The sequence below is a fragment of the Eleutherodactylus coqui genome, chromosome 5 (genome assembly GCF_035609145.1).
Source record: "Eleutherodactylus coqui strain aEleCoq1 chromosome 5, aEleCoq1.hap1, whole genome shotgun sequence".
Lineage (NCBI taxonomy): Eukaryota > Metazoa > Chordata > Amphibia > Anura > Eleutherodactylidae > Eleutherodactylus > Eleutherodactylus coqui.
In genome coordinates, this window is record NC_089841.1 from 127,054,478 (window position 1) to 127,198,656 (window position 144,179).

The 144,179-nt window shown below is 43.7% G+C and overlaps 2 protein-coding genes across 3 annotated transcripts in view; one reads left to right on the plus strand and one right to left on the minus strand.

Annotated features, from left to right (window-relative positions):
- Positions 1-3,417: 3,417 nt before the first annotated feature.
- On the minus strand, positions 3,418-79,219 carry CEP120 (centrosomal protein 120). The gene is made up of 20 exons (XM_066603120.1): positions 79,040-79,219; positions 67,356-67,512; positions 60,782-60,896; positions 60,136-60,277; positions 54,917-55,056; positions 52,648-52,845; positions 51,672-51,896; positions 51,336-51,582; positions 47,929-48,106; positions 47,360-47,509; positions 44,308-44,490; positions 40,431-40,524; positions 40,104-40,244; positions 35,406-35,495; positions 34,215-34,307; positions 30,989-31,150; positions 28,859-28,981; positions 21,986-22,084; positions 5,489-5,634; positions 3,418-5,072 (listed from the first exon to the last, which is right to left on the minus strand). The coding sequence occupies exons 1-20, from the start codon at positions 79,086-79,088 to the stop codon at positions 4,847-4,849; spliced, it is 2,958 nt and encodes a 985-aa protein (XP_066459217.1). The 5' UTR covers positions 79,089-79,219; the 3' UTR covers positions 3,418-4,846.
- A 42,655-nt stretch (positions 79,220-121,874) lies between these two features.
- Positions 121,875-144,179, plus strand: part of CSNK1G3 (casein kinase 1 gamma 3) — a 132,915-nt gene continuing 110,610 nt past the window's right edge. Inside the window, exon 1 of one of the 2 annotated variants that reach the window (XM_066603121.1) lies at positions 121,875-122,272. The gene's annotated coding sequence lies outside the window, so the exon portion shown is untranslated. The remainder of the gene's footprint in view (positions 122,273-144,179) is intronic. The other variant, XM_066603122.1, reaches the window with a different exon arrangement.

Consider the following 144,179-nt stretch of genomic DNA (forward strand, 5'->3'; position numbering starts at 1 on the left):
AGTGTTGTGGGCATGCTCTGTGACAAGCAGGTATCGCTATGCCGGGTGGGAACAGTTAACTACACAAACACCTATTGTTTATGGTGTAATCCTGTGCCAACCGCCGACAACTTTACAATACAGGTACTATGATTAACTGAAGTGATATTTACGGTACATGAAAGGTCAGTAATGTGAGGTTCAGTGGGCAGTGAAAACTGTAATATTTCAGGATAATTTTTTAGACTGATCAAAAAAAAAATCGTCAAATGCATAATGTAAAATGTTGAGTGAGACATTAGCAATTCTATGACAATTAATGGCCTCTAAAGTGTTTTTGGTTTTGTTTTACTGTATTAGCATGCCAATTGGGCAAAGACAAAAATATGCTATATAAATTTGAATAAAAGTACAGAAAGAATATAGAATAGAATCAATTTGTTCCAAAAGAATTGTGTGAATTATTTTTTTAAGGATATACTGTAGGCACATGACCTTCCCTCTTAGAAATACATATCATTTAACATATTTATATATTTTAATCTGGTATGTGGGACTACCCTGGAGGAAAAAAAATAATTAGATTACGATAAAGGCTGAAACCTATAACAACTGAATGTTTATTATCTCAACAGACTACATGCTTCTCCCAAGTCATTCTCTTCACATAGACTACTGAATCTGTGTCCGAGACAAATAGCGTGGAGAGAGAATGTGTTTGGGAGTGTTCATTGGATAGTAATCTTCCATACTAGCGTGACATTTTATCACCTCTAGAGACTTCAGAGATAAGCAAAGCATTAAACACCACAGTAAATGGTAACCTAAAGGTAAAATAATGTGAATCTACTGTAATATTGTAAGGAGTCTTTGTTTATATCCTATGGTATTAGCAAATAGATAGCAAAATAAAATAGTATAATCTCAGATAAAGCATATTTAAGTATGAATAGTAGATATAAAAAGAAGTTGGCTGGTTAAAACTAAAAACTTTTAAAATCAAAAACAGTGCAAAATTAAACTAATTGTACTTACCAGTCCTCAGTTTCAGTGATCTAGTGCTACAACCCTGCTAATCCCCCGGACTCTAACAGCAGAAGCCAGGTGACTGCTGCCCGTCATTCAGAGTCTGCAGCATCACAGTCCGGTACTCCTGGCACTGTGGCATCTGGGATACGAGCGCTAATGCCAAAAGAGTGAGCGGTGATGCTGCGGCTTCCAATTGGCAGGCAGTGGTCACTTGAATTATGCTGTCAACAGAGACCAGGCAGAACATGGGGCCGCAGTGCTGGATTGCCAGGGCAGAAGATGGGTAAGGACAGTTTGTTGTATAGTTTTCACTAATTTCGACCAGATTTTAAAAAGTTTGCTTTTAACCTGACAAACCTTTAAACAACTCCAACAAGGAGGTGAGCCTGCCCGCCCTCAACCACCACCACCAGCAATAAAACAAGCATACTTAGACTAACAAAATATGAAAGCAGATCAGTCACTTTAACATGCTGTCCTATCTGTAGCCAGTTGTAGAATAGGAAGATCTGAGTAGACCGATTTTACGGAAAAAAGATTCAGTAGCATATTAATTTATGTGTCTGTATATATAGCCTCCCACATGCTCCACCTAGCCATACCGTGCACATCTCCAGCCCCTTTACCTTCTGTATCACACCCATTATCTGTAGGATGTAAGCTCGTTGGAGCAGGACCCTCACCCCTACTGTCTCCATCAACTGATAACTACATGTAACCGTGGTTTTGTTTGTTCCACCCGTTTTGTAAGCGCTGCGGAATATGTTGGCGCTTTATAAAGATTATTATTAATAATTTAGATTTCTTATCACGTTAGGCTTATGCTGTAAGGCGTGGATGGTCATATTCAGTGACTGACTTTCTTGTATGAGCATGTTCAATCTTATTATAATCAATTGTTGATTTGGCACATGATAAGAAAAAAAAACATGACGGCTTCTTCGAGAAACAGCGCTACATCTGTCCGTGGGTTGTGTATCGTATTCCACTATAACACCATTGAAGTGAATTGGACTCACACAAACCTTTGGATAGGTGTAGCACTGTTTTTAGAAGAATACAGCCATATTTTTTAGTGCTGACAACCCCTTTAAGTCTTAATGATTATTAAACGCTTAATAATGTGAGCCTATTTACTATATATAGAAATGTTGGTATTAGCGAGTTATCTGTCACCACCTTTTTAATATATATCATTCTACGCCATGCAGGCTATTGCTGTGTTTATACCCACTGATTATACATATTTATGTTTTGGAGAAATAAAAAGAGTTTAGGAAATAGTGGGGGGTTTTTACGTACATGTATTGGTGAGACATCTGCCATGCCGGGGGCCGTCCGTCTGCATTTTGGCCAAGATGCATAAGCCAACACCCGAATTTTTCAGTGTGTTGTTTTTTTTTGTACGCAGTTTGCTATAGATCTCGGGGGAGCCCAGGATGTCAGCCATTGTGGCGCACTGTGGTGATACAGGGCAATCCACTGCTTTGCCAGTAGGGGTTGTAATCCTGTATGGTGTGCCAGGCTTATCTATGGCGGACATCCTTGGTATCAGTTCACATGTGCAAACTATGCTTGTTAGCAGTCACCCCTCCCCTACCTGGGCTGGGTTGAGCTGGGTGGCTGAACATTTAGCTTGCTCATGTTGCAATCTGGCCTTCTGCATTCTACCAGGGGTTAATGGTGATTGACCTTGCCCTGCTATTTATCGGATTGTGCATTTTTGGCTTTTTTCTGTGAGTTATTGGTGAAACATTTATGAAATCAAAGGGATTACAGATAGCCCAAAAGTATCGAGAGATTTTAAAAACTCAAGTCTCTTCATTCAACAGTTTTTCAATTATTGGGAGTTCATTCCCTGGAAATTTGCAGTCAAACCTAAAGTGAATATAAACAACCCCCCCCACCATCAAAGTCTTCTTCATTCAACATGTTTTACCATAATGAAAGGAGCAGATGGCAGACGAGAAGACAAGCATATCACACCCTTATTCTAAAATTCCCAGATGATGTCAGGTCAGACCAGATTACAGTATAGTAAAATTTATTAGAAAACGTGAACATACAAACTTTTTTACAAAACATCTCAACCAACTAGAATTTACAATTTTCAAAAATCGGTTATAATTAGAGATGAGCGAACATACTCGGTAAGGGCGATTTCGCAATCGAGCACCGCGATTTTCGAGTACTTCACTACTCGGGTGAAAAGTACTCGGGTGCGCTGTGGGGCGGGGGTTGCAGAGGGGAGTGGGGGGTAGCAGCGGGGAACAGGGGGGAGCTCTCTCTCTCTCCCTCTCCCCCCCACTCCCAGCTGCAACCCCCCGCTCACCCCCGGCGCACCAGAGTACTTTTCACCCGAGTAGTGAAGTACTCGAAAATCGCGGTGCTCGATTGCGAAATCGCCCTTACCGAGTACGTTCGCTCATCTCTAGTTATAATGTACAAAGTTTATCCATTGTTAACACAAGAAAACAAAAAGGAGTATGAAGCCAAACACTTCATTGAAGACATCCATGTATCACAAGACGCAAACACAAGGAAACAAAATTAAAACCATGGATCCAATGAATAAGGCAAAAAAGTGGTGTATGCTTGCTCTGACTGCTGAGTGATGGGTTTCAGGTGTCTCTTCGCTCTTGAATTCCCACGCATGCGCTGTCCTGTCTCCAGTGCCATTCTTCGGTCATATGATCATTTGGAGGGTTATATCTGGATGTGTGGGAGCGTTTTTGTCACCCCCTGAGAAAGGAAAAGAAATGCACGTCGGGGTGCCTCTGGGTACCATTGGTGGGTACTACCCTTGCATATGGCTTTGACACGCTTTGATTTTATGCAGTTATCTTTAATATCATCCATAAACACTTTAATCACATACACATGTTAAAGATAACACTACAAAGAATAGAGTCTCTGGACTTGTACCGAGTTAGGCTGGGCTCACACGAGGGAGTCGGATTATGCATGCAGGAGGCCTGCAGCGAATTTCGGCTGTTAGCCCAGCCGCTGAACCTGCATATTGCACATAATTGTATTGCGTATGACTCCGTACACACACAGTGGTCATGTGCAGAACAGCTTTTTGTTTTTTTGCATTTCCCATGCCGTCACTTAACGATGAAAAGGGTACCCGCAGCCCATACACGATGTAATTGCGTATGGGCTGCGTGTATATCTGCAACCATTGAGCACAATGGGCTCTAACGGTTGCAGATTACATGGTAGAATAGAACATGCTGCCTTTTATTTTCTGCAAGAGGATTACGCAAGTCTGACCCGCTAATGTGAGCGGAAATAGGAAATCCAATGTATTTGATTGAGCTGCGTGTTACCGCGGATCAATCACTCATGGACCAGCCTTACGTATATTAATACCAAGGCATGCTATGCACTTAGCACTTATCCCTTATCCATTGGATCCGTAGTTTTTATTTAGTCTCCTTGTGTTGTGTTATATGTAGGTCTTTAATACAATGATTGTTTTTCTTCATAATCCTTTTTGTTTTTTCGTGTTAATACTTTTAATCAGAGTAGCCTTATACTATAGGGGGCATTGGTTATAATAGTGAACGTGCCCGGCCCTTCACTTGGAAATCCTGCTCGCTTTTGTATGTGCTTACATAGTTTATTTATTGCAATACCCCATTCAGAAAGAAGCAAACAGAACAAACAGCAAGGAACATTAAAAGTTATACATAAAACAGGGTTTAGCGCACTCAAATTAAAATATTAGAAAACTATTAACTGATCTGCATCTACAGCACTAGCCCTTTCTACCTTTATAAAGCACAGGCGATATTGGAGCACAGTGGGTAATCATCCTTCTTTAGAACACACATCATCTTACACTTCTTGCTGCCATTACCTCCCTAATCTGCCGATCCAGCTCACTTATTATCCGATCTTCATGAGTATAGACACCTGTTCTTAATAAAGTGTCCCTCTCCTCAATTAGGCGAGACAGAAAGTCATCCAAACCTTCATCTTGTGGTCTGGACCCGGATGACGTCAATTTCCGTTCCTGGTCTTTAGAGGTGTCAGCCTGTTTACGATCTTCTTGCAGCCTAAAGATGAGTAAAACAGAATATTTCAATATTTCAATGTTTTAGGGAAATAAAAGTTTTTATTACAAATTAGCTACTCTTGCTCCATATTTAAGTGGAAAACGTGAGAGTGAATAGATTCCTAGCACGGCGTCCAGTTTGCACTCACATCAGACTGCCCATAGACGAGCTCATGGCCTACTTCTACCCAACTCTAGGTCCACTTTGATAAGCAGCCAGACAACCTTACTACGTACTTGAGATATAATAGCAAGCACACAGCAAAATATACCCCGCTTATGCTGATGTTGACTTTAGGTCAGGTTTTGATTCATGATTGACCCAGCACTGAACACGACTGCATTTACTGAAAGGGACCAGATGCAATTTATATACAATAGAACACAATTAATACACAATACTGCAATTTCTGGTACCTATTTAGTTCATTTCTGATTTCTTTCAGCTCTAGCCGTTCAGTCTTCACCATATCTTTCTCTTCTGCTGCCAGATAGCGCAGCCTCATTTGTTCAAGTTCTTCTTGCTGCTTTTTAAGTCTTGCCATGGCATTCTCTTGTTCACGCTTTATGAAAATGAGAAAAATAAATAAATTAAGGGAGAAAAAGGTGCATTACAAATTAGTAGGTTCATTAAATAACTGAATGCGCTGTTTTTTCAATGGCATATCAGCACATGTTTTGCTTGCCTTACATATCTGACCTAGAAGATAGGATACGATGGAAGCTACATTACTGAGTGGAGTTAGCTCATCACTGACTTATAACGGGGTCCACCATTGCACAATGGAGGAATGACGCTGAACACAACGTTGTTCTGTCACAAGTGTCAAGACAGTTCTGTTGGTAGTGTGAACAGAGCCCCATTTGTAGATTTTATTGACAGAGAGGACCCATGTCCTTCTAGCAGGTTTCTTTCTTGCAGTTTGCAATTTTTTTCTGTTCTTTCATTATCTGATATCTTTTTTCTTGCTTTGAAAAAAAAACTGGTAAACCGTGCTGTTTAAACATAAAAACCTGTAATCTGAATATCTCCTAGCTTAAAGAGTACCTGCCACATTGACTATGCAGTCTAATTTGTGAGCAACATATTATGGAGCAGGAGTTGAGCAGACTTGCTGATTTCCCCTCCCCCCATAAAAGTAAAGGCATCACTTCTATTAGGTATTACATCTTTGGTCATTCTGGCTTTAGGAGTCCAGTGGGCGGTCTCATCAGTGACGGATCTAGCTCTATATACACAGTCATACAGTAAAGAACGTCAATGACTGATTAATAGCTGCATAATCCTATCTGTCATTGACAGTCTTCATTGTATGCCTGTGTATACAGAGCTAGGTCAGTCACTGTTAGGACCGCCCACTGGACTCCTAAACCCAGAATGACCAGAGATGTAAATCAGTAATTTAGAAGTAAAACTGAATTTTTACACAAAGCTAAATATTAATCTGCTCAGATTCTCCTGTTCTATAAACAGCTACCGGCATTTTAGATTTCATGTGTGACAGGTTCTTATTGAAATGTTTAAGAAATGTTAACTATATGCATAAAAAAATTTAAATCCCTTTAGTGCAAAAGCAAAAATGTCTTTGAACATGGATTAAACATCTAAAATATTCCATGCCTTTGGAGCATCCCCGTTTAAGTAACATAGAACTGGAGAAAATGGATACACAAATACTTGGTAGTTAGGGAAAGTATAATTTACAGTACACAGTTAAATCCCAGAGACCATCCAGTTCTCCAATGCCAAATGCCCCAGCCCCGACTCAGAAGTTCCGTATTGACATTGAAGACATTATGGAAAGTAGCAGGGGTGCTGTGATAGTTTGCATTTGCTGTGTTATGGTATCCTGCCTAGTGACTCCCTGAACTATGTCTGGCTCCACTTTAGAACATCAATCTTTCACTCTTATGAGCTGTGTTTTAAACTTGCTGCATGCGAAAATTAATTATCGCTTTAAATATTCTCAGTGTTTTGGCAACCTGGTCAAGTCATTAATACATGAACTCACTGGTTATACATGTCACTGATTGTTCGTTATGGTATTCTCTTACGGTCTCCAAGACAAATCACAGAGAGGATAAGTGTTAAAGAGAAAAGACGCAGTACTACAAATGAAAAAGAACTAGCCAGAAGGCTCGTAAAAGACTAGCTAAAAAGCCAATAATCAATAGTATAAAAGACCATTACTTATTGTGCATGGGACTAATAGAGGTTTTAACTAGAGATGAGCGAACGTACTCGGTAAAGCACTACTCGTCCGAGTAATGTGCTTTATCCGAGTACCTCCCCGCTCGTCCTGAAAGATTCGGGGCGCTCCGCTGCTGACAGGTGAGTTGCGGCGGGAAGCAGGGGAGAGCGGGCGGGAGAGAAGGAGATAAAGATCTCCCCTCGTTCCTCCCCGCTCTCCCCTGCAGCTCCCCGCTCCGCGGCGCTCCCCGAATCTTTCAGGACGAGCGGGGAGGTACTCGGATAAAGCACATTACTCGGACGAGTAGTGCTTTACCGAGTACGTTCGCTCATCTCTAGTTTTAACCCAACTGGGCCTGAGGTATTTGGAGTCTTCCAGAGCAGACATAATTTAGGCATTTATAGTACATGCCTATTTTTTGCTTGCTTGAATACTAACGTGATATTTGTAGTGTTTATTTTCATAAACAATGTGGATTCCTTTTCTCATTTTTTTACATACTTTAATTAGAAAGCTTTTGGTTTGAAAAACCACCACCACAATAAGTGCTTTTTACATTTCCAGCACATTTTGTTTGCAACTGTAATGCAACCATAAAATAGATTTTATTCTTCTGTTTGCCATCAATTTTGATCCATGACATGTCATATATAACAGATAAAAGAATGTGGGCTGGCACTACCAGCACTTAGGGGGTGTTTTTTATTCCCTATACTTTATTTTTTAAACTTTTGCTTTTCTATTATAGTGAGTCGCAGAGCGTATTAATTTATAATTTTTTACCGTTTACTTTCCTCCTGTTATTGTAGGCTGACACAAGAGCCAAAGTTACAGGGGCTGTTTTACACTGATTTGTCACCATTAGTGCTTTGTGGGGTCAGATAAAGTTTATAATTGTCTAGTTTCACTGTCCATTACAATGGACAGTGAAACTAGACAATTATAAACTATAACTGAACAAAGTTAAATTAAAACCTGAACACAAAAGGGTTCACCTGAATAAGCAAAAACAAAAAGTTAGGGCTCTTTCACACAGGCATATTTTTTCAATCAGGATTTTGTGAACCAAACACCAGGAGTGGGTCCAAAATACGGAAGAAATGTAAATCTTCCCATTATACTTTCTCTTAGTATATTCCACTCCTGGTTTTGGCTTACAAAGTACTGATGAAAAATACGCCCGTGTGAAGGAGCCCTTAAGGTCCTTTTACACTGTCTGATTATTGGGCAGGTACACTTTTTTTTTTAACTTTGTTTTATTTGTCAGAATACAAAGATCACGGTACAAAAGACATTTGTATAGAAAAGAGCATCTTACAAAACAATAAGTATTTATATGCGAGTAGTATAGATGCATATAAATGTAACTAGAACTGGTCTGTACCTATCTAAATTGGACAATAAAGGTATTGCTTGGTTTACATGTTGAACAGTTAAATAACAGTATGAGGGGGGGGGGGGGGGGGGAGAGTGCCGGAGAGCCCGCGCCGGGTAGCCGCTCAACACCTGGTGGAGAAATGAGGAGTACAGCAAAAATGCGAATGGAACATAGAGAGGAGTAAGAGATAAAAGAAAGGGAAGATATAGAGGGGGGAGGAGGAGGGCAGGAGCCCGGATAATGATGAAGTGTAGCGGTTGATGAGCCAGAGGCCCCAGATCTCCTGAAACCTACCCAGACATCCCCTGTTTTTATAAATAATTTTTTCATAGGGAATGACGTTATTTGTTAATTTTATCCATTATGTTAGTAGGGGTGGGTCTGCGGCCATCCAGTGTAGTACTACCACCTTGCGGGCTAGGAACAATATTTTCTTGAGGAGGGTGCGCATATATTTGGGCTATTGATCTTCCGGCAGTAAGCCAAATAGGATTATTTTGGGGTCCATTGATATAGAGAAGGGGGATAATAAAAGTGAGTTTGTGAAGGCGGTAATATCAGACCAGAATTTGTTGATTGGTGGGCAGTCCCAGATTAGATGCCAAAAGTTTGCCCCAGGTTGGTGGCATCTATGGCATGAGTTTGAGGGAATGTTGCCCATTTTGTGTAGTCAGCTAGGGGTGAGATAAGCTTGGTGGATTATATAAAGTTGGATCAGTTTATTGTTTACGGCAGGAGAGACGGACAGATGGGATTCCATGATGTCTGTCCAGTCATCAGTTGTGAGGGATGGGATGGAGAGCGTCCATTTGTTAAAGACTGGAAGCGGGTTATGGTTTATCGGGCAGGTACACTTTATTACCTTCTTCGTTGGTCATGAACAAGCCAACACGATTAGCCAACAAATGAGTATCTTTTATGCAAGCATGAAAATGCTCACTGGTCTGCTGTAACATCTCCCTGTGTAAACAGAGAGGTGTGCTGCCAACCAATGGTTGTATTATGGGGATGAACAATCCCCTAATATAGTCTGACTTAACCTGTATCAAGGCCTCGTGTGTGAGCACAGATCTTGCTGATATGATTCTTTTTACATAGAGCAGTTTGCTCTAGTAAAGAAGTACTTAAGTGAAGACCACAAAAGAAAAATACAAAATAGCAAACTACTGAGAAACACAAGTATATTGTCAATGAGACTTTAAAGAGGTTGTCTGGGGGCGTGTCTTGGCAATGGCAGTGTGAGCAGCCAAATCATGGCACTCCCAACACCAGGCCAATTTACTGTGGCATCTCACACAACCTGTGCCTCCAGTTTGACCCTGGTGGCGAGGAGATCTCATGGAGTGCTGGTGAGTGCACACCATCCTAGCAGGAGCCTGCATCACTTCCTTGCAAAAAGCCCCGGGAGCAGCACGGCTTGGGGACACAAGTAGGCCTTTGTGGGCTTCCAGACTGGTAGGTAGCCAGATAAGAGCGTATTTCTCTTCACCAGGACCTGTTGGCCCAGCACATTGCCCTGTGGTTAGTGTTGGAGGAGCAGGTGCTTCTACAGACCACCGGCAAACTCTGCTGCTCGGACTGTGTGTCCTCAGCTGTCAGCCAAGACCCGATGCTTGGAGCTCTGCTATTAGAAAGGTACAGTAAATGCAAAACGAGGCAGGTCCAGTTAATGCAGAAAGATGAGAAAAAAGGTTGCGATGCTCCATATTTGGTTGGACTGTTAATATTAGCAGCCCTGCTGGGAGCGCAATGTAGGTATCCAAGATAAATAATCCAGCAAACATATCATAACCTCCGCGCAAGGGATTCTGCTTTCTATGATCTCAAGCTCCTTATCCAAAGTCAAAACAGGCACCTTCATGCAGCAGGTAGATTGGCAATTTCCCCAACACTGGCGTTCCTATAGGATGCCTTTCCTCTGTGAATGGGTTGTGGTACTGTGCTACATTATTAGTTTGGAATAATTAATAGCGGACGCCTATGAACGGGTGACAAAATATTTAGCATTGTAGAGTGCCTGGCTGGTATTAAATCGATTCTGCCATATTAATTGATCTGATCCAGGACTCACGGACTAGCTAGGCATATTTACAAACTCTTTTTCTAAGGGTCTTTCTTGCATGCTGCCCGTTACCCTCCTCACCCTTCTTTTTCCTCCCTATTTCTCTCTCACTTTTTTCCCCCACTCTCTCCTGTAGCCCTAACATATTATGCAGATTACTTTAGTATGTGTTTAGAGCCATGTCTTTGTTATTTAATGATGGAAACCTTTTTTTTTTGGATACTATTTGTGGCCTCGAATGGTCCGATGTTCTGACATAATTATAGGCTGTTATGCCGAATATGAGCTGTGATTACTAGTACTCCAGGACTTTGGACTGGGTTGCTTACTAGTATCTTCAGATTAGTTGTGCCTCATGTCATAAGGTTCTAGTAGTAGTACAGTGAAATGTTTCTTTATGCTGCTTGTTATATATTCTCACAACTTTAATCCATACTGAATAAACAAAGAGGTTGTCTGGGACTGGAGAGGCTTTAATAAACCGGGAACTGTACTGGTGAGATACTGAAATACAAAATAATTTACCAATATGGCTATTTCCTCCTAAGGGCTTCTTCACATGAGCGTATGCGCATTTGTCTGCGCCTGAGCGCAACATTTTTGTGCACTGAACAAGGCTTTTTAGTTCACGTATCGGCATATTTTACTTTTCATGCCCGCTGACGCACCACTTCAAATGAAACTCAGACTAAGGCCCAATGTCCCTGGGCGGATCGGATTCCACATGTGGGAGGACACAGTGAAATCAGACCCTACCTGCGGCCGAGGACGCTACGTTACCCGCCCAGGTCTTCTGCGTACTGCTGCTTTTTCACGGAATCAGCAATTCAATTGCGGATTGGCCACGGATTGGACAGCTTCCATTGACTGCAATGTAAGCAGTCTGAGCGGGATCTGCACTGAAATGGAGCATGCTGTGATTTGTTTTCCTGACCAAAAGGTCCGCAAATCAAATCCGCATGCTTTATTTCATTTGCGGATGCCCATATTTCCCTTCATGCACGGATTCAGCAAATCAAACCCACCTGTGGACATTGGGCCTAAATCAGCCATTTGGTGCACAAATGCGCAGAAAAGCAGAGCATTCTGCATTTTTAAATGTGTGTGACTGAAATGTGTACATGCAAAATACAGAATTATGAATGAACCCACTGAAATCAATGGGTTCTATACTCTGTGTAAAATTTACGTGCGCAATACACAAATACGGCCGTGTGAAGGAGCCCTTCATCAGTAACCTTCAGCTTTGTATAATCAGTAGGTCATGCAGACATGCGCTCCATACTGCCATCATGTTCTGCAGTCATGTAGATACATGGATTCTGCATTCGCTATACTCAGATATAGTAGCACGGTCAAAGGCAGATGAGAACTCCGCTTTCACCAAACGGATACAAATTGCTGAGAGGACACTAGAAATAAATTTTAGCGTCCATCCTGTTATCACAGCCCTTAATGTCTTTGACACTTCCCCTTCATGTATTGTAAGCAAAACTAAAAAGGAATAAAAAACACAAGCTATGTGGACCAGAAGGAAGATAAAAGCGGTTATCTACACTTCAGGAAGATGCAGCCATTACCAGTTTATCAGCAGCTCTCTTGCAGTAGGATGCCAAGTACTCTCTGTTTCCATCACATTTTCAACACTTGCTGGGTGCTAGATTTCCTTCCACCCTAGTGATGAAAGTCCCAAAATCTAGCCATAAATATACTCAAGTGTCTTACCGAGACACAAATCTTCCAAGACAGAGAAAATCAGTCGCTCATGAGAAATTCGAACCATAATTAAGCATGTTTTAGAAAACTATACAGGAAGGTAACAATGTGCAAAGAGCTTAAAAATCCCTTTAAAGGGTTGTCCAGTTGTACACGACTGATGGCCTACTCACAGGAATAGTGGGGGGTCTGCCACCAAAGACCCTCACCATTCAGCTGTTTGCTGCTCCAGGGAGCTTGTGAGGCAAGCTGATTTCTGCAGGAAGCAGCCAGCTCTGTTCCCTTTGAAGTGGCCAGACTTGGTATAACAAGCAGTTTCCATTAAAGTGAATTGGAACTTTGCCTGTAATACCAAGATGGGCCACTACAGTAGGAACAGAGCTGTGTGCTTCCTACAAAAATCAGCTCATTGAATGAGCGCATCAGTCCAGCTAACAACTGATCAGCATGGGTTTGCAGATGGCAGACCCATGCTGATCTTCAATTGCTAGCCTATCAAAAGGATAGGCCATCAATAGTTTATGACAAGACAACCCCTATAAGTAAAACCTGAAAGTTCACAAAGTGATGACACTCCTGATGCACCTAACACAGGACACCTCCATGTGTCTGTATTATCAATTGCTTTAACTTCTGATCCTGCAAGGCAGTGTACTTCCTTCAACAGTTTCTACTCTATGTGAAGCGTTCTGCTTAATTTTAAGTGTATTTTTAGGTTCTCAACATTGTTTTGTGGAACAGCACATAGACCCATGGAAGAGGATGATGCTTTAAAAATAACAGTACTAACAAAGCTCATGGCAAAAGATAAAACAGACAAAGAGCTGAGGATTAAAAAGAACCTTTCATCTCCTATAAGCACCATAATATAAATTATGGGGCTTATAGGAAAGGCCCTGCTTAGTCCAGGGGTGCAATTTTTAGACTTACCAGACTCCCTGTTCCCATGCTGTCACCCAAAAATAAAAATCACACTGATAGCATGGGACAAGCAAGCCCGGGAAATTATAAAAAAAATAAATAAAACAAACTTTACACCCCCTGATTGTGGGACGCATCCTATAGGCACCATAACAGTCATTTGCTTTGACTTTTAAAATGCATTCATTAAGCGAGAACAGGGACTGAGTGGGAGAATAGGAGTTGAGATCGGACCTACTGTACAGTTTGGGGAGTATATTTTAGTATAAAAAAGCGGGGGGTTTTAGGGCTTGTTGAGACTTGTGCAATGAAACAATGGGGCTTATTTACTAATACTGTTTAGTCAGAAGGGCTGAGAACGCTTTTATATAGAAGTACAGTCAAATTGCTAGTTAAAGAGGTAAATTAGATATGAGACTTCTGCATCATGGTTGTATACTATGCAGTGTTGGCCACTGAAAACATCTCCTGCTGTAGCCCCAACTGTATTTCTTAGAAGATGGATGTGACAATGTTTTGACTATGACTGCTGGCTTATACAGATCTAGCTGATGACCAGGGACGCAATATTACTTAACCTTAGATTCAAAGTGCTAATGACCACTTGTCAGTTATTCTGTGTGTGAGATGTGTGAATGATATGCAGAGCCTGACAGCACATGTGATGTCAATTACTGGCTCTTAGCTCCACCCCCTGATCACATGACAGTGACATCATAACAGGTCTTTCATCCACCTTGTGCACTCAATGAGGGGTTATGGCTGGACTACATCCCCCACAAACTCGTGCGGCCTCAGTTGCTATGGATACAGCAGTACTCAGTCTGGAAGTTTGTACATGGTTGTGAGACAGCTACATACCTGTGTGGAGACTCCAATAAATGACACCTCACAAAATGTACACCTCCATAGCTGGTGGTGCATACTGACCAACAACATTGAAGCATAGTCCTTCCCCACTATCTTCACATCTCCTGACTGTCCTATCAAGTCATCTCAAGTGCTAATGCCGCCAACACATAGTCCACCTAGTCAACCGTTGTCCAGTGTCGAAACAAACGGTCGCTGTCATGCAAACGTTTCACCACAGATGTTTCAACGCCGCTGTGAAGATAACGCAGCTTTTATGACACAGCGACAAACCGCAATGTCACCTCAGCCACCAGCTGCACTTTGTAAATCTTCTGCAGCTGATATGCGAAAGCTACAAGCAAACATGTCTCCTCAGCGAGCTGCTCAAGTTTGTAAATCACATGCAGCTCATATGTGAAAGCAACATAGCAGAGCTGTGTATGTGTGCAGTGCATGCAGCAGAGCTGTGTGGCGCATTGCGCCACCAGAAACCCCGGTACTATAATTTCCTAATAATTACTAGTATAAGAATAATGATCATTTAATACTGCACTGCAAAATTTTTATTGTTGTTCCTTCTTTCAAGAAAAAGAAAAGAAATGTTTTGTCTTAAAGAAATGTATTATTGCCATAAAAACTGACTTCCAATTTAGTTTTTCTATTATAAACTTAGATCTATTATTTTATGAAATATAATTTAGTTAAATAGTTAATGTCCCTGCCACATTCTAAAAATGGAGATTTGAGGACTGATAGAGAACATATTTCCTGGAGCGGTTCTTTACCATAGAGCACAAACTACCATAAAGGTCCATACACAAAATCATAGACATACACCTAGTGAAAAAATAAAGGAGAGAAAAGCTGCACACTGCTTTAAAAAAAAATCAGGATATATTTTTATTATTCTAAACCATTTCGGCTCGCATACCCCATATCCCACCTCTTCACCAAATATTATAGCACGCATCTAATCCATTCAGAACATACAACAGAATGAGAGTGTGAAGCTACACAGAAAAGACCAATATTTTAGGTAATTCAGGCAGTAGAACAGAATCCATTCTTCTAGCTCTACACAACCCTTTGGATGAAGTTCCCAAAGCTCTGCCTGTACAGTGTTAACATCCTTCCCGGACTGGAGAGGTTAAATGTGCAACAGAGACAGGCTAACCCAGGCGGTGTAAAAGGACAAGAGGCTCCTCCGTCAGGCAATCAGGATCTTTATTTTACTATGGCTGCCTATAAATCCTGAGAAGAGCGGTAAACACACATACAGTAGACTAAACAATCACTAAATAGTGGCCGCAGCTCACGCTCCCACTCATACATACCAAGTATGTCTGTGGGAAAATAATGCCTCTCTCGCTAAGGAACTCAAGTCAAGTTTTCTGAAAATAACCCAGATCTGACAAGCCAGTAGGAGGACCTGGATGGTTTCAAGACACAGTTTTTAACCTACCCTGGATCCCGATTAATATATTTCTAAACAAACCCTTGCTTCCCATGTTTGGCCAAACGACTTAATAATGAATCAAATTAATTATGGCGAGTGGATAAGCATGGGACAAGAGAGGGACAGTCCAGATGTCAGACAGGAAAATTTGTGCTGAGCAAACGCAGAAAAAGAGCTTGTTTGATTAGACAACAAATGACCTGGACATGATTCTTTTATTTGGCCTTACAAAAATAAGGAAGGGAGATAGGCAGCATCCAGACAGCCGTAGATAATTAACATTTATGTGCCCTTCTACTACATCCAAAACCATGCAGTTCTGTCCTGACCATAACCCAGAACATTTTTGAAGGGAAAAAAAAAAAAAAAAAAGAACTTTATGGTATAGATCTGAACAAAAAAAGAGAAGTCTACATGGTTCCAACAAAGTTCTAGTGTAAAGATAAGGAAAGAGTTTTCAGGACAGAACAGAACAAACTGCTGTATCCGCACAGCCGTGCGAAAAGTCACAAATTTACACGGAGTTTCCAGCCTTTTCATCATTGGCCCTCTTGTAGAAATATTTTTGCTCATGTCGTTTAAAAAGGATTTGCTCAGAAGCTCTACGTATGTAAAATAGGCAGGTGGTGCAATACAATTACAAAGATGTAGAAATGTATAGTTTAATCTTGTTTTTATTATGTCAAACAAGAAAAAAAAAATTGGTGAGAAAACAAAATATCAAAGGGGGCTGTACAAGTTATTTTTTTGCCTGTTGACCCCCCTCACCCCCATCATCATCATCACCTACACTAACTTTGCAACTAGCTTGAAGTTTGTAAACTTCATCTGTTCACAAAGTCACAGATTCTTCAGTTCGCAGCGGTGTTCTGCATGTAAGGCCGGCTGCTAGGTGAAGCGCCGGCCTTACATGCCATTGCTAGGTGAAGCGCCGGCCTTACATGCCATTGCTAGGTGAAGCGCCGGCCTTACATGCCGTTGCTAGGTGAAGCTCAATTGCAGATGGGCCACAGGTCGGACGGCTCCATTGACTTTTCGTGCGGAATCTGCATGAAAATAGAACATGCTGCTATTTTTTCTCCACTCTTGCAATTGGTTTACGCGTTAGAATGTTTTGCGAGCTGTGTTTGCTGCGGATCTTCAGTTTGGATTCCACAATGCAAATCCGTTCATGTGCAGCCGCCCTAAGTCATTACACTGGATGTAACTGTTCAGTTCTGGACTACGTAGTTGATCAGCGGCATGGGGTTGGACACAGCAAACAGAAATTGAACCAGTGGCATCGCATCATTGGGCGAATTTCCAGGGAAGAACTGGTTCTTATTGTCTTATACCATTCCCCAGCTCTTTTTTTCAAGCACCGAGTCATGACTGACTCCTAGGGTGATGTCACACTGACGTTTTCTTGGCAGACTGTTTTTTGGGGTGTGTTTGCCATAGCGTTTCCCAGTCACCTTTAATCCCCCCCAAGCTAGGTACTCATTTTACCGACCTTGGAAGGATGGAAGGCCAAGGTAACCATGAGATGGCTACTGGAACCATGCGGGAATTGAGCTTGCAAGCTTCAGGCTGTGAGTGATAGCTTAAGGCTGCATTTCTGCTGCCTTAACACTCTGCGCCACTGGGGGACAACCCCTTAAAAGATAAACTAGTTTTATTTATTTGTATTTTTTTTAAGGGGTTGTCTACAATTAGTCCCGTGCCAGTCCAGCTTCAATGGTCCCTGCCAGTTTTTTTTTGTTTTTTTTTTTTAACTTGTCCTGCAAAGGTGATATTACACATCATCTGTGTGACTGCTGCAACTAATCAATGGCCATAAATCATCACATGCCATAAGTACTAGCACCACTGCTGACGCCAGCGCATGCCTCTGTGGTCATGTGTATGTACAGGAAGTCACAGCAAAACAAGAAAAAAAAAATCTGTGGCAGCAGACAGTGATGCACTTTAAATCAGAACTTCTTTATTCCTCCACCACAGCATACAACATTTCGATCCCATGGTTGATCTTTATCAACCATGTGATCGAAACGTCGTTTTGCTGTACCTTTGTGGGGTCAAAGGATTCAGACCCCCTCCGCGGCTGGCATTAGTACGGTCCCACCCTATGGGTTTGTTGGAGTAGTGCTGTTCTGTACTTCTTACTACTATGTACAGGAAGTCATCACAGCAGGAAAAAGTAAAGACTGGCAGTGACCACTAGAGCACAGCACTCCAGAGGCTTGGGATTGCAGGGATCCGTATAGCTTGGTTATTTCAGGTCAGTCCCTGCAGGTATTTTATTATATGCCTGGACCGCTCCTTAAAAGGTATTCTGCGTGTTCTAAAAAATCATCCATTTTATGTCTACCTTTGTAATAATCACTCAGATCACAGTCCGCCTTAGGCTACCTACACACCGGCGAGCGAGATATGGGGCTAAGAAACTTATGCACATGACTTAATTTAAAATAATGGAGTTGATATTTGCGCGAGTTTTGTGAACCTCACAATGCACCAAACTCGAACGAGATTCTCAGCCGCGTGAAACCGGCCCTAGGAGATCACGAAAGCAAGCGTTACTTCATCAGCATGCGTGAGGTGAAAATGAAAAATGAGGAAATTAAGCCCTGTGTTCTCTGAAACATGCTTATATGACTGTTCATGTTAGAAACATGAAGACTGAAAAAGTTGTGGAAAGTTTTTTCTTTTAAGTACTTTAATTTCTAGATTTGCTATTCATTTAAAAACAAGATTCATTTTTTTGTTAAAGTAAAAAAACAAACAAACAGTGGAACCTCAGGTAGTAAAGCTTTATAGATGCATCCACTTGTCTGTTTGTATGTACACAAATGTGTTTGTGAGGGAGTCTTAGCCCCGCCCCCAGGTGACATCGCCTCGCCCCCTGGCGCCGTTATGGCAGGTCCTAAAACACTGAGAACAGAACTAAGCCATTATTACGTCAGAGACAACTCAGCGGTCCTGACAAAAGACACTGATCTACAGTCACCACAGAAATCCAGCGGCCTGAAGGACCTGTGGTGAAGTCACTGCCATGGGAGGAGCCATTCTGGAGCTTGGTAATACTGTATAAGCTGACAGAAAGTACAGGACCTGTGATGTCACCATCATGTGATCACCTGTGTGGGTGAAGTCAGGGATCACATGACCAGGGCCTCATCACTGTATTCCAGGAGCTGCGTGTGTCATGTGTGCAGTCAGCATAAATGTAATAGAGCAGCGAGTGGCTGTTTGTCTGATGTGCTGTGCGTGTAATGTGTATAGTCAGCATAGATGTATGTCATGTTCCACAGCTGTGTTTGTGACACGCATGTCATGTAGCAGAGCTGAGTTTGTAACATGTGCATGTACTGTGGCACAGCTGTGTCTGTCACGTGCATATAATGTAACAGAGCTGTGTTTGTACCATGCGCATGTCATGTACCAAAGCTGTGTTTGTGACGCGCATGTCGTGTAGCAGAGCAGAGTTTGTAACACGTGTATGTACTGTGGCACAGCTGTGTCTGTCACGCACATACAATGTAGCAGACCTCTGTTTGTACCATGTGCATGTCAGGTCTGTCAAGCAACATGTCATGTTCCAAAGCTGTGTGTGCCTGTCACACAACTATGTACCACAGCTGTGTGTGTGACGTGCATGTAGCGCACTGAGCCACCAGAAACACTATAATATACTATTACTTTTAAGTGGATGCCATTTTATTTTTAACATTAGAAAAATAAGAAAAAAATGCCTTATACAACTAAGCTGGTCAAAATAAATATATATATTTTTTTACCAGCTTAGTTGTATAAGGCATTTTTTTCTTATTTTTCTAATGTTAAAAATAAAATGGCATCCACTTAAAAGGGGCCTCGGCATATTTACACATTATCCCCCATCAACTGGTTAGGGGATAACTCGCTGATCGACAGGGGTCTCACCACTGAGACCCCTGATGATCTTGAGAACAGAACCTTTGTAACCCCCTGCCTGTCACTGTGGGTGTTGCTTCTTCCCCCACAGTGATATCACTGTAAATGAAGCAAAGGCGAAGCATGCACAATCGGCACTCCATTTCAATGGGGCTCACAGAAATACCCAAGGGGATGCTGCTCGGGTATCACTGCAGTTCCAATGAAAGTGAATAGAGTGCTAGTGTACTTGAGTGACCAACGCTCTATTCAGTCTCCTGCTCACTGCTGGGGGGAGCGGTAACTCCCACAGATCAGCAAGTCATCTCCTATCCTGTGGACAGAGGATAACTTGTAATTGTGGTACAACCCCTTTAACCTTTGCCCCCCCCCCCCCCCCTTTCTGCAATGACTAACTTGGTTAGCCAAGCTCTTTCTAAATAATCTACAAAACCTCAGCCCATTATTTGGAGCATTGCGCAGAGGTGGACTTCTATTCTTTATGCTATAAATATATATGTATGTGTATAATACATATCTCCATCTCTCACACACATACATACATACATACAATACAACTAACTGTATGTTCTGGAAAAATTGCTTATTTTCCACTTAGGGTCTTCAGAAGTAAAACTCCAAGTTTCATTAACAGCCTTTTACACATTCTGGTGTGATTAACACTAAATCCATACAAAACACAGGCTCCAGCTCAAAAGAAATAAAATGCTCGTGTGATGGTAATAAGTCAAGATTTATTATTTTTTTAATGAACAACATGCAGAACGGGATCTCTCAAATCACAAAGAAGCCAGCTTTTCCAAATGTTTACTCTTTAGGCTAAGCCTTACAATAATTCACTAAACGGACTTAGCACAGGCACGAGTTAGTAATGGAAATCATTACTCACTCCTTGTTGGCAGCGGGCACACGCACAAGCCAGCCGTCTAAGCCTCTTACCAGTTGGGCTTTGTCATTAGCATTTAGTAACAATAAGATCCAACATCTAATTTGCATTCTGGTTAATATTATGGAAAGGCTTGTACCGCACTTAGGTGTAACAAATGACTGGCACGGGCAGCTCTCCAAGACTGGTAATAATTATTCGCAGGAAACATTGTTTCAAGAAAGCATTTTCTTCCTGGCACAAATCTACGTGTGAAAGCACATGTGCCAGACAGAAGAGTGCTGGGACTTCTAACGAGAAGGATATTAAATCAAACAGTTCCAGCTACTTCTGAGATCTACGTCCACAGGCCAGTACAATGCACTGTGTTGGCTACCCACTTTGGGAATTTTGGCATATTACACAAGGATCCCTATATGCCCATTAACCCATTGTCCAGTCTGATTGAAGTTCAGTGATTGTACGAGTTCAGGTGGGTCACTGGTCTCATCTATAATTTTACATAAGTCAGTCAAGGGGATCCTGTTGGTTGGTTCAGGTATTTAAATGTCATACAAATTTTTGACAAATTGCTCACAATATCATTGGATACGGTGAAGAATACAGTTCTATAGCTCATCCCTTCCAGGCTATGTATTCTGCGCTTTACTTTTGGCCTCCAGGTCATGTGTCCGGCACTCTGACAACGCTACAGATAATGGGACACAATTATGACAACTGTCAAAGAAAAACTGTCTTTCTTGCCCATAGCAACCAAACACAGAGCAGTTTTTATTTTGTATTCCGCTCTGCATAATGTAAGATGCATTGTGATTGGTTGCTATAAGCAAGAAAGACAGTTTTGTTGATGACAGTTGTCATAAATCTGCAGCCATTAACTGCAAGACACAGATTGGCATATTTATGGTAGGATCTAAAAGAAAAACGGTTGTCTATAGAACCCAATCACAGAGCAGATTTCATTTTTAAAGAGCAGAATATGAAATGAAAGCTGTGCTATGATTGGCTGCTATGAGCAAGAGAGATTTTCTTTAAAGACAGCTGTCATAAATCTGTCGCTGAGTGTTGTCAAGAGTGCTGGCCATGTGACCTGGAGGCCAGAAGAAAAGTGCAGAATACAAAGTCTGGAGGGGACACGATACTGGATTCTTCACAGACGAGGTATGACTTCCCCAAAATGAAGAAAACCTGGAGTGCTTTTTTTTTATTTATTTTTTTTATAAACATGCAGCAAAATTTTCTAATTGCATCACCGCATTTTGAATCCATAGCGTTGTTACTTTTTGGTTTGTTTTTGAAGCGGTGTAGAAAACCACAAGCACACAATTCCTTTTTATTGTGTAGTATGATTACATTGTATTATTATTTCTACGGGTCATTATGATTACAGCAATAAAAATAGTTTTTTTCTTTTTGGTAAGTGATGAAAAAACAAAGTTTTTTAATTTGACTTCTAATTAGTTTTTAGAAGAATGTTTTTGAGAATCTCTAAGTAGACATAATTTAAATAAAGCTCATTAACATATGATCACTCACCTGCTTTATTCTTGCCAATTCCTTCAAGGCTCTTCCCCATTGTTGCTTGTAGTGCAACTTAGATTTTGTTGTAGATTCCAACTTTCTTTCAAGTTCAACCTATTGATACAACATCCTAAATTAAAAACAACCTTACAATGAATCTAGTAAAGGATAAACAAATCACAAACAGTTTAATCTACTCTTCGACGGGAATTTTACAAGTAAAACAGCAAAAGTATAGTAATAATTTAGGTTCATTTTTTCTATCACGATGAAGATTTATCAACAGTGCTGTACATCTTCCCCCATAACATCACACCCCTCTGCACATTAAGGAGTAGTGAATAGAGATGAGCGAACCTACTCGTTTCGAGTAATTACTCGATCGAGCACCGTGATTTTCGAGTACTTCAGTACTTGGGTGCAAAGATTCGGGGGGTGCCGGGGGGGGGGGGGGGGAGCAGCGGGGACCAGGGGGGAGCCCTCTCTCTCTCCTTCTCCCCCCCACTCCCCGCTGCAACCCCCCACTCACCCACAGGGCTCCCCGAATCTTTTCGCCCAAGTACGGAAGTACTCGAAAATCGCGGTACTCGGGCGAAAAAGGGGCATGGCCAAGTAGGCTCGCTCATCTCTAGTAGTGAAGATTTTGGGAACAATGATTTTTAAAGAAACTGGATGGTTTACATAAGGCAACAAAGACAAAAAAAACCACAAACTGTGTGAAACCATGTTTCAGCTTTGCAATAACTTTGGAGCACTTAACAAAATTCTGTTAGTACGCCAAGTTACACACCAGCCCCACTGCCCTATTTTAATGAGGTAGTCCAGGATCAGAAAAAAATAAATAAAAATTCACCTTCTTTTAAAAATCTATCTCGATCTTGCGTACAGGATGTGTAGCATTGTTACTCATCCCTATTCAATTCAGAGGAGTCAAGATGCAATACCCAAGACAACCCATAGACAGGTGTGGTGCTGCTTTTGGAAGAAAGTAGTCCTGCTTTCCTGATACTGTACAACTCAACATGGTGGTTTATAAAATGGCTCGGTCTGTAATAAAACTTGCCTCAATACCTCAAAAAAAAGGTCCACTACAATAGAAATTAGCCACAGGCACATGAACTCAAAGTAATTCTGCATTCTTCAGCATTTCTCTTTTTTCGCAGGTTGCATGTGACCCTTTCTGTAATACTGGACATTATGTGCCGACAGCTCTTAGGTCTGCTGAGGCATTTTCAGCCACTCACTTTTTTGTTTGTATGTGGGGTAGAGGGGGGTGAAGATAGAGGGGGGTACAAAGACTGAATCAAAATGCTTATTTTTACTTGCCATAGCTGATCTGTTATAACTGAACTCAAGCCAACCTGGCCTTGTTTAAAGGAATGTACTTTCTCAGTCTCAAACAGAGAAACAAGTTGGCTAAAATACTCGGCAGACAAAGTTTTACTCTTTATTTTAATAAAATGATAGCAAGTTTAAAGAAACACAAATGTCAGCTCTCCTTTACAGAGCACTTTCAAAAAGAAAACCGGGTCCAAGATAAATAAATTATATATTTAACTCTGCTCAAAAATGAACCCTCTGCTGTGTTGACAAGTTAATATCAATTGAAGACGGGAGAATGAATGGCTCTGTTTGTATGTATAAGGACAATAATAACAGTGGACTTACTAGACGAAGAAGTTTTACAATGTATAAGCGCAAAACAATCCAAATCGGTCATTGTTTATACTGTGCAAAAACACGGCTAACCGTAAAATAATGAAATCTGGGACTGCTTAGAGTCCCTTCACGCTGGAAGTGAACTATTACTGCAGTCCTCCTCAGTACGATCAATATGAAAATACTAAACTTCTTCTGCACAGACAAAATTATTCATAAAGCATGTAAAAAGTTACCCGGGATCACACACTGACTCTAAGATGGACATGTGCGCTGCCGAATATTTCACAGTGAGGGCAGTTATTCTAGAACCATTGAAAAAAATAGAGCAAAGAGCTACTACAATAGTCTCCTCCTCTGGAGGACCCCAGCATATCCGTGCATTACAAGGGCTGTACACTGATTTCAATGAGAATGGCATAATACTTAAGGCTACAATAATGTGATCATTACAAAAAAAAACTACTGATAATTTAATGTCCATTTCCATGCAAAGATGAACGCTAATGCCTATTAGCAGCTTACTACCTTCACTTGCATGTAAATTAGTTTCTGGAGCTGTGTGCAGAGAACAGCAGTTGGTTTGTTCTCTGCATACAGTTCCCTTATTCTTCAGCGGTGCTGCAAGCTGAATTCAATGTAATCAGCGCTCCCAGTGGAGAACAAGGCATATGGTCCCTGCTATCAGCTCTCTGGCTGAACAATGGATTTTATGCTCACCTAAAAATCATTGTTGAGCCAAAGAGTGAAAGATGCGAGCCAAAGAGTGAAAGATGCGAGCCAAAGAGTGAAAGATGCGAGCCAAAGAGTGAAAGATGCGAGCCAAAGAGTGAAAGATGCGAGCCAAAGAGTGAAAGATGCGAGCCAAAGAGTGAAAGATGGGAGCCAAAGAGTGAAAGATGGGAGCCAAAGAGTGAAAGATGGGAGCCAAAGAGTGAAAGATGGGAGCCAAAGAGTGAAAGATGGGAGCCAAAGAGTGAAAGATGGGAGCCAAAGAGTGAAAGATGGGAGCCAAAGAGTGAAAGATGGGAGCCAAAGAGTGAAAGATGGGAGCCAAAGAGTGAAAGATGGGAGCCAAAGAGTGAAAGATGGGAGCCAAAGAGTGAAAGATGGGAGCCAAAGAGTGAAAGATGGGAGCCAAAGAGTGAAAGATGGGAGCCAAAGAGTGAAAGATGGGAGCCAAAGAGTGAAAGATGGGAGCCAAAGAGTGAAAGATGGGAGCCAAAGAGTGAAAGATGGGAGCCAAAGAGTGAAAGATGGGAGCCAAAGAGTGAAAGATGGGAGCATTTACACGCAGCGATTATCACTCAAACTATGGCTTTTGAGCAAATTGTGAGCGATAATCGTTGTGTGTAAATGGGACTTTACTTAAAACTTTTTTTTTTTTTTGCACAACAGCATTAATTTTGTCTCCCTTAACGCCTAGCCTGCTGTACACTGTCTGCTGTCATGTGATTGACAGAGGACACTAAGACATAAATTTTAATACACTTCAGTATTGTATTTGATGGAAAGTATAAAACTTTGTTCATGGGTGACTGTCTAGGTAAAAAGAATCTACATATTGTGCGCATTGGTGATTGGTGTGAAAACTAATAATTTTCAACTTAGATAGTCATTATGACTAACAGATTTAAGGGGTTTTCCAGGCAGTGCAGTCAGTCAGTGCCGTGCTACATCGGGGTGGGGGCGGAAGTCGCCGCTCCAATCCCTGTGTATTTAGTCAGTTCTTGTAATTGCAGGTGCATCGCTCATTGCAATCAATTAGATTTAACTTGGTTATTTACACAAACCTCTTTGAGAGGACCATCCACTTGTAGGGAGTGCTCCAGATATTATCTACTGGACGATATACACAAGCCGGTGGCTGGTAAAGTGCTGGAAGGGGTGTACTTCTAACCTCACTGGTTAAGATGGCAGGTTGTGGAATTCAGGAAAGCAGGGTTTCTCAGGAATAGTATTTGACTGAGCTTTCACTAAATATGCACTGCACTATTAACAAACTGCATAAATCAATACTACAGGCAAATGCATGAACCTCTAATATGGGATTTACTTCACAATTTACAAAATACCCCATGTTTCAAAGAGCAATCAATTATCAGGAAAAAAACCTCCCTGGGAGGTTTTCCACCACAAATGGAAACTTAAAAGTTGATCTACCACATGCTGAGAATATACAAGGCTGTCATGCAGATTTGAGGAAGTCGAAAATGTGACAAGATTCCTAGATTTCAAGAACCAAAAGCATCAATTTACTTTGGACAATTTTTTTCCAATTCTACATTTTAAGAACAGTTTCCAAACCTATCAGCAATCCTGTATCATATCAGAAAATGGAGAAAAAAGAAAAAGAAAAAAAAAATTGTTTCGCCTTCTTCGGCCTCATGTCCACGGGGAAAATCAGGCCTGCTACGGATTCTCCATGGAGAATCCGTAGCGGGTCCCTCCTACCCCGCGGACACGAGGGCTGAAAATAGAATATACTCACCTGCAGCGGTCCGTGCATGTCTTCCCTTCTTCCCGGCCGGATCTTCTTTCTTCGGCCCGGCGGATGTGCTCGGCACGCTGGCTGCGTGCCGCGCGCATGCATCGGGCACATCCGCCGGGCCAAAGCAAGAAGATCCAGCCGGGAAGAAGGGAAGACACACACGGCCTGCAGCAGGTGAATATATTCTGATTTTAGGTCTCCCGCGGATCCGGACGGCTTCCATAGGCTTCAATAGAAGCCTGCGGGAGCCGTCCGCGTGGGAGACCCGCACCAAATGGAGCATGGTCGGATTTTTCCCTGCACGCCGATCCGCGTCTGCAGGGGAAAATGACATCCGCAGGTATTTAACTACCTGCGGGTGTCTAATGCATCCCTATGGGGCGTGGATCCGCGTGCAGGAAAAACGCTGCGGATTTTAAATTTAATTTTCAAGTGGACATGAGGCCTAATGGTCTGCAGATATGGCTCTGGGCAGCTATATGAGGATGGTGTGGAGAGGCTTATCCAAAGACCAATGGGGCAGACTAACGAGTGGAATTCCACCTGGTATAAAATTGGACAAAAGTTCAAAAGAGAAGATAGATAAGATTGATGGATCACTTACACATAGATAAGTACTTTTATTTCTTGCCCAGGAGAAGTACATGTCCCAATTAGAGATGAGCGAGCATACTCGCTAAGGACAATTACTCGATCGAGCATTGTCCTTAGCGAGAATCTCCCCGCTCGGGAGCAAAGGTTCGGCTGCCGGGGCGGGTGAGAGGTGAGTTGCGGCCATGAGCAGGGGGGAGAGAGGGAGAAAGATCTCCCCTCCGTTCCTCCCCGCTCTACATCGCCGCCCCCCGCCGGCAGCCGAATCTTCGCTAAGGGCAATGCTCGATCGAGTAATTGGCCTTAGCGAGTATGCTAGCTCATCTCTAGTCCCAATTTAAATGCACTGCTATTGTATTCGGATTCTAGTGATAAAGGTGCTGTATATCACATGGTTGTGTGTATTGACAGACTAAAGTAAAACAACAACAACTGGCCTGATTTATCAAGAGGGCCTAGAAAAAAAAACAAACTGTCTTTTATGCTCATGGTAACCAATTACAACTCGACTTTTTTTCTAAATCCGTTTCAGAAATAAGAGCTGAGCTGTTATACGCTGCTATGGGCAACAAAGACTGTTTTTCTATTAGAGACTTTTGCTAAATAAGAACCATCATATTTAAGCATTTCTCTTACGAAGTACATATTTATATCATACGTCCAGCCGTCCATCGACGAAAAGCCCTCACGGACTCACTCACTGACTCGCCAAAAGTTCTCCAACTTCCCGATGTCGTAGAAACATGAATTTTGGCACAGGCATAGATTATCTCCAAAATAGATAAAGTAATTGGGTCCCAACTCGATTATTCAATTCTAGCGCAAAAGAATTAGCGCCGAAATTTAACGTGCATAATCTAAATCTCTCACTTCCCAATGTCATAGAAACTTAAAATTTGGCACGCGCATTGAATGCGTCATAAATAAGAAAAGTTAATAGGTCCCAACTTGATTATTCAATTCTATGCGCAAAAGAATTAGCGTCCAAATTTTACGTACGGAATCTAATTCTCTCACTTCCCGGTGTCACAGAAACGTGAAATTTGGCACGAGCATTAATTATGTCATAAATAGAATTGAATAATCGAGTTGGGACCCATTAGCTTTTCCTATGCGCAAAAGAATTAGCATCCACATTTTACGTACATAATCTAAATCTCTCACTTCCCAATGTCATAGAAACATGAAATTTGCCATAAGCATTAAATATGTCATAAATAGGAAAAGCTAATGGGTCCAGACTCGATTATTCAATTCTAGCGCAAAAGAACTAGCGTCCAAATTTTTCATACGGAATCTAATTCTCTCACTTCTTGGTGTCATAGAAACATGAAATTTGGAACGGGCATTGATTATGTCATAAATACGAAAAGTTAATGGGTCCCGACTCGATTATTAAATTCTAAGCGCAAAAGAATTAGCGTCCACATTTTACGTACGAAATTTAATTCTCTCACTTCCTGATGTCATTTTATATAAAGAAAACATTGCATGGTTACCTCCCCGTGGCGTTTCCTGGGTAACGCAGAGAACTATGCAAAATGGTGAACACATGTTTTTCCGGTATCTCTAAAGTAACCACGACTTTCCGTGTGAACACCAGATAAACACCAGTACCAAATTAACTCGGGCGAAGCCAGGTATATCAGCTAGTTATTTAAATCATATGTATATTAATATATAATAAAATCAGTACTTAGAAAGAGAAATGTATATAGTCTTTCAAATTTGCCAAAGGCACAGTAGTAGGCTCCAGGCTGCCCTGCTAGGCCATCTGCACCTCCCAATTACATTGCATGGGGGAAGCTAATGGGGCATGGAAAGGTCCTTCCTCCCGTTGACTGCTTAGATGTGCAGTTTGCTTTGACCACAGCATCCAAACAGTGAACCGCCACGATCAGAGCTAACTCTGATCGAACAGTTGCCACCAGGTGTCAGCTATCAAAAGCAGCTGATAGCTACTGGGTATGGAGCAGACCATCATGACTGTGTGATGTATATTTATGTTATGCAATCGGGAAGGGGGTTAAGTACCTATTTACTCATGGTAAGAGTCAAAAAATTGTAGTATTTTTATTCCATAAAAAGAAATAATTCTAAAAACATCAAAAAGGCACAGACCATAAGTAAATGAATAGGATTGTTACCTTTTCTAGTGTGAGAAGATTGATCTCTGACTGTAATCGGATTTCCGGCTTACTGCTTTGTTGCTCCTTATACCCCTGAAACTCCTTGTCAAGTAATTTAAACTTATGCTCCGCTTCTTGAAGCTAGGAAAAACAAAACAAAACACAAAAAACAGACAATGATATAAAACCCATTAAGACTGGCTACTTAAAGAAGCAAGCTGAGGACATAGAACATGTCAGTGCTCAGCCCATGAACCCTATGTTTACAGACATTAAACAGATATCAAAATAGCGCTACCACCATAAATTACAGCTGCTCTCCAGAAAGCAGAATAGACAGAGAATGAGTGATGTTAAAACACGCTCTTAGGAAACAAAAGTGAAAAGTTATTTATTTCCTTGTGACACCAGAAAAACACAGACAAGAGATAAAATACACAAACTTCCCTTCACTAAATTTTAATATTGGCTATGCACTTCTTTAGAATCAACTTACACATCCAGCACCAAGTGGCTCTGTTACATGCTGCCCTATGCAAGTTCAGCAGAGTTTGGCTCCATCAGCCAAAAAAGGGAAAAAAAAATAGTGCCATTTGGCTAATGAGATGGGAAATCTTATCACAGCTGGCCAGATTAGAATTGGAAAGCTAGCAGGTTGATGATAAATGCCTAAATCAAGGCGGTTCCTGATGGAAAGTACTTGCTATTTCCAGAAGAGGTTCAAAATCTGGTAGTGAGTGTTACAATCAGGAACAGAGGATCTTATGTACTTGAGCCCCAGCAATTGTCAGCCACGTCATAATTGCGCGGTAATTGCTCAGAGACTTTCATGTGAATTCCGCATATCAAAATCACATCAAAATCCACCGCTTTCTGCCATGGATCTGCACACGGATGCAGCCCCATCAATGGGCAAAAACTGAGACAGAAACGGAACAGAAAGCCGCTGACTGACATAGATTTTAGGGGTGGAATTCGTTATGTAAACATACCCTAACAATCTACTGTGATAGCTTTTGCAGGGTAGATATCCAACTATTCTTTTTATCATGTACTGTAGATAGATAGACAATATATATCCTTCATATACATGTAGTTTGTGCACACTTGTTTACAAACAGTAATCGGATATGGTCACATCATGGATTTTTGCGACACGTCACTTCTTGATATGGATTCTGCATCAGCCAGATAATAAATCCTGTCGTCATGAAGGGTGCATGAAGCGGACTCAGGGGCAGAGTCAGCTCCATACCTTGCAGCTATCAGCAGTTTTTGACAGCTGACAGCCGCCGACAAGTGATGCAATCAGAGCTAGCTGAGATGGCAGTAGTTAGTTGTTCAACGCTGATCATGCCGAGGGGAATGCTCTGGCACCCTATTGTTCCCTACGTCGTAAAGAACGCATTTTTTTTAACAGTAATTAGAAAAACTATGTAAATTTGATATTGCTGTAATCATACTGGCTCACAGAACAAAAAGTTCATATGTCATTTTTACTGCACAGCAAGGCTGGTTTCACATGGGCGATTGTGAAATCGCAACTTTGTTCACGCGATTTTTGAGCGTCAGCGCTGCTGATTTTCGCAAAAACATTGTCGCCACTTGCGATTTTCTCTTTGTCCTATTGTCTTTTTTTGTGAGAAAGACAACAGGACTTTCTAATGTTAAAAACGCATTGAACGAAAATCGCAAGGTTGCGCTCTGCGATGCGATAAAAAGGAGGCTCCATCGGAAGACATGGGTGATACAAAATTGCAAATACCAGAAAGACAGAGCATGCTGCGATTTTTTTTTTTTTTTTTTTTTACTGACATCGCAAATGAGAAGGAAACCACTGAAAAGCATAGGTTTCATAATTCTGTGTTTTCATGCGCTCTCATGTGATTTTCTCGCCTGTGTGAAACCAGCCTGACTGCCATATTACATTTATTTCCCTTTCACTCCACTTAAAATACTTTTTCAGTATATATATCGTACAGTAAATGGTACTGTTCAAAAATATACAACTCGTCAAGCAAAAAGCAAGCCCTCATACAGCTATATTAATGGGGGAAAAAATGGCTTGAGAAAACGGGATTAAAAAAAATAAAAGAAAAACTCCCTGCCCTTGAAAGGGTTTTAAGATCCTGCGGTTCCATGAATTACCTGCTGCTGAAGCCGGATCTTGTCCTCCTCTAGTTGCCTAACCTTTAACCTCTCCAGCTCTATTTGATGCGCACAGTCTTCTCTCACTCTCCGTATCGTGTCCTGGCGCTCTTGAACGCTGCGTTCACACTGTAACTCAAGTTCTGTCTTGGCTTTTTTTAACTGCAAAGTAAACGGTAACAGCAGCGTTTATGGAAATCTGACTACAGGCATTACTTTCTCAGGTTAGTAACGGGCCCATAATGAACTGCAACATGAAACAATAAGCTCTCGCCAACTCAACTATGTGTCTACACAAAACACCTTCTACAGCACTTCGTAAATAGCGACTCGCTGACAATGTGGATTCCTCTGAACAGTTTAATGACATTCAGTTCAGCTATTTAGCATTCTAATTACGGCTAAACCAAAAGGAGGAACTTTTAAAATAATAAATTAATACATTTAATAATAGAATTGCAGAAATAAGACTGATTCCGCACCAGGAGTTTGCTTGCTTTGTCATTTTTATTGTATTCAAAACTCAATCTCGGCAGCTTCTATAGATATACTATATGGGTAACTTCAAATGAATGGATAGGAGCAGCAAATTGGTGCAAAGAGTAACTTCACATCCTCACATATCCACGGATGTCTTTATATTGTAAATCCAATTCCACATGACAACCGCGACATTTTGGCTGAACACTCGGCCTTTCTCAAAACTTCGCCATTTGCAAGAACAAATATAAAAACTAATTATTCAATTTTGCATGAAGTTCCTAGAGGAGCATGCATGGCCTTTTAAGGCTCCTCACATCTACCCTCTCCCAAAGAAGAAACTTTACCCCTTTCTTTGTTCTTCAGAGGCTCCTACATGCCTTGATGGATCTCAATCTCACTTGGTACACAAACTTTTCATAATCCAACTTAAAATACTGGGGTCTTTCAACTGTTTGCTGCTCATAGAAACCAATCACAGCACAGCTTTCATTTTACTACAGCAGATTAAGAAATTATGATTGGTTGCTATGGGCAAACATTGTTTTCTACACAGTTTCAATAAATGAGACCCGTTTGTATAATCAATGGTAAAATAAGATGTTTTGTGATGTTCAGTGTGGTGAATAATTTACACATATGGTGGTTCTAGAATACCTCAAAAAGAAAGAAAAAAAAAAAACAGTAACCCATCAGACAAGCCCAGCAAAGGAAGTAAAATTTCTGCAAGTGAGACAAGTGAACATGACCAACAATTTAAGCACGAGTGGGAAAGAGCCAGGACATCAAGGGCTGCAGAGATCCTAGAATAGCATAAGGACATAATTTGAAAAAGAGGGGGACAGAGCCAGGATATCAAGGAGTACCCAAGCAATGCCAGGTATGCAAACTAGTGATTTATAAAAGGATTATGGTATTAAAAAGGAGTTGTGAGAAGTGCAAAAATAAAAAATGAAAACATTTGCAAATGTTATTAAACATAAGAAAAACTTTACAAACTTTTTTCCCCCAGCAATCCAGCACTGACTCTCTAGCTGTCGTCCTGGTCTTTCTTGACAAGTAGGCAGCATTAGACCACTACAGCCAATCAGGGGCCTCAGAGGTCACATGCTGTACTACTCACATAATCCGCAGCCACAGACTCCTATATAAAGTCTACTGTATACGAAGAGAGTGACAGCATATCGGGCGTGCAAATTCAGATATAAGTTAATTCCTCCATAAACGTGGAGGAATAAACTTGTGGAGGTATAACCCCTTTATTGGTGAGGCAACACCCTTCAAATCTATGAAAAATACAAAGCAAGAAACTTTCTGTACTTGGTTAATTTAATTATATTGCTGAAAAGCCAAGGATCCATTTCAGCAGCCATCAGTACTAGAGAAATATCTACCCTTATTGGGGAAAAAAAAACGTGATTTCCTGAAATAAGAAGAAAAAAAGAAAAAAATACAACAAAAATACTATTGTATCAGTCTAGCAGTCAGTTGGGGTATAGCACGATACAAGAACGGAAGTTACAGAACCAGTGACATACAAGAGGGAAAAGAAAAACACAAATCTGAAGGTAAAGGCCTATGGGACACTTAATACTAAGTGAATTATACATATGTACAACTTACACTCTAACAGAAGGCAATCTTAATAAAACTTTCCTAGTACAGATCTGGTATGTCAACATGTCCAGAATAAATTAATGTGTCCTAGATAAGGAAATGTTTAAGGCACCAAAGTTACTTTCTGCTTTATGTCTGTATCATAGCAAATGTCGGATTTTACCAATAGGATTGTGCCAAGAACACAAAGCAGGATATTCTCCGTGACCTTGAAGATTTATGACTCCCCTACTCCATCCTCGCCTAGACGGAAAGCCTTACAACTCATAGGTGAAACTATAGAAGCTTGGTCATATTTTACAATATATGAGAAGTAAGACTAAACGTGAACAACTTACCACTGTCAGCATCGAGACACAATTTACACATTTATTTTGCCGTACTTGGGAGTGAAGCAAATTGCTTTATCGGTCTCTACAACTATATACTATGAGGACTTGTTTTCTCCCTACTTGTCTTGTACTCTAAATTGTATGCTAAACTACTTATCCAAACAATAGGTGATAAGGGAGTCTGATCACACATTGCATGGCCTCTTCTTTCATCTCTAAGGGACTGCAAGAGAAAGTACAGCACATGGATATCTTTGGTAGTCCTACAGAGATGGAGTGGATGTGCGCACAACATGCTCACTGATCTGTTCCTAAGGGAGAAAAAGCTTGTCATCGGTGAGGGTTTCAGACATGGGACCCCCAGTAATCAGACACATATATCCTGAGGATAAGTGACAAGGTATGATGGGACAACCCCTTGAATGATCACTTAGGCCCCCTGTCCACGGGCGTGATTTCGCCGTCGGTAAATCGCCGTCGAGTCACGCTGTCTGAAGTTTTCCATAGCGTTGCTATGAAAAGCGCCAGCCCCCTGTCCACGAGCGGAGAATCATTGTGATTCTCCGCTCGCAGCCAGCAATTCGCAGCATGCTGCGAATTGCCGCGATTCTCTGGGGTCAGCCTATCTGTCAGCTTAGGCTGACAGCGGAGATCCGTCTGCGGCTCCTGCAACGCCCGTGGACAGGCAGCCTTAGTGATTTTTAATGAGCAGGACATAGACACTCCTTTGTTTACAGCCAGATAGATTTCATCCATAAACAATTTTGATCTCAGTAAATAGATGGTGACGATCATACCTCCATTTCATCATTTAGGATTAGATGCTCTCTCTTTTCTAAATCAGCCAAGGCTTTGTGCAATTTTTCTTCCATAACCGAGTAATCAGCAAGCTATAAGAGTAGCACCAAAGCAATAAATTACAATGTTGAAACCAAAAACAAGAACTATATGTGTAAAAACTATATTTAATCAACATACTCTGTTGTGTTTCATGGATTCAAGAATAAGTGAAACTCACAAGACCAGAAGCAGAAGAAATGCCTTTCATGCAGTAAGTTTTGTGATTTCATTTTATGGGCTTATTTTCCCCCAATGATTTTCATAGACATTTATTGGACAGGTCTAGCTGATACCCATCAGGTCCAATTGAAGCTGGATTGCAGCATTTTTGCAGTAAATATTAAGATTTTCATTTTTACCAATGGAAATATGCTGACAGTGCTAGTTACGGGCAGGGAAGTGGGGTGTCCTTTTACCTTTGTGCATGCCTTAACGGTCCCCAGCAGTCAGCAAATGAACTTTGATGCCGTCAACGCAAGTGCTCCCCTCTTATCCAATTACAGCTGTGGAGTGGATCAGTGAAGAAAGAGGAGAGCACACCCTCGAGAAGTCTCAACTCCAGAGCGTCTGCAGTGATGGCATCAAAGTTCATTTGCTGACTGCTGTAGACTCGAAAAGCATACACAAAAGGCATCACATCCCCTTCTCATGCCCTTAAACTAGCAGTCAGCAGTTATGCATTAGCAAAAAAAAAAAAACTAAAAACTTGGAGCTTAGAGAGATTTTTTTTTTCTGTCAGGTGCAACTGGTTCAGTTTGCAATATTAACATAAAAGATACACCCTCCTTCCCCACTGCTTTTGTGCCGCATGTGTTCAGTCTCCACTCCTTCACTTCTTGGTGCAAAGTGAAGACTTCCCAACACCAGGTCATGTGACTACTACAGATAACCACTAGCTGAAGGGAACCAATGACGGCTGCAGTGGTCAACATAGCCTTGTTGTCATTTATGTCACTGCCAACTCCCTGCACGCAGAAGCAAAGACAATCTGGCACCAGATGCATGCAGAATGAAAGTGGGGAAGGAGAGTATATACTGTTGCACACTGAGCTATTTTTGTTTGGGGGGGGGGGGGGGGAGAGAGTCTGCTAGATGACGCCTTTAAAACAAAAAGCACATTAAATAGTTTTTGCATCCATGAGGCATACCTTTTTCTTTACTAATGCATCTCTTACTAGTTCTCTTCTTTTCCACTCCTCGACCAGGACTTGCTGGTGGGCCAATTCTTTCTTCTTCAACTGTCCATTAAAAATACAACAAAACTATTTAAAAAGGGATATTCCCATCTTCTATTTATGCCATCTTCATAGGAGATGCCATTAATGGCTAACAGGTGAGGCTCCTAAAGGTGAGACCCATCTATCTTCAGAACAGGGTGTCATGGGCCAGTTTTACTGCTACAAAAGATAGTGGAAATAGCTGAACTGGCTGTTCTAAACGGTTTCTGTAACTCCCACAGAAGTGAATGGGTGTAACGAAAAACATTTTTGATGCAGTTATTTTTCCTAGCCAAAGCAAGTGCCAGATCCACTGGTTCAAAAGAAAAAACAAAAAAGGACATCAAAATGTGCACCAAAAATGGACTCCAGCCTGAGGGTACATTCACATGTAGTAGAAATGCTGCATTTCTGCATCAAAAACTCTATGCGCATTTTAACTCTGATTCAGCTGCGAATCCTCGGCTAATTCCAGCCTGCACATCAGCGAGTAAGTAACAAAGAGATTCTGAAAATAGTGTGGAGTGAAAACACAAAAGGAGCAGATTGCTGAAAACTCTCTAAGACAGGAGTATAGCTCTGAGATATTGCGCTCTACTGGAAGTGAATGCGGTTGAGTTGCAGAATGCATGTTGCCATAAAATGACACTTGCAAATAACTCAGCAAGTTTAGGATTTCCTGCGATCAGCAGGTCCAAGTAACTTGCGAGCTGCAACATAATGGTATTTACTTCACTGCAATGTTGCAAGATTACACTACAATCTTGGCCATGCAACCTGTGTCGTAGCCAGGTACCGTAGAGCCATAACCTAAAAGAAAGCTGTTGCCAATAGCAGCCAATCACGGCATAGCTTTCATTTTTTCAAGAGCCATATAAGCAATAAAAACTGCTGTGTGATACAGTGACGGATCTCAGTGCTGAAGAGCTGGCTGCTTACTTCAAAAAGAAAATTGATGACATCTGTCAGGAAATAACTTCCCAATCTCAGACTAGCCCTGACTCTAGTCTCATCAATACGGCATCTAGTTTTTGCTTACTGTCTGTACTCAGACCAACAACAGAGGAAGAAGTTTCCAAATTGCTTTCTTCTGCTCGCCCCACTACCTGCGCTAGTGACCCTCTCCCCTCACACCTCCTTCGGGCGCTCTCCCCAACCTCTGGCATCTTTCCCTCTTCTTTCAAACTGGCCATCATATCCCCACTGCTACAGAAGCAGACTCTTGACACGACTGATGCTGCCAACTACCGACCCATCTCTAATCTTCCCTTAATCTCCAAACTATCGGAACGCCTGGTTTACTCCCGCCTTGTAAGATAGCTAACAGAGAACTCTCTTCTTGACCCCCTACAGTCCGGCTTCCGACCCCTACACTCGACAGAAGCTGCCCTTACAAGGGTGTCAAACGACCTCCTGACAGGCAAATTGAGGGGCGATTACTCCCTACTGATCCTCCTCCAACCTCTCTGTAGCATTCGACACTGTTGACCACAAAATCCTCCTCAGTAGGCTTCACTCCTCTCTCCTGGTTCTCCTCCTACCTATCTGATCGCTAATTCAGCGTCTCGTTTGCTGGCTCTACCTCCCCTCCTCTTCCCCTTGCTGTTGGGGTCCTCCAGGACTTAGTCCTCTTCCCGTGACATCTCTGCACATTTCCTCCAAAACATCACCGACTGTCTGTCCGCTGTCTCTAGCACTATGCCCTCTCTCTACCTAAAACTAGACCCCTCTAAAACTGACTTACTGGTGTTTCCACCCTTTAACTGACCTTATTCTGACATATCCATCTCAGTGTGTGGCGTCACCATAACTCCCAGACAGTATGCCAGCTGCCTTGGGGTCATATTCAACACCAATCTCTCCTTTACCCCCTACATCCAATCTCTAGCCTTAACATGTCAGCTGCACCTCAAGAACAGCGCAAGAATCTGCCCTTTTCTCACCATGGACACGCTAAAAACGCTCACTGCTCCCCTCATTTACTCCCGCCTCGATTATTGCAGCTCGCTGCTGATCGGTCTCACCCCACACCACTCTACCCTCTCCAATCCATCCTGAATGTGGCAGCCAGGTTCATCTTCCTGTCCAGCTGCTACTTGGACGCCTCTGCCCTGTGCCAGTAACAGCACTGGCTGCCCGTTGAATACAGAATTCAATTTAAACTCCCTGCTTTCATCCATAAAGCCCTCCACAGCGCAGCGCCACCCTACATTGCCTCCCTCATCTCAATCCACCAACAAGCCCGGGCTCTCCCCCCTGCTAACGAAACAGGACTGAGAGCCCCTTTAATTTGAACCGCTCATTCCCGCCTCAAAAACTTCTTCAGAGCAGCACCAGTCCTCTGGAACGCACTACCAAAGGCTATTCGAGCAATCCAGGACTAACAAAACTTTAGACATGCTGTAAAAACATACCACTTCAGGGAGGCATACCACATCCCCTAAACCAAACCCCTCTGTACTCCGCCTGATAATATGCTCCCTTACCTATTGACTGCAATCCCTGCCAGCCCCCATCAACTGTCGCTGCAGTCATACCGATTCTGCCTCCACATGGCTGAACGTCTGACCATTGTCTATGTTTATAGCATCCCTCACTCTCCACCTCGTCATACTGTGCACATCTCCAGCCCCTTTACCTTCTGTATGCCCCCATTACTTGTAGCATGTAAGCTCGTTGGAGCAGGACCCTCACCCCTACTGTTTCCATCAACTGACTACTATGTAACCGTGGTTATGTCATCGTTTTTTGTCTTTTTATATTCCCCCTGTCTATGTTAGCGCTGCGGAATATGTTGGCGCTATACAAATAAAGATTATTACTATACTTTTGACAGCTATTATAAGACAACTATTCCTGGCATGTATTATAAGGATTCTCCGTTGTTTTACTGATCATTGATTGGGATGTTCTAATGTGGGTGGTACCGAAGCATCCATGTATATTATCTGAAGACACTCTATTCCTCCCTCCCCCCCTTTTTTGTTTACTTCTTTTCTTCCTTTCTCCTTCTTCTATACTGAACTCTTTTTCGGTCTTGAGTTGGCAGATGCCATTATTGTGTGGCAGATTTGCTTCCGTATTAAGAGCTAATCAGTGGCTTTGCGATTTCTCTCACTAGCAGGTTGTTGTCTTTTTGTTGTTTGTCCATGCAGAATCCTATGGAACTCATCGTGTGTGTATATATGTATGTGTATGTGTATGAATAGGGCAAGTTATACAATTTTTGGCTCGGTTATTTTGCATCTTCTGCTGGATTGTTATGTACTTGTTTTAATTCCTAATACAATTTAGATAAAAAGCTGTGCTGTGATTGGTTACTATACTTTTAGACAGTGTGATAAACGTCACCATAAAGTTGCTACTAAACTTTGCGCTGCATAATTAAGAATAATTTAAATAATGTCACAAACCCAAAATAAACCCCCCCAAAAAAAAGACCTGAAAAAAAAAAATGAGACTTTTCCTCCGTTCTCAGCATATAACCTACCAAACATGGTCTGTAAGCAAGCACACAGAAATATTTAATAACTGCAGCCATGCCAGAACAAAAGTCCAGAATGTTCTAACATTTAATAAAAATACAAGTTTACATGAACAGTACAAGTTCCCTGCCCACAATATCTATATTATTACTAGAAATCATGATAAAAGTATGTTGGCATATAATCATTATCTACAGACCCAGTTTATGAGAACATTGGATATATTGCTGAAAAAGGGACGTGACTGCAGATAATTTATACATAATGGAGGTCATGTCTGGTGCACAAGCAATACAACCAGTCCCATCCTTCACTTACAAAGCAATGCTGCTTGGGAACCGTTAAATCCACCGTATGCAAAAGGACTTCAGTTCTACACTACTTTGACTGCATATAACACTTGAAAGCGTCTGACAGGAGACATCGCAGGATATGAGGATTTTCAAGGGTTTTCTGGTATGTCGCTCCTGGGCTTTGGTCATGATGACCCACCTGCAACCTGTATAGGAATCAAATAACTATGCTGGCAGGTGTAGATTTTATAGAGAGTCATTTCCTATACAGGTTCCTGGGTGGATTATGACATACCAAGAAAAGACCAAGAAAATGGGTTTCCCTTCCAACCAAGCCTTTAGGGTTTGGCTCCCCCACTCAGGCAGCAGAATAAGGCTAAGTATGTGTTTGTATCAAAGTACTAACGACCACTTGTCCGTGAGCGAGTGCGTTACACGCTCCGCCCCAGATCACATGACGGTGACGTCATCACAGGTCCTTCATCTCAGCCACGATTTCACCTCAGCAAGCAGCTGGATCACTAGAGCTCTGAGCTCCGCCCCTGATCACATGATGGTGACGTCATCACAGGTCCTTCAATATTTTGACCAACCTCAACCATCATTACAGGTCCTTCAGTGAGTTACATGTGATGATATACTTCACTATATTATAAGCAGTGCATTGTGCCACCAGAAACACTGGTACTATTAAATACTACTAATAACTAGTAATTGTATGTAGACGGCATATATAGGGGTATTCATATCAGATCCCTGGAGAACAGGCTTATAATAAAAGTAATGGACAATCCAAATCTGATCAAGATGATTAATATCCACCGGCAACGACAGACCGATAGGCAGAGTACCTGACTTGCAAAAATTTCCTCCTGCATTTCTTTCCACATTTCCAGCTCAAGGGCAGCTTTGTACTCGAGGGTTTCACGTGGTTCTGACATAGGTTTGTTAGAAGGTGGTGCCTGAGGAGAAGGATTCTGGAGTGCTGAACTCTAGAGATATATATAAATTAAAGCATTATTAAAATGTGGAAAAGGCCACAGTCTGGGCATGACAATTCCGTATAACTGACATGAGCAGCATAGCTGTAACATATATAGGACTACAGAAAAGCAGGGGAGCAGCAAAGCCGCTTATAGTAATGAACATGTACATACAATACATTAAAGATCTAATACCTGCGAGGACTCGGACACAACAACCGCTCGTTCTTTCACCAGTCCATAATTCTCTAATGTGATTGTGTATGACAGATCAGCCACTTTTTTAGATCTGAAATCCATAATTTTCAAAAAAAATTTAGCATTAAGAACAAGAAAGAAAAAAACCCAAAAATGTATTTTAAAAATATGACATTGAAAAAAAAAAAAAACAAGACAAATCCCCCACCCCCCAACTGGATTATATAGGAGATTTTGCTCTTTGAAAAAGACACATGGAACGTATATTTGTATTTATAAGGGATGTTCCTGTTTTATAAAAAATTTTCATTGCGTTACTTTATACATATTTATAATATACGCTGTGCTTCACTTACTGCTTTTTTGTCAGTGAATGGAAACATTCTCGTTCATTTCCAAAGCCTTAAAATGTGTCCTGACCATGTAATGCTCACAGAGGGGCATGACCCTTAACCCATTTTAGGACCACGCACAGTAGATTTACGGCGCCGATAAACCCAGCCGATAGTAAAAATACAGCGGGGATTTAAAGCCTCTTCTTCTGCAATAAATCAGAAGCATGTCTCGTTGTCGGCTGTTAGTGACAGCTGAGAACCCGAGGGAGAAGGCAGAAATGGATTTTAACTAGAGATGAGTGAGCGTACTCGGAAAAGCACTACCCGCTCGAGTAATTTGCTTTATCCGAGTATCGCTGTGCTCGGGTCTGAAGAGTCGGGTGCCGGCACAGAGCCGGGAGCTGCAGGGGAGAGCGGGGAGATCTTTCTCTCCCTCTCTCCCGCCCGCTCTCCCCTGCGACTCACCTGTCAGCCGCAGCGGCACCCGAATCTTCAGACCTGAGCACAGCGATACTCGGATAAAGCACATTACTCGAGCGAGTAGTGCTTTTCCGAGTACGCTCGCTCATCTCTAATTTTAACCCTTTCTGCCTTCTCCTTTCTCTAGCACACAGCGCTCAATGAGCGCTACATACTGAAGAGTGAAAGTGAAAATAGTTTTCCACTACACAAGCCGGCTGCCATGATGCCCTGCCACAGCAGAGCTACAGGGTCCTAGCAGACCCTGATCAGCTCTGCCAGTGACTAATGTTACTACAGGGGATGTTTTCCCCTGTGAGGCTTCTATGGATGCCCCAGTTACAGTGGAAAAGTGTCAAAAAACAAACAAGCATACATACATACATACATACATACATGTGAATGTCCCCCAGAGGTCTTATATGACATTATGGGGGACACAGATAAAAAAAATAACATAAGTGAAGCAAAATTACAGAACAAAAAAAATATATGCATTATAAAAAAAAAAACCAAAGCCAACCAAAAGTGTCGCCATATGCGCCCTATAATCTCAACCCATATATATATCAAAACATCTGAAACAAAAATGAGGAACCCATTCCCATACTTTTAGTGTAAATCTACTACTTTAAAAAAAAAAAAAGTTTTACCCCCAATAAAACTTAAAAAACGAAAAAAAAGGCAGTGAAAAAGATATTATAAAATAACCCTATATAGCATGGGGGGAAAAATTAAGATGCAGCAAAAATAATTTTGGTAGCTGGATGAAAAAAAGAATAAGGCATTAAAACTACCACATGGGTAAAATCCCTAAAAAGTGTCTGATCCTTAAGGTACAAAACAGCCTGGTCCTTACAGGGTTAAAGGGCATTTTCCCACCTGGACACTCCAGATCTTTATGCCTATGGTCATCACAGAGGTGGGGTGGAAGTAGCCATAAACAGATTACAAATAGTAATTGCAAATAGACATACAGATAGGGTACCAGCAACTTAAAAATTGCTGATCTGCATAATAAAATAGAAGCATGTGGGCCTGACAGATGATAGTGTACCTGTTATTGGGGTACGTAGGGATTTGTGTTGGGCTTTTTTGGGAGCAGGAAAACTGAATCCCCACCACAGATGTGAAGGCAGCCTAAGTTAGCTAGCATTACTGTGTTTAGCTACACCTGTCTATCTGAAACTCCTAGAAATCCTTCTCAGGTGATCATGTGATCACATAAATCCAAGTAAATCTCGGGTGGTCAGAATGAGCTCTCAAATTAGTCGATTTTGTAGGCCGTATAACTGTGGGGAGGACCTTACCACACAAGCTCTTTAGAGGGGGCACTTCTAATCACAGTTACTGATGATGATCACACAGATCCGTCACACAGTTACAATGGAGGGGTTCACAGTTCGCCTTCTCACCGTTTTTTTATGGCCAATGGTAAAGCTCAGATCAATTGCTGAGGTCTACCATTGACTGCAGCGCCTGTGATGTCCCGCAAACTGGGCGGCACTGCAGCCTGTAAACAAACATGGGCCCGAATGATCGAGCACGGGTGTGGAACACAGCCGGAGTGAGGAGGGGTGAGTATATCGCTATTTGTTATTATACTGCAGGGGAACGGATTGTACAGAGGACCTACAACTCGGACAACCCCTGAAACCAAATATAAAGCATAGTAAAATCTGTCTGATTTGGCATCAGGGAACAAACGCACTTTTTGCAAAGACATGATCAATAAAATTGGTGGGATTTACTGACAAGTCTGATAACCCATAACCTCCGTGCAGCATCTCTGTGATACACCATGTGGAAGTACCAGCTGCAGATTGGCATCACTGTCACATGGAATACAAGTGAATAGTAGCCTGCATTCAGCTGCACATGGAGAAAACAATTCACCGACTTGCCAGCAGTGTTATATATGGTAGGAAATCCGCATGAGAGCTTAATGACAGCTTAAACGAATTACTGAACTTTACTGCAACAAGAACGGGACGATCTCACAGGAAAAAAAATAAATAATCAATCACTGGATCACTTTAATTTGAAGGATAATCGTTCAGTGTAAAAAAAAAAGGCGAACGAAGAACAATAATTTGTTTGCTTATCATTGTGAAAATCATGGTTGGCTCATTCACTAATCGTTCTGTTTAAACAGCGATCATTCAGTCTTTCCCCATTCACTGGTACAGAGAACAGAACGTCCCAGTTTAAAAAAAAATAAAAAATTCCAAAAAGATTCACGTTTGTGTTTAAACTGACGGCCCGAGTAAACGGTGTCACTATTTACTTTTACACAGAGCGATAAAGCGTTAGCTTGAGCAGCCTTCAGTATTGGAGACCCTGGTGAGAAGTACATGATCACAGTGTTATCTAGTCAGTGTTGACATTTCAGAAGTGATTTTCTTCTATCACTGTTCAAAATCTAAACTAAAAATGATTACAATTTCAGTGATTTGCAAAGATTCCCTTTCAGACAGCGCCATCTAGGGGTTGGACTGTTCATTATAATGCACTACTCATCTTTTCAGTCAATGGGGGGGGGGGGGGGTGAGGATGTGCTTTTTGCAGGGTAAGCTGTAGTTTATGTGGGTACCATTATGGGATACAAGTCGGAGCAGTGGATGGACCAAAAATACTACATTTTGACTTTTTTTTTTTTAATCTGCAGTGTTCACCGTGTGGGATAAATGAAATGATATTTTAAGAGTTTGGACTGTTACGAATATGGCAAGACCAAGTATGTTTACTTTAAGTACTTTCATGAAAAATAAAAAAAATCAGAAAAAGTTTTGTTTTCTTTACTTTTATTTTATTCTTTTTCTAATATTTTAATAAAAATTTACTTATGAGTTTTTTTTGTCTCACTAGGGGAACCAATTGATCACTTGTGCTATACACTGCAATACCTCTGTGCATGCCATTAAATTTGGCGCATTCCTCAGTCCCACCTCTTTTTAAGACACTTAACATTGTGCTTCACTGAGCTAGACACACGCGCTACCAACAGATACATAAAAAGGGGATAAACAATATTTACATGTGGATGCAGTCAGTGGTCTTTGTTCAGGATCATGCCTTACCCCTCTCTGGACAGGACAGCAGCCTTCTCACTAAAGGTCTGTCTCCAGCAAGGCTTCCCATTTGGTCCCATGAACTGGGTCTTTTCTGTACTCAGAACATTTGATAGGTGAAGTACTGCTAATCCAACGAGCAGATCCTTTGCAGATTTATCCTTGTGCCACACTTCAATAAGCAGCGGCTGCCTAGAAGAGATCATGCGGGCATGTTATAAAGAATAGATATTTATGGGATAACTGGTCCACGCTACACATCCAGGGTCAGGAAGAGACAGCACTTCATCGCACTCTAGTGGCCAGATGGAGGAAATAAAGAAGATGTGGGACATTCCAGAAGCAGAATGAATAGTAATAGTAGTAAATGAATAGTTGGATTCAGGCAAAGGGTTCCAGCAGTAATAGAAATAGTCATAGACCGGCTGAGTAAGAGGCGTTTAGGCTCCAGACATCCAATTCTGGCATTGTGGAACTAGGCTCTGTTCACGCTGGCACCATAGGCTCCAATTTACAAAATCCATGAGGGACAGGATTGATAAATTGTGGAACAAAACCAAATTTCTTTGACTTCTAATGTGTCAAGTTTCCATTTTATTATCAAGCAGAAAAGGGGAAGAAGCAGCAAACTACACTGTTCTGTGTGCAAAAACTGAAGGAAAAAAACATTTTCTTATAGTCACAGGAAAAAGGGCAAGCTGACTGATGCAAGGGCTATTTTATTCCGATGAACGTAATTTCATTGATCCATTCACACTTGCGAATAGTCATTGCGTGCAAATAGAGGGGCAAATTACCCCAGTAGCAGAAATCTTTAAAATAGAGGTAAATAAAAGGATTTTAGACTCGGTGCCAGTAGGCCTCATGTTCCAGCCCAAGGATGTGCTTGTTAATGAGAGAGTCTATGAAACACTCAAGTGCAGAATGAGAGTAATTGTGGCGGGCAGGACGAGGGTGGGGAACGGCACCAGACCCCACGCCTTGTCAGATTTTCCTGGACATCTGCGCTCTTTATGAACTATTATATGAAATAACAGAATTGACGAACTTCCGCCACATTGACACTGAGAGATTCCTAGGATCCATCCAACATAATGCTTTTACTTTTCCATCCAAGAAAAGTGCCTCTCTGAAGAATATTCTAAGATGGTGCTGCCAAGTCTCCTCATCAAGTATCCTGAATAGGCATATTTCAGGGCATGTAGGGACAGGGTTTCCCAGAACCTTCGAGAGCAGGCCCGTGGCCTCTCCCCAGAAACCCCAAACAGGACATTCTCGTATCATGTGCCAAAAAGCAGCATTCGTATGGACATCTAATACACTTAGATGATGGTATTCTTCCCATTCTCTTTAGCCTCACTGGAGTAAGGTAGCACTAATGTACAATATACAGAGTATCGTATTGTATAACCTTTATTACATGTTTTTGAGGGAGATGGAAAAACCCATCAAATTCCTCAATTTTTTTTCCAGGTTTTGTTCACCAATCAGTAAAAAAATAACAATTTCCCTATCCGGATCAGCACAATAAAAAACAATTGAACTTGCATTGCTGCATTCTAAGAACTATAGCATTGCCATTTTTCCAGGGACGGAGCTCTGGGAGGTCTTGTGTTTTGAGCAAAGAGTTGTATTTATTTATTTGTTACCATTACCTTACAAGTGACTTTTGGATAGCTATTTAATTCTGGCGTCATTTTTTTTTTTTTTACAGTGGTTACCAGTTTTGATAAATAAAATATTTTAATTGTCTGGGTCGTTATGAATGCAGTAATAACTATTATGTGCTGCTTTTTTTTTTTAAAGGTCGTTTTATTTTTTTATCCATTGAAAAAGGGGTCTTGTAAGGAAAAATGCATAATTTTCTTTAAACTGGATTTTTTAAAATCAAAAGGGCTCAGTCAGCCATCAATAGGATCGCAAGGTACCAATAGGTTTCCATGACAGCGAGAAGCCTGACAAAGGCCTCCATGTCTGCCATGCAAGCCAGCCTATTAGGCCCCACCTCCTGCACAGTCTAATAAGCTATTTTCATAGGCCTACTAGAATGCACTACGCAAGTACTGCAGTGTACTATACTAGCAATTTAACAATCACATCTTTAAGTCCCCTTCAGGAACTAAAAATAAATAAATAAATAAAACTGCATAAAAGAAATTAGTACAATTTATATAAAAACCTGGTCTTGCAGTAATTGTGCTGATCTAGGTAAAAAGTTATTTTTACTAAAAAAAAAACAAAAACAAAATTATATACACACAGTAAAAACAAAACCTCAAAACTCTGGTGGAATTTCTGGATCTTTCCCATCTGTGCATTAGGTGCCTACAGAAGTGTTCACATAAGAGAATGTTAGGCGCACTGAATCAGCACACCTAACAAAAAAAAAAATAGGACATGCAAGTGCAAACAGCATGTCGGCTACGATGTGCGTGCAAAGACAAGACATGTGCCGTCTTTGATGCGTGCGTTCCATAGGCTCCTATGGGAGTCTTAAAAAGCATGCAGCTTGCACCTCAGATTGCATGAACGGGCTACTTCAAGTAGTGGGAACGCCTGGACATTTTCTGCTGATTGTAGGGTGAGCCACTCTCTCTTTGGGTTGCGTGTGACATGAGTGACTTCTAGGTCATCCACAGTCCTGCCCAAAACTGCCCCCACCATAGACCAGTGCATGTGCAGAAGAGAAGGTCGATTCTGCCCACAATAGTGCTAAATGATTTGTGCATTTGACAGGCAATGGCGGAGATCTGGAGAGGACTGCGTAGGACGTAGGATACATCACTCACGTCACACAGAGAATGGCTGAAGACTGGAGCGCACTGCAGGCAGCAAACACAGTGCGGGCCCCCTGGACTGTTTGGGCTTCATTTACATACAGCACAGGAATGGTTAAAAACTTCAAGGTATGAGCCCATTAGCCGCACCAACAACAGAATCTTTTGCATGTTGTGTAATTTATCGCCCTCCATTTGGGATTGGTTCCATCAGCTCCAAGCTGCTGACAGGTTCCCTTTAACAGTTACCCATATGGTTGTTAATAAGCTGAAAAGCTCAGTACCTTAAGAATTGTTCCTGAAGCTTATGGTGCATAGTGGCAAAATCAAAGGTACAATAAGACTGTGGGAAAAATACTTCCATATTACTCCGCACTTCCACTGGTGGGTTTGTCATAACAGGGGCCGCACTGCCAAAGAATGGGTAAGTGTACCTGAAGCAGAGAAAGAAAAGACGCACATCAGCCACTGATCACTCAGTCCATTTAGTGAACTTACATGCTACACAAATTGGGAACCAATGATGGACACGCTGGCTGCAAAGACTGACAAAGATAGATGGCCATTTAACAAAAGTTCTCCCAAGAGTTTATCGGTTTCTGTCTGACCGCCATGAAGCTGGATTTGCTCAGCAGTCAGGTGCGGTTGGAGACCCTGCAAGCTGCTAAGTGAATACAAAGTTTGTTCTCAACTATTTACAAATAGAAAGAAGTAGAAGCAATTTACCTGCATAAAGGAAATCCAATACACAGCGGACAGACAAGATTACACTAAATTAAAAGGCTTATAACATTACCGAAATACAATAATATTAAAATACTTGTGAATCAAAAATAAGAAAAAAATGTCTAACCTGAGCATGCAATTTACCGGAAACCCAACATCTATATTACTAATGCTTTTCAAATAGATGGAGAAGTTGAAGTGGTGTTCAGCAGGGGGCACTGCGATCTTCGGTCCTGAGGCAGACTCAGAAAGGCTCTTTACAGCATCCACTGCACTTTTTGGAACAAGCAGTGTGGAGTGGGCAGCTGTGGTAGATAAGAAATACAAAATAAAAGGTAATCAAAGATGAGGTTACAGAAGTCAAACAAGAAAGAGGATGGTTTATACTAATTAACCCCTTAAAGGGGTGGTCTCGCGAAACCAAGTGGGGTTATACACTTCCGTATGGCCATATTAATGCACTTTGTAATGTACATTGTGCATTAAATATGAGCCATACAGAAGTTATTCCACTTACCTGCTCCGTTGCTAGCGTCCTCGTCTCCATGGTTCCGTCTAAATTCGCTGGCAGCTTGCTTTTTTAGACGCGCTTGCGCAGTCCGGTCTTCTCCATTCAGCACGAGCCGCTTCAGTGTGCTCCCCGCTACAGCTCTTCTGCGCATGCGCAGACGAGCTGTCACTGCTCGGGAGCGCGCTGAAGCGGCCATTCTGCACCATCCTCTGTTAGAGGAAGGTGCAGAAACTGGAGCTGCCCAGCGGAGAAGCCCAGCCCAGCCCAGCAGCCCCGAGAAGCCTCCCAGGTAAGTGATGGGTCGGGGGGGGGGGCTGTCGCTGCGCCGGGGGGGGCTGCCGCTGCGCCGGGGGGGCTGTCGCTAGGCCGGGGGGGGGCTGCCGCTGTGATGGGGGGGCTGTCGCTAGGCCGGGGGGGGGCTGCCGCTGCGCCGGGGGGGCTGTCGCTGTGATGGGGGGGCTGTCGCTAGGCCGGGGGGGGCTGCCGCTGCGCCGGGGGGGCTGCCGCTAGGCCGGGGGAACTAGCGCTGGGCTCCGGAACCTAGCGCTGGGCTCCGGGGCCTTCACCTGGGCTGAGGGTCTAGCGCTGGGGAGCCGGGGGCTAGCGCCGGTTACCTGCTGTCTGGTCGGCGGCTGCGGGGCGTCTGGTCGGCGGCTGCGATGCGTCCGGTTGCCATGGAGACACAGCTGGCGGCGTCTCGGGAGCGCGCACGTCGGGCTGCAGCGAGCGACGGGGAAAGAGCCGGCGGCCATCTTGAGGAAACTTTTATAAGTTGCTGAAACGCTGGAACGGTAAGTACGAACCAGCTAGAAATGTCATTTACAGGGGGGCTTTGTAATGTATGTTTAATGGGGGGGACTGGGCAAAAAAAAAAATTAACTGCTTCCTCGAGACATCTCCTTTAACTGACACAGACCTTATTTAAGCATCAACAGGGGTTGTTTTTTGTGCAAAGAGTTTTTTTTTTCAATGATATTATTTAATGCACCATATAAGCTTTAAAAAAATTCCTAAGTGGAGTGAAATAGAAAAAAAAACAAACAAAACAAATAGGAGGGGGACCTTTTATTTACAGCATACACACTGCGGCAAAAATAGGATCTTTGTTCTTACCGTAAAATCTTTTTCTTGTCATGTTCATTGGGGGACACAGGAAGACCTGCTACTAGGAGGTGAGCACTAAGCAAGAGAAACTTAGTACCCCCCCTTCCCTATAGGCACTGAATTAATTCAGTTTCTACAAAAGCAGTAGAAGAAAACGAATGAACACATGAAGACGATCAATAGAGATCCCAATGTGAAGACAGACATGAAGAACCAGGCCAGAGTAAAAATCCCAATTTTTGTGCATCCTATGCGAGCAAGGAAAACACAGCTGGGTGGGTATTGTGCCCCTAATGAACGTGACAAAAAAGGAATTTTGTGCCAAAATTCGTGTGACCGCAGCCATTCGGGCTCCCTCTGCCACCATCGGACCCACCACAATGTGATCAGGGGTCCTGAAGGATATCTGTGGCACCCAGAGGCTTGAATATAGCCTCCGGGTCTGTCAGCTAAATTAGGCTATGACTCTCAGACTCTGAGCGTCATAGCTTGTCTAATACCCTGCTATGCCTCAGCATAGCAGAGTATTAGAAGAATAAAAAAAAGTATTATGCAAGTCCCCTAAAAGGGACAAAAAGTAAAAAAATAAAAATTACACATGTGGTATCCCTGTGTTCGTAATGACCAAGAGAAGGAAGTTAGTACATTATTTAATCTGCAGAGTGCATGGAAAAAAATACATTTTTAAGCGTGGCAAAAATAGCTAGTTTAGCCTATCTCACCATACAAAAAAACGGAATAGAAAGTAATCAAAATGCTGCACGGATCAACAAATGGTACTAATAAAAAGTACAATTCATCCCGCAAAATAAAAACCCTTACACAGCTCTGTTGATAAAATATAACAATAAAATGCTAGGGGTCTTTGAATGCAGCGATTTAAAAAAAATAAATAAAAAAAAAAAATCTTGTATGAAAAAGTAGCGAAAAAGAAAAAAACAATACATTTTTTTTTATTGGCATAATCGTACCGGCCTGTAGAATTACTTTAATATATTATTTATACTGCTCAGAGAATGCAGTGGAAAATACATAACATGCCAGAATTACAGATTTTGTTAATCTTGCCCCTAGAAAAAAAATGGAATAAAAAGCGATCAAAATTTTACATGTTCCTAAAAATTAGATAAATGAAGACTAGAGTTCATCCCGCAAAAAATAAGGCCTTCTAGAGCTCTGGCAATGGAAAAATAAAACGAATACAGCTCTTGGAATGTGGCGACACAAAAGCAGACCTTTAAGGGAAAAAAAAAGTGCTAAATGTACAAAAATAGCAACATATATATTAAATGTACAAAAATAGCAAAATATATATATTAAAAAAAAAAAAAAAAACCTGCATAAACTTGGTATTTATTCTGCACGCCAAACACCGTAAAAATGAAATCCAAAAAACAAATGGCAGAATTTATTTTTTTCCCCTCAATCTCACCACAAATTTTTTTTTACAAAAGTTAGGCAGTACATTATATATACCCAAAAATGATGCCATCAAAAAGTACAACTTGTCCCGCAAAAAACAAGCCCTCAAATGGCTGTGTAAATGGAAAAATGAAAAAGTTATGGCTCTTGGAACGCGACTGCAAAATTAGTTGAAAATAAAGGATTAGACCATTTAAAAACCTGCCCTGGTGGGCACGACAGGGTGGTAAAAAAAACCGCCACTGAAGGGGTTAAATGTTGAGCTGGTCCTGACTTCCTCAGGCAAAAAAAAATCAGTTGTGTGCCATGAGCTGTACCCATGGAGATCCTTGAAAAGGGTCGTCTTTAATGGTAACTTGATAAAAATGTGGGGACTTGTGCAAGACCACTCAGCACATCCAAACTACTGTCATTCCGAAATAAGAAAGCCGCTTTATTAATCAGCACAGTGGTGATTCTTAAGATGGAAGTATGGCTATACCAGAACCACCCAATACCTTCTATGGGATGTTCGAGGGCCCCTGTAGCTACATGCTCGGTCTGTGACTGAGAGCTTGCTGGTTCTGCCTGCACAGATGTTATACTCTCCACCTCACTTTCAGTGGCGTCATCTTTGGTGGGTGGGGAATCGCTGTACACGGTTGGTTTAGGTAGTAAACTATTTGCATTAGGATTTCTAGGTGGTGTAGACGGCGCTTTTCTTGTTTCAACATGTTCATGGTGTTCCGTTGGGTAAAGTGAAGGCTGTGGAAACAAAATAAGTATATTAAATACATTAAAAAAAAAAAAAAGTCAATGATCTGTTACTAGGCAAGACAGAAGTGCCATCTTACCTGTACATTAGCTTCTTTATACAAGGAAACGGACACTCCGATTGTAGGGGAGCCATCTGCCGGCAGTGATGGGACAGTCTGTTTGGCTCTATTCGGAGGAGTAAGGATAAATGCACCCTCAACAACTACTGGATGATGCTCCATTTCTGCACTTGTCTTTTTCAGCAATCCTGTTAAAGGAATATCTGTGCTGCCGAGCGACTGTTCGCCACAACACAGATGGATCTATGAAAACACAACGTAAAAAGGGTAATGCTGTAGAAAAGGTGGTATAGTAAAAAGAAGCTGAAGTTATCTACACAGCTGGAAGAGGCAACAATTCATACAACCGTTTGATAAGATGACATTCATTTTGGGCAAGGCAAATTCGCTGATAGTGTCTAGCTTTTTGAGTGGTTTTCACTGAGGTCTATGAAAGCTCTTGTTTGGCATAAAGTAGCGGATTAACAGGCTTCTAATATAATAATTTATCTACGTGTTTGGAAGAACAGACAGTAGCATATTTATCACACCACTGTATCGTGACAAAAACAAGGTGTGCGTTTCTCTTCTCATCCTGTTGTAGTATCCCTTTAAGTACAAATTAATCATATCAATGTCTGTGCCTTGTCTCATTATATATACATACATACATACATACATACATACATACATACATACATATATATATATATATATATATCCATCCAGAGAGGTTCGAAAGCTCGCTATAACATCATACATTTTTGTTAGCCATTAAAAAGTTATATCTACCAGATTACTTGGTTTCTCTTGCTGGGAACAATCACCGTATGTCTTGAGTTATACCAAACAAATTAAGTGGCATGGACTATTTTTATAAAATTTGACTCAAATTGCACCAAATTAATTTTTTTTAAAAAAGGGACACTGATCCTATAGTAGCAGACAAGTGTAAGGAATTTACAGTGGCATTAGCTCTACCAAATAGCACTATAACCAGTATAAATAGTCTTACCTGCAATTTAGGCTGTACAGAAAGATACATGCAGAGCACCTCAACAGTGCTGCATATCCTGACAGATGCTCTCTCTGGTTCAAAGTCTGGATTAATTAGATCAGTAAACGGCTCATTTGTGACATCATTTCCCAATAAAGAGTAGTAAAAGAAAAATTCTGGCTTTGGTTCTGGAAGCCTTAAAGTTCTAGGGATTAGCTGAAAGAAAATAAATGAGAGAAACAAATATCAAGACAAAATTACTAACGAACATGTGACATTGGGAGAAACAGTTGACAAAAAGGGAACCAATTAAAAAAAATAAATAAAAAATTATATACCCATAAAAACATAACCCTTTTATAAAAATCAATTTTAAGCCCCTCCCACACAGTTTGTCACAAACAGAGCTCATTCTACTATTCTAGGAAAACGGCATTACAGTTTTGGTCAAGCTGAACTTGTTCTACTTCAACTTGCCATAGCTCTGGTTCTAATAGTGCTAACGAATGTTACTAATGAAATCAGATGAAGGGGGGGGGGGGGTCAGGAATACTGAATTTACAGCAGAGCGGGGGGGACGGGGCAGGAATACTGAATTTACAGCAGGGGGGGGGGGGGGAGAAGATCTGTGCCAGTTTCTCCCGTCTGGAAGTTTTTTCCATGTAATTAACCCCCTTATCAAACAGATAACATATTTGCTCTCCGATTGTCACATAATGTTTTGGGTTTTTTTTACCCAGGAAAGGAGTGAAAAGATGAGCATTTGTTAATCAACTCCAGTGTTTCCCAACTCCAGTCCTCGGGGACCCCCTACAGGTCATGTTTTCTGGATTTCCTCAGTATTGCACAGGTGATGTAATTATTGTCGGTGCCTCAGACATTGCCACAGGTGTTCTTACTGTAGGAGATCCTGAAAACATGACCTGTGGGGGTCAATGAGGACTGGAGTTGAGAAACACTCATCAGTGTTTAACCCCTTGAATGCCACAGTTGCATTTCGCAACACACAAATCTCGCAAGATTTTCTTGACTCTGTGAAGCCGGCCTAAAGCAACAAAATACAGGCTCTTGGCCATTTTATTATCAGATGGGGCTTTGAGTAAGATCTTCCCTTTAAAACCTCAAATGATATACAAACACTCCTGTCACCGTTACATTGATCACACAGCTCCTGTGACACTTACAATAGAGGAAATCCCAGCTCATCCTCCTGACTATATACTTCTAGACTGTAGCTGAATATAGAAGGTAATAATTGAATTGTCCTGCACAGGCAGAAATGGTACATCCTCTAGCTAATGCATCATGGGGTAAATGAGAAACAAAGTTAAAAAAAGTTCACCCTCAAAATGGTACCTGATAAGCATTAGACAGGCGACTGTTATACACTGGAAAAAAACACTGCAGTACACAGAGGAGACCTCTAATGCGTGACAGGCAATCAGATAAGGGGGGACAGGGTTGGAAAAATGTTGTTTTGCCGGAGTTGCCCTTTAAAAGTTGGCACAACCTCTTTAAAAGGAACTAATTACATGTACCTATTCACTTCTATTAAACCATTTTCAATTATTACAGTGATGTGTGGAACAATTCACTTACCGTATGTACTAGAGTATTAGCCGAGTCAATAAGTTTTACAAAAGAACTAGTAAAACTTATCGACTCAAGTATAAGCCAAGCTATAATCTAGTATATACTAGGTTAAAAAAAAACAAAAAAAAAAAAAAACAGCAACAACGCAATACTCACCTCTCAGCCGGCGTCTGTGTCCCCGACGCGATGCTCTCCCCGGCGGTGCTGCAAGCTACTTCAGTCTTCTCCCCGCTGTCATCTCCAAGGTTTGGTTTTAAAATCCACCGTCAGGGTTGTGTGAGGAAGCCTTTCACTGAATGGCTGTGATTGGCCAGTGCTCAATCCCATTATAGCGCTTCCTCACACAACACTGACGGCGGGGGATTTCACAACCAAGCCAGGGAGTTGACAGCGAGGAGAAGACAAACAGCTTGCCGCACCACCGGGGCGAGCATCGCGCCGGGGACACAAACACTGGCTGGGAGGTGGGTATTGTGGGGGCTTTTTTTACCTCTCTCGAGTATAAAGCCAAGGTGGGCTTTTTCAGCACATTTTTTTGTACTGAAAAACTCAGCTTACACGCGAGTATATACGGTAATCAGGAAATAATTCCAATACCTCTCAAATGGGTTTTCTGGAAACCATGGTGGAATTTGGATTAAAAGTCATTACAATAAATATGTTTTTATTCATAGATTCCAGACAATATAATTACCTGCTCTAACTGAGTAGCAAAAGCAATGGTCACAGAGAGAACAAAGTAGTCTTTACAGTACTCCACAGGCCCAATTTGATGGTAGCCATCTGCTTCACTGAGAATAGGCACAAGACTTTTTGGGTCAAGTTCTCCCAGGGCTAAAGAAAATGAAAGACAAAATTAAGAAGATGACCAATCAATAGACCACTTTACTCGCTTAATTGTAAACTGGTACAGTTTACCAGATATTGGGACATATCTACAAATGCATGCACAGCCCAAAGTCCCACGAAGATCTAGTTGTGTATTAACCCTTTCCAATCCACTGTGTGCAGTCTGAAGACATTATGATTTAAGGCTGTACAGCTCCGATGATAGACGTCCGTCGGGGTTCTCTTACTGTATATTGCCAGCCTCTCTGCTGTCAGAGCCTATCCAATGTGTCACCTCATGCAGTACTGGCTTTAGCCAGCATATAGCGCCGTTGTATAATTGCAGAAAAAGAGTAAGCCCCCTAGGTAAATCAGGGTACAAATTGGATTGGAAAGGGTTAAAGAGTATTCTCACCAAAATGTGTTTTTTTCCCATGTTGGACTAAGCATTTAAAAATGATATAGTGAAATACATCCGTATATATTATGTATTTCACTATGCCAGGCACTCCACCTCTGTTCGGCCATCTAAGAATACATAAGTTTTAGCAGCTAATTGGCCTAACATGTGACCTCACATATAGTAGGGTGGACAAAAATATAGAAACCCCTGAGCAATGGAACCATGTTGCTCAGGCAGATGATCACTTTAGAGGAGAAAGAGGTACAGCAAGAAATGACTCTACCACCAAAGAACTGTGTAGTAAGTCTTCTTAAAGGGAGAAAAAGAAGTGCTGTTGTGAAGAAGAACAGGAGAGTGGTGGTTGTATGGGATTCCCTACTGAGAGGAACAGAAGGCGCTGTCTGAAGACCTGACACCTCACGAGAGGTGTGCTGTCTTCTAGGTGCAAAAAGATGTGTCTGATAGGCTTATCAAGACTCTTCAGTCCTACAGAACAACACCCATTCCTACTGATGCATGTAGGGGACAAATGACACTATGAAAAAAGGACGACCTTGCAACTATCTGCAGAGACTTTGAAGACCTCAGAAAGAAGGTGAAGGAACTAGGAGCACAGGTAATGATCTCATCCGTCCTCCCAGTGGATGGCCATGAAATAAAAGGATGGAACAGGATTCTAGAGGTGAGCAACTCGCTACGTCGATGGCAAACAGCAAAGATTTGGATTTCTAGACCATGGAGTGAATTACCTATATGATGGACAGGTTGCAACTTACAAGAACAGGTAAGCATTTATTTGGTGGGCGCCTTGCTTCACTCATTAGGAGAGCTTTAAAACTAGAATATGGGAAGGGAAGTGAAAGGCCAGGTAAAAATATACAGCTAATTAATACATTTGAGAACCTTGCTATTAGAAGTAGAAAGAAAGAACAAAGACAAAAAATTAAGGGAAGTAGAGGAGCAAGAGACACCGATCACAAACTAAAATATTTTTACACAAATGCACAGAGTATGGGAAACTAACAAGAAGAATTGGAGCTCTTAACACAGGAAGAGAAATATAATGTCATAGGCATCATGGAAACTTGGTAGAATGATACACATGATTGGAACACAAGGCTTTAAGGATACAACTTATTTATAAGAAACAGACCTATATAAAAATTTAAAAAAAAAGGGGGGGGGGGGGGACGGTATTGCGTTGTATGTTAGGAAAACATTAATTTCCACAGAGACTCAAGCTTCAGAGCATGGTAGTTCTGTAGAAACGGTTTGGGTTAGAATACAAGGAGAAAACAACAGAAAGAACACGGTTGTGGGCATTTACTATAGGCCACCCGGACAAGCAGAAGATATAGATGAACTCTTTCAACATCAGATGGGTAAGCTCTCAAAAAAAGCATGACCGTGATTATGGGAGATTTTAACTATCCAGACAACTATCTAGACTATCTATGTTGGGAATCTCTCTCAGGTAGAAGTAATGGAACCAACAAATTCTTATCTGCTCTTGCTGACAACTTTATCTTCCAAAAGGTCAAAGGGAAAACAAGGTAATCTGATATCTTGGACCCAAGTCTTACCAATAGGGAGGAAATAGTTGAGTAAGTAAGGGTGGCTGGCACCTTAGGAGGTAGTGATCATGCTATCCTTGAATTTTGGATAAAAAGAGAAGGAAGACCTGAGAAAACTCAGACCTCAAGGATGGATTTCAGAAAGGCAGATTTAATGAACTCAGAAAAAGGGTTGGAAGAATCCAATGGCTGGATGTTCTTAAGAGCAGAAATGTCCAAGAAAGTTGGGAAATATTGCGAAATGACATTCTCAAAACAATCGTTAACAATCCCTAGAAGAAAAAAAAGAATGGGAAGCATGTAAAGAGACCAGGATGGATGAACACAGAACGTGCACACGTTTAAAAGGAAGACAAATACGTTTATCAAATGGAAAGACGGGGAAATATCTAAAGAAGAATATAATGCGGTCAGCAAAAAACCGTAGCAAAAAATCTAAAGCTAATAATAAATTGAGGCTTGCAACAGAGGCAAAAAGCAATAAAAGATTGGGGGGGGGGGGGGGGGATGTCAAAAGCAAAAGAAAAGTCAAAGATGCTATCGGATGCGTACAAGATGAAAATGGTGAATTGGTTAAGAATGATGTTGAGTAGGCTGAACTTTTAAATTCCTATTTTGTATCCATTTTCTCTCAGTAAGTAGATGTAACATCAACCGATCTTACCTGTGCTGTTAATAAAAGAATGCAGGGGAATAAAAGAATGCAGGCTATCTATAAGCAGAGAGATAGTGAAGGAATACATTGAGACTTGAATTCATTTAAGTCTCAAGGTCCAGATGAATTACATCCTAAAATACTAAAGAAGGCAGCAGAGGTAATTGCTGAACCACTCGCCATAATCTTTGGAAATTCCTGGAGAGCAGAATTCCCAGAAGATAGGAAAAAAGGCAAATGTTGACCCCACCTTCAAAAAAAGGGGGAAAAGGTGGATTCAGGAAACTACAGGCCCGTGAGCCTGACTTCCATACCAGGAAAGATCTTTGAACAAATTATTAAACAGCATGTATGCAAATACTTGGATAAAAATGGAGTAATTAACCAGAGCCAGCATGGGTTTGTAACAAACAAGACACACCACACTAATCTAATTTCTTTCTATGACAGAATCACCGACTGGGTTGAGCAGGGAAATGCGGTGGATATAGTATATCTTGACTTTAGTAAAGCATTTGACAAAGTATCTCATACTATACTTATTGAAAAAAAATGACCAAATATGGGATCGACAAGGCAACTGTTAGGTGGATTCACAACTGGCTGAGTGATCGTACTCAGAGTGGTCATAAATGGCTGCACATCCAAGTGGAAGAATGTATCAAGTGGGGTACCACAAGGCTCTGTCCTAGGCCCAGTGTTGTTCAACATTTTTATACATGATCTAGAGGAGGGAGTTGATGGGGAACTGATCAAATTTGCATACGACACAAAGCTAGGAGGGATAGCTAACACTAGAGAAGAGAGTGAGAGTATACAAAAGGATATAGAAAGGCTTGAACAGTGAGCGGCAACTAACAGAAGGGTATTTAACAAGGAGAAATGCAAAGTCCTACATCTGGGCAGGAAAAAAAAGCAAATACAGAATGGGAGGAATCGAGTCAACGATGAGATGCAGCAGCCAATTCTTGGATGTATTAGGAGAAGCAAAGAGTCTAGATCACGTGAGGTAATTATCCCCTCTACTCTTCCTTAGTCAGACCTCATCTGGAATACTGTGTCCAGTTCTGGTCCCCCTACTTTAAAAAAGACAGGCAAACTGGAGCAAGTTCAGAGAAGAGTTACTAAGATTAGTGAGTAGTCTGCAAATCATGTCCTATGAGGAACGGTTAAAGGATCTGGGAATGTTTAGCTTGCAAAAAAGAAGGCTGAGAGGAGACATAATAGCTGTCTACAAATATCTGAAGGGCTGTCATAGTGCAGAGGGATCAGCCCTATTCTCATCTGTACAAGGAAAGACTAGAAGCAATGGGATGAAACTGAAAGGGAGGAGACACAGATTAGATATTAGAAAAAAAATACAAGAACAAAAAACTTTCTGACAGTGAGGGTGATCAATGAGTGGAACAGGTTACCAAGGGAGGTGGGGAGTTCTCCTTCAATGGAAGTATTCAAACAAAGGAGGACAAATATCTGTCTGGGATGACTTAGCGATTCCTGCACTGAGCAGGGAGCTGGACCGGATGACACAGGTGGTCCCTTCCAATACTACCCATTCTATGATTAGGCAGCATCTGTATCATATTACCTCCACTTAAAACTGGTCTCTACGTGTCTAAATTCATATAGTTAAAATTTACTGGTAGTATGGTGAAATAGGATTTACAGTCCCATGGAACTTAAGGCCACTTTCACACATGCGCTTGTAAAAACGCTGTGTTGACATGCGCTTGACATTGTTTGACTGTAGTTATATCAATAGAGAAGAGAGAATATTAAACTTTCACTGGTTTCCTAGGACGTTTTGGATTCCTTACTGAAACCCCAATGTTTCTAAAGTCAAATCTTTATAGTCTGATAGTCTCACACAACTGAATGGGGCTTATAATAATGCAAAAACCAAGCTTCTGTTCTGACATTCATAACTTTGGTACATTTGTTGAAAAGTTAATCTAATGTTTTTATGTTAGATTTTCAAATCGCCCGCCTTTGCTGACATTTGCCCAGCTCTCTATAGACTCGGTTCAACAGTGTCCACAGCTTAGAGTAAACCCTGGTAGAGACCTGTCAATCTAGACCATCCAGGCAGGAAAATGCCCCAATTACTCTTCATCCCACTGCTATCTAAAGTAGGTTTTCTCAGAAATGCCACAGCATTTCACATTAAAACACAGATGTCTACATTGTGTGTGCCTGGTGGAAATGTATGCTGCCCAAACTAAAAGGGACCGCCAAAAGATAGTCGAGTGCTGGAACTGCGCTATCGCCAGCAGTCCGAATGCAATGAATGGAGCGGCAGTATGTGTGTGTGACTGCTACTTCATTTATTCCTAGATGCACCAGACCCCTATAAGGTGAATAAGATATAACTTGCTTTCAAAAGACAACGCCATTAGGTGAAACTTTCAATGTGTAGACCTTAGTACACTTATGCAACTTTATACTCTCTTCACCTTTACTGGACCGTGGAGGGGCTTCCTTGGCTCTGAAAGCATCTACAGCAGGTTTGGTGTCCGTCTCCAGAGCAATATTAAGCTGCACTTCTGGTTTAAATTTTGTGTACTTACTGCTCAATAAAGAATACCATTTGGGAGCCTATTATCAAAATATAAATAAACCATATAAATATATAAAATTTAAAACAAACAATTGTGCAAAAGTAAAGAAAAGAGTCATTTTAGGGACAAATTCTTTTAAGTCGCCTTGAATAACATTAAAACACACAAGACGTAGAATGGTTTTTTGAATCCACATTATGAACAGTAATGGTAGCTTCATAAGGTGGGTTCCGCTGCTGAACGTTCTGCACGGAATCAGAATCCATCTACTATGGGATAGACCATTGGCTCAGGAGAAAGTCTCCCTAGTGATGGGCAGGGGTGTGCACACGTGACAACCGCTCAATTCAGTGTCTATGTGAATAGCCATCCCATAGGATCCAACAGTCTGATGCTTAGCAATCATACATATATCACATATCTTGTGAAACCTAAAGGGCTATCCCACCAAAAGCAATAAATAATGAGACAATCCCATGTAGGGGGCGCGCTGGCAGAATCCCATCTGATAGATTTCTTTAAACAGTGGAGATCTAATTACTTGTTTCTTGTCCTGAGCAGCTCTCAGATCTAACACAACATATCCAACGGACTCCTTGGCTGAGGTTAACGTGTCCACGGCAAAACACTGGAGTTTGATTGGTGTCCGCTGCAGCCTACAACAAGAACAGAGATGTATTGTTACCGGAACATTTTTACATAGCCAAGCCACATTTCAAACCCACACTGCACTCGGCTCAGCTAGCAGTTCACAAGCCGTATCCAATATCTGCTAAGAGGAACCAAATTACAGCGTAAAACCTAATGAAGATCGCAAAAGGCAAGTCTTAAATAACAGCAACCAAGCCTAAACATACTTCAAACATTAACTTGTGTCCACATCTTCCTGCCTTACCAGATGCATCAAACTATAGAAATAATAGATTATATATAAGGTTTACACATTATACATCATAGAGTATATACAGAAAACTCAGTCATGACCCAGATCTACTAGCAGTGCACTAGCAGTGCACGGTACCAATAGCTCGGCCGATAAAACACCCAGGAAGCTCTAAGAGTCCTTTCAGATGAGCTGATTTTGAATGAGTGAACGAGTTGTTAGAAGGCGGAGATGGGGGGAACGGGGGGGGGGGAGAGACAATCTCCATTCTTGAAGGAGCTAACTGCTTATATTGACTAATAGCCCATAGGGACACAAGTCCTCCAGAAGTTACCAGCCAACCTCTAGTAGAGAGCAAAGCAACCCGTTAAATGGGTACCAAGAAGGACATTAGCCAGATCACTGTCACATATGTAGTCATAGTCCATACATGATCCCAGGTACTCCCCGTATAGCATCCTACAAAATATACCCAAAATCCCGCAGACACAGTATGAAGGAGATAAGAAATGGCCAATAACTAAGACCTCGTTGGTTTAGCAGCCGTATAAGTAGAACCACTGTATACAAGCCCAACTCAACATATTCCGCGATGAAGGTACATTAGAAAAATCCTTCACATCTACCCTTGAAACATTACAATGCAAACTACAAATTCCCCTGTAATGGGCATATTGAGATGGGATGACTGGAATCGGAAAAGGAGAGCAGAGAACATGACTGATGTACATTGTGTCCGCTTTAATAATTAATGTGAAGAGGAAGTAACAGCATATGCTCGCTAGAAGAGGATGACGAATTCTACCTACATGCAGAAAACTACGGCCAGGGCCGCTCAGCTGTGGGCTCAGGAATGAGAGAAGCCTGCAGCGAGCAGCAGACCTAATGCTTCCTCGGAAACGCTAGTTTTGGAGTTATGAAGAGTCACTTCTGTACACAATGCAGAACCCCAAAATGTAGCAGATATTTTTTATTCTTACAAACACTCGATAAACACTTATGACTTCGTCCAGAGGCCCTCAATCCCCGCTATGTTGTTGTAAAAACAGAGTTACAAAAACTCTAGTCCCGCTGGTGCAGGACTCCTCCAGTCCTACATGAGATGTTCTCCAATGCTCGTGGAGATATGAATAGGCAGGGGGCGATCTAAAGCTGCATTTACAAGGCCAAGTGCGATATTGGTCTGAGAGACAGGCGACTTTTCTATGAGCACGATGCGTTTTGCTCATAGACAAAAAAAAAAAAACCATCACGGTACATGCAAGTTTTAACTGCGCATGACAGGGTATCTCGCGCATGCTGTTATGCACAGTCATCCTATTTATTTTTCCAATCTGAATTTACCACGCTGTTGCTTTGCAATGGCGCATATATACACCACCCATGCGCAATGTATGATTACATGCCCATTGAGAACAATGAGTCTCTTGTGCGTAATGTGCAGCAAAATAGAACATGCTGCGTTCTTTTTTGCACTCGCATATTATGCAATACATGCACGCAAATGAGTGGGACAGCATAAGGGCAATGTGCTTAATTGCCTGCGAATTACTGCAAATCACAGGAGCATATATAGTGCATGTAATACGCGGTAAAGTTGTGCGCGTGTGGACCTGGCCTAAGTCATACGATAACGTTGTCCCAGTATAGCAAATCAGGTAAGCAGGTGCCGTTAGAAGGCAATCCACAGTGCACTTGGGAACAGGATGATAAACTGGTGAAACTAATTACATTCTGGATTTTTTAATCACTCCTGGAATTTTCAAATATGAATTAAAAACATGTTGGGAGAGCACCAATCTTAAAAAGCATGACCCATATGTTTCAGTTCAGAAGAGCCGAGTATAGCGGTATAGAAAGCAGTGACAAATATGGAAATGACGTGTAGATCATTGGAAGACTCTCCTCAATATGGACAATGGGACAAATAACGAAAACAGCAATGCAACCAACAAACATAAGGGCAGTATGCCGATGAAGACCTAAAAGGGAACCATGTATGCAGCTGCATTATCCAGTAAGCCTCCCCAGAACAATTTTGCAAACCAGTCTCCACCTTGTATGGGGTGTGGAACTTGTTCAGAAGCAGTGACTTTGAAATGAAAAATATTAGAATGGGGAGTATCTAAAAACAGACATAATCAAGATATACCAGATAAAGCACATCTACAATAAGACAGGGTCTTGTATTAATTTTTGCTCCAAAATATTTTACTTCTACATGTACAGCTGCCTGGACGTCATTTAAATTGACTTTAAAAAAAAAAAAAAAACTGGAACGAATGCTTGTTTTTGCAGTAGAGTTTATATTTCAAGGATCCTCAAAAATCATGTAGAATCATGCTACATCCTCAAAAATCATGCTAGGGCTTATTTTCAGGGTAGCAGCTACCCTTATCAGTATATAATATATGGGTTGGGTACAAGTTCCTGAACTGCTTTTTTCCCCCTCAATGAAAGAGATTAGAGGTAAAAGGTATTTTCTTGAGAACGCAATACGAAGAATGGTTTTTCAGCCCGTTACTGAAGAGAGTCCATGAGGGACAGACGCTGGATTGTAGAAAAAGCAAGATTTTTGCATTTACTGTAAAAGCTTTCTGGTCTTGATAACTGGGGAACACAACTGAAGACCGTGAGCTACAACTACTGCTACTAGGAGGCAGACACTAAGCAGAAAGAGTGTTAGCGACTTCCACCAGAGATACTAAATTAGCATTAGTATATGGAAAAAAGAAAAACCTTCAATACACCAAAAAAAAAAACAAACAAAAAAAAACGATTCACTATTAAAACTGTAACTCGGAGTAGCACCATATGCAAACTTTATAGAGAACTCTCCAGAAAGCGGAATATATGTGAACGCACTAAAAGCAGACTGGGTGGGTGCTGTCCCCCAATGAATGAGACTAGAATATGCCAAGTACGAAAAATTTGATCTGTGTCATTTGAGGACACAGCTGAAGACTGTGGGACATTCTAGAGCAGCCCCTCGGAGCGGGTCAAGTATAGGAGGATGCATACGGCATACGGTCAGTGTATAGCCATCTGTAAGACTGCAAGGATGTCCATGGAGAAGCCTTAAACACTTGAATAGCAGAAGAACCGTTCTGTACCGCACAGTAGGCCTCTTACACTGCTGATCAAAATCTCGCAAGATATGACCACCTTACAAGCTGCAAGGCCACGTCTTGACCCATCAGGAATCACAAACCAAGAATTTTCTAAGAAAGGTAGATTCACAAGGCTCACAGTAGACCCAGTTTGTTACGAACACATTCTCTGGGATGTACCGCAGAGGACAAAATGAAGGCAGAACGATTTCCTCAGAGGTGGAGTGACGACAACACCTTTGGCAAAATGTCCACGGGTAAATTTGAATTACGGAAACCGTGCGGGTGCAAGGGAGACGTGAGATTTTTTCTTTTTAAATCTCTACTGCGCACGTGTGGCAGTGTGCCGAACGGCACTTCTGCACACATCTGCAGTTAAGACCCAGACAGGTAAGCACTGTCTTCAGCCGTTGGCAGGGTCGGATTCTGCTGTGGGGTCCCACATGCGGAATCAAAGCCGCCTGTGGACATGAGACCTTAGGCGGGTAGGAGGGGACAGGCCGCAGGATCACCTTGTTCTGATTCAAGGAGTGAACAGAGGCTTGGGCGACAAGGCTACAAGCTCTGAAACCCAGCGAATGGAGGTGACTGCTACCAAAAGGCCACTTTTCAGGCCAGAAGGTGAGCTGGAACTTCAGTCAATGGCTTGAAGGGATAAGACTGTAGCACACCAAGTAAAAGATTAAAGGTCCCAAGATGGTCCCGGAGAATGGTATGGAGGCAACAGTGGGAGCGACCCTCTAGAAAAAGTATGGACGGACGATTTTGTGGTCAGAGTGTTGGAGTATGGATAGTGCAGATACTTGACCTTTTAAAAGGAACTAAGGCGCAAATACGTATGCAAGCCTTTTTGTAGGAAAGATAGAAGGTGGGACAACTAAAAACGCATAGGATAGAAGTTGTGATTACACCCAAGAAAGAGATTTTTCCAAATGCGATAAAGTCGAGGAGAAGGAGGGTTTTCTAGCCTTCATTATGGTTTGAAGAACCGGTTCCACAAAACCATAGGCTCTCAAGGCCATGGTTTCAACCAACGCGACGTTAAGACTGGGTGTGAACAAACTCGGGTGGAAGGTCCGTGTCAGAGAACATCTCTCACGTACAGCAGGGCCAATCAGGGGTGATGGGAATCACCAGGAGGCATTCCATTTTGATTTTCTTGAGAAGTTAAGACATATGAGAACTTTAAGTCTATCCATGGAATTACTAGTGCATCGACTGCTTGAGCTTATGGGGGCCTGAGACTGAGACACAAAGATCGGGAGCATGCGATTTATTCCGGATGCTACGAGATCAAGGTCCGGTTGACCTCAGCTTGGACAAAGTGCTCAAAAGACTTCGGGATATAGCTCTCATTCTCCCAGATTGACTACCTCCCTGCTGATAAAGTCTACTATCCAGTTGTCCATCCTTGGCATGTGGACCTCCGAGAGAGCTGGAAGAGGCCATAAGACATTTGCTGTCCAATTCTGACAGTGGCATTTAATTTTCCCGTCCATTTTCCGTGGGTCCATATTTGGCATTGCTGTGTCCTTAAAAGTCCAATCTATCAAAGTAACGCATTACTTACCCCGCACGATGAACAGAGTCAGAAAAAAAAAAAATAAAGAATGTCAGTAATGAGCTTTTTTGGTCACCCAGGCGCCAAGAAAAAAATGCAATAAAAAGCAATCAAAAAGTCATACATATTCCAAAATGGTACCAACGCAAACTACAGAACACGCCACAAAAAAGGAGCCCTCGCACAACTGTGTCGACAGAAAAATAAAAGCGTTATGGCTGTCAGAAGATGGCGGCAAAAAATGAAAATAAATAAATAATTATCTTTATAAATAAAAATAAAAAAATTTGTAGAAACTAGAACAAAAAAAAAAAATTATACAAGTTTGGTATCGTAGTAATTGTACTGACCCATAGAATAAAGTCATGTCATTTTTGTTGTGGTTGGTGCACCATACAAACAAGAAGCACCCAAAGATGGCGGAATTTCGTTTTTCATTTTACTCCACTTAGAATTTTTTTCTCTAGTTTTTCAGTACATGATATGGTACATTCAATGGTACCATTAAAAAAATTCAACTAGTCTTGAAAAAGCCCTCAGTCATCTAAGGAAGGAAGGGGGGGGGGGGGACGAAGATGGGGAAAAAAGGTCCATGTCCTTAATGGGTTAAAATAATTCAGACTTTTTAATCAGTGCTGGAATTTGCAGCTTCACCAGTTCATCATACTAGAATATGCTGCCCCTTTCCAGACAGATTTGGGGCCCTGACAGGTTACCTTCAACCAGGCAACATGCCAGATAATACAGAGACCCCAGAGAATCCGAATTCTGCCTTCCAAAGTTGAACGGCCAAATATGTCTCAGGAAAATGAGTTGCATGGAGGAACTTTTTAACCATAATAGTAAACGGATCGACCAGTTCTTTAGGACCTAGTGCCCATGACTTGCATCCAGAATAGACCGACAGGAGTTGAAGCCTTGTAGTTGCAGCACGGATGTGCAGACGGCTCTACCAGCATCATTTCTGTTTTTCAGGTTCTGTCGTTACCTTTGCCGGCTTATCTACCCTGTATAAGTTTTTGATCCCGTGTATTAATAAACGAATACTCCATGTATTTCTTTTTACTGTACCATAGTGGTGAAACACTGCTGTAAAGATTTACAGGTACATGATCCACTAACGTGCGCAGGTACATTCTGCCCTTAGGCCTCTCACACAGGTGTTTTTTCTGCGTTTAACTCTGTTTTCAGTGCAGCGGTAAACACTGTCAGTCACTAGTATTGATTTCAATGGAGTTTCTCAGCCGAGCGTTAAGACACAGCGTTTTTCAACTGCTGTCTGTGCTATTCTCATGCATTTCAAAAACCAGATGCATTGCCCATTGAAATCGCTTTCAGTACTGCTGATAACCCCAGAACTGAGAAAACGCAGTTTTCAGCTTGCTTGGCTGCGCTTATAGCGGTGCTGAAAACGCAGTCAAACACACATGCCAATGCAGCTGAAAATGCAGTCAACATTGCGTTAAAAAATGCTGCGTTTTTTCAAGCGCCTGTGTGAGAGTGGCCTATTCATATATTAATAGGAGGGTCCCTTTAAGATAACAGATGAATAAAGAATTACCTGTGTTGGTGAAGAGCTTTCCTGTCGAGCTCCCAAGCAAGCTCTGTAGCAAACTGTGGCTGCTCCAAGTGTGGCACTGGATCTGTAGACAGCTGCTCACCATCAAACTTAGCTTCTACCACAAGCATATGCCGGGAGCGTTTGGGAAAATGACGCCCTAGAGAGAAAGAAGAAAAGGGAGGTCACTTTAACATATATGTAAGAAAAAATGAAAACAAGTAAACAAATGGTAAGATATTAGTCATTAAATAGTTTTGGAGTTCTGAAAACTTCTGGGGGGAAAAAACAAAACAAAAGTCCTTGTAGTGTAGTATTAGTGTATGAGGAGTAGGTCATACAGTACATGAATCAAAATGAACTAGTCAGATTTTGCTTTACTTCTGGCTGTGTTACCTTTTAGACAAAGTTTTGAAAGTAACTAAAGATGCCCCCCCCCCCTCACACCTGCAACACAGCACTCACCCACGCTGGCACCCGAATCTTTGCGGGTGAGCAGGCAAGTACTCGGTAAGGATGATACTCGCTCGAGTATCTGTCCTTACCAAGTACGCTCGCTCATCTCCAGTTAAGGCTCATTTAGATGGGATGAATGTCAGGCAAACGATGCCCGACACTTGTCCCCGGACATACTAGCTCCCGTGCTCTCCCCCGCCTCTCTCCATTGACATAACATAGCAGCCGTTCAGTACTGAATGGCAACTATTTACACTTTACAATAAGCGATCTGCTTATCGCCCATCATTTATTACGCAACATGGACGATGAGCTGATCGCTCAGTGTAAATAGCAGCCGTTTCTTACTGAACGGACGCTGTGTTAAGTCAATGGAGAGGGGTGGGAGAGCAAGAGGAGAGAAATATCCAGGAGCCTCCCCACCCACTGCTGGCCGCTCAGAGCAACCCAGCGCTACTAGCTCGCATGCGACAGCACAGGAGCGAGGACACACAGGGTTAAGGGTCAGGCATCGTTTGCCTGAAGCTCATACTGTCTAAATGGACCTTTAGTTCTTTTATGCAGGAGCTCCAATGAGTCTGGGCATTGTTCAGAAGGGAAGGGGAATTTTCTACCTACACTAAACTGGTCAAAGGTTTTAGAACACCTCAATTTTTCCAGTGTTTATTGATATTTACATTTAATGTCTCAAATGTACTTTGAAATGAAAGCATACAACAAATCAACAAATTAGGATGAATGAAAGTGAATTATTAACTTTGCTATACCACATTAAGGCCGGCTGAAGCCCATCACAGCGCCCCCCAGAGACCCCATACCAGCGGATCCGGCGTCCTGGGTCCCGCATGACGCTTCGGCGTGACGTGCCGCAGCGTCATGTGACAAGCCGGCCACGTCACAAGACACGCCCACAGCGTCACATGATGCGGCGGCAGTGGGCGGAGAGGCGATTTCACGCTATCATCCGCTGTGCTACAGCGGAAGTTGGCGTGAGCGGACGGCTTCCATTGACTGCAATGGAAGCCGGCCGCGCGTACACCCGCGGCAAATAGAGCATGCCGCGGGTGAGGACGGGAGATTTCACGGTGCAGAATTCCGCAATGGAATTCCGCACCGTGAGCACTGAGCTATTAGGTTCAATAGAACCTAATAGCTGCGGGCAACGCGGCGGATTTTCGCCTACGCGGCGGAAATCCGTCCGTGGGAAGGAGGCCTAAATCTAGATTTCTGGCTCTTCAAAGAAGCTACCTCTAGCTGATTTAACAGCTTTACATAATCAAGGTATTCTTTCTACAATTGCATTCAGAAATTGCTGAGAAATTTCTTCACAACATTGTTGTAGAAGTTCCCACAAATTTGCTGCACTTTTATGTTGCTTTGCTTTCACCCTTCTGTCTGTTAAACCCCATTGAGTGGATGTGGGATGAAGTCTGGAGATTATGCAGGCCATTCTATTCTTTAAAGCCTACCGGCTTCTTGTCTTTAGTTCTTCTGACATAATCTAGAAGTACGTTTTGGAACATTGTCTTGCTGTAATATGAACCCCTGACCAACTAGGCGAATACCAGTCACCCTGTGCAAGTTGACAACTTTGCAACCAGAAAAAAAAAAAAAAGCCCCAGACCATCACACTTCCTCCCCCATATTTCATAGTCGAGGGTCACGCACTTGAGCCACCCTTCAACTTAATCGACTGCGTAGGAAACGCCTTCATAATGTGCCAAAGATGTCAAATTTTGATTCATCAGTCTCATAAGACCTTCTCCCAATTTTCAGTAGTCCTGTGTAGCTGATGCTTGCCCCAGGCAAGTATGTATGCATTTAAAAAAAAAAAAAAAAAAATTATATATATATATATATATATATATATATATATATATATATATATATATATATATATATATATATATATATATATATATATATATATATATATATATATCTATATCTATATCACACACACACCAATCTTAGCAGTGGCTTTCTTAAGGCCCATTTAGACACAAGGATTATCTTTTGAGCGATAATCGTGTCTAAATGTGCAGCCATCGTGCACTGTTTGGGCACTATTCGTTCATCGCTGATTTCTAGGAATCTAAAAATTAGCTATGACTCTTATCAGTGCTGCATGCTGATTTTCATAGCGGGTGGTGCTGAGAGCATTCTTTCAGCTGGTATCCCGCTGGGACTTCTCAGCAGGATACCAGCTGAAAGCTCCAAGAACAAAGCAGCTGTCAGTGCTCCTGCTGTTCTCAGAGCCATCAGCTCAGTGGGATACCAGCTAAAAGTTCCAAGAACAAAGCAGCTGTTTGCATATACAAAGCAGCTGCTTTTCTCAGAGCAATCAGCGGTGTCCCGCGCGGCCTGCCAATTAGCTACTTAAGGGGTTCTGTCAGGAAAAAACAAAACAAAAACACACTCACCTGTGCCGTCGGGGCTGGTCACTAGGAGGCTGCTGCTCCTCTTCTCTCTCCGGCAGCTGTCCAATTGCTGGGCAGAAGCTGGCAAAGTGCCAGCTTACGCCCCTGCTCCGACCATGCAGGGCGGCAAGTACTGCTGCCCGGGTCAGTTATTGGCGCGTCACAAGTGACGTGTCGCCCACTGATTAGCCTGACCGCATCTAACTTATGCCGTCCTCGAAGAGCCAACGGCGAGTGTGCATGCGCCCCCCTTCAGGGCGCGCATGCGCACTCGCCGTCAACTCTCCGTGTACCGCAGAGGTTAGACGTGGCCAGGACGGCGAGAGCGTGCAGGAGCCGCTGGAGTTGACCCTGCACGCAGCAGGTAAAAAGCAGAAAGAAAACAACAACGGGATTAGGTGGGTTTTCACTCTTTTTTTTACAGGTTTAACTCTTAAAGGGATAAAGGGCAGTATGCAGGTGAGTATGCATTTTTTTTTAATTTTACTGACAGAACCCCTTTAAGAGTTATGCAAAGATGATCGCTCAAAACTGTCACTCAAACTGTCGTTTGAGCGATCTTTCAGTGTAAACGGGCCCTTACTGATACTATACCTGTTCAACCTGCAGATAGAAACTTTTTTTTTTCTGCATTAAGCTGTGCTCGAAAATTGTGTTGTGAGGCGCCGATCACCAAAAAATTTGACTCTCAAAACTTGTCATCTGACTTTGATCTATCAGACCCCTTCCTGTCCATTTTGATGGCATAGGAAACTGACTGCCGCTTTGGCTTTCTTTGCAATTTCTCTGTAGGACAGACATACACTTCTAAGGGTTATTACTGTCAGTTTTCTTTGGTTGCCTTGGTTTGCCATGATAGCAATGGGCTCTGCCCTGAAGAGCAAAATGGTCCAAATCCTGCCCTAGAGAGTGTTATAATGCAGTCTGTTCCAACACTGGTTAAATCGAATATCAGAGGGCTTGAAACTAAACTACGAACGTTAAGACACCTGCAGGAATAGTTTGCATCCGATTTCAAACCATAAGATGCTTTTTGTGCTACAGAGCAGTTGTGCTTGAGGAGTTTCCTGAAAACTAGCCCTTTGGTTAAAATCATAAATCCAGACTATATATATATTAAAGTTTTTAACTTACTTTTATCATTTGAACCATTTTACATTATTTGTTTAACTTGAACTAAGTTAATGTCCTGCCAAACAGCCCTCTTAGAAGACGTTTATTCTCGCATACGCAAAAATGTCTTCGTTCACGTTCCAGAGGCAGAGAAAGAGGGAGGGTTTTACTTCACGCTCCGTTTAGTAAAGAAGCCGAACGGTACCTTCTGCACAATAATAATCTAGAACACCTGAACAGATACTTAGTATATCAAAAATTCGAAATGAAATCTGACGGCTGTTCATTATCTGTTCAAAAACTGTGTAATAGCATCAACAGACATCAAGGATGCCTATTATCATGATCCAATACATCCCACATCACAGAAATACCTCTGAGTAGCAGTGATAACCGAAGAAGCAAATATTGTATCTTCAATTCCAGGCCTGAGACTTTTTACGAAGTTGGTAGCAGAGATGATGCTCATGTAAGAGAGCAGGAAATAGTCATCAACACATACCTGGACGATTTTCTCCTGGTAGGTCCTCTGGTGGAGGTTTTGAATGTTCAGACGAAGAGATATATCAATAATGTCCAATCTGGGTTGGGACATAAATTGAAAAAAAAAAAAACAAACATACAAAATCTTCCCTGGTACCAAATTCAAGATTCATGCTTCCGGGAATTCTCCTTGATTCCAAGTTGCAGTTATGCCCTCTACCTCAGGAGAAAGCTCAGTTAATAGAACTAAATTACGTGGGTCTAGTGGATTCCAGGAAAGTTGCCTTCAGACAGGCCATGTCTGTCATGAGTCGACCATACTAACGGCGATGAGTTGCACACAACTCCATACCAGACATTTTCAGCTTTACATTTTGGATCTTTGGAATGGGTCTGCTTCCTCTATAGACCAAAAGTTCATAATTGCCAAGTCAGTAAAAACTTATCTATACTGGTGGACAGTGCCTGCGAATCTAGAAAGAGCCTTGCATTTGCTCTTACTACTACAAGTCCGTGGGGTTGGGGGCCCATCTGGAAGGTTATCTACTTCAGAATCAGTGGAACCCATCAAGGCAGAAGAAACATCCCAGGATGTGAGGGAATTGAGAACCATCCTGATGGCAACGTCCAAATCAATACAGATAGTTGCAGGGGGACAAGTAAAGATTTTTTTTGGACAACGCAACTGCAGTTGCATATGTAAACAAATGGGACAGCCGGGTTCTGAAGATTAATGTGCATAGCTCAGTAGAAGTCAACACTTTACCCGACAGCAGATCATTTGAAGGGGTCGGAAGTTGCCGTTAAATCAGGTAGGGAAATTGGATACTGAATCAGGAGTTTTTCATCCAGGTCCCCAATCTCTGGAGAAGGCCCACCCTAAATTTATTTGCAATGACAAAAAAAAAAAAAGGGAACATGCTGCATTCTTTTCCCTAGGCCCGTATGATTGCCCCTGGGGGCTGATTGATCTATCCCAGACATGGAAGGGAGATAGCCTTTATTATGCCTTCCCTGCTCTGAAACTGCTTCAGAGAGTGATCGGGAAGATCAGGAAGAAGGGGGCAGGATAATACTCCTAGCCCCGTAGTGCAGAAGGGTTTGCTTTCTTGCCTAAGGCTGCCTGTCCACAGACGATAGCAACGCGGATAACACCATGAACTATGGAAAGCGAAGCCCCGCTGTCCACAAGCAAGGAATTCGCTCACGGGGTTTCAAATTGCGGTGAGCCTATCTGCCAGATAGGCTCAGAGCAGAGACCTAACAGCTCGACCCCCTCCTCCCCCACAGCGGAATATCGCTAGCAATATTCCGTCACGGCCATGGACAGGGGGGGCCTAAGAATGATGCCACTGACAAACCCTTGGGTTCTTCTGGACCTTCTCCATCAGGGCCCCTTATTTCCCCTGAAATTTGAGAGGCAGGACGTAAACCATAAGGGTCTATCAGATAAAGTAATTGCTACTCTACTCTAGTAGAATGGAGGTGACCTTCGAATTTGGAAAGCCTACATTAATTTTAATAAGGTGGATATTGATAAAGGTCCCATCTACTCTAAGATCATTGAATTTCTTCAGACAGTATTGTAAGGGACCTAATCGTGTTATAGCGCAAGTGTCTATCTCTTTGAATAAAATATCTGAACATCCTTGGATCAGTAGATTCATGAAGGCTGTTAGCAGGTCACATCCTACTATTAGCTCTAGCGCTCTTCCATGGGACTTTTGAACCTTTGGAGGAAATTCCAATTATTTTATAAGATGGCCTTTTTAATAGCAATGACTTGTGCTAGGAGGATAGGAGTAATCCCAGCAGTATGTGCAGTTCCTCTATATACTAATGTTCCCAGTGATAATTACACCGCACTCGGCTTTTCTACCCAATGTGGTTTCTGACTTTCAGATTGTCCTGCCATCTGCAAGGAGCCAAAAGCCTCATGTCCACGGGCGGATTTTTGCTGCGAAATCTATAGCGGGCGTTCCACTCCAGATTTTGCAATAGTAACCCTCCATAGCATGCCGATAGCCGTTTCTGCTCAGATTTTTTAAAAAAATAAAAATTATATATAAAAATATAATATATCAGCATGCTCCATTTTAGGCTGGGTTCACACAGGGCGGATTGCCCGCGGCCGCTAATCTCGGGATTAGCCAGCCATGTGGATGAGATTTCTCCGAAATCTCGTCCACACGGGACAGCCAATCCGCTGCGGTAAGTCCGGCTGAAACCGCGGCTGCGGCGGCCGCAGCTTCAAAAGATGCAGCGTGTCTGTTTACTTTTTTGTTTATTTTCGTCGCTGCCGCACTCTCCTCTATGGGAGCGCCGGCCGCAACGGAAAAGTGAGCGGCCGGGCTGCTTCAAAGCCGCCGCGGCTTTTCCAGCGGAGGTTCTCCCGGCAGATTTCCGACGGGAATCCGCCCTGTGTGAACCCAGCCTTACTGCGGTTCCCACACAGACAGCCTTCATTGAAGTCAATCGAAGCGGTCTGATCCGCAGGCTGTCTGCAATTGACACTGCAGATGGGCCGTGGATTCTGAGGGAAAGCAGGAGTTTGACAAACCGACTGAACTGTACATGTGCGCAGGCTGGTACGCAGAGTCCTCAGCCGCGGGCAGAGTCGCATTCCGTTGCAGGCTCCTGCACGCGGAATCCAAGCCCCCTGTGGACATGAGGTCTACGGATGAGAAGGAGTTGGGTGTCTGACAGCTGACATCTGCCTGCAACAGCCGTGATTATTCCAAGTGCTGATTGTGGCCATTAACCCTTCAAATACCGCCATCAACTCTGACAATAACATTTAGATGCCCAATTGATGTACAGATACTCAACAGCCCCCCACGTGATGAGATTGCGAGATGCTGTTTGGTTGTCATGGCAACCTAGAGCCTTCTGCTTGTCAGAATAGAGTATAATGCAATACCACGGTATTGCATGAGATATCAAAAGATCACCCTGAGGGAACAAAAGCAAAAAAAAAAAGTTTATTTAAAAAATAGGAGATAAAGATTTTAAACTCCCCCCTTTTCTGATATGTAGAATGAAAAAAAAAAAAACACGCTAGACAAAAAACATATTTGGTATCTGCATCTATAAAAGTCTGATAAAAATAATGCATTATTTATCTCGGTGTCAGAAAAATAAATTTTACGGAATCACGCTTTTTTGGGTCACCTTGTCTCATGATCTAAAAGTTGTATGCACTCCAAAATTGTACCAATAGAAACCACAAGTCGTCCTGCAAGAAACAAGCCTCACAAAACCGCCCTGATGGAGAACCAACACAGATATGACCGCCAGAACATGGGGACAGAATATAAACACACACGTTTAAAAAAAAAAAAAAAAAAAAGGTATATATAATTTTTTTTTTTTTTTTAAATAGTACAGCAGAAAAATAAAAAGATCCATTTGGCATCATAATGCTGCTATTGACCCACAGAACAGAGTGATGCAGTTAATGCCGCACCATGTACGCAGTAACAATAATGATGCAAAATTGCATTTTATTTTCCATTTCACTCCACTTAAAATTCAAAATGTGGTCAAAAACTTTCAGAATTTCTAAATTTGCAACGCCTGCATTCCTTCCCAGCATCGCGTTAGATATGCCCCTACATGCATATTGCATAGATGTTTTATCGCAACTCTGTTTTTGCCCCTTGCAATAATGACGCCGCAGCGCTTCCTGCTCTGGCCAGCAAGGTCATGTCCCATGAGTAGTAGCGCTGGCTTCCATACCAGCTTTACTTCCGCCCTTACCCCCAATTACAATGTAGATTGCAGGTGCGGGCACCCTGGTGTACAGAGCATGCGCGGCTACCGATCATATGCACGAAATCAGACAGCCAAGGTAGTGAATCTGCCCCACTGGTGACATGGCCTTGACTGCCCCAGCCCCAAGTAATAGACGGGACTGCAGCAGATCCAGATAAATTGCGCAGACGTGGGTCATGTGATCCATGGTGAAATCGCCGGAGCGAAATTGTGAACTCACGTACCCAATGAAGTTGCTGGCAGTAGGTAATAAGGTACAGCTGGCAGTACTTTGTTCTAATGGCAAAACCACTTTAAATAGTACCACTGGAATACAGAATTAGTACCGCAAAACCAGCCCTCAGAGCGCTGCGTGAGTGGGAACATATAAGAGAAACCAAAAATAAAAAAAAAAAGCAGAGACCTGCAGTATAACTTGTCTGACACTTATAAGGCACCAATGATCCTTTTTGGCATGACAGATTGTGTTTGACCATTAATTTACAGATGTAAAGGCGGCAGAGGCTACATAGATACCAAACCCGCACAGCGCTTTACCTCCGTCTAACAGACGCTCACATGTAGCACAAGGCTTCTCAGATGACCAAGTTATTACCCAGACGGAGTATTCTAGTAGCAATGAGCCCCCCATCTGCAGAGTGTTATCACGGAGCCCGGATGAGGTTATAGTACACTGCAATCCTGGAGATTTCTGATTTGATGAGATATTAGCATACTGCATATATGAAGAACGAGCAGAGTTGTACTGATGATATCCGGACACACTGTTATCCCAACCTCTAGGGCCCTCCTAGGAACAGGGTCCCCCGTACCAGTAGGTGCGGTCACTGGCTATAACCGCGGTCACATGTATCTGCTAATCCACAGCCGCTGCTCTGCCAGGCATGATAAATGAGCACCGTGTTTTCATGGATGCAGGGAGTCTTAAGGCCCTTTTATACGCAACAATTATTGCTCAAAATAAATGAGCGATAAATAATGGTTACATGTAGACGCGGCATTGCGCAGTTTTCGTTTGGAAGATGGACTTTAGTTCACTTAAAATCCATCATTCAGCCGCTGAAAGACTACAGATTAGAGATGAGCGAACGTACTCGGTAAGGGCGGTTTCGCAATCGAGCACCGCGATTTTTCGAGTACTTCACTGCTCGGGTGAAAAGTACTCGGGTGTGCTGTGGGTGAGCAGGGGATGCAGCGGGGAGTGGGGGGGGGGGGGGGGGGGAGAGAGAGAGGGCTCCCCCTGTTCCCCGCTGCTACCCCCCACTCCCCTCTGCAACCCCCCGCCCCACAGCGCACCCGAGTACTTTTCACCCGAGTAGTGAAGTACTCGAAAATCGCGGTGCTCGATTGCGAAATCGCCCTCACCGAGTACGTTCGCTCATCTCTACTACAGGTACATTCCATTTGAATCTATTTCGCTCATCTTTCAATCGACTGCAGGATGTTCTCCCCGAGGCATGTTTACACTAGACGCGAGGAGAACAATGAAGCGTGTTGGCCGCGAGGAGAACAATGAAGCGTGTTGGCCGCGAGGAGAACAATGAAGCGTGTTGGCCGCGAGGAGAACAATGAAGCGTGTTGGCCGCGAGGAGAACAATGAAGCGTGTTGGCCGCGAGGAGAACATTGCAATGTGAGTGCAGCTGTTTGCACAGCTGTGTGTGTGTTTAAACACATGCTGGGCTCTGCAAATAACTCCTGGAGGTTCTTTTACATGCAAATCAAGATGATAAAGTGCTAATGGACCTTAATAGTTTATGCAAACAGATTGCTTAATCTTTCAGTCATTTGAATCTTTGCATGTAAAAGGGCCTGCAGTCAGCACTCCTGACACTTGTGTTAATAAATGCCTATATTCCCCATGAAGGGATTCCAGAGCATGGTTTTCTTTGAAAACTGTATTGTTCCTCTATTATTCCTCCTGGAAATATAAGAATAAATTGACAACTGGGTGTTAACAGCTGGGGTGCCCCTACATATTGACAGTCGCCAACCAGTGCTAATAGTCTAATACTATGTAGGGACACACCCCATGGACAAGTGGGAAGGCTAACACCCAGTTGTCAATTTATTCAGAATTTCTAGGAAGAACAGTACAAGACATAACAGGCAAATTTTGAAGAAGCTGCACACAATACTACACGACAGATTATCCACTGCGGCGATCCTGATACGTGTGAACACACCCCAGGGCCGCTTCACACGGCAGAGAAAATCATGCGAGATTTGGGAACGAAGCCCATTCTTTTGAAGGGAGTCATATAGATTACAGATTTTTCCAGTATCGTGATGTGGAGGGGAAAAAATAAAAAAATTGCGACATATCCTATATTTAGGCGTTCCCTCAGAGCGCGTCGCCCGTTGTTTTCAATGTGGCTGGCAAAAACATGACACGGCGTGCGAATGCGATGCTAGGTCTCCCAGTGAAAACACTGGCTGATCCTTAAGTGATGAAGGAGTTTTTGACAGAAAACGCTTCTCATCCGCAGGGAAAAATAAATAAATAAAGCCAAGACTCCAGACTAGAGGGGCAGGAGAGAGGGACCCCAACAGCTACAGATGGCTACAGTTATCTCATATGGGCAATCAATGGCAAAGCTGCCATGGAACTCGGCCCGATTTTCAGTCGCCCGTGTGACGTTGGCCTCAGAGTGTCCCACATGACAGAAATCAACATCAAAATTCGTAGCATTAGGCCCCCTGCACACAGGCGAAAATTCTGCAGCACGATTTCCCGCAGAATTTCCGCCCGTGCCGCTGCCATAGGATTGTATAGTATAACGCAATCCTATGCACACAGCCGCGATTTGTCCGTGTGAAAACACGAGCGGAAAACAAATCGCAGCATGTTCTATTTCTGTGCGGGGCTCACAGAGTAGTGACGGGCCGGCTCCGCCCTGCGCATATGTCGGCTGGCGGCAGTCAGCGCATGGCAGAGATGGAAGACTCCGGGAGCGGGTGAGCCACAGGCCTCTGCAGGGGCACGGGTCTGCATCCCGCTGTGACAATTCTCGGAGCGGGATCCGACCCGGCTGTCAGCAGGCGGCCTTAGTGAAGGAGCAACAATAACATAAAACGCATGGTATTGGCACGTAAATACAGATTTCAGACGGCGGCCATCTTCACGCACATTCTTTGGGCAGCGATGCGGTTTTCTCGCAAAACGTATCATGTTCACAGGAATAACTGCATGCCAGCCAGTGCGATACTGGTCCAATCCTGAGCTGCGCCCCCTATGGGCAGAAGCCAAGACCCCACACTAGAGGAGCAGGAGAGAGGGACCCCAACAGCTACAGATGGCCACAGTTGTCTCATATGGGCAATCAATGGCAAAGCTGCCAGTGTCTGATCCTCCTGGCCAGCACGCTGGGACTTGTAGTTCCACCACCACTCAGCAACCACTGACATCTGTCTATGGCTCCTGCACAGACACGACTACGTACCTTCCAGGATGGAGACGACGATGAGCAGCTGGTCGGTCCTGTAACCCATGTCTGTGCGCGATCGTGCACAGCAGCACAGGCCGCCGTCTGCTCGTCACTGCCCGGCAAACGATGAAGTGTCACCCGCCGCTAGTGGGCTCTTTGCCGCTTCTCACATCATACAAACACAACGAGCCCCTCCTCCTGACGACCAACTACTTCCGCCTGGTAACCGGGAGCGGACCAATCACAGAGGCCGGCGGGTGAACGAGAGGGAAGGAGAGCGCTAGAGGCCAACGGAGTAGACTGAGGAGCGCGCCTGCGCATCAGGAATATTTCAGGTCACATGACTGTAACAGCGGAGCCATGTTTGGTGTGGGCATTTGGACTTATAACGCTCTGGACTCAGTTGTCTTTATATGCCCTCATTCCTCTATGGATCATATATGTGCAGTTTTTACTACTGAAGACTATTTGCGTGATTAGGGACATTAGAGCTTTATGTGCACATAGGCACACAGCTGTGGGGAATATGGAAAGAGTAAAGTGACATTGTAGCATTCTTAACCCCTTAAAGGGGTTGTCCCGCGCCGAAACGGGGTTGTTTTTTTTTTTAAACCCCCCCCCCTCGTTCGGCGCGAGACAACCCCGATGCAGGGGTTAAAAAAACAAACCGCTCAGCGCTTACCTGAATCCCGGCGGTCCGGCGTCTTCATACTTACCTGCTGAAGATGGCCGCCGGGGTCTGCTCCCTCCGTGGACCGCAGCTCTTCTGTGCGGTCCATTGCCGATTCCAGCCTCCTGATTGGCTGGAATCGGCACGTGACGGGGCGGAGCTACACGGAGCCGGCATTCTGCACGAGCGGCTCCATTGAAGAGAGCAGAAGACCCGGACTGCGCAAGCGCGGCTAATTTGGCCATCGGAGGGCGAAAATTAGTCGGCTCCATGGGAACGAGGACGCTAGCAACGGAGCAGGTAAGTAAAAAACTTTTTATAACTTCTGTATGGCTCATAATTAATGCACAATGTACATTACAAAGTGCATTAATATGGCCATACAGAAGTGTATAGACCCACTTGCTGCCGCGGGACAACCCCTTTAAGAACCAAGGTGTTTTGATCCTAAAGGACCAGACACATTTTTAGGGATTTTACCCATGTGGTGGTTTTACTGCACTATTTTTGTCTTTCTTCAACGACCAAATTGATTTTGGTTGTGTTTTTTTTCCCTGTGATATATAGGGCTATTTTTTTATATCTTTTAGGCTGGATTCACACGAACGTATATCGGCTCGGTTTTCACGCCGAGCCGATATACGTTGTCCTCATGTGCAGGGGGGGGGGGGAGGATGGAAGAGCCAGGAGCAGGAACTGAGCTCCCGCCCCCTCTCTGCCTCCTCTCCGCCCCTCTGCACTATTTGCAATGAAAGGAGGCCGGAGGGGGGGGGCTAAGTTTCACAAATTTCTGATCCTGGCTCTTCCATCCTCCCCCCCCCTGCAGATAAGGACGAGGTATATCGGCTCGGCGTGAAAACCGAGCCGATATACGTTCATGTGAATCCAGCCTTATCCACTAACCTTTTTTTCCCCTTCTTTTAGTTTTATTGAGGGTAAAAAGCTAAAACTTTTTTTATTATTATTTATAGTTGTTGATATTTAAAATTAGTATAGTTATGCTTAAATAAAGTAAAGGAGCGGGTTCCTCATTTGGTTTCGGAGGTTTTGATATATAATATGTATAGTTTCGGATTACAGGGAGCATGTGGCAACGGTTTTGGTTTGCGGCTGCGATCGGTCATTTTCTTATATATAGATAGATAAATATAGTTTTATTTTATTCTGTTATTTTTTTACTTATTCCTGTAACTATTTTTTTACCATCTATGACCCCCATGATGTCATATAAGACCTCTGGGGGGCATTCACATGGTCTTTTTTTTTCTTTTTAATTTCACACTTTTCCACTGTAGCTGGGACATTCATAGCAGCCCCAGTTACAGTGGGTTGTAAAGAATGGTCGTGCCAAATTTCATGTTTGTGCAAAATTGGGAAGTTACATTACATAGGGGGGGGGGGGGGCAATACTTTTGCACTTAGCATTGAATAATCAAGTTGTGACCCCTTTACGTTTCCTATTTAGGACCTAAAGAATGATCATGCCAAATTCCATCTTTGTACAACATCAGGAAGTTAGAGAATTAGATTAGGTAGTTCAACAGGGCAAGAGTCAGGTATGCTGCATAAATTATCCCAACACCCTGCACTTCCTGACCATCACTACTACTGTTTTCTATCAAACCTATGTCCAACGCTCACCTCTGGTGCATTCTATCCATATCTGCTCCTCTCTCCTTTTTTCACCCATGTACAGTTAACAAGCACTCTTCACTTTCCTAAAACGTATCAGTCCCCCTGAAGCCACATTGAAACATAACTATCACCTTCATTAATCACCTGTTCACCCTCGCTATACTGCTGCTAGCAGCAGGGGACAACTCTCCCAATCCTGGCCACCCTCTAGTGCCCCTACATATTAATCCCCACCTGCCCCACTAAGACAGCCTTATAGCCTAACCACTAGTCCATGCATATACTCCCCAGTTTCCTCTCAATGTGCACTCTGAAATTGCCAGTCATCATGCAACCAACTCCCCACCATCTATGACTTTTTCCCTGCTAAATTCCTAAACCTGCTAGCTCTTAACAGAAATGTGGTTACAGCAGTCTGACATGGCCTCCCTTGCTGCACTGTCTTACAATGGCCTGCAGTTCTCCCATACCCCAAGATCGGAAGACAGGCGAGGGGGAGGAGTGGGTGCTCTTCTCTCCCCGCAATGCACCTTCCAGATCATCCCCCCGCTACCCTCACTCACTTTCCCATCATTCGAGGTACATGCCCTTCGGCTTTTCTGTCCGCTGTCCATGTGAGTAGCAGTCATCTACCGCCCCCAAGGTGCTCCTCGCACCACTTCCTTCTGGACCACTTTGCTGCCTGGCTCCCCCACTTCCTCTCCTGCAAAATCCCAACCCTCATCCAAGGAGACTTCAACATCCCCACTAATGACCCCATCTGCCTCTCAGCTTCTATTGCTCACCTCCTCCCTTGGTCTCTCACAACTCACAGCCTCTCCCACTCACAGGGATGGCAATACTCTTGATCTGGTCTTCTTCCATCTCTGTTCTGCTTCCAACTTCACTAACTCCCCTCTCCCACTCTCAAACCATAACCTCCTTCCTTTTTCTGTCAAGCTTCCTAGTATCTCCCCAACCCCTTCTACCTCCCGTGTGTACAGGAACCTTCAGGCCGTTCACACCCAAAATTTTGCAGAGTCTCTACAGTCTTCTCTGTCCCCTATCTTTTTCCTCTCTCGTGCCTGAGCCTGGCTGCCGCATATTACAACACCATTCTCAAACATGCACTGGATGAAGCGACGCCCCCTGTAACCCAAGCCATCCGATATAGACCGCAACAACCCTGGCTCACGCCTCAAAAGCGCTTCATCCGGAGGTGCGCTAGGTGTGCTGAACGGTTGTGGAGGAAGTCTCAAAAGTCCGCAGACTTTCTCCACTTTAAATTCATGGTCAAAGCCTACAGCCTAGCCCTCCTCCATGCCAAACAAGTCTACTTCACCTCTCTCATCTCCTCACTATCCCATAACCCTGAACGACTCTTTGACACTTTTTACTCCCTTCTCAACCCAAAACTGCAGCCCCCGGTAACAGATCTCAGAGCTGGCTGCTTACTTCAAAAAGAAAATTGAAGACATCTGGCAGGAAATAACCTCCCAATCCCAGACTAGCCACGAGTCTAGTCTCGTCAGTACTGCATCTAGCTCCTGCTCACTGTCTGTACTCAGACCAATGACAGAGGAAGAAATCTCCAGATTGCTTTCCTCCGCTCGCCCCACCACCTGCGCTAACGGCCCTCACACCTCCTCCAGTCCCTCTCCCCGGTGGTCATCTCCCACCTCACCACTATATTCAATCTTACTCTGACCTCTGGCATCTTCCACTCCTCATTCAAACACTCTATCATATCCCCACTGCTAAAGAAACTGACTCTTGACTCGACCAATGCTGCCAACTATTGACCCATCTCCAACCCCCCCTTCATCTCCAAACTACTAGAATGTCTGGGTTACTCCTACCTTATAAGCTATCTCTCAGAAAACTATCTTCTTGACCCCCTACAGTCTGGCTTCCGCCCACTACAGTCGACAGAAACTGCCCTGACCAAAGTGTCAAACGACCTCCCAATTGCCAAATCGAGGGGCGACTACTCTCTACTGATCCTCCTCGATCTCTGAGCAGCATTTGATACTGTTGACCACAAACGCCTCCTCAGTATGCTTTGCTCCATTGGACTAAAGGACACTGCCCTTTCCTGGTTCTCCTACCTATCTGATCGCTCCCTCAGTGTCTGCTTTGCTGGCTCTACCTCCCCTCCTCTTCCTCTTGCTGTTGGGGTCCAGCAGAGATCAGTCCTTGCCCCCTCCTCTTCTCCATATACACAGCCCCCATTGGACAGACCATCAGGAGATTTGTCTTTCAGTACCATCTCTATGCTGACAATACCCAGTTATACACCTCTTCTCGTGACATCACAGCAACATTCCTCCAGAACGCCACCGACTGTCTGCTGTCTCTAACGTTATGTCCTCTCTCTACCTAAACTCTACCTACCTGAACCTCTTAAAAACTGACCTTCTGTTTCCGCCCTCAATTAACCGACCTCATCCTGACATCTCCATCTCAGTGTGTGGCACCACCATAACTCCCAGACAGCACGCACCGCTCGACTCTGTTCTCTCCTTAACCCCCTACATCCAATCTCTTGCCTGAACATGTCAGCTGCACCTCAAAAACATCGCAAGAATACACCTTTTTCTCACTGTGGACACGCTAAAAACGCTCACTGTTGATCTCATCCATTCTTGGCTCAATTATTGCAACTCGCTGCTGATAGGCCTCCCCCGCAACAGACTCTCCCCTCTCCAATCCATCCTGAATGCGGGAGCCAGGCTCATCTTCCTGTCCAGCCGCTACTCGGATGCCTCTTCCCTGTGCTAGTCACTGCACTGGCTGCCCGTGAAATACAGAATACAATTTAAACTCACTACCCTCATCCACAAAACGCACTACATCACTGCCACATCCTGCATTGCCTCCCACATCTCAATTCACCACCCAGCCCGCGCCCTTGGCTCTGCTAACGAAATCAGACTAAGTGCCCCTTTAATTCGAACCTCTCATTCCCGCCTCTAAGACTTCTCCAGAGCAGCACCAGTCCTCTGGAACATGCTACCAAAAAATATCTGGGCAATCACTGACACAATAAACTTCAGGCGTGCTCTAAAAACACACCTCATCAGGGAGGCATATCATATCCCATAAACCAAACCCCTCTTTACTCTGACTGATAACATGCTCCCTGTCCTACCGACTGCAGTTCCTGCTAGCCGTAATTAACCGGCACTTGCAGTCATACCGATTCCGCCATTATACGGCCTGACCATTGTCTGTGTGTATAGCATCCCTCACTCTCCACCTCGCTATACTGTGCACATCTCCAGCCCCTTTACCTTCTGTATCACCCAACTATTTGTAGTATATAGGGTCCTTGGAGCAGGACCCTCACCCCTACTGTTTCCATCAATTGAATACTTCCTATAACCATGGTTTTGGTTTTATTTTATTTCCCCTGTCTTGTAAGTGCTGCGGAATATGTTGGCGCTATATAAATATAGATTATTATTATGATTATTAGGTACAATACATTGGGGGTGCCAATACTTTTGCACTTAGCATGGAATAATCAAGTTGTGACCCCTTTACTTTTCCTATTTAGGACCTAAAGAATGGTCGTGCCAAATTTCATGTTTTTGTACCACATTGGGAAGTTAGAGAATTAGATTTGGTACATTACACTGGGGTGCCAATACTTTTGCACTTAGCATGGAATAATCAAGTTGTGACCTCTTTACTTTTCCTATTTAGGACCTAAAGAATGGTCATGCCAAATTTCATGTTTTTGTAGGACACCGGGAAGTTAGAGAATTAGATTTGGTACATTACACTGGGGTGCCAATACTTTTGTACTTAGCATTGAATAATTGAGTTGTGACCCTTCAACTTTTCCTATTTAGGACCTAAAAAATGGTTGTGCCAAATTTCATGTTTGTGCGACACCGGTAAGTTAGAGAATTAGTGGCGAGTCAGTCAGCTAGTGAGTAAGTCAATCAGTCAATAGTATTTCCCTGGAAAACTCCTTTAATATCTAACTGTAGATGTCACAATCTGCAGTCAAACCATCATTTCAGTTAAAGAAATTAGCATCAGTTCTGACTAGACTGCAGTGATATTGTGCTTATAGGGACTAACTGTGTAATTACTGCATTATTTATTTATTAGGCCCCAGTGACATTTTATCAGTAATAACATAATGTCCCACAAAGTGACTGTGGCCTGTTCACTACAAGGGCTTGATACAATGATAGGTTTATTGCAAGCTATGTGTTTGTATTTTTTCTATTATTTTTACCTATAGGGTCTCACTGTTTGATTTAACCCTTTCCAATCCCCTGTCTGACCTGTGAAGACATTATGATTTAAGGCTGTACAGCTCCGATGTTGGAAGACGTCTGTCGGGGTTCTCTTACTGTATATTGCCAGCCTCTCTGCTGTCGGAGCCTATCCAACATGTCACCTCATGCAGTACTGGCTTTAGCCAGCATATAGCACCCTTGTATAATGGCAGAAAAAGAGTAAGCCCCCTTGAAAAACCGGGATATAAATTGCATTGGAAAGGGTTAAAGGGAGTGTATTACCTACATTTGTTTTACTAATTAAAACCTGACAGTAAAACATATTCCATTTTACTAATCTGTTTTTATTTTCTGATGGTAGATTTTTTTATTAGATTGTTTGTACATGATTATATGGGCTGCCATCTTGCCTGAGCTGCAGTTAACAACATTTAGAGAAATGCTCTACAACAGCCTCCCACAATGGACAGAAGCTGATCTATTGATTTCTATGAGAGTGTTCTAGGCGTGATTTGTGACCTATGCAGAGGTCATTGTGCAGGGAGATGGAGGCGTCACATTTCATTGTAATCCTGTCTTTGATGATAACGAGATGACTGCTGAAAAGCTTTCTCCACAGAACAGGATGTATCAGACTATTATTAGGCTTAATGGGCAGATGAAAACTGCTAAATGTTATGTCTGCTACCGTCGGTTCCTTCACCTTTTTTCCCACCAGTTGAGGCCGATGGTGTTTTCGGCCCCTTCTGTTGTGCATATGTCGCACTGTTCTTCCTGCAGCCAGTATCAATCATAGGGTGCACATGAAGGCTAACCTGTGTCTTAAGCACATGCACCCAACCAGTCCGGGTGGTTTCACGGTTATTTATGGCGCCTGAGCAGTAGGTTCTGTTAAGGTATTCCTGATTCCTGGTTTTGATCCCTGACTACGTACCCAGCTTTCCTGCATTCTGCCTATCTTTACCTTACCCTTTTCTTTGACTATGATTTAACTTATTGACACCTGCCCTGACCCTCTGCTTTTGTCTCCGTTTTGCATGAACTCCCCCTGTCATTACCTTGGCTTCTTGTATTTACTACATCTGTCTATTCCTCTAATACCTTGCTACAGTGCCTCTGGTACAGACCACCAGTAGAGAGCATTGTCTATCCAACAAGTACAATCAGCTCCATTTGTTTTATTTTCGGCCATCCAAAGACAGGTGGCACTATTGTTTCAGGCCCCTGTGTCTGTCGGAACCATTTCCAGGAGCTTGGCTGAAAGACATTTGGTCTCATGGCCCCTAATACATGTACTGCTTTTGACACCCACCCACTGTCACCTCCGTTTGCAGCTGTATCATGAACAACGAAACTAGACTTTACGGAGTAGAAATGAGTTGTCTTCAGTGATGACTCCAGGTTTAGTTTGGGCACTGACAATGGCCATATTCGTGTCCAGAGACCTAAGGGTGAGCACCTCAATCCTACCTTATCTGTGAAGCAGCACATTGCCCCCACTGCTGCTGTGATGGTTTGAGGGGCTATAACATATAACAGTCAGTCACCACTAGTAGTGGTACGAGGGACAACGGACAGTTCAGTGATATGTTCAGGACATCCTGCAGCCACATGTGTTCCTCTCATGGTGGCTCCCAAGAGGCATTTTCCAGCAGGACAATGCTCGGCTGCACACAGCAAGGGTGTCACAGGAATGCCTCAACAACATTGCCATACTTCCATGGACTGCCTGGTTGCCAGATTTATCGCCAATAGAACATGTATGGGATCATCTGGGACACCAACTTTGACTGCATACAAGGTTGCACCATCTATACACTCAATTACAGCAAATGTGGAGTGGTATGCTGCAAGATACGATATGGAAACTGTATGTCTCTATGCCTTCTCGTATCATGTTATATCCAAGCTAGAGGCGGCCCAACAGGGTACTATAGCCCCCATGCCTGCCTGTATCACATCTTGTATCCAAGCTAGAGGGGGTACAACAGGGTACTAGAGCCTCCATGCCCACCTGTATCACCTCTTGTATCCAAGCTAGAGGCGGCCCAACAGGGTACTACAGCCTCCATGCAGCCCGTATCACATCTTATATCCAAGCTAGAGGTGGTACAACAGGATACTAGAGCCTCCATGCCTGCACGTATCACATCTTGTATCCAAGCTAGAGGCGGCCCAACAGGGTACTAGAGCCTCCCCTCAAGAGCTCAGTTATCCAGCAATAAATTATCATTTTGCTTTGATATTATAATAACTTACTTATATTAGCATTACAATCCCACATAGAAAGTTTCATTCCTTACTGGTTTGTTGGTACCTAAAATACGTAATCGTGACTCCAAGGATACCATTTGTCTCCGCATATGGCCCAAATTCTAAATCTATAACTAAGATCTTGAAAAAACATTGGCATATTTTGTCCTCTGGTCATCCAGAGATTGATGAATTCGATAGACCACCTTTGATGTCCTCTAGGAGGGCACCAAACTTGAGAGATCATTTGGTTCAGGCCTATAGAGCTCCATCAAGTACATCAATACAAGCATTACCTGCCCCTATGCGGAATGGTAATTTCCCTTGTGGTAATTGTATTTGTTGTAATAATCTTCTACGTGGGGACACATTTTATCATCCACGCACTGGAAAAAAGTATAACATTAAGGGCCATTTTACGTGTAGATCTACCTTTGTCGTGTATGCCATTTCCTGTCCCTATGGCCTTCTCTATATAGGGGAGACCACAGGTGAGCTGAGAGCGCGTATGACCACTCACAAAAGCACAATACGCACAAAGAAAGTAGATCTTCCAGTCCCGAAACATCTCCTCACCACGGGACATTCTATCAGTCAATTGAAATATCGTGTAATTGACCATGTACCTAAAACAATCAGGGGGTGACCATGAGAAAGCATTATAAAAGAAAGAACTTGAATGGATCTTCAACTTGGGCACCCTTAGTCCCAATGGACTCAATTTGGAGTATGAATTTTCTCCGCATATCTGATTTCCTTGTGGCATTCTCAATTTGCTTTTAATGGTTTTATTGTTGTATGTTTTTTTAATAACTTTCTACTTACCCACGAATGTGAGGCCTTTTTTTCCCCGTTTTTTGTTAAAAATAAAATTTTTATTTTTCTTCTTCTTTCCTTGTAGGTTTTGGTGTACCTCGTACTGGAGGGCTGACCTAGCGCCCATGTTGAGAATCTGACTGTACCCTTTGGAGCGCAGTGCTTTTTCGTCATTCCAGATTATCTCTACACATAACCACTGCCACTTGTTATTATAATCTTCCTTTTGACTATTTGTCCATTATGGCCTTTTGACAGGATGACTGTCCGCTTCTAAGTTATGTGCAGGTTTTTTTCTGGTGGTGGATAGGAATAATGTATTTGCGTTGACTGGATTATGGAATGCTTTTGTTATATGATTAAAATAAAGGAATTTATGCATGACAATGTTCTTCCCTTTAATGTCATTTCTGCATGGGGAATACTCTTTTAGACTGAAAAGTCTTTGCCATAAAATTTATAAACTGGTTTTTGGATGGCACTATGTCATCTAGGCTTTGGGCACTAGAATAAGACTTTTTCGATAATTTCAATCTTACTATAATTGTTTGCCGTGTATTAGGACATATTTAATTTTGATCTAGGTTATTGTGGCTGTTCTCATCCCCTCTTCTGTAATTAAAATTGTCCATATACTATTCATGTTGTTGGAATTATGATTAGCCTTTACTGGAGTACTGTGCGACTTGTGTGCCTCCTGTAGCGGTTGAAATGCCGTTTAATCCAGCGTAAGGATTCCCTACACATCATATGACCTGCCACGTCATTGCAACTATGCATATCACGTAACTATGACGCCGTGCGTCATGTGATCTAGCGCGCTGACGTCATTAGAGATTATATGGGTGTCTATATCCATGCTGGAGGCGGGCCCACTTAGTCTGTCTGCCGTTCATGAGACTGAGAGTGGGTGGATACCTGGATGCTATCATATGATCGGTACAAACAACGCATGACGATAATGCGAGGAGTCATGTGATCTGACGTAGTGACGTCATGACGCCTCCCCCACGCTCTATTTACTGACTGTGGTAAGATACTGGCTCCTAGAGGCACATACTGAGGATGTCAGAGACTCTCCTGGGCGCTGGGTAAGTGACCGGAGTGCGATTATGCACTTCAGGTGTTTATTTATTCCTCTACGGGATGATTGGCTAATCACATGGGTGTGTTTTAAACGGTGTGCTATTTATTGTATGTTAGTGAATCCATTAGTTAGCTTGAGAAAGATCCTACTGAATGGATCGAAACGTTGCTGTCTCTGTTAACCATGTCTGGTGATCATTAAATACATCAGTGGATTAAGAGAAAAAGTTTTTTCCTTTCTTTTGGATTGCTGATGAATATCCAGTCTTTCCACCTCTTGCATCCAAGCTAGAGGCGGCCCAACAGGGTACTAGAGCCTCCATGCCGCCCGTATCACATCTTATATCCAAGCTAAAGGTGGTACAACAGGGTTCTAGAGCCTCCATGCCTGCCCGTATCACATCTTGTATCCAAGCTAGAGGCAGTACAACAGGGTACTAGAGCCTCCATGCCGCCCGTATCACATCTTATATCCAAGCTAGAGGTGGCCCAACAGGGTACTAGAGCCTCCCCTCAAGAGCTCAGTTATCCCGCAATAAATTATCATTTTGCTCTGATATTGTAATAACTTACTTATATCAGCGTTACAATCCCACATAGAAAGTTTCATTCCGTTCCAATAACTTCTAGGTGCTGGATTTTCTTTACAATGAGTGCATATTAACACTGAATAGCAGATTAGCTTTACTTTTATTTTTATTCTGTGAGGCTTTCAAATTGTTTGCTCTTATTTGTATTTAGCATAATTTGCAGGTACACCCTTTGTCTACAAATGGAAGCAGTAGAAAAACAATTTTATGTACTATATTTCTGGCCTTGATTCATGTACTTATCACTGGAAGACATAAAAGAGCTCACTATTAGCAAACGAAGCAGATAGCCTGTGAAAAAGAGAAAACACTCCACACCACATTCATTAGAAACGGCAGTATAGCAACATCATAAAGAATGACACTCTGAGTTAATCATTGGATTTAACTTCCAGTTTTTTGCTGGAGTGTGAGGTGGACTATTCTGTGCTGTCTCCTTTGAAATTCTGCTGAGCTCTAGGATTCGAGCAGCATCTACACTTACACGTAGTGACCTCATTTACACAAATGAATAAAATATAAGTTTACTTTCTCACAGATGAAAATAGTCTTGTGCTAGCTACATAGTGTATGATTCAATGCTGCAGCTCACAGAGAAGACACTAAGATCAGGGTTATACACAGACTTTCATTAAAAGTTAAAGGGGTTTCCTGACCCTTTTCAAAATGTATCAGACAGCAGATAAGTAAGTGCATAAAGGAATAAAAAAAACATGACTCAGCCAAGGACCTGCAACTCCAACGCTCCAGCTCTGGCTCAATCCGGTCTGATCCTGGAAGCGATCACATGCCTTTCATTGTTCACGTGACTTCTGCGGCCAATCAATGGCTTCAGCAGTCACGTGCCGTTCATGTGCACATGGGTTATGCGGCCAGAATGTCAGAATCTAGAGGAGGGAAAACCCACATGTCTACGTGGAGCATATGTGTGACTCCCCCAAAGTGTTTGTGTTTAGTGCTATAACCGGAAGGAAAGTGTACAGCCCCTTCTTTTTTCTTGAGGAAACAATCACGGGGATTTCGTACCTGGACATGTTACAGATATGCCTTTTGCCACAGCTAGAACAGGACATCCCAGGATTTATCTTCCAACGGGATGGGATAGCCCCCCATGTTCACAATGAAGTCAGAAGTGAGCTCAATAGGTGATTAGTATTACCAAATAGATAGATTGGCCGTACAAGTTATGACAATAGTGAACTTTTTTCTTGGCCTCCATGTTCCCCGGACCTTATGCCTTGTGATGTTTTTCTCTCTTATGTAGTGCCAACATATTCTACAGTTTCGTACAGAGATGATCACTGTTCACATGAGTCAGCCCTTGTCCCCAGTGGGGCTCACAACCTAAGGGTGCCGTTACACCTTCAACGTTACGAACGACTGGCATCAGCGTTCATATCCTGCATGCCATTATGCCAGAATTCATTGTGGCTTGTGATTGGCTGCGGCAGTGACATGACTTCTGGTGGCTAATCATGGAGCAGCAGGAGCAAGTTAGCTGTTCCTAGAGGAGGGGAGGGGGCAAAGACAAGTGAGTATGTGTTTTTTGTTTTTTTTTCAAATCATTCCCAGCCCTTAAACATTTTTATATTAAAATAATTTGCCACTTTTTATAGTAATTAGGTGTAACTTAGAGTGTTGGTCAACTGGACACTGTATTTTTATATTTAACACTTACATCCCCGGACTCAACAGGTCATCCACTTTCAGCCCTTAAGCTTAGCTAAAAGAAGGTGACAAAACCTCTTTAAATTCCCGATTCCAAACATACGTGCATGTATTCACCCCAGGGCCAAATTCATAGGAAATTATTTAACCTATCAGTATTAACTGGGAACCACATTGTTTCAAGGCAGCAGGGCTAACCATGGAGGTGCAATTCTTGGCAGTATAGAATTGAATTTCCTTATACCACCAAAAATCCAGGTACTGCTTCTACAGATTTTCTTTTATTTAACTGCCACACATCATATCTAGAGATCAGTGCAGCATCCGAAGAGCAGGCCCACAGCAGAGGAGATGGTAGGGGAGATAAGGGTCTTATCATATTGGCAATACCATCTCCTTCCCTGGGCGTAGCTCGGGACCCATCCAAGTTACTGCTGGGGGAGTTCACAGGGAAAATGTAACTGGAGGTTGCCTTAAATCTTCTTGACACTCGTGACGCCACAGTTCCATCCTATGCGATGAAACTGGTTTGCAGGAAAGAACTTAGTCCAGACTCAGGGATAACTTTCTGGACAAATCGTGAACGGTTGGTTTTGTCAGTTTACTGTAACTTGATAACGGTTCAACAGCAGAATCGGCACAGATACAACAGAAGGAGGTGGCGTGACAGGGAGGATACACAGGGAAATCTGGGCAATCCACAGTCTAGTTACCTGTGAGATGCCGCTCCTGGTGACTCTCTTTCTCTCTCTCCAACTCTCTATCGGTCCACACTCACGCTTCCCGTGCCTTCATCCACCAGCAACAATCCCTTCCTCACGCAGTGCTTAGTGGTAGCACCGGTACATCCCAGGCGGAATAATCCCAGGCCACACAACAGGGAATTGTTCAGCTTCTTCCATGCCTCCACATACGGACCGACTCAAGGCTCAGACTCTGACTTCCTCCTTACCAGAAGTCAGAGCACAGACAGACAGCCTCACTGATTTACCTTGCAAACACATATATCTCACAAGGTCACATGACATACAACATGATTAGAGATGAGCGAGCATACTTGGTAAGGCGAATTACATCGCCTTTTTCAAGTAACTGCTGGCTCATCTCTGAAGATTCGGGGGGGGGAGCGGGGGGTTGCGGAGGGGATCGGGAGGGAGAGAGAGATCTCTCTCACTCTCCCCCCCCCCCCGCTCCACCAGTCGGCCCCCCCGAATCTTCAAGGACAAGCCAGCAGTTACTCGAAAAAGGCGATGCTCTCTCGAGTAAATCGCCTTACCGAGTATGCTCGCTCATCTCTAAACATGATACATTACAAACATCCAACATTATGGAGGGGCCCCGTTAACTATGGGCCACTACAGCAGCTTAGCAAAAGAGGTAGAACACCTCTAGTTTAATTATGATGACCCTGTACATAAAGGTCTCTTATGAAAAAACTATTGGGTAGATCACCAGAATAAAAGGTGTGTATACTAATTGAGGTATGAGGTTTAAATTTCTCGAAGGCAAAAAACAGTACCAAACATTGCCCCTAGGGGAATATTTGACGCTGTATGCGAATGGTATGACATAAATAATGCTGCTTGTGAAAGGATTCGGTCACTTTATTATGCAGATCGGTACAGTACGACTGCAGTGCTATAACCCTCAGATTGCCTGAACGTGTTTTACTAGTTAAACTTTAATCAGAGAGGTGTAAAAAATTCATGGAATATGTGCAAGGAGCCCGCATTGAAGCATATCTATAGGTTTTTCCAACATGATAAATCACTGAGCCACCATACAATACTCATGAACCTTTTCCAAACCACAATGGAAAGTTCTTAGCAATTAATTGTGATGTACTCCTATATTTTACAATTCAGCAGCACCAAATATTCCCCTGGTGTCAACATTTGGTAGTATTTTTTTAATCTAAACCCCCACCGAGTATACACACCAACTTGTATTGGGTTCTGCTCCATAGTTTTGTTGCTAGAGATCTCTGAACACCTCTAGTTTAATTAGGGCTAATGCCCACGGACGGATTTCTGCTGCATTTCCAGCAGTGGAAATCCGCAGCTATTAGGTTCTATTGAGCCTAATAACTTTCCTGCTGCCAATACTCACATGCGGAATTCCGCTGTGGGAAAAAAATCACGGCATATTCTATTTCACTGCGGGCGGTCTCCATTAATATAGTAGTAATGGAGACCGCGGAAATCCGCGATCACTCGTGTTTTTAAACGCAATACTCCCGCAGCGGAAATCAGCGGCGGAATTCCGCGACGCTCATGGGCATGAGCCCTAAGGCCCCATGTCAACGGGTGTTGCAGTATGCTGCGGCGGATCTCCGCTGCGGGAGCCGCCGCCCGGGAGCAGGAGCCGGCAGACGGATCTCCGCCGGTCAGCCTATCTGACAGATAGGCTGACCATGGAGAATCGCGGTCATTCGCAGCATGCTGTGAATTGCCGGCTGCGAGCAGAGAATCGCAGTGATTCTCCGCTTGTGGACACGGGCCTGGCGCTTTGCATAGCAACACTATGGAAAGCTTCGGATGGCGTGATTCGCTGACGATTTACCGCCGGCGAAATCACGTCCATGGACAGGGGGCCTAACTGTATGATCACCCTGTTTATTTATCTTGTTGGTTTTCACAAACTAACCTGTGTAATCCTGACAGCTAAGGCAATGTTCACAAGTGGCATGTTTGCTGCAGACGTTTAGAGCTAATTCTGCACTGGAAATCTGCAATAAAGTACAGTACAATGCATGTGAATTGAGTTTTGCTGTTGTTTTCAGAACTTTTTCACCAGGTACATTTCCACTATGTGTGAACTTGGCCTAAAAGAAGTGCTTGCACATTAAAAAATTGTGGAACGTGCTGGTCTAGTCAGAAATTTATGGTAGCTGTCAGTCGTGAAGAAAATCACATGCACTAGAAAATATAAAAGGAGACAGATGGATTATAATTACATTTTTTAACTGCTGCCTTGTTAAAAATAGATTGATGGCAACAACCAAAATTATTTTAATTTATACATTTATGGGCTACGTCAGAAGAATGCCTGCTAAAATTATTCAAACGCATCCTGACATACCCATAGGGTGTCTTTTTCGGTATAGAATAATATAAGCTCCTCTACTCTGCAATTTAGGGAAAAAAATGTACACACTGTTTTCAGTCACTGGATCAGAAATAGAAACACATTGAAAACATATGCTAGAGAAACAATATATACAGCAAGAAAAGAATGTATACAGCCTATTCCACAGATACCACAAATAGCATTATGTACAGCTCTTATATGTTAAAAATATGTTGCAGTACTACTTTCAATTTAGAATTGGCAATAAGGGTAACGAGTTCTGAATTCTCTCATGTGTCCAAATTACTTAACAATGATCATCGGAGAAAGAACAAGAGACATCAACTGTGTGAAGTCACTGCTGTGCTCTTCCTGATGAGCCTAGCCCATTGTTAGCTTTATTTATAGTGCAAACCAGGATAAATGAAAGTACAGTGTCTAGTGGACCAACACCCTAAGTTACACCTGATTACTGTAAAAAGTGGCAAATCATTGCAAAGCTCAACACTGATGATATAGTGCTTACTTTATGTAATATTGCATTCTTTATCTTATTAAAACAATACAGATGCAATGACTAAATATGGTCTTCAGGAAATGCTGCTTTTATAACCTTCAAACTTAGATATATATCAACCCTTAAATAACAAGTGTAACACAGAATACTTAATACTTTCATAGACATAAATTGGAGGGGCATTAACTTATGCTCATCTACTAGCTTGTGTTAGTTTCATCATTTCTGCAATAGACTCACATTAAAAATGTTGTTGCTTTACCACTGTAAATAACGTTTGAAGCTGCTGCCACTAGGGGTCTCCCTTCAGGCTTCTCTGAAATCCACTGTCTGTCGTTATGTATGGAGCCTCTGTAGTAACAAGTTCACAAGGATGTTTCCTTGGCATTGAGGGAGGATTTATCTTCACAGGGGTGCTCCCATATACTCAGATGCTGCAGGCGAACAGATCACTCTGATAACGATCTCCACAATCTCTTCCTCTCCTGGAGTGTGTGCCTCTGTGTGTGTACACACACATTATATTATATGCAGAATTCTGCCACAGCTGCCAATAAATGTACACGGCAAGAACTTTTGGTGGCACATTTGTTTAATGGAAGCCATTCATGCAGTGTGAGAAGTCTCATTTGCTCAGTGTCTTCTGTTACTGATACTGCAGACAAGCTTTTTACTGACTGAGCAGATACATAAACCTGAATTTTTACCTAAAAAGATATATCACAAAGTAAAAAAACATTTAGGTGGAACACACTTTTAATCTAAAAGGTTCTTTATTATTTTGGCATTGTGTTTTCAAAGAGCAAAATGAATGGATTAAAAGTGCTTGGTTTGCACCATTATATCCAAATGCTTTATAAAACATCCAGCTCAATGTATATAGCCTAAAAATGTTGTTAATCTTTTAAATAAAGCTTAATTATTGGGAAATTGTAAGCCTCCATTAGAATTAATGCAGCGATGAGTTTGCTACACTTAGAATTAGCAAATGTCTTTTCAGTTTTAGAAAGTCGTATAATATTTATGTTCTTCTTGCAAGCAGAGAACTTTGAAACTGAGCCACAATTGACATTTGGAATAAACTACTTTATAACAGACGTTCTCCTTAATACAAAGACTACTGGATTTACAATCTATTTTCAGAGAGGAATGTACTGAATCCAACTTCTTAATGGGGCATGAGAAGGATAACACTAATAAGTAGTTAACGACAAACCCATTAGGACTTAAGCTGTGTTCTGTCTAAACTAACAATTGCCTAAATTAAATGTTTATACTGTATCATTTGCCAACAAACATATCTAATTTCCCAAATGGATTATAGGATTATCAGAACTTTCTCAGAACTGCTGGAATAAAATAAAATGGAAACTGCCAAGCTCTTAAAAATGTATCTGTCATGAAAATATGGTGCTTATTTAAGTGCAGCGTATTATCATGGCAGGTACAACTAGTTATACCAAAATACTATGCCATTTGTAAAACAGCAGAGAAGAAAGTATACGGCAGATTAGTTCTAAATTAACTATAATAATGAGCTTGGTGCTCACTCTACCTCTTCCTGTTCCTCACCAATAACTGATGGTTGTTGATATATTTGCCTATACACATCAAGGCTGTCAATCACTGGTAGCAAGCCTTCAAAAGTGCAGATAGAAATAAAATGCTAACATAAAAATGTACTATAAATTCTTAGCCCTTTCCCGCAAGTGAATGTACCATTACGTCCTAATTGCGGTGTTCTTTGAAGCTGTGCCTGTGTCATCAGCAGCAGGTTGTGGCCGCAATTACAGCTGACATCCTGTCACAACAGAGTCACCTCCAATCCCAGCTGTTTAAACTTCAGATGCTGTGGACAATAGTGACTTCAGCATCTAAGTAGTGTGACTCTAGGGTTTGTTGGTCTTGCATGCCTGTATTTGTGCTATGTGTTTGAACTGTGGCTTGTCCAGTGTTTGTGCAGGTGGCCAGACATTAGGTGTGGATAGCCCTGTTCTGTGTTTATGGTGCGAACAGCGTCATGTTCTGTATGTTTGTGCTGGTGGTTAGACATGAGGAGTGAATTGTCCTGTTCTATGTTTTTTGTTCTGTCTTGCATGCTAGCCCTAATGTATTAATGCGTTATTTGTGTCCTGTGTGCCAGTCTGTCTGGTTCCGTGTATTGACCCTTCAGGGATAGTCAGGATCGAGGTTCCAGCGCGGGGCCACCTTTATCGAGGCGATCGCCTTGCTTATTAGATAGGGTCCTGACATTCTCCCTGCAGCTTGAGGTCAGTTGTCTTGCTAGTGTAGGGACCGCAAGACATGAGGACTCTTGATCGCTGGGCTCACGGTTTAAGTGACTTGGCCAATTCACAAACTAATCTCTCGTATTTATTACAAAAATTCCATCTGTTATGTGTGCTGGTATGCAAGGTGAGTGTTGGTTTCCTGTTTACCTTAAAGAAGGAATTGTACCTAGCAGGTTAAGACTTAGATTACTTCCTACTTTCCAAGATGATGAGTGTTTCACTGAGAAATAGGACAGTATTCTACAGAACACTAGACAAGCACTATTGGCTCTTTTGTACGACAATCGAGTTGCACTGTTATATGTTTAATAACCAAATTATCAAAGCAAGTGAATACATTAATAAGTTTAAATCACACATAGAATATGGGCCCCGTAAGGCACCTGGGCCTGGGTGCAATCACATCTTCTGCATCCCCTATAGTTACGCCCCTGCTCTAGACTCTGCCTAACATCACAAAATAATCCTATCATCCACCTCCCCACTCCCTTTCTCTGATGTTCAAGCTACAACAGAACCTCTGTTAGAGCGGGCAAAACATCTTACTTCCCTTTCTCGTCCACCAACCAAATTCCATACCATTGCCTCTAAAGTCATGACCATCAAACCTGGACAACTTGTAACTAATACTACTTTATGTGCTCAGTTGGAAAATTCAGCTTTATTGCTTTGCTTACTTTATCCTCTACCCTTGATGATTCTCTCATAACAGTCTACAATACCCAAAGATTAAATCACACTTTTTGTGACAGTGATAATCCTTTTCTGCTTCCTAATATATCCTCACCCCCCCCCCCCCCCCCATCAAATCAATCAGAATCTTTTTAGAGCTAGCCACATTACGCTCATACCTATATATCACAAACGACAAGCCCCAAACGTAGCAAAAACTATGAATTTTTTTTAAACCTCTCTGACAGGAAGTAAAGTCTGGCCTAAAAAGAAACCCAGAAGAAGAGGGCAGAATAAAGAAAAAAGACGTACTCAACTGAAAAAAGCCTCAAGCGAAAAAAAACCCCAAGACAATTCCATAAAAATCTTCAACTTTCTAGCCATACCCTTAACTATAGCTGAATCAGCACTACTCAAAAAAGGCCCCTATTTCTGCCCTTCTGATAAGATAAATGAAACTATTGATTTAACTAATAGTTTCATTACAAAACTCACACCAGGCATCTTGCCATCCTTGACAAAAATTGCTGGAAAAAAACTGTGATTTCCCTCACCTTTCATATAACCTAAAAAAGATGCTGCTCCATTATCTTTTGCGCCATTTTAAACCACCGTAAAACCTAAATCAGTATTCTACCCTACACATCACAAGGGTTTTTTTCACCCTAGTCTCCTCTGAACTTCGTGAAGTTAATAAAAAATGTAAAGTAGCAAATAATTTAAACAAAGCTGAAAAAAAAGACCCATTCACTCTTTGGCCAAAAACAAGAATCTGAATATTCGAAACCCGAATAAAGGCGGCTGAATGGTTTTACAGGATCGCAAAACTTATAGAAATGAGTCCATGCGAATTCTATCTGACATGGAGTATTACAGTCCTCTTTCCAGTGACCCCACCAGGGAAAAACTTAGGTCATTTACTCAGCTAATTGAGCTATAACAAAATCATTACAAATAGGGAAAAAAAATCAGATCAGAACACGCCTTATGCAATTATATAATCATCATGAATGTGGAAGGTGAAGGGTGAAAACAAACTCACCTGGTGCTCGAAGAGTTAACCCTGTTATGGGAAAACCCTCTGGCACCTGTTGTTCATGTTGGCTTATAGAAGTTTCTTTAAGTCCGGTATGGTAGGGGAGAGGTGTCTAGGGTTAGCAAGCTAGGCTGGTTTACCAGAAGCTCGTTCCAAAGCTCTCTTGAAAAAGGCCCAGTGAGGTGCTGAAACGCGTAGCTATAATAAACTATTTTAGATAACGGAAGTTTTAGTCCTCTGTGGCGCAGGTTAATTTTGCTCTTTGTCACGGATTACAAATAAGGAAATACATATACTAATCATGAAAAATCTGTGTCATCCGATCTTCTACCACCTACCAAAAATGGATAAGGATCAACTCAACCTGGCTGGTAGGCCAATAATATCAGGTATCAAGTCACTAATGAGCAATCTTTCACATTATGTAGATGTCATACTTCAACGCTATGTTCAATCGCATACCTAAAAGACAGCTTTTTCCTTATGACTATTCTCATAAATATCAAGTGGAAGCTCTCCTATAGATGAGCCACATTCAATATTACATCTTTATATTCAAACATTCCTCGGCGATGGTGGTACAAACACTATTGCATCTATAGGCCGCCTACAGATGGCCGGGTCGGATCCCGCTGCGAGAATTCTCACAGCGGGACCTGACCCGCGCCCCTGCAGGGACCAGTGCGGCGCTCACCTCTCCCACGGCTCCCGCTCTTTAGCTTTTTACCCCCAATAAAACTAAAAAAAAAAGTCAGTGATAAAAGATAGCCCTATATGTCACGGAAAAAAAAACGCGGCAAAAATAATTTTGATAGCTAAAGGAAAAAAAAATAGGCCAGTTAAATCACCACATGGGTAAAATCCCTTAAAGGGGTTGTCCCGCGGCAGCAAGTGGGTCTATACACTTCTGTATGGCCATATTAATGCACTTTGTAATATACATTGTGCATTAATTATGAGCCATACAGAAGTTATAAAAAGTTTTTTACTTACCTGCTCCGTTGCTGGCGTCCTCGTCTCCATGGTGCCGACTAATTTTCGCCCTCCGATGGCCAAATTAGCCGCGCTTGCGCAGTCCGGGTCTTCTGCTTTCTTCTATGGAGCCTTTCGTGCAGGATGCCGGCTCCGTGTAGCTCCGCCCCGTCACGTGCCGATTCCAGCCAATCAGGAGGCTGGAATCGGCAATGGACCGCACAGAAGAGCTGCGGTCCACGGAGACAGAGGATCCCGGCGGCCATCTTCAGCGGTAAGTATTGAAGTCACCGGAGCGCGGGGATTAAGGTAAGCGCTCCGGTAAGCTTTCTTTACCTCCCTGCATCGGGGTTGTCTCGCGCCGACCGGGGGGGGGGTTGAAAAAAAAAAAAACCAGTTTCGGCGCGGGACAACCCCTTTAAGGTCCAAAACAACCTGGTCCTTAAGGGGTTAATCAATTATTCCACTGTTATATAATTGTTGGGATGTTCATGTGGCCTACAATACACTGGAAGAACAATACAAGTATAAATAAACATCAACACCAGTAATGGCTTTTTAAAACACTCAGTCAATTAGTGAACAACTGCGGTTTGAATGCTTTTTCTATCACAGCGGTGCAGCAGGTACCATCAAATATGATAAATAGACTTCAGAACCACATCTCTAGATTGATCCACTTGGAGCAAGTAGGCTTTGTCCCACGCAGAGAGGCAAGAGACAATACCATCAAAACGAGGGCCCTAATAGCTAGGGCCAAATTACCTAAAACCCCACTATGTCTCCTTTCAATTGACGCGGAAAAGGCGTTTGATAGGGTAAGTTGGGCCTTCCTCTCTGCCACCTTGGGTAAAATTGGACTGGGCCCACGAATGCTCCAGTGGATCATGGCCCTATACCGGGACCCTACGGCTAGAATCAAAGTGAACGGAACCCTGTCTGACCCGTTTAGAGTAAGCTATGGGATGAGGCAGGGGTTACCTCTCTCCCCTTTTCTATACATCCTAACCATGGAGATCCTAGCCAACGCCATTCGAAGTAACGACTCGATTAAAGGCGTTAGAGTCAGCTCCTCGGAACACACAATGGCACTATTTGCCGATGATCTATTGTTGTACCTATCTAACCCTCGAGTTGGTATGCCTGTACTCTTAAAGGAATTTTAAAAGTTTGGAAGAATCAATAACTACAAAATCAATGCGAAAAAATCAGAGGCCCTAAACATCTCTCTCCCGCAGGCCGAGGTCGCCCACCTGGAATCGGTACTCCCCTTTCGCTGGGTGGACTCCCACTTAAAGTATCTGGGAGTTAATATCCCAGAAGAGCCACAACTAACCTTTAAATTAAACTTCACTCCCTTTGCTGAGAAACTCGAGAGACCCAAGCAAATGCAGCCCCCTATACCTCTCATGGAATGGCCGAGTTAATGCAATTAAAATGGATGTACTGTCCCGTTTCCTGTATCTCTGTCAAACAATCCCGATCGGGCTCCCAAGAACATACCTGAAAAAAATCCAATGTCTAATCTCCAACTTTGTTTGGAAATATAAGAAGTTGTCTCACCTTCTTAGCTGCTTGCGGTGCTTGTAGTCTGTGCATGCAGAGAAAATCATACTCACATCCGTACTGCCATTCGGTCCTATGGCTTGTTCAAATGATAGTGGATACATGGGAATACGGACACATCAGATGATTTTTCTTTGCTTTATTCTTTCCTTATGCTCGTACAATCAGGTACATGCTCTGGTGAACAAGGCATTGCGCCAAAACGCATTCTTGTTTGTATCATGTACCTGATTGTACGAGCATAAGGAAAGAATAAAGCAAAGAAAAATCATCTGATGTGTCCGTATTCCCATTTGTTTGGAAAGGACGCAAACCGTGCCTGAGATACTCATTGCTAAAGAGGGGAAAAGAGAAGGGGGGCCTGGGCCTCCCAGACTTCTCCCTCTACCACAAAGCTAACATAGCAAATTGCGTTCTTGACATCCTCAAAAGCAGAAATTCAAAGCTATGGGTGGCTATAGAACACGCAGGTGAAACAGATGGCCTATACGGAGCCCCCTGGATTCCGCCCAAATGGATCAAGTCTATACCCAACATTTCCCCCTTTGGCCTCCAACTATTTAAGGCATGGGCAAGTTTCGTCCCTCAATATAGACTGGTTACAGTTCCAGGCCCCCTAACTCCGCTCTTAGCAAATCCCCTCTTTGAAGCTACTATAAGCCAGAAGGGTCTGCTGGCTATCCCTGCGGACCCAACCCCTAGATTGAGGGACGTAGTGACGCAGACGGGACAGAAACCCATGATGGAGATCTTAAACCAGTCTCCACCGCAGCCAGGATCCTGGTTGCAATACCTCCAGCTGAGAGGGTTTGTGAGAACGCTGATCCTGAAAGAAAACCTGACGGCGCCCCTGACTGAGTTTGAGCAACTCTGTCTGTCAAGTCTAAACCAGAGGCATATGATCTCCACGTTATATAAGATGTTGCTGGATCGGGAGACGGAGGATGAGACTCCGAATTATAGGGAGGCCTGGGAATGGGAATTAGGAGAAAACATTACAGAAGAGGACTGGTGTAAAATCTGGGCACTAACCCACAAGCTATCCACAGCTGGCAAAATACAAGACCTCAACTATAAGATAGTCTCAAGGTGGTATAGGACCCCGGACCACCTACAGAGGATCTTCCACCAGTCCTTCCCCGCGTGCTGGAGATGCAGTGGGAGCCGAGGTGCAATGACCCACATTTGGTGGGACTGCCGACCAGTAGCGGACCTATGGGAAGGGGTGACAACCCTATATAACCACATCAACCACTTAAGAGTGATTATGACACCAAAATTAGCCCTGCTCTCGCTGTTCCCGGGTAACATGAGAGCCGCCAAATCAAGCCTTCTAAAACATTTCATACTAGCGGTAAGAAGACTTATCCCAAGGTTCTGGCGCTCTTCAACCGTTCCAACTAGGGGCATGTGGGTGGAGGAACTTCACACCCTCATGAGATTTGATGAACTGGGAGCCGACGACCCTAAATCTTGGGAAGCATACTACAAGACATGGCAACCATGGGTAGCGTTCAGAGGGTCAGATGATCTGAAGCGATGGCTGGATTATGGTTCATTTGACCAAACCACCTGCCGGGCAGGCGTTCAGAGGACTCCCCACCCAGAATCAGGCCTCTGCGAGTATCTCTCCAATACCCCCCCCTACTCCCTCCTCAGCTGTGCTGTGATTGGTTGCTATTCCTTATACTGCTGAGGTAAAATGAAAGCTGCACTGTGATTGGTTGCTATTTCTTATACTGCTGAGGGAACATTAAAGCTGCGCTGTGATTGGTTGTTATCTATATATTAAAAAAGGAATGTATATCTTTCTGTCTTCGCAGCATTGCGCGATGGGTAAGCTAGATTTATAATAAAAAAGAGATAAATAATATTTCCACAGAGTTCATTAAATGGTTTCAAAATATAATTTTTTTAATTTTTTAATTTTATTTATTTTAAAAACACCAAACTAATTTTTATTGTTACATTTCCATAAAAAGCATTTTTATCCCGTATTTCTATTAACAAATTTTACCAGCACTGTTTTTAAACATTCACATTAATGCCTGCGTTTCCGTTCCCCCCCAAATTCAAATCCCCACAGCGTTCTCATAGTAACACGAATGTGCTACTTAGAAAAAAAACTCAGCCAGTACTGTGGGCTATAAAGCCCTTTACCACTGCTACTTCCAGGCAGCGGCATAACAAAGTCAGGTGGTACCCTATGCGGTACCTGAGGGGTGTGGCCAGTTGGGTCAGGGCATGGTTACGACTCCAGGAGGTGTCGCTACAGGCTGAGGATGGCACTGTCCCCTGCTTGTGCCGCCTCTGCTTTGCTCCTGAAGTAGTTTCATGTGCAGCTTGGTGCCCCACAGTCATAGTGCCGTAGTGCTGCAGTCAAGCAGAGTACTGGCCTGTACCTACCTCCCTGCTGACTGCGTTGCCGCTGCACTCACTAGCATGGCACCCCAGAGTCTGTCCGAGCAGCCTGCAGTGGACCCCTTCCTGTCCCCAGGCTCCTTTCCTCCCCGCACACTCCACCAACAACGAGGATAACTTCTCCCAGCACATGAGGATGGCAGTGTGGCTCTCCAACCTGCACTGTCCAGCTCCAGCACCGCAGTCCGCGGACACCAACACATCCTAACAGGACCTTCATGACGTCATGAGCATGTGATCAATCACGGGCCGGGGAAGACCGGCGCTGTGTGTAGTGCCAGCAGCCTTCGGGAGTCCCTTGTCCATGGACTGCGGTGCTCGAGCCGTACATGTAAGGACGGGGAGGATGCAGAAGTCACTCCCCTCAGTGATGGCACCAGGGGCAGCCCACACCTAACGCACCCGCCCCTTCCTATGCTTTTATCTCCAGGAACCTGATGATTCTTCTTTTGTCTGGAGCACAGAAGGAGCTCATGTGGCAACAATACTAGTAAAGGCTCATGTGCACGGGCGTTTTTTCATATTATCTGTTCGAATCACGGCTGTGTGATACGTCGTGGAAGGAGTCAATGGACTTTCATTGATTCATGCACATGAGCGTGTAGATATGCAAGAAATATTTCACAGCATGATCTATTTTTTGGTATATCACACAGCGTTAGCACTATACTTTTGTTTGGGCAGCGTATGCAATGCTGTCCTTGCGCAATACATTTCCTATGGGCGAGGATTCATACGCAACCCCACAATGATAAGGTACGGGGCATTAAAAAAAAGACAGTCACACTGTGCATGACCGCAGGCGTGAGGTACGCGGGCATGTGCAGTACACTCATGGCTCTCTACCAGTGGAGCTGCCATCACAATCTCTGGTAAAATACTGCCTTTTTACCGGTATGCCTGTGGACATGAGGCCTAAGTCCCGCTCTGTCCGACATTTAAATCCCTTGCACTGTCCAGCGATCCACATTAGCACTGCTTAGAATAATAATACACACTCCAGTGTTCCATCTGTGTACTTAAATAAGTGTTAATAACATTAGATTGAAATTTAATATAATTTGTTATTCGGTAGATTTAATTATGAGAAATTCCATGGCTAATAAAGACTAATGGGCAATTACCCCTGCCGGGCATTCAAATCTAATACACCGCCTGGCGCCCTACATTAAGTACTAATAATACCCACTAGAGTTGATACTAGTACTATTATTTTATTTTATTATTTTTTTTAAACTAGCAGAATGTCAGTTATATTCACACTAATGTTCAAATGAATGCAATTAATACCCATTTGAGTCAATATTATTTTTGTTTTTACCCATTAGAAGAATTCCAAAAAATTCAATTTATACATAAAAAAATTAGTTGATGGGTACTCTGCTCCATTGCTGTCTGTTTCACTACTGCATTTTGTGCTATTCTTATCCTCAGTTTGTATTTGAGAAATTTTATTTACTCTCATAAAGACGGGCATTATTTTATTAACCCCTTAGTGACCAGGCCACATTTTGGAAATCTGACATGTGTCACTTTAACATAGAATAACTCTGTAAAGGTTTTGCATATCCAAGTGATTCTGACATTGTTTTTTCGCCACATATTGTACTTCAGTTTAGGTAGTAAAAATAGACCCATAGAACTTGTGTATATTTATTAAAAGCGCCAAAATTGGGAACATTTTGAATTTTTTTTATTTTTTTTCACATTTTCAACTGCAAACATAATGTACTAATTTTGATAAAGATATATATTTATTCTGAAATACTTTATTCTGAAAGCACAATAGAAAAACTTTAGTTCTTTTTTAACCATTTAGGAGATGTACAAATTTAACATTACTTATTAAAATTTGGAGGAACATTTTGTTTTCCTACACCAAAGGCTCATAGGTGTCAGAATGATAGATACCCCCCACAAATGACCCCATTAAAAAAATACACCCCTTAATATATTCACTGAGGGGGGTCAGGAGTATATTGACCGCACAGCTTTTTTTTCAGGAGTTAATGCAATTTATGGTTCAAAATGTATTTATTGATTTTATAATAAGAAACATGTTACATCATCAACAAAATGGCAAAGAGTTGCGATACAGTGCAGAAAATTGGGCAGCCTGTTGGACAGGGTGTGGTGGCCGGGAGGCAGGGTGAGCCAACCTTTGTGCCAGCCCCACCGGACGCTGTCGCCAACGGTCCGGAAGCTTTATAACTAAGGCTACTGCCTGGTAAAATTGGTGTTGCAACATTGTGAAAACACTGGTAGTAACAGAAATATAAGATGGGGGGGGGTGAGGAAAGGCAAGGGGTAGGGGTCTAGGGGATGTAACGAAGAGGGGGGGAGGGGGACGGCTGTCAGCGACCTGTGCCCCGTATCGGATTCCAGAAGTTGCGTGACAATGGAGCATCTATTTTAGATTAAGAGGGTAGTGTACCTGTAAGAAGCCATGTCTTTAGGTCAGGGGAATTTCTGAACACAATCCAGGCCGTCCAGGCGGCATAGTATTTTGGGGAGTTTCCTTTGTCTGCGGCACCCAGGTCTTCCATGTGGCAAATGTTATCCATGATTTCCAGCCAAGAAGTCCTTGTGGGAGACAAAGTTGTCTTCCAGAGTCTTGGTATATTCTGTCTCATGGCTATCAGGAAAAATCTGAAGACGCTTTTTTTTTATTTAGAAATAGGTCCCCGGACTATGGACAACAGGGCCGCCTCGGGCGTCAGGGCCACATTGTCTTTGTAGATTGCATTGTAAAGATTTGTGATTTCTTGCCACAGGGGCATAACCAGAGGGCAGGACCACCAAATTTGGGTGAGATCTCCCCTCCCGCCCTGACATCTCCAGCAGGCGTCCGGAGTCCGCGGGTATATTCTGGCTAGCTGTGCCGGGGTTCTGTACCATCTAGATAGTATCTTATAATTGGTTTCTTGAAATTTGGAGGCAGTTGCCATTGAATGGGTTAATGTAAAGGCGTTTTTCCAGACGTCGTCCTGGAAGTTTTTCCCAAGCTCCCTCTCCCAACTCACCACAAAGCCCGGTGGGTCCTCCCGTGTCTCTTCTTCCAGGAGGAGGCTGTATAGAGCTGAGACCCTGGCTGGGTTAGGGGGCGGGGAGGTGCATAATTGTTCGAAGCGTGAGAGAGGGGCCTGTAGGGAGGTCAGAGGACCCAAGGACAGGACAAAGTGTCTAATCTGTAGATATTGAAACCACACTCCAGTCCTGGGGCCACCCCCCTCCAGTAGCTCACCCATTGGTCGGACCCCTGAAGTTGACACCACGTCCCTGACCCTCAGCTGCGGTGGGAACCCCACTGAGAAGGGCGTAGTGCCCCTCAGAAGAACCGGTAGTTCTGAGTTGCCTGTAATCGGTGTGAGAGGGCCTGGGCGGGACACTAGGCCCAAATGTGGGGCGAACCCGTTCCAAGCCTCCAAGATCTGCTTCAACAAGGGCGGGATCAGATCCGACTCTCTCGCCCTTGATGGGTGCAGCCAAAAGGAGCCCATTGTCAGTGCAGGGAACTCTTCCCGTTCTAAGTCTACCCAAAGCTTGGTTGGATTATTATGTATGATGTCAAGGACGCATCTACACACAGCCGCCTTATAATATGTGGAAAAGCAGGGTACGCCTAACCCTCCGTCTCCCTTCCTTCTGATAAGAGTCTTGTATTTAACCCTCGGTTTAGATCCTCCCCAGACAAACTCTAGTGAGTTCTTGCGGAGCTTGGCCATGTATAGATTTGGGATTTTTATCGGTAGTGTTTGAAAGAGATACAGGAGCCTAGGTAGGACATCCATTTTTAGAGCGCTTATTCTCCCTAGCCACGAAAGGGTAAGGGATTTCCACTTGGTGAAGTCCTTTCGGAGGTTATCGAGCATGTGCTTGTAATTAGCTTCAAAGAGGTCTTTGGGATCCCTGGTAATATTTACACCGAGGTATTTGATGTGGTCATTCCTCCACTTCATGGTAGAGAATTTGCTAACGGCCGAGGCCACCTCTGGGGGAATTGAAATATTAAGGATTTCAGATTTGCTCACATTGATTTTGAAATTACTGACTTTCCCATATTTCTCGAATTCTTCCAGGGCAACTGGGAGGGCCACCCTAGGGTTTGTGATGAATATTAGGAGATCATCTGCGAACAGGGAAAGTTTATGTTCGGCGGAGGCCAGCCGTACCCCTTGGATGTTTGAGTTGTTTCTTAGGGCGTTGGCCAAAGACTCCATGACCAGGACATACAGAAAGGGGGAGAGGGGGCAGCCCTGTCTTGTCCCGTTTTTTATTTTAAATGGTGGGGATAGGGCCCCATTTACTCTGACTCTGGCTGACGGTTCACGGTAGAGGGCCATGATCCAGTCAATAAATCTGGAGCCCAGCCCAATCTTCCTCAGGGTCGCCTCCAGGAACCCCCAATGAACCCTATCGAACGCTTTTTCTGCGTCAACTGACATTAAGCACAGGGGGATTCCCGAAAGGCGAGCCCGTGAAATCAGGGATATTGTTCTTATAGTGTTGTTCCTTGCCTCACGGCCCGGGACAAAACCAGATTGCTCACGGTTGATCAGGGGTGAGATGAGGGGCCTCAGGCGCGAAGCTAAGATTTTGGAGAACATTTTGGTATCGATGTTTAATAAGGATATGGGGCGATAATTGGAGCAGAGCGTGTGGTCCTTCCCCTGTTTAGGGATGATGGTGATAGTTGCTTGGAGAGCCTGAGGCGGGAAGGGGCACGATCCAGAGATAGCGTTGAAGGTCTCAGCTAATGATGGGGATATGAGGTCCGCAAACACTTTATAGAAGCGGGGGGTGAACCCATCCGGGCCAGGGCTCTTCCCCAGTTTGAGGTTTTGGATTGCCTCTTTTATTTCTTCCTCGGAGAAATTATCCTCTAGACTGGTCGCTGTCTCCTCTGGGATAAGACCCGGGGCGAACCTGTCCAGGTAGTCGTCCATCGCCTGAGACTGCGTGCCAGCCCCCCCTCCCTGTAAATTATACAGTTTTTGGTAATATTGCATGAAACATTCTAAAATGTCCTTATTAGCATGAATTATTCCCTTAGAGGGGGAGTTGAGGGAGGGTATGTAAGGGGTGGTTGTCCTGGGGTGGAGGGTCCCGGCCAACATTCGCCCGCATTTGTTTCCCTGTTCGTAGAAGCTACCCCTCCATCTATCCCTGGTGCATAACGATTGTTGTTCTAGGATAGAGAGCACTTTGTTCCTCGTGTCTGATAGGTCTGCTCTAAGTGCCTCGGAGGGTGCGTTCTTGTTAGCTGTTTCTAATCTACCTAGTCTGGATAACAGGTTTTTCAACCCCTGCGACCGTTCTCGCTTCAGCCGCGCGCCGTGGGAGATGAAAACCCCTCTTATGACGCATTTTAGGGCCTCCCATTGGTTAGGTCGGGATGTGGGGTCGTGTATGTGATCCGTCACGAAGTGCTGGATCGTTTGTTTAACCTCTTCTAAGCAAAGAGGGTCTTTAAGGAGATTATCGTTGAGGCGCCATGATTGGCCACCTCTCCTATCTGTGAGGCCCTGTAGTGACCCCAGGACCGGAGCGTGGTCGGACCAGAGGAAGATCCCGATTGAGCTAGTTGGGGATAGGTCTAAGAGGTCGTGGGAGATGAATAGATAATCTAAGCGATTATAGCTGTTATGGGCTAATGAATGGAAGCTAAAGTCTTTGGTTTTAGGGTGTAGGGTCCTCCAAAGGTCTACTAGTTTTAGGGAGATTAGTGCTCTCTTGAGTTTTCTGAGCTCTGAAAAGGAGACTCCGGACTTACCCGCTGCCGAGTCCAGGGCGGGGTCGAGGCAAAGGTTGAAGTCCCCTCCCAGGATTATCCGGGAACCCGCGGCGAAGGTCGTAAGGGCCTCCAAAGTCCGGAGACCAAAAGGAACCTGAGCTTGGTTGGGGAAGTAGACATTTGCAATGGTTAGGATTCTGGTGCCGACAGAGATTTTAAGAAACACAAATCGCCCATCCGGGTCTATCTCAGAGGCGATGACCTGGTGGGGGAGATCTTTGTGTATTCCTATCGAAGTGCCGCCTACTTTCTTTTCTGGGTGGGGGCTATGAAACCATGTAGAATAAAGTTTGGACTTACAGTTAGGGGTGCTGTTCCGAGTGAAGTGGGTTTCTTGTAGGAGCGCAATCGTGACCTTGTTCTTATGGAGGTGTCTAAGTATCTGTCCTCTTTTAGAGGGTTTGTTCAGGCCTCTTACATTGTAGGTGCAAATCGTTAGGCTATCCATTGTCGATCTTCGGAAGGAGAGCGTTGGTCACTGACAGCCTAGGGGAGGGTAAAGTAGGAAAGAAGGAGGGGGTACAAATACAAAAACAGACTGTACATCCGGGGGGGCCCGGAACAAGGTAGGTCATTCCCGGTCTTCGTCGGGTGTTGGACCACACAAGGTGTCGTCCGACCTAGTGGAGGCAGTAGTTGACAATAGCGGGGCAGGGGGCCCCCAGTCGTCGCTTGTATAGGTCAGGTGTCCCCCTGCCAGGATAGGGAGGGGGACCTAGATAAGAACCAGGTTAACTAATGAAAGAGAAAAAGAAAATTAGTTTTGAGAGGCATGGTGTGTCGTGGTTAGTTATAGTGTTGTAGTAAGACAGGTGGTTCAGATTTGGGTTTGGAGAGGAGACGCGATGCCCGCGGGTGTTAGTTGGCTATGGGTATAGACCCAGGAGGCGGGAGCAGAGGGAAAGATAGATTCAAGACTCCCAGGTTGGTGGTGGTGGGGGAGGAGTTCCCAAGCCCCCAGGCCGCTTGCGGTGGGTTGACTCTGCTGGATGTCCATCAAAAGGTGTCTTGTGTTCCTCTTCCCGGTCCACTCGGGGCTCAGGGGACCTTTATTTGGTAATAGATGTGGGGTCTTCATCTTGGTGGCGATCTGGGTTTGCGGTCATTCCGTTTGCGTGTGGAGCCGACGGTGTGCCAAGCCTCTGTTGTTGGTTGGGCTGGCAGGAACGGCGGGGCCGGCCATTCTGGAATGGAAATCATTGGAAGCTCGAAAGTTCCCAGGAAGTTGGGGAGGTCCCCTAGAGAGCGGAAAGTAGCTGATTTGCTGTTCTTCCAGGCTGTCAGTTGAAATGGGTATCCCCATCTAGGAGTTAATGCAATTTAGAGGAGAAAAAATAAAATTTCAGTTTTTTTCAAATATGTAATTTAAAAAAGAGGATTTTTCTCTGTAGTGCATATGAAAATGAGGATTTGCACCCAAAATGGATGCCCCTGTTTGCCCTGTGTTCAGAAACATACCCATTTTGGCCCTACTGTTATATTTGTATGCAGAACAGGGCCCAAACCGAAAGGAGCAGCTGATGGCTTTCATTACAAAAATTTTGCTTGAACGTGATTTAGGCCCCATAGATTCCTTGTAGAGCCGTCGAGCAGCCAAAACGATAAAGAATAGGGATGAGCGAGTATACTCGCTAAGGCACTACTCGCTCGAGTAATGTGCCTTAGCCGAGTATCTCCCCGCTCGTCCCGAAAGATTCGGGTGCCGCCGCGGGGCGGGGAGCTGCGGGGCAGAGCAGGGAGGAACGGAGGGGAGATCTCTCTCTCCCTCTCTCCCGCCCGCTCTGCCCCGCTCCCCGCCGCAACTCACCTGTCAGCTGCGGCGGCCCCCGAATCTTTAGGGACGAGCGGGGAGATACTCGGCTAAGGCACATTATTCGAGCGAGTAGTGCCTTAGCGAGTATACTCGCTCATCCCTAATAAAGAACCCTCACAAATGACCCCATTTTAAAAACTAGACCTCTTAATGAATTCATCTAAGGGTGTACGACGTATTTTGACCCAACAGTTTTTGAATCAAGCTAAGCAAAGCAGAAAGAAAAAATTATGATTTTCATTTTTTTGCCAATTGTGTCATTTTAAAAACAGTTTTTTGTACAGCACACGTATGAATGAAGACTTGCACCCTAAAATGGATACCCCTGTTTGTCCCGTGTTCAGAAACATACTCATTGTGGCCCTAATCTACTTATAGGACACATGGCTAGGCCTGCAATGGAGGGAAAACTCTTTGGCTTTCAGGGCACAACTGAATAAATTCCAAGCCCATTGCAGACTTGTAGAGCCATTAAGCTGCCAAAATGATAGAACGCCCTCCACAAGTGACCCGGTTTTGAAAACTCGACCCCTTAACAAATTCATCTAGGAGTGTACTGAGCATTCCGACCCCACAATATTTTGCAAAAGTTATTATAAAGCAGGTGAATAATAAATAAAATTTAAATTTTTCTCATAAATGTCACTGTCATGACAGTTTCTTTTGTTTCAAAGAAAACTGGAGAGATGCAGCCGAAATCTTATAGCACTAATACTTCTGTATTCAGCAGTACCCCAATCTACTTATAGAGCACATGGCTAGGCCTGTAATGGAGGGAACACCCATTGGATTTCAGGGCACAACCTAATAAATTCCAGGCCCCATTACACACTTGTGCAGAAAAAAAAATTGACTCCCTAAAAAGAAGCCCCCCCAGGGTTAATTACAGAGGCCTGGTTGGGATGGGCACATGGGGCAAAAAAAACGGGTAACCCTTGCTGCAAACTGAACACTTTTTGGGGGGCTTATTTCTTGACCTCGGTGGCAGGGATGGGGTATAGAAAGTGGAGCTATGTGAATCTTCATAAGCTTGCTGAGGTGCGGTGGTCTCAAACAGAAAGCGCTTCAACAAGCTGCAGCTGGAACTGCAGGAAGACGAGCGTGCCCTGAGACTTCTTGTAAATTATGTAGGCATTACAGGTAACGATCTGAATATTTTTGACACCCTTTGTCTTGTTCCCCTACCTATCAATTACATTTGCAACAAAAAGTAAGTCCATTAAATTACTGGGATTTCAGCACAGATTACTAATAAAATGTGTTCTGATTGTTATCCATGTCATAATTATAAACCCACCTCACACACAATTTAACACAACTAGTAAAACACACACTGTTGTATTATTCGTGTCTTTTATTGAGCACACTGAGTAACTATCGACAATGAAAGAGAAAAATTAAAGCATGGATTGAAAAAGACATTCTCAAAGATACTTAGGAGCCTTAATTTAAGCCCTTCCATTCCACTGTCTGACCTCTGAAGACATTATGATTTAAGGCTGTACAGCTCCGATGTTGGAAGACGTCCGTCGGGGTTCTCTTACTATATGTTGCCAGCCTCTCTGCTGTCGGAGCCTATCCAACGTGTCACCTCATGCAGTACTGGCTTTAGCCAGCAGATAGCGCTGTTGTATAACGGCAGAAAAAGAGTAAGCCCCCAGGATACAAATTGGATTGGAAAGGGTTAATGCCCCTTTTACATGAGCCGAGTGTCGTTTGAACAAGTTTAGGAGTGAGTGAAGTCACCACTAATTTGTACACCATTGTTCGCGCTTATGCAGAATATTTAGACAAGCAGATCATCATTGAGAATGGTTCACTTATCATTCAGTGTTCACATTCCTATGTGAAACACTGAGCGGGGAGTGTTTAAACGTAACGAGAAGTGAGCGAGCCATCGATGATTTTTATGCTGGCTGAAACTGAACAACAAACAAAAAGTGAACAAAAAGTGCACGATGGCTCATGTTTAGATGTAACGATTATAATGAATATTGCAATCACCTTGAAATCCCCTCTTACAGACCATTCATGAAGCTTGTACTGCACAGTTTCCAACAAAATGTAAAGTTTTTGTATGTCTTTTTCTTAGTCACAGAATATGCTACTGGAATGGATGGATGGTAGTACTGTGTAATAAAACGCCTTTTAAACTAGATTTGCTGGCATCTATGAACAACCTCCACTTGTTATGAAAATTGTAGATGAATGTATCAGTTAATTGTTTTTGCTATTAGATTGTAGACTAGAAAGATATAGCATCCCACAAGTAGTAAAGGTGTTAAATGTAACCATTTCTATACACCAGTGAATGTATAGCACAGAGATAAGGAAATCCTCCAGACCCCCTCCCTTGCATTCTTTCCCAATGAAATAATAACAATTTCTTTGTGTGTTATAGTTACACCTTAAAAGGTGTAACTTGTGTTAATCATTTTCGTTATAGCTTACCATGTATTCTTATTAGTTTTGGAGGTATATACTTTTCTTGTGATGTCATTTATGATATATAAACCACATGCAACTTTGAATATATTAGAAATCATTTGATACCGCATCAGGCTACTATGATTTGTAGTTCTCCTAAGGGCCCATGCTTTCTAAACAAGATCAAAGATTGTCTTCTCCTTGGTAAACAAATCAAATTCTCCTTAAACCACTCTCCCGAATTGTAATTAATGTTGAAGTATTTAATGACTGCCGGAATGTCTCAACAATATACCAAACCGCCTTCCTCGGCAAAAAAACAGAAGCAATTCTACTTCTCAGTGTATATACGAGGAGAATCTTGTATAAGGACACAGTAAATTTTTTTCATGAAGTCGTGATCCTAACAACTCTGATGCGTCTTTAGGTAAATTCAGGGATTCGTTATGTTGCGGTAAATGTTTAGGTAAATTCAGATCACGAATAGAGATGAGCGAGCATACTCATCCGAGTTTGATGCTCGTTCGAGTGTTAGGGTGCTCGAGATGCTCGTTACTCGAGACGAGCACCACGCTGTACTCGTCTCGATTAAACGAGCACTGACCATTGAATTCAATGGAGCCGGCAATACAGCCAGCTCCATTGAAAGCAATGGGCTGCCGGCGATCTCAGGATGAATTTTTGGGAAGGGCTTAAAAATATAAGCCCTTACCTGAAAATCATCCTAAAATGTGTAAAAATGAAAAAATAAAAATATGTCAGCATTAAGATCGTTCTTCTCTGCCATAGCTGTAACAGCTGTGGCAGAGAAGAACGATGTTAGCCCATTGAATTCAATGGAGCCGGCAATATAGAAAGCAATGGGCTTCCGGCGAGTGCGGGAGTGAGACCCCCCCCCCCGCACTGTCAGCATAAAGATCGTTCTCCTCTGCCACAGTTACAGCTGTGGCAGAGAAGAACGATGTTAGCCCATTGAATTCAATGGAGCCAGCAATACAGCCAGCTCCATTGAAAGCCATGGGCTGCCGGCGAGCGCGGGATGAATTTTCGGGAAGGGCTTAAAAATATAAGCCCTTACCTGAAAATCATCCTAAAATGTGTAAAAATAAAAAAAAATGTATACTAACCTTTCCGCTGCAGCCGGAGTTCAGCCGCGTCTGGCCGGCAGTTCTCCTGAACTGCTCTGAGTAGTATTCAGCAGCCGGGGATTTAAAATCCCCGCTCAGCGCAGGGACCAATCAGGGGCAGCTCTCAGCTGTCAATCAGAGGCAGCACTCACTCACCCATTCATGAATGGGTGTGAGTGAGAGCTGCCTCTGATTGGTGAGGCTGTGACCAATCAGAGGCAGCTCATTCAGCAGGCGGGGATTTTAAATCCCCGGCTGCTGAATACTACACAGAGCAGTTCAGGAGAACTGCCGGCCAGACGCGGCTGAACTCCGGCTTCAGCAGAAAGGTGAGTATACTTTTTTTTTTTTTTTTTTTTTTACACATTTTAGGATGATTTTCAGGTAACGGCTTATATTTTTAAGCCCTTCCCGAAAATTCATCCCGCGCTCGCCGGCAACCCATTGCTTTCAATGGAGCTGGCTGTATTGCCGGCTCCATTGAATTCAATGGGCTAACATCGTTCTTCTCTGCCACAGCTGTTACAGCTATGGCAGAGGAGAACGATCTTTATGCTGACATAAATTTTTTTTAAATTTTTACACATTTTAGGATGATTTTCTGGTAAGGGCTTATATTTTTAAGCCCTTCCCGAAAATTCATCCTGAGATCGCCGGCAGCCCATTGCAATACAGCCGGCTCCATTGAATTCAGTGGGCTAACATCGTTCTTCTCTGCCACAGCTGTAACAGCTGTGGCAGAGGAGAACGATCTTTATGCTCACAGTGCGGGGGGGGGGGGGGGCACTCTTGCTGCTATTGTGGCTTAATAGTGGGACCTGGGAACTTGAGATGCAGCCCACCATGTAGCCCCTCGCCTGCCCTATCCGTTTCTGTGTCGTTCCCATCACTTTCGTGCATTTCCCAGATTTTCACAAATGGAAACCTTAGCGAGCATCGGCGATATACAAAAATGCTCGAGTCGCCCATTGACTTCAATGGGGTTCGTTACTCGAAACGAACCCTCGAGCATCGCGGGAAGTTCGACTCGAGTAACGAGCACTCGAGCATTTTGGTGCTCGCTCATCTCTAATCACGAACTAAAACATGCAGTTAATGCTGGGTAAATGGCACTGGGGTTTCATCCTCCATACTGTCTGGTTGGTACATCTCATCGCTTGTATTGCTGTCTGAATTGGTGTTTGTTGGAGGCTTGACATTGGACGGGGATGAATTCACTATGGGGTACCGGTCTCATGGCAAATGGCATATCGGGATACACAATGTTACACTTACTGGTATGACCCACGATCTTCACTGTGCAGAAGTAGCAGTTTTCACTGTGATTTCTTGGCTCACACCACACCATGGGTGCACCGAACGGCACTGATTCCCTTTTTCCACTTTTCCAGTTCCTCAACCCCTCCACACATGCACGGCACACTTTGTGAGGAGCCCACGCTTTGTTCTGATCTGCTAGTTTAATCCCGCAGTATTGAAAATAAGCATTTTTCACGAAAAGCGTAATATTTTGCCTTCGTTTTTCTGTCATATACCAGCCACATTTGTAGCAAAATATGTCTGGATAATTGACTCAACCACACGAAGCCATTGTATGCGCCACGAAGAAACAACCAAACGGTCACTATATAGAAAGAAGGGAGCGGTGGCATGAGGTATGAGACATACTGGCACGCCAAGATTACTTTCTCTCATGTTTAGGCTTTGTGAGTGCGGCAAACCTTGACGCGATACAGATAAATCAATTTCATTTTCGTAATCAGGTATGTATTTGTTTATCTATTCCTTGCACATTCATTCCATCCCTTCGGAGAACATTTTCACACGTTACAAACATTGTCATATATCAATGTCACTAAAAAATTACATTTTTTTTTTCATTTTTAACATATTTGGGATTTATGAAAAAACCTGATGTGATACAAAATCTTGAAGGTCATTTTTGGAATTTGCAGAAAAAAAATCCATTCTGATACTTCTCTTTATTTAAAAACAACAGACAAATTTGCAGATCAGTGTTATGGCAGACTTTCGTGTGTTTGAGCGCGTTTTGAGCGACAATCGTTACTTATAAATGGGCCTTATGTATTGCCACTCAAGGTCCTCTTTTACTCCAGGTGCCACTGCACACTACGTCCTGATGCTGGGAGGCATTAGGGCACAGTGACGGCATTCCCTCACTGGCACTGCACAGTATCGGAACCTGAGGAGGGCTAAGTAGTAATGTCCACTATGTTCTCAGGTCTCCTGTCACTGCTTCCCGGGTCTCCTGTAGTAGTGAGGGCCTTCCTCACTGATAGAAGCACTCATTGCCTAGAAATATGAGTGGTGCAAAATGTATTTTCCACTTAACACTGAACCCACCCCTCAGCTGTAGCAAGGTTGCGCCTTCATTGGATGCCTATTGTCATCTACCCCTCATTCCGGCCCATTTACTGGCTTCTTAAATGGCTAGTACACGGCAACTGCCCGATTTTAGCCAATGCCCAAGTAATGTTTCCCATTAAAACTCACAAGAGGGTCAAAACTTCACAGATGCAAGGCGTTTTTGCCTGAAAAACACCCCACTTCTGCGGGTAAATTCACAAGCTAAATATCAGGCTGAGTTTCATGGCCTGATATCGCGCTGGCCAGTGTGTAGGTAGCCTTAGAGGCCTGTAGTTCACTCTGGTTGAATTTTCTGATCTTAGCGGTAAGGGGGAACAGACCAGAGAGCTACTAAGAGAGAGAATGGGAGATAGCTGTGTAGTACTGAGTGGGCGTGGTTATGCTACACAGCCTCTAAAGAGGAGATGAGCTTGTGTGCCTTCATGAAAGGGAGCAGCTCAGCCAAGTATGAGGCTTTCTGCATGCTTGAGAAGGAAATCTCAAAGTAAAAACAGATAAGTGCATTATTTTTTTCTGCGGGGACTTAGTAAGATATGAGTGTATTGATTTTTCATACATAAAGGTTTCCATAGCCTTTAACATCCCTTCCCCTATCACTTAGTGTCTGAGCAATAAGTTTCTTTTGGTTCCTGAAGTCTGCAAATGTATTCGTTCCTGTTCCATTTGGCATCAAACCAACATTTGTACTTGACTGTGTTTTTCTGTTTGTTGCCTATCTTGATTTTTCCTGCCTATTGTTTACACCTGCCTCGGCCTGTGCTCTTTGTGACTACAGTTTGTACCTACTGCCTTGGTAACCATGACTTGTTGTATTCAGTCTATGTGCCAGCAGTTGCTGATAGAAACTACTCCTTGGGTATTGACACAAGGGTTCCCTAAGTGAAATCCCATACCCCCATTGCATTAGTTACAGATGGAAAACTCAAAATCTCTTAGACTCTGCTGCCTACTGTAACCCAAATATGTTAGCGAGCCAGTGGGTCCACACAGAGGCGTAACTTGAAGCTGCTGGGCCCCAGTGCAAAATCTGGAACTGCACCCCCAACTATAAAGCTTCATTGATAGTATTGGTTTACAGTTTCGGGAAAAGAGACTTTATGGGCCCCCTAGGGCTCTTGGGCCAATAAACCCCCTATACTTATGCCCATGGGTCCACATCTTTTGTTGACCTTGTCATAGGGATAGTGCAGACAGTGACATAACAAGAAGAGGGATAGTGTATGCAGTGACGTCACAGGATGGGGGTTAGTACACGCAGTAATGTCGCAAATGATGGCGTAAGTACACACAGTCATGTAATAGGACAGGTATAGAGCACACAGTGATGTAACAGGACATGTATAGAGCACACAGTGATGTAATAGGGTATGGATAGTGCACATAGTGATGTAATAAGCACGTATATAGCACACAGTGATGTAATAAGGCAGGTATAGAGCACACAGTGATGTAATAGGGCAGGTATAGAGCACACAGTGATGTAATAAGACAGGTATATAGCACACAGTGATGTAATAGGACAGGTATAGAGCACACAGTGATGTAACAGGACATGTATAGAGCACACAGTGATGTAATAAGGCAGGTATAGAGCACACAGTGATGTAATAGGGCAGGTATAGAGCACACAGTGATGTAATAAGACAGGTATATAGCACACAGTGATGTAATAGGACAGGTATAGAGCACACAGTGATGTAACAGGACATGTATAGAGCACACAGTGATGTAATAGGGTATGGATAGTGCACATAGTGATGTAATAAGCACATATATAGCACACAGTGATGTAATAAGGCAGGTATAGAGCACACAGTGATGTAATAGGACAGGTATAGAGCACACAGTGATGTAATAAGACAGGTATATAGCACACAGTGATGTAATAGGACAGGTATAGAGCACACAGTGATGTAATAAAGCAGGTATACAGCACATAATGATATAATAAGCAGGTATAAAGCACACAATGATGTAATAGGGCAGGTATAGGGCCCACAGTGATGTAATAGGGTATGGATAGTGCACACAATGATGTAATAAAGCAGATATAGAGCACACAGTGATGTAATAAGCAGGTGTAGATCACACAGTGATGTAATAAGCCGGTATAGTGCATACAGTAATGTAATAAAGCAGATATAGAGCATACAGTGATGTAATAGGACAGGTAAAGAGCACAGAGTGATGTAATAAGCAGGTATAGAGCACACAGTGATGTAATAAAACAGGTATAGAGCACACAGTGATGTAATAAAACAGATATAGAGCACACAGTGATGTATTAGGACAGGTATAGAGCACACAGTGATGTAATAAAACAGATATAGAGCACACAGTGATGTATTAGGACAGGTATAGAGCACACAGTGATGTAATAAAACAGATATAGAGCACACAGTGATGTATTAGGACAGGTATAGAGCACAGAGTGATGTAATAAGCAGGTATAGAGCACACAGTGATGTAATAAAACAGATATAGAGCACACAGTGGTGTATTAGGACAGGTATAGAGCACACAGTGATGTAATAAAACAGATATAGAGCACACAGTGATGTATTAGGACAGGTATAGAGCACACAGTGATGTAATAAAACAGATATAGAGCACACAGTGATGTATTAGGACAGGTATAGAGCACACAGTGATGTAATAAAACAGATATAGAGCACACAGTGATGTATTAGGACAGGTATAGAGCACAGAGTGATGTAATAAGCAAGTATAGAGCACACAGTGATGTAATAAAGCAGGTATAGAGCACGCAGTGATGTAATAAGCAGGTATAGAGCACACAGTTATGTAATAAGCAGGTATAGAGCACACAGAGATTTAATAAGGCAGGTATAGAGCACACAGTGATGAAATAAAGCAGGTATAAAGCACACAGTAATGTAATAAGACAGGCATAGAGCACGCAGTGATGTAATAAGCAGGTATAGTGCACACAGTGATGTAATAGGGTATGAGTAGCGCACACAGTGATGTAATAAGCAGGTATAGAGCAAACGGTCATGTAATAAGCAGGTATAGAGCACACAATCATTTAGTAGGGTATGCATAGAGCACACAGTGATGTAATAAGGCAGGTATAGAGCACACAGTGATGTAATAGGGTATGCAGTGATGTAATAGGGTATGGATAGTGCACACAGTGATGTAATAAGGCAAGTATAGAGCACACAGTGATGTAATAGGGTATGCAGTGATGTAATAGGGTATGGATAGTGCACGCAGTGATGTCACAGTACTGTGATAATAAACACAAGTGAGTTGCCAAGTTTGACAGACATGTCAATATGAGTCTTTCTGTGGCACCAGATCCACATCTGACGGTTGTAGGAGACAATAGTCCCAGCCCGCTCAGCTGGTATGCCAGCAGCTCCCATAGATGAGAACAGTACAGGAGCCATCACCCGGCGCTGACACTTTATGAACCCAATGACGCTCGCAGCATCATGCCCCAGCAGTGCCATCCCTATGAGGTGACTGCCTCAACCCCCATCCCATTGGCCAGCAGCAGCAGCCCGGTTCTGCCCCGCCCTCCCTGGGGAATCCCTATTATTGACACCTACGCGGGCCAATCCTGTAAGTAAGAACAAGGTAAGCCCCGCCCTTACACGGAGGCGGAGCCGTGCGAACAAGCCATACTGGAAACACAATCGTGTTGTTACCATTACTATGTCACGACTCGCGCTGACCACGCCCCAATCTAGGATGAGGGGCATGTACGCCTACGAGTGCCTGTCACGTGATTGGTCGACGCTCTCGGGCATTGGGCGGGGTCTTCCTGCTTCCCGTTTCTCCCCGCTCCTGCCGCCCCCTGGTGGTGTCGTGAGTAAAGGGAGGGGTCGTCGTCAGTTTTCGCTGCCCATTCGGCCAGGCCCGGGGTGCAGGGAATGGGCTGAGCGCGGCTGTGTGATCACGGAAGAGGCGGTGCAGGGGGGCGGTTTCCGCTGTGCGTTCCCCTCTGACACGGAACATTTCCCTCCAGTATGTGTGTGTGAGGTCCCTCCTCCTCCTCCTTTGGCCATCTTTATTACATTCATTACCGCAAAGGAAGAGCGAGCCGGCCCTGCCTCTCACTACACACTTCCCGGGAGAGCAGCGAACATCGGCGCCGTCATCACCCGGGGACACCGGGCTCTACGTCATCGGGATCCCGGGACATGATCTGCTGCGACCAGGACGTGTGATCGGTGGGTGCTACTCCGGGTTCTGCAGGGGGGACCCTCCATCCGCCCATGTGTGCGCTGCTGCCCCTCTGCCTGGCACACAGGCCGGGCCTGCGGGGGGGCTGACCAGTCTGGGGGGTGGGTTACTGATGTGGAGTGACCTCACGGCCAGGATGACGTCACGGGGGCTGCATTGTTAGTGATGTCAGCAGGTACTGCCCAGCACTGTGACCTCACCTGGGGTGATGCCCTTCCCCCAATCTGCTTGGGACTCTACAGCTAAAGTCTTAACTCATTTGCTGCCAAGTTGGATGTTATCTGTTATTCCCTGTTATCAGCCGTCTTCGGTTGTGTTCATGAGGTTTGTAGATGATGGAGTCTGCAGATGTGTTTTTTAGTGTTCTGTTGCCGCGGGAGACGCGGTCGTTGGAATGGTGCTGGAGGCGATCCTGTGGAGTTCTGGGATGTTACATAAGTTTCCAACAAGTCTAACAGTATTGTAGAGTTAAAGGGATGACCGCGACTTCTGCTCTTCATAGGCCGTCAGTAGTTGATTGGTGGGGATCATGAGCGACGGACCCTTCTGCCACTATTGATGACCTATCCTAAGAATGGAGTATTAATAATAATTAAGTCTCAGACATTTCCTTTAAGGTATTTTCCTGGGTTATTTAAAGGGATTGTCCAGGGTTAGAAAAACATGTCTGCTGTCTTGCGTGCATGGTGCTGCTATTGTCTGGTATTACAGCCCGGCTCCCCTTCACTTCGGTGGAGCTGATCTGCAGTAGCGGGAAGCACTACGGGCAAGGGTGGCGCTGTGCGCAGAAGAAAGCGGCCATGGTTTTCTGACAACCCTCTTATGTCATCGTGACATCCCTGTGGGAGCCTGTGATTGGCTGCTAGTCTTCTGTGGCATGCCGTTCCTGTAGACGGGCTATGCATTGGCCTTTGGGGTCTTTTCCCGATTGCACAATGTGAATGAGCTGTTGATGATATTGTTGCACGTCTGAAGAGTCGCTGCACTTTCACATTGGAGCGCTCTGTTGCCGTTGTGGAAGGCGGATGACCGCTGCAGGCAATGAGAGGCTGTACCATCTCCGTTCTGAACTCCTGGCATCATGGTGGCCAGGATGTGAGTGCTGATGCCAGGAGAAGGGGCGGTGACGCTGCAGCGTTCAGGGGACTTTCACTGCCATCACTATGAGGATGGTGGGGCTACAGTGCTGGATTCACACGCCGGAGGACCGCTGACTACTGCTGTGTTGTTTTAGGACCGCGTTACTGTTCAGTAAATGGACAATCCCTTTAGGTTGTGTTCACATTTTACAGAAAATCTGCACTAAAATCCACATAAAACCCCACAACATTGGTGAAGATTTACTGCAGAATTCACCCCTCCGGTTAAAAGGGTAAATCCGCATCGAAATCTGCAAGATGTACTGCGCCCTCAGACCGGCGCCACATGGGGCTGCTCCGGGCGTTCTGCAGCAGGTCAGTAGCGGAAGGTCTGCCTCAGAACTCGTGCTATCTGGTGCAGGTTTTATCGTGTATCGGTGAGCAGGGTTCACCCCCTCGCTGAGAAGAGGCGGCCTCCGCAGCTGGAGCCGCCATAAAACGGACATGCTGCGGGAATAAATCCTGCACCGCTTGTCACTTTCTATACGGGTTTTGTGCAGATTATTTCCGCAGCGTGTGGACCGGGTTTTCACTCTCATCCAGTTTGCTGATAATGTAGTCACGTAGCTTCCATGCAGAGGGTCCGCACAGAGATTCTACAGCAAATGTGCCCCGCGTGGACCCAGCCTGAAGGGCATTTGTACGGACTGATGTATGGCGCCACCCTCATCACTAGGTTGGCAGCACACTTCTGATGATCTTTGGGGTCTACGTCAAAGATGTCACCCGACATGATTGCTCGTTGGTCAGCAGATTGCTGGCCCCTCTACACGGGCAGTGAGCGGGTGACCGGGGGTCAGCAGCCTGAGTAAAAGGACCTTACAGAGGTTATCGAAGTAGCAAAACTTTTTCTGAAATGTGCCGAAATGACATCAGTGAGACCGATAGCCCACTGCACAGGTAGATGACACACACAGACTTGGGCCGCTTTCACACATCCAGTTTTTGCCGCGATTACCACGGTGTTTTGAATGTTGCGGTATAATGCTCCCATTGATTATAATGGGGTCTTGCGGACGTGTTTAATTGTGGCACTGGACGGCGCTTCTTGTCTGCTCTATTTTCCAGCATTTAGCGCACCTCATCACAATGGTGGGGGCACTAAAACACACCGTCAGCCATACCAAAGTAAAATCATGGCAAAGCACCGCAATCAAAGTCCTGGCGTTCTTCCGACTGTGTCTGTGAGTGGCTTTAGGCTTCTTTTACACCTGTGTTGGGGGTTCCATTATCCTGCTCCCTTCGGGGGGGGGGGGGGGGTCAGGGAACAGGAGTTCCCCGGCCGAATGGCTCCATCCTATGATGGAACTGAACAGCGTTGAACAGGATCCCGTTCAGTTTCTGCTCAGTTGCCCGGCATTTTACTGCAAGAAAAAGTTCTGCATGCAGCGCCATTCCTTCTACCGTTTTGTGCAGGACTTGCAATGGAACCTCTGAATGAAGGTCCAGCACAGATGTGATTCCAGCCTAGGGGCTCCTTCACACTGGCGATCATGACATCGCAACTTTCACTTGATTTTTGAGCGCCAGAGCTGCGTTTTTTTTTTCGCAAAAACATCGCTGCCACTTATGAAAACATTGCCAATGTGAAGAAAAGCATTGAAAATCATTGGTTTCATAAATCTGCGTTTTCACTCACTCTTGCACAGCGCGAAAGTCGTGCATCTTTTTTTAAATTTTTTTTATCGCCAGTGTAAAGACACCCTAAGGGTTCATGTCCACGACCTCCTTTTCATTGCGTGATACATGGTGAATTGAGTCAATGGACTTTTATTGTTCCATGAACACCGGCATGTGGACCCTGTGTATTGATACACACGAGAAATATATCTGAACAGGGCAGGGAAAAATATAAAAATTGCACTGCGCATGTCCGTGAGCCTGTGATACGTGGGCAGTACCATACCAAGCCATATGCGGTCTCTGCCGGCAGAGTGTATGGCTGCTGTATGTGGACATTGGTACATTTACACAGCCCGCTTGGGTCCGAATTGACCCATGAAAGGAGCGTATGTTCTATTATTCTGGATGTCCTTGCTGCTATAGCAGGAAGTGGAGGGCAGTCTGGGTCTGGGCACCAACTGAAGGAGTGGCGGAGGATTGGGTGAGAGGAGTGTGGTTGGTGGTTCTATTTTTGCCACAACTCTCAGCTTGTCTCAAAAAAATGTTTTTCTTGGCTTGATGCCTTTTTTATGGCGCTGCATCAAAACCTGGCTCTGGTCTCCTCTGTCATGGGGACTGTGTGCCTGGCTGCTGGATGAGAGCTGGGCACTTGCTCAAACAGTAGGGTTCGAAGAGACCTTCGGTCCCTGTTTTACCCCCCCCCCCCCTCCTTCCCCATCGAACCCCCCCACAATTTGATCTGGGGTCCTGATTGTTGCTAAAGCACCCGGCGGCTTTAATATGGCTTCGGGGTCTGCCAGCTATTTTGGTCTATGGGGCTAAAGCTGAGCTTCAAAAGCTTTATAATAAACTGCTATGCTGAAGATTAGCAGTGTATTAGAAGATTGATAAAAGTTGGTGATATTTAAGTGCCCTAGTGGGACAAAAATAAAGTTAAAATATAAAAAAAAAACACCCTGTGCCCACGGACGGATTATCGCTGCAGAATTCGCTGCCAGATGCCCGCCGCAAATTCTGCAGCAATGTCCGTCCATAGACATGCCATGTTAAAAGATTCTCCCCTGCCCACGAGCGGAAATCAACTGTGATTTTTTTTTTTTTTTTTTTTTTCCGCTCGCAGGGAAGAATTGCAGCATGTTCTATTCTGTGTGCAAAATTGCATGGACAGCTTCCATTGCAGTCAATGGAAGCTGTCCGTCCTGCAGCGAGTCGCTGCAGATCTGCGTCATCGCTGGCGCGATGGCAGCGTCATGCTTTGCACTGCACATGCGCACCGATGTGCCGGCCCAGACACTTGCCGCTGATCCAGACAGGTGAGTATAGGGTCTCTGGCCGGCACTGGGTCTGATTCCGCTGCGAGATTTCGCAGTCGGAATCCGACCCGGCTGTGGGCATGAGGCCTTCCCCCTTGACTATGTAAAATAAATGTTTTTACAAATCTGGTATCACCACCTTTGTAATAACCAAAAGAAAAAAAGTCAGTAGATTATTTAAGCCACCTGGTGCACACAATGGAAAAAAAACACAAAAAACATGTCGGGGGGAAAAAAAATGGAATAGAATGCGATCAAAACATCGTATGAATCAACAAATGCTACCATTAAAAAGTTCAACTCATTCCGCAACAAAACCCCCTCGGCACCGTAGATGGAAATGAGAAAGGATGCAGTTATTACAGGATTTGTTTTGCACACTAAATGTCATAAAAATGAAATCTAAAGAAATGGTGGAATTTCTTTTCCCTCCTAATGCGTATTTAAAGGGGCAGTGCATCAATAGTTTATCTAATTTTATAATCTAAAATATACAAAAAAAAGCAATTTTTTTTTTTCTGCAACTCGTGGTCTGGAAGTTTTTTTCCTGTGTCTTGGATCAGTCCTCTCCCTCCTGGCTGCAGGATTTGCAGCTTATTTGTGGTTACCAGAGTCGATGACTACTTTATGCGGCCATATCCGCTGTCCGCAGAGGCTCAGCATCCAGCGTGCGCGAGAGGAGTCAGATGGCGTCTGTAGGCCAGCAGTCCTGTGTTGCTCCGTCCATCGTGGCATGGGTTGGGGGTCGGATATGTTTTCTCCTTAGTTTTTCTGGCTGTGTTTTTGTGTAAGAAATGGCTATTTTGTATCTGCTTCCAAATGACCTAATTTTTCGGACTTCTTCTTCGCCTCTCCTGTTCACAGCGGAAAGTCGTTGTACGTGCGCCGTCATTACTGCGAATGGGAGATTTAAAACTGCCTGTGCGACCATCTCTCTGCCAGGAATGGGCACCTTGGATCTCACCGTAGCCCAGCCTCTCCTAATCATATCTGCTCCATAGTCTCATTAAGGCCGGCCTCACACGGGTGAGAAAATTGTGCGAAATATGTACATTGCCTAACACACAAATATGCAGCCCATTCTTTGGAATGAGGTTTTACATGTGAGCATTATGTGGTGGATTCACCTTGGCTTTTTCTGCTGTGGACCTGGCATAAGTGCAGCACCGCAGTAAAGTGTTGTGCCGCTCTCACACAGGTGATGGTATAATGCGGCGTTGGTACTCGGGCACAGCTGCTTTCTTCAGCGTGAGCGTTTCCCTGTGTTGCTTTTAGCGCAGTAACGATGCAGGCGAAGCAAGCTGATGACGTCACCGCTCTCATTTTCCCTCCCAGGGGGAATAGAACGCTGCATTCAAAAACGCGGTTAAACACCGTACACAGGGTCTAGCGCATTTTTGACAGCGTTGTAAATGCCCCCTTATTGATTTCAATGGGCCATGTGTTGTGGTTTAAAAACGCTCAAACACCGGAAATAGAAGAGACCGCGCTCGAAAAACACGGTCTTGGAAACCTTTTTGAAATTAATGGATGTATTTTACAGAATTTGGCGCAGTGTTTCAAACACGCACTAAACGCTGTAAACAGCAAGCTGTGCGAGAACGGCCTTAGAGACTGTTGTTTTGGTTCTTCATGACTATCGTTTGTTTTTTTTTACCTCTTAGGCCGACCCGTGTGTGTGTGACGCAGAATTTTACCGCTGTGGGAGCCGGCCTATCACCGCGTCTGGCAGTAACTTTTGACTGCACATAATGGCGTATCTCACACACGCTATCATTCAGTTTTTGTTGGTTTTTTTTTTGTTTTATTTCTTTTATAATTTTCGCGCTCTGTCATCTGGTGACGTTGCATATAAACATAATAGCATTTACTATGGGCCCATAGAAAACAGTCGAGCCCTATTGCGGGTAATGCACGCTAAAATAGGACACGCTGCCTACTTTTTACATGCATATTATACGTAAGTGTGAAAGGATCAAGGAAAATCAGCGTACCTTCATTGACTCCATTTACTGCGTTTATGCGTGCGTAATAAGCTATTAAATTACGCTTGTGTGAGCCCGGCCTTAAGTCGAATGCACAAAAGCGGATTTAAATTGTGGAATCCGGAGCGCCCGAATGCATACTGCCCATAGCATGCTATGCAAAAGCGATTCTTCGTGCACTCGAGTGAAAACCAGTTGCAGTTTCAGCTCGCGGATGAAAAATTGCAGCACGCTCCGTTTTTCTGTGGTATCAGTTGAAGCCATCCGACCTGTGGCTCGTCCGCAACTGATATTGCAGATGGGCCGCGGATTCCGCAGGGAAAGCAGGAGCTTAAAAAACAAAAAAAAAAAACACGAAAGAAAATGTGTACTGCACATATCCGATGGCAAACCGTGCGGCCCATCCGCAGTACAGATGAAGATCAAGAAAAGCAGGTCCGCGCGGACACCACTGCTGCCGGGGCCGGATTCTGCTGCGGAATCTGTCTCTGCCGCGTGCAGGAGGCCTATGTCTCAGGACAGTTCCATAACAAATATGTTAGTAGTTCAGTGTATCGGAGCCCGGTCTTCGTTTTCCCGGACCCCTATGTGTGCAGGGGTGAGGGGGAGATACTTATGTTAACTCAAGGCAAACATTATTTTTTAGGTTTTGGGTAAAGGCCCGTTTACACATAATGATTATCGCTCAAAATCTATTAAAACTAGCAAAAGGCGGCGACTCGTTCAGTGTGAACGCGAAACTATCGCTCACTAGTCGGTGACAGTTGTTTAATCAAACTTTTTTCTGTCAGTTTAAACCAGTGTTCCCCAACTCCAGTCCTCGGGGACCACCAACAGGTCATGTTTTCAGGATTTCCTCAGTGTTACACAGGTGATGTAATTATTGTCGGTGCCGCAGACATTGCCTCAGGTGTTCTTACTATAGGAGATCCTGAAAACATGACCTGTTGGGGGTCCCTGAGGACTGGAGTTGGGGACCCCTGGTTTAAACGACCTCGTGACAGCTCCCCGCTCAGGGCTTTCCATAGGAAGCTGGATGCGAGAAGCCAGCAAACCGGCGGCAGGACTACGAGCACTAACTGCCTTAGCGATGACGTTGGAAAAGACTGCCGGCCCGTGTAAAAGGGCCTTAGGGGCTTTTCCATTTGTACGCGTCCCTATTAGTGATGGGTCCTGAGGATATCGATGATTTCGTCCCATCATACGTCTGACTTTAGAGAAATGTTTAGCACATCATTTAATGTACATAATGCATGGCGTCCAGCGAGTAAGACTTCTGGTAATATGGAGGGAGTGTATCCATTAGGTCTTTAGTTCTCGTTATTGATCTTTCCCTTTCAGACTGGAGCTGTTGGTCAGTAGATGCGGCCCGCGCACGCCATTCAGTCGGTATTCACAGTAAAATCGCTTGTAAATTATTGCTGTTCTTACGGTTTTTGGGAGATTCTCATCTCAAAGGGAACTTGTCACCTCCCATGTTATTGCGCTTACTGGATAGGTCCCGTGGTGTAATATTTATACGTACCGCGCGGCCAGAGAACAGTGTTGTGTGCGCTCGGACTGAATAAAGAGTTATACTGACAGCACACCGACTGTCTGCGGTGGCGGTGCAGGAACGGGCAACCCCGTAAATATAAATATTACACTCTTCGATTCAGCAGAACCTTTCCTATAAGCACCATAACTTAGTTTATGGTGCTTATAAGAGGTGATGGGTTGGGATCAGACAGCCATAATTCACTGCGGGCAGTCCACAGGAGACTCGCGTACGGCACGCAGCAAGTACACAATGACATTGCCATGCACTATCTTGGCGTGTATGTGCGTGTAATATGCAGGGAGATAGAACGTGCTGCCATCTTTCTTGCACACCTATTTTGCGGAATTCCTGAGAGCAGCAACATGGCCGCCCGTGGGAGATTTGTACAGTGTATTCCGTGCACAATATGCTATACAAACATCATCATATACCGGCCATAGAAAATGGAGCATTGCGTTAATCCTTTTAAAGGAGTTCTGTCATTTTTAAGAAAAAAAAAAAATCAATGCTTGCCTATTCCTTCCCAGACAGTCTTCTTACCAGATCTTCACCTCACTGATCTTCTGGCTCCTCTGATAAGAAGGCTGCCTTGGGAGAAATGGGAAGTATTGGTTCAAGGGGTCAGTTTTTTGCAATAAATTATCCTTTTGCTCTGATATTATCACTTATATCAGCGTTACAATCACACAAAGTTTCATTCTATTCTGACAAATCCTTCTAGGTGCAAATATTGAAGGAGTCCAACAGCACACACAGGCAGATCCTTATTCAGGTGAGATGCATGCAACACCAGTGAGGGAATCCCTTCAGAGGTCCAAAAATAGTATAAAGTGGCATCATCAATGGTGAAGATTAAAACACGAAACCTTTATTTCTCCAGGTCTTTAAATATAAAGCTACGTTTCAACCTGCTTATCAAGCTTGATGAAGACCAAATGCAGGTTGAAACGTAGCTTTATATTTAAAGACCTGGAGAAATAAAGGTTTAGGCCTCATGTCCACGGGCAAAATCGGATTTAGAATCCGCAGCGGATCACCCGCATGCGGATCCGCATCCCATAGGGATGCATTGACCACCCGTGGGTAGATAAATACCCGCGGATGGTCAATAAAAGTGATTTAAAAAAAAAAAAGGAGCATGAAAAAATCCGGACCATGCTCCATTTTCGTGCGGGTCTCCCGCGGGCTTCTATTGAAATCAGAATATACTCACCTGGTCCGGATCTTCCCTTCTTCACGGCTTCATCTTCTCTCTGTCGCGGCCGGATCTTTTTTTCTTCGGGCCGGCGCATGAACGCGGCACGCAACCGACGTGCCGTGCACATCCACCGGGCCGAAGAAAGAAGATCCGGCCACGACGGAGAGAAGATGAAGCCGCGAAGAAGGGAAGATCGGGAGCGTGCGAGAGGTGAGTTTATTCTTTTCAGCGCTCATGTCCGCGGGGCAGGAGGGACCCGCTACAGATTCTCCATGGAGAATCTGTAGCTGGCCTGATTTTCCCCGTGGACATGAGGCCTTAGTGTTTTAATCTTCACCATTGATGATGCCACTTTCCATATACTATTTTTGAACTCCTTCTAGGTGCTTGATTGTTATTATTTACGTCTGGCTCCATGTCCACTCCATGAACAGCACCATAACTCATTTTATAATGTTGTTCTGAGATGACGGGTTCCCTTTAAGTGCCTGTGTGAACGGGGTAACGGTGCACTTCTATGGGACTAAGGGAAATCGATGCGCTTGGCAATGTTCCTCGTTGACATAGAAGTGAATAAATCATAGAAGGGTCGACTGTGGAAGGGACCTGGGTCATCGGGCCCAACCCCTTGCTCAGTGCAGGGGGTTGGAATGTAGTGGGGGTCACACATGTTTAAACAAATTGACGCTTAGGGCGAACACCCTGCTATTGCGCTCACCTGTGTAAAACTAGCTCGTCAACATGCGTTTTACCTGCAGATGCAAGGTAAGTTTTCAGGCAAAAACGCCTCACTCCTGTGAAATTCCGATTCTCTTACGTGAGTTTCCCGCACGATGGTGGATTGATCAGTAAGGTATACTGTTATGTCATGGGGACCGCCAGATTCGAGGGACAGTAATGGTTGATATAAGAGTGAACTTTAATTGTGGCTGCATTGACTTCTGTGATTGATTGCAGGGCTGCAGTATGATTTCTGCTCATGTGGGCTAATGGATAGAATGGCGGTTAACTTCAGACAGGTAATAATACTTTGGCGTGCTGAGTATACCAAAGCATTTTATCAGCTTGTGTTGTGATGTGACGAAAACCTGATAGGTCTTACTATCGGGGTAGGACCTATTTTCGGGGAAAGGCGGTGTATAATGTGTGTTGTTTTTTTTTTTTTTGTTTTTTTTTTTTGGAGCATCCCTGAGTTTTTCTTTAGGGGGGAAAGGAAAAAATGGCATAAAACACCTATGACTTAGCTGCATTTTTTTTTATAAAGGCAAAGAAATAGTTTGTTTAGATGTTTTTCTTTGCGCCATTTTTAACCACACATGCATTTTTTCCTTTGCTGCATTTTCCCCTTGGGCCACTCTCACATGTGTTCAGAAAACGCAGCTCGAAATCACTGCATTTTTGCTATGATTTTGAGCTGTGTTTTTGAACATGTTACAGAGTTTGACAGCTCTTTTTAACGCACCCTATAATTGTGATGGGTAATGAGGTGCAAGTGCGAAAATAGAACAGACAGCGCTCCTTGTGTTTGAGCATCGGTCTGAGAAGCCCCATTAAAATCAATGGGAGTGTTGTACCATGGCGCTCAGGACGCTGCGCCAATCGAGGTAAAAAGGGGTGTGTGTGTGTGTGTGTGTCTGTCCTAAAAGAAAACTTAAGGCTGGGTTCACACAGGCGAAAATCCCCTGGAAATCTCGGAATGTCTACAGTGGAACCACACGGAAGTTCTGTGAGATTTGGTGCGGGTTTTGAACGCCTTATTCCTCTGCAGCCATCCCTCCCCATAGAATGAGAAGAGAGGCTGTAGTAGTATCGGCGATGCAGTTAACACGCCGCGGCTTTGAATTCAGCGTGGCATGTTGGCTTCAGTGCGGCTTGGCCGCAGTGGAATATCCACCGCGTGTCAACTCGATTTTTTTTTTGTAAATCTCATCCACTTTGCTGCTTAGTCTCAGACTTAAGATTGCAGGCGGAATTTCTGCGCAGAAAGTCTGTACGGAAATTCCACGGCAATTGCGCCCCGTGTGAACCCAGCCTAAAGGGATACTGCATGAAAAGACTGAAAATAAACTGTGTGAAGGAAGCCTCATGGGCCATTTACACATTCATAGAGGTGCATAGAGGTCGCTCACTATTCGCTCACAAGTTCTTTTCGATGTTTTTAAGCTGACTAAAAGTCAATCGCGGGATTGTCATTCCGTGTAAACGCTGAGTGCTTCACATAGGAAGTAAAGTGCTGAGTGAGAAGCCCGCGATCCAGCGAGAAGTCTTTTATAATCTCTCTGCACGAGAGCCAATGACCTTAGCGGTGAGGTCTGCACTGGTGCAGCCGTTTCCATGACTGTCGGCCCGTGTACCGGTAAAAGGGCCGTTACAGATATTTGAGGAACTTGTCAACTGTCCATCTATTCCTGGGCAGCCTGTAACCATAGGGGGGTGCGCCTGTGATTCTTATTTAATGCTGCTGATGGTTGGCTGTAATTATCCCCTCGCAGGTCTCAGTAAGCACTGGTAATGTGCTATCACTATATTGCTTGTAAGCGCTAGGATTCAGCATAGTTTACCCAATTGTCCTTAAACCAGCCGACTATCTGTATGGTCAGATTACGGGCCCAGCGTGGCTCAGCTTGTATTGCTTGTGTGTTTCTTACATTCCGATTCAACATATTTGGTTGCTACAGCTTTAAGAAGCCCTGACTCATCTAATATCTGCGCTGGGGCTTTGCAGTATCTCTGTGCCTTACTGTTTATGTAACTTGTGAGATATTCCTAGTGTTCGCTGGTAGTAGGTCCCTACTGATGATTGCCTACTGCCTCCAAACTTTTAGATGCTTTTTAAGCTTTCTTGTTGCTTTGACGGGGTGAATGAATAGGTGTGTGTGTGTATGTATGTATGTATGTATGTGTATATATATATATATATATATATATATATATATATATATATATATATATATTAGTTAGTGTGTGTGTGCAGTTTTTCTAATTTTATATATTGTATAATGAAACTTGAAGAACTGCCCTCACCATTTGGTCTCCAGTCATGCAGCTCTCGCTGACTAGTCTTCACAGAGCAGAGTGTTCCCTAAATGTCTCGCCTACTGCCAAGACGATGCATCTCGGCGTCATATAATACCGTAGCTTCCGTTGTGTGCACCGTCCCCACAGATTACTGCACAGTAAACTCTACTGCAGTAAATATTTGAACATTGGATGTTTTTGATCTTTTTAGACTTGCGAATATTTTATCAGATTGTTTTTTCTTTCCCTGCAGTTTTAAAGGGAACGTGTCATCGCCCTTCATCATAATAAACCAGCTGCAGCGATGGAATAGTGACGTTTATCTGTTCTCAACAATTGTTACTGCTCCCTATTAAAGCATAAGGCCTCCTTCACACGGGCGACACCGCATCGCTGTGAGAAAATTGCAGCGATATCACATCGTTGCACCATGCGATATCGCTGCGATTTTTCTCGCAGCAATACCGCTATTTTGTAGAGCTACAAAATCACGCGACTCTGTAGCATCTGCTACTGTCGAAGTGGCATCGCATGCAAACCGCGTTTTCATGCAATGCAACAGAGGAAGGCTCCATAGAGAAACATGGGCTACAAAACCTCGCGTGTTGCAGGCATATCGCTGGACCTGCGAGGTTTGTGTGTCGTTTTATAGCATGCTACAAAACCTCTCGTGTGAAGGAACCCACAGGAAAGCAGGGGCTTCTCATACATGCGATTTGTAGCATCTAGCAATGCTACAAAATCACGCGACTTTGTCGCCCGTGTGAAGGAGGCCTAAATGGAGTTATCATCTTTATAAATGTCCTGCTCTGCATGGAGACCGATCCAGTGGGCGGGCAAGGCTGTCTCTGCTGAGCGGAGCCGTGCAAATCCCGTGAGTTTGTAGACTGGGACATATGCAGGCCAGCGGGCTGAGTCTGCCCGCAAAAAGGACAGGTGATCTGTGCATGCGCTGGTCCGTAAATCCATGGGCATACCTGTGATTTGCATTGCTCCTTGGCTGACCTCTAGTACATCATCTACATCAGGGGTCCTTAACGCCAGTCCTCAAGGCACCCCAACAGGTCATGTTTTCAGGATATCCTATAGTAAGAACACCTGTGCAATGTCTGCGGCACTAACAATAATTACATCACCTGTGCAATACTGAGGAAATCCTGAAAACATGACCTGTTGGGAAACACTGATCTACATCACTGCAGCAGAGAAGGGTAGGTTAATGGGAAACACTGCAGACAGCAGAAACTGGTCTGTCCCACCCACTGGACCGGTCTACATCATTTGCATGCGGCACAGGAAACTTTTAGAGACCGTTTCTACAGGCGTGCCTAAATAGGAAGCAATAACGAACTAAGTTTTTGAACTTCACTGTCCTCTCGCTGTGTATGGGTTGTGCTGAATAGTGATGACAGGTGCCCTTTAAATACAGTAATATTTTCAGATGTCTCTACACAAATTGCAAAGCTGCTCAGCCTGCTGCACAGACACAAGTCATACAGCTCGTGCAATCCTCCACTGCTCTCCACTTCCTGCAACAGGACGGGATGACTACCCATGTAGGCTGCAGCTACTCACTGGGTGAAGTGAGCCAGTGATTGGCTGTAGTGTCCTTGGTGCCGATGACATCATCACTGCATCAAGAAGTTGGCAGCAGCGGGGTCGCAGATCCAGAGAGTACGGCTTTTTTCATGGTGAGCAGATTCTCAGTTTTTTTTTTTTTTTATTTTGTTTGGATAACCCCATTTAAATATCAAGGGGTGTGGCGGGGCTGCTTATCTCCATACCGGGGGCAAGTGGTTGGTGTAGTGGGAGCAGATCGTAGACTTCAACTAGTACCTAGTTGTTTACTTATGTTGTTAAATAGCAGTTACTTCTACTTCCATGAAGGTGGAGCCCTTACCAGGAAAACAATTAAACAGACTGTCTGGCAAGACATTTCCCCCCCCCCCCCCCCCTTTTTTTTTTTTTTTCTTTCAAAGACTGGTTCAGTCTGCAGTATTAACATAAGGGAAGAAATCCTTGCCTGCTCCGTTGTTGCTTTCATTATATGTACAGTGATCCCTCGCTAGATCGCGGTTCAATGATTGCGACTTCAGCGCACCACGGATTTTAGATGACCATATATAATTCTGTTTTTGCAGAGTTTTTCGCTATATCGTGGAATATTGCGGTACATACAGGAAATACAGTACGCCACTAGCGCTTGCCAACGGAAGATTGTACATGGCACACTATTGGCTGATGGAATGTGTTCTGTATCGGGTGCTTACTGATAGTAGAATCGGTCTGTTTGTTCACTTCTGGATTGTTTGGCAGTTCACCCGGCAGATTCATTTATGTAAATATAACACTGCTACTTCACTGGTTTTCACGTATCGCGGGGGTCTCTGGAACATAACCCCCGCGATAGACGAGGGATCACTGTATACCCCACTCGGACTCATCCTAACTTCTGGAGCTGGTGATGTCACTGACACTAGGACCATGTGACCACTGCAGTAGTCAACTAGCATCAGAATGTCTTCACTCTGTACCTGGATGGGAAGGTGAGCGGGGACCAAGCTCAGGTGACACAAAAGCGACACGGGAAACAAATATATCTTCTGTTATGTTACTGTGCAGACTGAGACAGTTCTTGAGGCCAAAAAATCTCCCTTGATAACCCCTTTAAGTGTACATATAAGGTGTGATTGTAGAACTTGCATGCTTGGCTCTGATAACCTTGCTCTTGGCTCTGTGCAATGCTTGCCTCTGTTCATCCACAGGTGTAACAGTAGACAACTGCTCGGTCCCCGACAAGGACTTTCAGTTTTCCATGCCTGCCATCTCCGTCCCAGGAGCACACAATACACATGATGGTGAGGGATTTGCCATCACCAGTTGTGCTGTGAGCCAGCTACATTTTTCTCTGTGGTATGCCGCCAGGGACGTGCCCATCTGGCTCTGTCATTCCATATATTGTAATGCCTTTGTGTAATCTCACCCACTGATGGCTGTTTCAGCAAGCAGGAATGGTAGCTGGAGACATGAAGATGTTTTCATTATGCTCCTACCCGGACCTGTCAGCGGTTTCACAACCACAGGCAGCACCAAGTGCCGACAGGCTCCCTCACTACAATGTACTTACTACAAGGCGCTGTGGCATTTCAGAGAAAACCTGGGGAATTTAACTATTTACACCATGTAGAAAAGTTGCAAATTTTGGTGCACTCCTTTCCGTATAGGGAGAAAGCTATCGGTCAAGCCAGCTGTAGGAGGCCTCCAGCAGACCCTTTTCTGAAATGCCACGTCATAGAGTAATATATGGGGGTAATGCGGTTAGATTAGCGAATAAAACAGAAATCTAAGTAAATAGTTTCCTGGAGTGAAATGCGCCAGTGGATCAAGAGATGCAAACTTCTAACAGGGTTGTATATCTGGCCACCATACTGTGTGCTGGCATAACTTTTACTATAACTTCTGGTGTATAGTAGGTCAGCGTGGCCTTAGGAAAGGGCTGGGAAGACCTCTTTGGGTAAAGCCCAAACACTTTTTAGAAAAGTGATGAGCATGGTGTAAAATGGAGAAGTCATGCCTGTCAGTGTATATAGGTGCCTGTAATGTGTGACGCACTCTTGTATTTCTGGCATTTTGTGTTAATGTAGTTGGTACGAGTCTAGCACACTGTGCCCTCGGTTTTATGTCTTTGATCTTCCCTGTACGGTTCTTCCTCCTTAGCTGGTTGAGCTTTTCTTTTGACCTTCATTAAGTCGTTGTGACCCTCATTATCTCTCCATTTAGGATTTGTGTGGTGCTGCGGCTCTACTTAATTCCTCTCCTTTAACTTTCCCTGCTAGTATCTCTTTAGATCAGGGTTTTGTTCTCCCAACAAGTCCAGGCATATTTCTGCAGGGATGTCTGAAAATGTAATTTACATGTATTGGTATACAGAACACTGTTTTCACGTATCTGAAGAAATCCCCCAAGAGTTCAGTTCTTGGCTTGTTGACACTGTGCTCATTTGTATGCCTTTTCTTTCCCATACTTCAAATGGCCGTATTGTCACTATCTGTATTCCATGTAGAGCACAGGGACCCATAGGGTATTATTGTATCTTGACGCCACCAGCAAGAACTGGTGGAGTCAAGATTGATAGTGGGGTGACTCCCCCCTGTACCTGATTGGTTGCAGAGCTGGATGGGCTGCAGGTCCTGCCAGCTTACTAAGCTCATGCTGCAGGCAGAAGAAGGCACCCCGCAGCAGTGCACTGAGCCCTGCACCTCCGTTCCTTCTTGGCCCCCGCTGGAGCCGCGCATTTGCTCAGGTGACATCCCCTCTCCGCCGACCTGTCAGAACTAGGCACCCTGCTCTGTGTTGCATCGCAGAGCGGGCTTGGCATGAGGTAGGCCAGAGTGGTGTCAAGAGTCTTTGGCGGTAGCGCCGCTGAGGGTCCTCCCCTCTCCCTTTCCTCAACCCCAACCCAACCCCCACTCCCCCCCCCCCCCCCCCCCCCCGGTCGGCATCAGCGAGAACACAGCGGTGGGGGTCCATTAAGTAACTGATGCCGTCCACCCACAGCAGCAGAACACCAGGAAGCCAGCAGCGGAGGGCAAGACTTTCTGACGTGCCCAAACACACACACTGCATTAGGAGAGCAGCCGGGCAACAGCGACTGGATAGTTAGTGTTAGAGACGCCGGCCCGCAGACACCAGAAGGGGGAGGACAGCTGGGAGGTCGGGGGACAGCCGCTTAGCTGCTGTAACAGCGCTGCAGGTAAGCGGCGGCTAACACACGGAGTCCTCCTCTGTGACTTACAACGCCGCTTCCCCGTCCACTTTTCCTCCTTCCAGGACCTTAGCTTTTTTTTTTTTTTTTTTTTTTTTTTTTTAAATCCATTTTTTATTAGGTTTTTTCTTGAAAGATACATACAAAACAAAGCACTGCGTATACAAAGTGTAGTTAGAGGTACTTCTGCATACAAGTCTAAGTGGACCTTAGCTTCTTGAGTCAATCGGGAGCTGGGGGTGTGACAGGGGTGTTCCTCTTGTCAATCCCCTAGCTTCTGGTGGTGTCAAGATACAATAATACTGACCCATAGTAGGCTGTTCACATGGGTTATGTTCTTTTAGTCAAGTGACATTTAAGTGTCAAGTTTTTGGGCAAATATTTTCACACATTCTCCAGAGGTTTCGAGAAATGTTCTGCAGTTCTCTGTGGACAGTCTTTAGAACACCTCTTACAGCGCAGCATCAGGCTCCTATCACCAGTTCTGAGACGGCTGAGCATCAGATGTATCCTGTATTTTCCCCATTTCCCCCTTCTGCAGGCTGTATAAGTCATACAATGGCCAGACATTGGGTTATTCCTGCTGTACACACATGGCAGCTTATTCTGCAAAGTCAAGTGCCCTTTAACCCTCAGGGCAAGGGCTCTTTTAGGCCTTCTTGCAAGATTTCACCTTTTTGGAATGCTACCAAAGGTGAGCACCTTCGAAATCTCCATTTGAGGGACTAGAGTAAAAATGAATAGCATTAAAGGGGGTATTCCGTAAAAAAGCAAATTTTCAAAATTTCCAGATATGAAAGGTGTTTGAGCTATGTTTATCCACAGCTGGTTAAGGGTATAAATCACACAATTACCTTCTTATCCTGCCCTCTATTTCTGATATTTCCTCACATCGCTATTTTCCAATATGGCCACCGCATCCCTGCCAAGCAGCTTGAAACTACATTTACTGCAACTCTCCACTCTGTACTTCCTTCCTGCTATTTTGCGTAGCCAGAATATTCCTTTAATTGTGTTTCTTGATCCGGGTGGCTTCATTTTAACACTAAATTTATTTTATTACGTTAGCGTAGAAGGGGGCATGGCCTGATAAAGCCATCATATGTACTACAATTTACACCAGTAACTCCACAAGGTGCATCGGTAGTGTTAGACACTGCCGTCTGCTCTGATTGGCCAGTCAGCAGTGTAGTCAGAAAACTTGTCCAGCCATGTTGGTATCTCTGGGACTCAAGGCTTACTTTAATAGACTTGGTGCTCTTCACTTCAAAGCATACTTTATGTAGAACAGAGTATAAAACACAGGTTTGGGCAAATTTTCTCCGTATTGTAAACAGCACCTTAGAAACTTGCATTTAGGCCTCGTTCACACGGGCTACAAAACCATCGCTGCTAAACGCATGTATGTGAAGCCCATGGTTTCCAATGAGTTCTTTCAAATGAGATGTTTTTTAGGCTGAAAGAACCCATTGGAAACTGTATTCTTGTCTTGTCACCACCGGAAGCTAGGGGATTGTCAGGCCTTGGATGGAGGAACGCCCCTGTCACACCCCTAGTTCCCGATTGGGTGACTTCTGTAAGGGCCTAGCAGCAGCATCTGTATAGATTGTTGCCTAGGGTGCACAGTTAGGGTGAGTTTTCTTGTTAGGCTTAGATGTAAATACTTGCATGTTACAGGGGTAACATAGAAACATTTACAGTTAATAATCTAAGCCTAACATGAAAACTCACCCTAACCGTGCAGCTCAGGCAACAAACTATACAGACGCTGCTGGGAGGTTTCCCCGGAGCAGCCATCCCCCTTGCATGTCCCCTGTAGCCGGCACCTCCGCCCTGCAGCAATTCCCCTGCACTGAGGCAGTGCCTCTGCTGCCTCAGTACTCTGGCTGTGATTGCGCCGCTGGCTCTGCATCTTCTGGCCGCGCTGCCACCTGTGCCACCACCTTTCTCAGCCTTGCCGCTCTCTTCCGCTGCAGCCTTTGCATCCTTGCGATCTCCTGCCTCAGCTGGTGCTCCGCTCCTGCCAATTCTCTCACCTTTGCTACTGTCTTCCTATGCACGCTGGCACTCGAACTTTAGTGCCCTGCCATCACCTGCACGGCAGCCTGCTCTACAGTCAATCGCCTACAGGGGGGTGTAACCGCCCTGTCACTCCGGTCTCACCAGTACTTCCTGGTGGTGACCATATACAATAATACCTTGGAAACCATGGGCTTTACATACATGCGTTTTGTAGCCCATGTGAACGATACCTTAAGGCTATGGCAGCTATTTTTGGAGTGCGCATGACATTGTATCTCACACATGCTTTCATGCGCAGCCTTCCTGGTGTCCTTTTTTTTTTTTATTTTTGTTAAATTTCTCGCTTTGTAAACGCCGCCTAAACGTAATGTAGTTGCGTATGTACAGCTATGATTATGTGCCCATAGAGAACAATGGGATCTATCACGGGTAACTATGCAGTAAAATAGAACACGCTGCGTTGTGTGTTTTATCTTTTTTTTTTTTTTCCCCCTTGCATGCGCATCACATGCAATGAATATTCTTAAGTGTGAATGGATCAATGAAAATCAATGGATTAGAGTAAAAGAATTGTCAGCCCTGGTGTGTTGTACGACCCCAGTAGCTTCATTGTAGCACTCCATTTCTCTTTAAAGTTACTGAGCGGAGTATGGCGCAAAAAAATTACTGATGAGCATGGGTTAAAAAAAAAACAAAAAAAAAACCACACCATTAGGCCGGGTCGGATTCTGCATATGGGATCCTGCAGTGGAATCCGACCCTGTGCGCGGCCGGTGACCCAGAGTACCTGTCTGCAGTCGTCTCTTCTGTACTGTGGATGTACCGGCTGGTGCACTAGCACAGTACAAAAAATGCTGAACCTTCGCTAGGCGATGACATGGAATCTGTTGACCTTCCTCAATTTCATTGTGGAGGGGCTGCGGATCGGACGGCTTCCATTGACTTCAATGGAAACCATCCACGCTGAAATAGGACAAGCTGCAATATATTTAATTTTTTTTTTCTTCCGCGAGCAGAAAATCGCAACTGCTTTCTGCTCGTGGACATGGAAAAATGAAAAATTTTTTTTTTCTTCCATAGCATGTCTATGGGCAGTCTTTTTTTTTTTTTTTTCCGAAGGACTACGCCTGCTCCAAATCCTGCAATGCAAATGTGCCGTGTGCATTGGGCCTAATGGAGATCTGTTAGACCCTGAGGCTGAGGTCTGCCGGTGCTCGCTTTCATACTACTTAAATAATGCAGATCTGTAATGGTTTTTGCATGTTTTCTATGAACAAGGACTAAAACTTGTTGGTGAGAGAGTGCTTGCTTGGAAAGCCTGGGTTTGATGCCAGGGCAGTGGTGAGCCCACTTGATGCGGCACCATGAGCATTCAGTAGAAGTGAGGTATACCAGATGATGCTACTGTTCTGTGGGATCCCCTCGCTGAGCACAGCCAGATCCTCGCTCTCTTCTGCAGCACATGGACGTGACAGATGCTTTACCCCGAATGCTGATTTCTGCAAACAGTTGGAAATGGATTTGTTTCAACAAAATATTGTGTGTAGAAAAAGCCTTTCTGTAATTTTCTATGTAAATATAATGGGAAGTAATGAAACGTTGTGTTCTGCTGGAGGAGGGTTTGTTTCTGCGCAGCGGCATTTATGGCAGATAAGAACTAGACAATAAAAGGTTTTATTACCTGCAAAAATGCATTTTATATGGAAAGTGGGAGTGGAAGTTTGCCTCTTGTTTTGCAGTTGTTTGCCCATAGTTAAATTATTGACCTGCACACCCATCTGGTAGAAAAACACCTATATGGCACTCATTGTGGGGAGGAAAAAACATTTCCTAGAAGCTTATGTAACAGAATGAAACTTTCTCTGTGTGACTGTAAAGTTAATGTAATCTCTTACTTGTATCATCAGAGCAAGAGGATAATTTATTGCAGAAAACTGACCCTTTGAAGCAAGGCTTTAGTACCCTGTTGTACCCACCTCTAGCTTGGATGGAAGATGTGAGACCGGCGGGCATGAAGTCATACAGATTCTCTGTGGTATCTTGCGGCATATCCCTCCACAATTCCTAAAACCTAGGCTCTAGATAAAGCAAACACATAGGCTTTTGAAGTTTGTGTCCCAGACATGTTCTGTTGGAGATAAATCTGGTGACTGGGCAGCCACAATGTTGTGGCGGTATTCCTGTGACCCCCTTGTGTGTGCGGCCCAGCATTATCCTGCTGCCTCTTGGAAGGCGCCATGAGAGGAACACATGTGGCTGCAGGATGTCCTGAACATATCGCTGAGCTGTCATTGTCCTTCGTACCACTACTAGGGGGGACCGACTGTCATATGTGATGGTCTCCACAGGCCATCACACCAGCAGTGGGGGGCAGTGTGCCGCTCCACAGCAAAGGCAGGATTGAGGTGCTCACGCTGAGGTCTTTTAACGCCCCTCAAAACCAATCACAATGACGGGGTGCGTTAAAAACTGCTGTCATGCGCAGTAACCTGGAGCCGAAAATGGTGGTAAAATCGCTGTGTTTTGCCGACTCTGCGTAAAGAAGAACAAGGAGTTCTGGAAGTGATGATATGGCCCCCGCAGAACCCTGATTGAACAATATTGAGTCTGTCTGGGCCATGGCTGTATTAAGATCTCCTGCTGCCTTAGGCCACTCTCTCACATGTGGCCGGCAAAACGCTGCAATTTGGTGTCATTTTGCCGTGATTTTACTTTTGTTTTTGGATGCAGGTTCCTGCCTCCGACAGCAAGATTTAGTGCACCCCATCATTGTGATGGGTGATGAGGTGCGGTAAAATAGAGCAGACAGCGCTCAAACATCACACACTTGCTCTGCAGACTTTAGCGTATGTCTGCGAGGCCCCATTAAAATCAATAGGAGTGTTATACCGCGGCGTTCAAAATGCTAGGGTAATCATGTTTAAAAGTGTATGCGTGAGCATGGCCTTAGGCACTATTAGTGTCCAACGGGGAGTCAGATTTGAAGTTGCTGTCCATACTTTAGACTGCTTTTAGACAGACCTAATTTGGAACAAGAACTGAACGTATTAGGCTGCCTGTCCACGGGTGTATTTTCATGGTGTTCCCCGCAGCAATAATCAAACCGCGGGGAACGCAGTGAAAGCTCTCCATAGCGTTGCTATGGAAAGCGCTCCCCCCGCCCCTCCCACCCCTGTCCGCGAGCGAAGAATTATAGCGATTCTCCACAAGGTGGCGGCAATTCGCAGCATGCGATTCTCCGCGTGTCAAATAGGCTGACAGCGGAGATCCTTCTGCCGGTTCCTGCTCCCG

Excerpts from the sequence above, each read along its gene's own strand:
- CEP120 (XM_066603120.1), bottom strand. The coding sequence starts at position 79,088 with ATGGGTTACAGGACCGACCAGCTGCTCATCGTCGTCTCCATCCTGGAA. Across the intron at positions 52,846-54,916 it reads TTGCTACTCAGTTAGAGCAG|CTAATCCCTAGAACTTTAAG; the intron begins GTAATTATATTG and ends ATTTTCTTTCAG. Across the intron at positions 40,525-44,307 it reads GCTGTCCTGTCCAGAGAGGG|ATCTAAAAAAGTGGCTGATC; the intron begins GTAAGGCATGAT and ends TATGGATTTCAG.